General features: G+C 38.4%; 5 protein-coding genes across 7 annotated transcripts; 3 read left to right on the forward strand and 2 right to left on the reverse strand.

Moving 5' to 3' along the window:
- Window positions 1–37,968: 37,968 nt before the first annotated feature.
- LOC145128331 (protein SPIRRIG-like) lies at window positions 37,969–58,514 on the forward strand. The gene is made up of 18 exons (XM_079063138.1): window positions 37,969–38,521; window positions 39,246–39,315; window positions 39,406–39,491; window positions 39,642–39,777; window positions 39,874–39,930; window positions 40,030–40,194; window positions 40,271–40,462; window positions 40,589–40,654; window positions 41,190–41,304; window positions 41,386–42,467; window positions 47,661–48,360; window positions 48,554–49,711; window positions 50,299–51,928; window positions 52,290–55,502; window positions 55,596–55,889; window positions 56,188–56,494; window positions 56,578–56,724; window positions 56,803–58,514. The coding sequence occupies exons 1-18, from the start codon at window positions 38,379–38,381 to the stop codon at window positions 57,991–57,993; spliced, it is 10,752 nt and encodes a 3,583-aa protein (XP_078919264.1). The 5' UTR covers window positions 37,969–38,378; the 3' UTR covers window positions 57,994–58,514.
- On the reverse strand, window positions 45,068–46,726 carry LOC145128854 (uncharacterized). The gene is made up of 2 exons (XM_079063639.1): window positions 45,949–46,726; window positions 45,068–45,714 (listed from the first exon to the last, which is right to left on the reverse strand). The coding sequence occupies exons 1-2, from the start codon at window positions 46,709–46,711 to the stop codon at window positions 45,686–45,688; spliced, it is 792 nt and encodes a 263-aa protein (XP_078919765.1). The 5' UTR covers window positions 46,712–46,726; the 3' UTR covers window positions 45,068–45,685.
- A 3,030-nt stretch (window positions 58,515–61,544) lies between the features above and the next one.
- On the reverse strand, window positions 61,545–68,068 carry LOC145129428 (protein transport protein SEC24 A-like). 2 transcript variants are annotated; one of them, XM_079064123.1, is made up of 14 exons: window positions 67,897–68,068; window positions 66,181–67,306; window positions 65,969–66,107; window positions 65,518–65,708; window positions 65,314–65,421; window positions 65,006–65,209; window positions 64,690–64,921; window positions 64,454–64,603; window positions 63,865–64,021; window positions 63,632–63,759; window positions 63,229–63,551; window positions 62,811–62,999; window positions 62,444–62,680; window positions 61,545–61,996 (listed from the first exon to the last, which is right to left on the reverse strand). In XM_079064123.1, the coding sequence occupies exons 2-13, from the start codon at window positions 67,276–67,278 to the stop codon at window positions 62,453–62,455; spliced, it is 3,147 nt and encodes a 1,048-aa protein (XP_078920249.1). In that variant the 5' UTR covers window positions 67,279–67,306; window positions 67,897–68,068; the 3' UTR covers window positions 61,545–61,996; window positions 62,444–62,452. The 2 variants fall into 2 exon arrangements, with proteins under 2 accessions (XP_078920249.1, XP_078920250.1); XM_079064124.1 differs by having other exon boundaries at window positions 66,181–67,322.
- An 18,237-nt stretch (window positions 68,069–86,305) lies between these two features.
- Window positions 86,306–88,481, forward strand: LOC145129531 (2-methyl-6-phytyl-1,4-hydroquinone methyltransferase, chloroplastic-like). 2 transcript variants are annotated; one of them, XM_079064281.1, is made up of 4 exons: window positions 86,306–86,462; window positions 86,697–87,353; window positions 87,608–87,914; window positions 88,220–88,481. In XM_079064281.1, the coding sequence occupies exons 2-4, from the start codon at window positions 86,779–86,781 to the stop codon at window positions 88,373–88,375; spliced, it is 1,038 nt and encodes a 345-aa protein (XP_078920407.1). In that variant the 5' UTR covers window positions 86,306–86,462; window positions 86,697–86,778; the 3' UTR covers window positions 88,376–88,481. The 2 variants fall into 2 exon arrangements, with proteins under 2 accessions (XP_078920407.1, XP_078920408.1); XM_079064282.1 differs by having other exon boundaries at window positions 86,309–87,353.
- Window positions 88,482–88,785: 304 nt separating this feature from the next.
- LOC145134554 (2-methyl-6-phytyl-1,4-hydroquinone methyltransferase, chloroplastic-like) lies at window positions 88,786–96,613 on the forward strand. The gene is made up of 3 exons (XM_079069393.1): window positions 88,786–89,783; window positions 95,591–95,897; window positions 96,329–96,613. Exons 1-3 carry the CDS (start codon window positions 89,209–89,211, stop codon window positions 96,482–96,484), a joined length of 1,038 nt encoding a protein of 345 aa, XP_078925519.1. The 5' UTR covers window positions 88,786–89,208; the 3' UTR covers window positions 96,485–96,613.
- Window positions 96,614–144,179: the final 47,566 nt, after the last annotated feature.

Raw genomic sequence — 144,179 nt, forward strand, 5'->3', positions numbered from 1 at the left:
ACATCAGAGAACCGGGAGAACAGAAGTTTCTGGGTCAGATTTTTGCCCGTACAATTACATGTTCTCGTTAGAAAGCTCTATAAGTTAAGTTGCACTTATCCTGATTCAAGTGTAACTTATATTTATAGGCATACTCGTTATTTGATAGAAGTTACACTTATAAATCCCTGCATACGGAAGAGGTGTCTAGAATGGTCACGTTGTCTTGGTTGTTGGATTTTAGAAAAGCTATATGTCAAAATGGTCCTGCTTCCCCACTGTCCGCCCTGGCTGATCCTTATTTGATAGAACTCTTGGTATTCATTGGGATTAGTGAAATATATAGTTTCCATTACCAGATTATCACAGGGATTTGTAAGTTAAAACATTATATGTTAATACTCGTTGGGCACGTTAACCGCTAGATGGATCGTCCAAAAAGTTGTTAATCTTCTGAGAAACTGTCCAGGTGAGTTATCTCACTATATCATGTGTTACAATATATATATATATATATATATATATATATATATATATCCATGTATGTTAGGACATAGGAGTTAGTAGAGTAGAGTCGATAGTAAAGCTTTTATGTGCCTTGTATTAATGGAACTTAAGATATAGTCTTTATGTATGGTTATGTATGTCGGGCGGGGCCCGTTATATATCTTAGGTGTGGCTCATTAAGTAGTTTGGGCGGTGCCCATTTGTATGCATGTATATGTGTTGTGGTATATGGTATATTAGGGAACTCACTAAACCTAACGCTTAACCAGTTGTTGCAAATTTTTTCAGACACTTCAATGGTTCGAGAGAATGGCAAGGTTTGACTGTACACACGCGCATTCACAATATGTCTCTGTATAATGTAACTAAACTCTGATATATTTTAATATATAAAAATGAAAATTTTGCCTTTAAAAAAATCGGGACGTTGCACCTTGCCTCCATTGTTGGTGTTTTGGTGCCTTTGTGTGAAGCTTGAAGAGGAAGTAAACCATTTTTATACCAAGCAAATCAAAGATCCAGAGATTTCCTATCTTATAGACACTTCCTTGTGCTTATAAGTCATCAAGCTCCTACATTTTTGGTTTTGGATGCTAGATCTAGGATTTTGAGCATAGTTTGTCCATTTTTGTCATGATTTATATGAAATCTGGACAACTCCAAGTCCAAAGATGATTTTGTTTGATAATATGGACTCATTGTGGTGTATTAAGTGCATGTTTAACTACCCATTTGATCCATTCATGAAGTTGTTAGCACTTTTGAATCATTTTAAGATTTAGGGTTGGTATTAGACTTGTGATAGGCATAGATTTGGATAAAGTTGGAAACTTAACCATTAAAAGCTTCATTAATGGTTTATGGAAAGTATAATACGTTTATCTTCATGGATTAAGGACTCAATAAGAAGAAATATCGCTGCCCAGAAACACGACGTGACCAAGGATCGGTCGCGATGCGAATCTTAAAAAGTGGTCCTGGCTATTTTTCCGGATAGTGTACACGTTGCGTCCAGGTATTGGCACGCGGTGCATAGTGGAATTGACCGTTGACTTTTTTTGACCGATTTGACTTTTGGTCAAACTTTGTTGGATTAAAGGTTTTTGTCATAATGATAATGTTCGAAAGTAATAAGAACTTATACATGTATCCATATCTTTAGTGTCATGGAACTCAAAACATCCTGGAGACAAACAAAGACAATGAAGCACATAAAAGTTAACATTGCATGTGAAGTAAATTTACATAAGGAACTTTGGTTATTGAAATCAATCGTGCATAACTTCCTAAATAACGAAGAGGTAAACTACCTAACTAGAGCATCATATTCGGTAATGTAATGCTGGCGTTTCTCTCGACCTACAACCGATGATTATATAGGCAAATTACAGGAGGAGTTGATGGATTTGGAAGATTAGGATGGGGGGAGGAAAATAGATGTGACAATCCGAAATTTTTTGCCTTGTAAGTCTAGCCATTCAATTCAACCGAGTGTCAGACCCGTTTCTGCTATCTTTTATCATTATTTAGAGTCTGTTTAAGGGTTCTAAGCTCAGTACAATCATGTTATGGGCTCAGGGAGGTGTCAGCTAAAGTTCTTCGCATTGAAATCGAGTCGAACACTCTATCAAAGGGAGTGTACGACCGTACTGTTGGGTTTCGAGCAATCTAACACTCCTAAGGTGTACATACAACCCTAAATACCTTGGATCTATGTTTTCTCTATTATACATGCAAATATCAACTTTCCAAGGTATTACCCTAACTAGCATACAATCATATGTACTAGAATGACAAAACTAGATAGAATACATACCTCTTTGTTGTAGCTTGATTCCATGGAGCTTAAGAGCCTAGTGCCCCAAGTGTGACACCTCAAATGGTTCACACAACACCATGAACATCTTGGAATAACCATGAGAGAGGATACTTGACTCATAGAAATTGGCTTGCCCTCTTGTGTATGCACTAGTCCCAATTTCACCAACCAATGGGGTCTTTATATAGTGTGCACATTAGGGTTACACCATGTAACCCATGACTTTACCCATTCCTTATGCTCCATGGGTTTTAACCTCCATGGAGCATCCATGGATCACTCCATGGGTTTATCCCAACATAAGGAATCATGGATCATAAGCCCACATATATAAGAATCAATGATTTACACAATCAATCCCCCATATATTTAATTAGTCTCTTTTGATCACTAAATTAATTCCAAATTAATTACTGATCAATACTAATTAAATAATATGATTTCATATTAATATATTAGAACTTATAATATATTAATATGTCACAAATATCCTATTATCACAAAAGCTCTATCCAAATGTCCCGATGTCATGCAACCCAAATGGACCATGCTGGGTCGGGTCAATTATATACCAATTATAGTTATGGACTTAGACACTAATCCAACAGTCTCCCACTTGGATAAGTCTAATAACTATTATTGCAAGTACGACTTTATAACCCGACTAGCAATCGTAGCTCTTAAAAGCCGTTGTCGAACTCTGAACAAATCAATGACGAGTCCATTACATAAGTGATCATATATTCCTCCATTATAGATATCACATGGACTGAGACATGGATTATAATCATTCTCTCCGTCCATTTGTTGTTTCCCGATTTCCGATTTATGACGACTGACTGATTGAACAGATCAAATCAGTCCTGGCTTGGCCAAGCACTCACATGTGTCATCACTAAATCATCGAGGGGCCCACACATATCGCTTTTATCCCTTTAAGGGTAAAAGGAATGGATAAAATTTGACTCATATGCTTGTACTAACTACTTGTTGAATCATACACAAAGGCACGTTTTATAACATCGAGTTACCAATGCGTTTTCGTGCAATCAATGTATAACCAACTCATAGTCAACAACTCATATCTCTAGGTTTGAAGAATATAAGATATTATCGTCTCATGATTCACTCGTGATAAAATCCATGAAGTGATTCAAATGAGCGTGAGTTTAATCCAATACTCAGAACTTAGGAGCACACATGAATGTTGCAGCAACTCTTGCTATGTCCACTACCTTGGACATCTACAAACCAGCTTCATGACAGTCTTGATTCATATCTACTTCCAACATATGACTGACTGTGGATGGTTTGAATAACTTAGTCATTCAAAAGAATGACCTAGTTATTCTGGAAGTCAAAACATGCAAAGTGAAACACAAGAATAATACTAATCCTATATGGCCTCAAAACTCTTTGAGTGTAAATAAAAACACCTTTTATCTAAGCACCATATTGATTACTCATTATTCATTGTATAATGTTTCGAATTTTATCAACTTTATACTTGAATTTAAAAACACTAGTTGTCCCATGCTCCAAGCATGTACACTATGTTTTTCTAAACACCAGTTATGCCATACACAAAGTATGCACACTATGTTTGTTTACGATCCTTACTTTGTGAAATAGATCGATTGAACATAATTCCAATGATTCTCATTTCACACTCCCAAATCCTTATCGAAAAATGTAAGAATTCCAAATTCCTGCCATTTACCGAAATCTGTTAGATTTTAAACTTATATGCACTGATCCTCTGTAATGATTATGCACAAAGTCACAAACACTTGTCACCAGACATTACAGAGTATTCCAATGGAGAGCAATTCCATGGAAACGAAGTCTCACATTCAAAGTACATTCCTTTGAACATCCTTCTTTGCATTAAGTTTTCTAACCTTACACAGATTCAAAGAATAACTTCCACCTATGGAAACAATTCCATATTTCCATTTTGACCATCACTTCTGAACAAGAGTTGCCTCTTTTCAGAATATGTCAATATGCTCCTAACTATATACTTCCAATTGTCCATGAGCAACCAATCTTTGGTTAACCTCAGATTGTCCTCGACAATTGCTTAATCATTTTAGTCATATCCAATACTAGACCTTTTCTCCTCTTAATGCCCCCAGGCATTTGGAAAATTTAGAATGGAAAAATATTATAGCACATGCAATTGATCCTATACCCGAAGCATATGGGACACGATTCGTGCTATAAAATTTTTATTTGCCATGTTCTCACAATTCGAACTATAAAGAGGGATGTCGTAATCATAAACGAATTTTGAGAATGCAACATATATAGAATTTCCTTATGTTGAACCATTCCAACATAACATTCATATATATCCTTGACTAAAGTTGATCAAAATCTCAATCTAAGTTTGTAGAATTAGAATGAAGTATAAAATCCTCTCCCTTAATTATAGCAAAACAACTTTTCAAAGCGAACTGAAACATTTGTTTTCTATAATTAATATTGCAACATTTAACATAATAATCATGCTCCCACTAGCATAATGATTATCATCTTTCTAGCATAACACTTATGCTCCCACTAGCTCTGACATGTACCCAGAAATCAGCTGTACTTCTAGAAATCAATACTTTATTGACTTTCTTGCCAAAGTTCAAATTTCTGATACAAGATTGCTTCAAAATCATACACCATTACTTAGATAGCTCACATATTTGTCTAGACCTATTGTCATTCTCACTAGTTAGTGTGTCGGTTAACCACACGCGCTCCACTAATGACATGAGAATGCAAATATCACAATTGCTATCTACTTAAAATCTACTTAGTGAAAGCATTTCCTCACCATCATTTTCATGAATCGGAGAGAACCCTTATGACACTTAGATTTTTTTATGGTGTATGTATTCCTATCCATGTGAATTTGTCAAAAACATAATCACAATACATGGTTAGTGAAAAATCCAAACTCATATGGACTGAACTTGTTCAATCTTAATTTCTTGCCACCCGGCAGCACAAGGGCCTACCATTGCTTCCAAGTTGTTATGCAACCAATTGAGAACTCATAGAACTCATATGCAAAGTCAAATTTTAACTGGAATAGACACAGAAATAAGAATATGTCAACACGATAGGTTACAAACCTCAAGTCGTGGGCTAGTGATTAACAATACTCTTGATTAGTTCTTGAAACCATCTCAAGATTTTTAAAGACTCCCACTGACCTCTTGACATATAAGATTCTCTTTTGTCAAGAATAATTCCTTGACAAAACAAATATTCAAGAGTTAGTGCGGATTCTTATCAAGTTAAAAACTTCTCACAATTGGTCTAAGTTGGTCTTCGTTTTATCCAAAACATCACAACTAACCAACTTCAAATGTACAAGAATAGGAAACATATTACTCTACATTTGACAAGTGTTATAAACTTTCTAAAGATTATGCCACTCAAGTTACAATCTTGAAGTATGACTCTAAGAGTTGATTTTGGAACGAAGTATGATTTATCTTTTGATTTAACCGTTTCAACAGTTCATGATTCCTCTCCTTAGTCAAACAAATGCACTAAGGAGTCCTTAGAGGATCAATTGTGATATGGTTTCATAATCACTAAGATAATCATAAAACAAGATACTCAAGTACTCTCCCATCTCTTCAGATTGGATAAACTTTTATCTTTCTACCTTATTTGATTCTTCTCATCCGTTCTGCCATACATTGAAAATTTTCCAATGTTTCATAATTACACTTAAACTTTTAAGCATAATCATATTTACTAAACTTTAGTAAATCATGACGAATAATCTTATCAATCTTTATGGTGGACCTGATCAGCGCACACCCTAGTGCACCCGATCCTTTAGTCCTCTCTTGACTCACATATACATGTGAACAAGGACTTAGTCTTAATTTCCAAAGATGAAAATTCTCAATCATCACACAATACAAGTTGCATGATTCCAAGTTTCTATCCAACTGAAACTTGGGTGATGAGAATCTTTCCTTATTTGGTAAATTATGACACTACCACAAATGAAAGAATCAAATCCATTTTCCAATAATGCTTATCAATGGAAACATATAAACAACAATTTTTCACAAATGCCATTGTAAGGATACTTAAAATAAATAAATCAAAATTTTCTTTTATTTTTAAACTTTGCGGAAAAAACCTTATCCTTGCGATGCAAATACATATGAAAAACATATTGTTATCTATTCTTAAGCAACATATCATAACTCTTAAGCAGCAGCTCAAAATTCTGATCATCGAACCATGCGATTGAAATCCATCTTCACGATCAGAATCAGCACACTCTTTCTTTAAGCTTCCTTTGATTCTTCCAAAACATCAACATGTAATTACATTACGTCATGTATTAAGAATCTCCAAAAGAGACTTCATAGAGTTAGATAATGGACTTGAACCTGAAGCAAAGTCAGACCTTTTTGACTTTTACCATCCTTATGAACTTTCAGGTAAATTCGGCAGCTTCGCAGCCAATGCCCCTTCTTTTGGCAAAAGAAACATATGGACTCTTTGAAAAATGGTACACTTGATTGTCTCAGACTTAGCCTTTCTCTTTACCATCAGTCCAATGTCTTGATCATGGCCAATCCTTTTCCATTGGGAAGAGAAACCGGTCAATTGCATTCCATTACAAACCATTCAATCATTCAATTCAATTCCATTCCAATAGAAACCAGTCAATTGCATTCCATTACAAACCACTCAATTCCATTCCATTATAAAACAGTCAATTCCATTCCATTCCAATATAAAACAGTCAATTGCATTCCAGTACAAATCACTCAATTCCATTCCATTACAAACCACTAAATTCCATCCCATTAGAAAACTGCCTTGATGAAACAAAAGATAAGTACATTGATAGCATAATTAAAGCTTGTAAATTAAAATTGACACAAAAAAAACCCAACTGAACATTAATAACAGCCTCAAGGCCCTATTCTCGTGTTGAATCTCATCCAATGACTTCTACAAATCAGGGGAGATACTTTTTTCAGTTTTTTCACCATTAAAGTTGTCTTCATCAACCCAATCTATGAAACCACATTTTGCTCCTGCATTTTGAGTAATTTGTTGTGTGTTAAAGGTATGTGATATATAGATATACTTTTGAAGTCATACTCAATAATAGTTTTAGACTTATCCAAGTGGGAGACTGTTGGATTAATGTCTAAGTCCATAACTATATTTGGTATGTACTTGACCCGACCCGGCATGGTCCATTTGGGTTGCACTTCACCGGCACAATTTATATGGATAGTCTTTTGAGAATAGTATATTTATGATTTATATTAATATATTATAAGTTCTAATATATTAATATGGAATCATATTATTTAATTAGTATTGATCAAGAATTAATTTAGAATTAATTAAGTGATCAAAAAGAACTAATTAAATATGGACTCTTAGATATATGGAATGGGCCAAGTTCATTTAGGTTGGGCTAAGCTTTCGTGGATGGTCCATGGAGCTTTTAAGCCATGGATCCTATGTAAATGAAAGGTCATGGGTATTAGGGTTTACATGGATGTAACCCTAATCCTCCATAATATATAAAGGGGTCCTTGGCTCACAAAATTGGCACAAGTTTATGAAAATAAGAGTGGGCCGATTTTAGTGTGCATACATATTCTCTCAAGTTCTTCCAAGGTGTTTTGGTGATTTGTGATTCCATTTGAGGCTTCCACACTATTAGGGCTAAGCTCTTAAAGCTTGAAGACATCAAGCTACATCAGAAGGTATGTCATCTAACTAGAACTTTGTAGTATAGGTGCTTCATAATATGCTAGTTAGGATGAAACCTTGGAATAGTTAATATTTGCATGTATAATAGAGAAAACATAGATCCAAGGTTTATAGGGTTGCATGTACACCATAGGAGTGTTAGAATGCTCAAAACCCAACACTTTTCAAGTCCTGAAACTTGTGGGATAGGGAGAATTATTGGAGGAGGTGGAGGAAGTGAAACATGATTTCAAGTCACATTAATGCACAACAAAGGGATTAATCTTCACCTTGATTGCCATGTGGGATATCATATTCAATAGGAAAGCTTGTTCCTTAATGATTTGGGAAGACCATAGTTGTCTTAACTAGACATCTATAATGGGAGAAATTCAAGTTTAGTTGATTTAAACTCCTTAATATAACACCCAATATGAAATATTAAGGCTAGGATCCAACAACCTATTTATAACCAGAAGAGGGATGCCGTAATCCAAGCTATAAAATAGTTGAAGGTAGGTAAATGACGATTTACCAATTTCCACCATCAAACGAAATATAATTAAGTTTAATTGGATTTGAAACTCCTAGTTCTTTTGAGATACATTGAACTTTCAATGGCATGTTTGAATCTCGATTGTGCCCTCTCAAGTTTGTGACTGGGATGTCGAGGATCACAAACAAGGTGTGAATAACCATGCAAATTGACTTGGTAACCTCAACTTTATCACCTAATTGATGTGCCGGTTAACCACGCACGCTCCACCAATCTATGATAAACTTAAGTTACCCTTCGCCACACATTGTAAGTCCCATGTTAGTGTGTCGGTTAACCACACATGCTCCACTAACGACTTAACAAAGGTGCAAAGTGTAATTTAATGGGTTAGCACCATTTCACATTTTCCTAAGTAACTAAGATTGGGAATTTATAAGTATTTAGTTACTTAGTATTTATCATTATACTTTTAATGAAGGGAGAATTATAGTCCTTATCCTACCCGTTCGGCTAACGACCCTCCACCAGTCAAGGAAGTGATGGGTGAGAGTGGACACCCATTAAACTGTCATTTTATAGGCAGTAACCTTATACCCCCCTTATAGACCGGCTTCGTGAATGATGCCTACTAACGGTAAGATTGACTTTATCTTATACATATCTATATAATTAAAATTATAATAATAGTATAAGGGTTGAATTTTAAACTTTTAAAATTCTAGGGTTTCATTTGGAATTAAAGCATTCATAAGCAAAACTTTACAAATTCCAAAACTTGAGGGCAAGTATTGAAACTCTTCAAAAACTTTTCAATTCCATAACTTATGTATTTAAAGTAGTTTTTAATGAAAAACTCTTCAATTTCCATAACTTGAGGACAAGTTATGGAAGACTTTAAAGCATTTAAAAATGAGACTCTTCACTTTCATAACTTATGGAAATCTTATGAGTGTTTAAAAAAACATAAATGTGACTTTTCATATAACTTGAGGACAAGTTACAAAAACACATTCTCTGAATAACTTTTAGATCAATATGGATTAAAAACACATTATCTCGTGTTTTTTCTATTAATCTAAGCTAACTCATAAGAACAAGATAATTCAAATCATCAATCTTCAAGAAATTAGCATGAACATAAAACTAATACAAATCTTGAAATTATGATAATTATCTTTGAAATTGGATTAGCATGAACATTACCACATCAAAAACAGGTTTATAAGTTCAAAAACAGCTTAGGGTAATGTTCCTAGTCCAATTCTAGCCAAAACAGTCGAAGATATGCTGTCTAGGGGTCCAAATCGTCGAGTGCATGAACCAACTCGACTAGTTGGGTGAATTTTGCCTTGGACTCGGCGAGTCTGCTGTTCAGACAGCAAAAAACTTCGTTTTTTCAGCAATTTTAGCAAGTATAACAAGAAAACAAGTCTAGGCTTTGATACCACTGTTGGGTTTTGAGCATTCTAACACTCCTAAGGTGTACATGCAATCCTAAATACCTTGGATCTATGTTTTCTCTATTATACATGCAAATATCAATTTTCCAAGGTATTACCCTAACTAGCATACAATCATATGTACTAGAATGACAAAACTAGATAGAATACATACCTCTTTGTTGTAGCTTGATTCCATGGAGATTAAGAGCCTAGTGCCCCAAGTGTGACACCTCAAATGGTTCACACAACACCATGAACATCTTGGAATAACCATGAGAGAGGATACTTGACTCATAGAAATTGGCTTGCCCTCTTGTGTATGAACTAGTCCCAATTTCACCAACCAATGGGGTCTTTATATAGTGTGCACATTAGGGTTACACCATGTAACCCATGACTTTACCCATTCCTTATGCTCCATGGGTTTTAACCTCCATGGAGCATCCATGGATCACTCCATGGGTTTATCCCAACATAATGAAGCATGGATCATAAGCCCATATATATAAGAATCAATGATTTACACAATCAATCCCCATATATTTAATTAGTCTCTTTTGATCACTAAATTAATTCCAAATTAATTATTGATCAATATTAATTAAATAATATGATTTCATATTAATATATTAGAACTTATAATATATTAATATGTCACAAATATCCTATACTCACAAAAGGTCTATCCAAATGTCCTGATGCCATGCAACCCAAATGGACCATGCCGGGTCGGGTCAATTATATACCAATTATAGTTATGGACTTAGACACTAATACAACACGTACACCCATGATGGCCGTGAACCCTTGCCCTTATGAAGGGTATCCCTTCATTTCTAGTCATTTCTTACACTTCCAAGACTAGAAAATCGATTTCTATCTCAACTATCACCGATTTCTTCATCCTAATCCTCCAAAATCGTAAGTGATTCTTCTACCCTTCTTGATATCTTCCTTAGTGTTGTAAACATCTCTTGATTCATCCATGAAAACATCTTTTTATGTTAGATATTTAAACATTCATCCATTTCACCAAAAACACACACTTGTTCTTGGTGGCTGTGAACCCCCTTCAAGCCTCAAAATCGTAAGTATCCTTTCCTTATGCTTAGTATACGTTAGGAACTCTTATTAAACACCCTAAAAACGACCATAACTCAAGAACAAAAGGAGTGTACGGCCGTACACCCTTGCATGGCCGTACACCCCTCAAAACACTCCAAAAGGGCTTCCAAAAAGAGAACTTAGTGCACATTCTTGTTGAGCAATGGACCCTCTAACTTCCCCATGGTTCAAACACCCTCTTGTGCATGTTTTACCATGAGTGTATGGCCATACACTCCATGGCTGTACACTCCATGGTTTGGCCGTATACACCCTTTAATGAATCACATGTGATTCTAACACTTAGTCCAAGTGTTTCCTAGTCCCTAAGGGTGTTTCCTTGCATGTTAGTTGCTTTTAAACACTAAATTCATGCCAATATATGCCATTATATTTCATTTAGTACTCGTTTGTGTCTTGGGACTTCATTCGTGTAACTTTTCATCCTTACACGAATCTGCAATTGAATCACCCACATAAGGTGAGTCCATACCCCTATAATCAATCTTTTAAGTATTTTGAGATGCTTTTAAGGAGGGAATACAAGTTGAACACAATGATAATTGTGTAAATGTTTTGTTATAAACATCATTTTAAAGGATTGCTTATGTTTTCATGAGTGATCAAAACATTTCAAAAACTCTTTTTAAGTTATGTTACTTTATAGTTTATAAACTCCGTTTTTAATGTACAATCATAACTTAGTAGATAAATGAGTCTTTTATTCAAGTCAGTAACAGTTCGAGTAAACATACAAGTAAACTATATAGGTATAGTTTAGAGGTTCAGTTTACACTAGAACAGAGAGAGCATACTAGACACTATAACATATAGAACATACTATAAAGAGAAACAGGGAGGAAGATACAATACACTAGAACATAGAGAACATACTATAAAGAGAAACAGGGAGGAATATACAATACACTATGACAGAGAGAACATACTATACACTATAACAGAGAGAACATACTATACACTATAACTGAAGAACAAATCATGATTAACAAAATTATACCAATGATCACTAACTCATTGTTCTAAACAAAAGGTGATAATAAAAGCGGTATACAAGATCAAGATAACTTTAATGTGAGACTATTTCACAGCTTAGCAATTCGTTTGCCGAAGTCGCGTTTTGTAACCAGAGACTCTTGCAGGGAGAGCGTATAGTATGGTTACAACCACATCACATTATGACCTTAATAAAACAAACTGGTTTTAAGGTAGTCAATACTTCAGTATGTCATTTTAAAAGACAACTGTATACTTACAATTTTCCCATTACTTTCATATTGTGAAATTCTCACTTGAAAGATAATGCAAACTATTTTCAAGTTAAGATAGTTATAAACTAGGGAAAACTTACATCATTACAAGCGACAAACAGAACAGTCGAGTCTAGTACATTCAGTAGGAAGGGGCCTATAATGCTAAATTTATGATTCCTTAGTTTATACATCAGGAATATATAATAATCGGATCCGACAAGTAGTAAGATGTGTGATTTCCGCTTCATTTCTTGTTCCTTGTTTGGTTGTGGGCTTAGAGCAGATTCACCCAGCCTACTATCTATGCGATCTTAGCTATATATATATATATATATATATATATATATATATATATATATATATATATATATATATATATATATATTCCGTATACACCAAGTAATCATAAGGAGTATCAGGTATGGGCCAGGTCATAGTATACTACTTCAATACACCGTTTTCTAGTACACAACATACTTTTCAAATGGAACATTTGGTAGACAGAATTAGAAACTTACCAGTAAAAGGTTTAATCCATTTTATTAGACCAGTATAACTTAAAGGACCTTAGGTGGTTAATTCTATAATACCTTAGTTTATACATCAGGGTTATATATAATTAATATCCGATAGGTAGTTGAATGTGTGCTTTCCGCCTCATTTCCTGTTCCTTGTTTGGTTGTGGGCTTAGGGCAGATTCACACAATTAACTATCTGTTCGATATTAGATTATATATAGCTAGTATAAACTAAGTGATTATAGAAGGAACTATTGTGGTTACCATTTTTACTAAAATAAATAAGGGTTTTCTTAAAGAATCTTTTCATCAAATATAAAGGAACTATTATAGTTAACTCCGTGAGTACCAAGTGAATACGCTAGGGTTATATACAACGATGATCTAACAAACAATGGGATGTGTGCCTTCCGCCTTATTACCTGTTCCTTGTTTGGTTGTGTGCTTAGGGCAGATACACACAATCGATTGCTTGTTTACTCTGGGTTTTATATAACTTGTATCCATTTAGTACTCATAGAAAGGATTGTAGAGTCATTTTTACTTATCTTTCATCAAAGCAGGAAATATAGGATTTTCTGGAGGAACATGCGAACTTTTCTAAAAGAACTTACAACTTACTTACATCACTAAAATCTTATGAACTCACCAACTTAAATGCTGATCTACTCTTTCAAAATAACTTGTATTCTCAGGAGACCAGTAGACATGTACGCGCACTGGGATTCAGAAGATGGAGCATAATAGCTTCATGTCTTGTTTTGTTATTTACTTTGTAGTCTATGTTATGTGTGTTGGGTTTTGTGCATTCTAACACTCCTAAGGTGTTCATGCAACCCTAAATACCTTGGATCTATGTTTTCACTAATTATACATATAAATGGTTTCCAAGGTATTAAACCTACAACTGGCATGCATTTGATATAAACCATATAATATACTGGTTAGGATAACATACATTTTGATGGAGCTTGAAGTCTTGATGTATCTAGCCTTAAGAGCTTAGCCCCAATAGTGTGGAAGCCTCAAGTCGAATCACAAATCACCATCAACAACTTGGAAGAACTTGAGAGAATATGGAGCTCACTAAAATCGGCCACCTTTTCTTACACACACACTAGTGCCCATTTTGTGAGCCAAGGACCCCTTTATATATTATGGATGATAAGGTTTACATCCATGTAAACCCTAATACCCATGACCTTTCATTTACATAGGATCCATGGGTTAAAAGCTCCATGGACTATCCATGGACTTCCATACACTTTTAGCCCATCCTAAATAAACCTTGTCCCATTCCATATATATATATATATATATATATATATATATATATATATATATATATATATATATATATATATAAGAGTCCATATTTAATTAGTCTCTTTTGATCACTAAATTAGTTCCAAATTAATTATTGATCAATACTAATTAAATAATATGATCTCATATTAATATATTATAACTTATAATATATTAATAAATCATAAATATCCTTTTCTCATAAGTCTATCCATACAAATTGTTCTGGTGAAGTGCAACCCAAATGGACCATGCCGGGTCGGGTCAAGTCATGTCAATTATAGTTATGAACTTAGACACTAATCCAACAGTCTCCCACTTGGATAAGTCTAATAACTATTATGGCAAGTACGACTTCATAACCCGACTAGCAATCGTAGCTCTTAAAGCCGTTGTCGAGCTCTGAACAAATCAAATGACGCGTCCATTAGATAAGTGATCATATATTCCTCCATTTTAGATATCATATGGACTGAGACATGGATTATAATCATTCTCTCTGTCCATTTGTTTTTTCCCGATTTTCGATTTATGACAACTGACTAATTGAACAAATTAAATCAGTCCAGACTTAGCCAAGCACTTAGGGTGTCATCACTAAATCATCGAGGGGCCCACACATATCGCTTTTATCCCTTTAAGGGTAAAAGTAATGGATAAACTTTGACTCATATGCTTTTACTAACTACTTGTTGAATCATACACAAATGCACGTTTTATAACATCGAGTTACCAATGCATTTTCGTGCAATCAATGTATAACCAACTCATAGTCAACAACTCATATCTCTAGGTTTGAAGAATATAAGATATTATCGTCTCATGATTCACTCGTGATAAAATCCATGAAGTGATTCAAATGAGCGTGGGTTTAATCCAATACTCAGAACTTATGAGCACTCATGAATGTTGTAGCAACCGTTGTTATGTCTAATGCACCTTAGACAAATCTTACAATCCAAATTCATGACAATATTGATTTAATACCTACTTCCAGTGTATTAATGACTGTGGATGGTTTGAATAACTTAGTCATTCGGGAAGAATGACCTAATTATTCTGGAAATCAAAACATGCAAAGTGAAACATAAGAATAATACTAATCCTATATGGCCCCAACACTTTGAGAGTAAATAAAACACCTTTTATCTAATCACCATATTGATTACTCATTATCCAATGTTTCGATTTTATCAACTTTATACTTGAATTTAAAAAACACTAGTTGTCCCATGCTCCAAGCATGTACACTATGTTTTTTCTTAACACCAGTTATGCCATACACAAAGTATGCACACTATGTTTGTTTACGATCCTTACTTTGTGAAATAGATCGATTGAACATAATTCCAATGATTCTCATTTCACACTCCCAAATCCTTATCGAAAAATGTAAGAATTCCAAATTCCTGCCATTTACCGAAATCTGTTAGATTTTAAACTTATATGCACTGATCCTCTGTAATGATTATGCACAAAGTCACAAGGACTTGTCACCAGACATTACAAAGTATTCCAGTGGAGATCAACTCCATGGAAACGAAGTCTCATATTCAAAGTACATTGCTTTGAACATCCTTCTTGCATTAAGTTTTCTAATCTTACACAGATCGAATAACTTCCACCTATGAGGATATTTCCATATTCCCATTTTGACTATCACTTCTGAACAAGAGGTGCCTCTTTTCATAATATGTCAATATGGTCCTTCCAAAATTAACACTATACTTCCAACTGTCCCTGAGCAACCAATCTTTGGTAAACCTTAGATTGTCCTCGAAAATTGTTTAATCATTTTAGTCATATCCAATTCTAGACCTTTTCCCTTCTTAATGCCCCAGACATTTGGAAAATTTAGAAGGATAAATATTATAGCGCATGTAATCGATCCTATACCCGAAGCATATGGGACACGATTCATGCTATAAAAAATTTTATTTGTCATGTTCTCACAATTCGAACTATGAAGAGGGATGTCGTAATCATAATCGAATTTGAGAACGCAACATATACAGAATTTCCTTATGTTGAACCATTCCAACATAGCATTCATGTATATCCTTCACTAAAGTTGATTAAAATCTCAATCTAAGCTTGTAGAATTAGAATGAAGTATAAATCATCTCCCTTAATTATAGAAAACAACTTTTCAAAACGAATTGAAACTTTTGTTTTCTATAATTAACATTGCTAACTTGCAACATAATAATCATGCTCCCACTAGTATAATGATTATTATATTACTAGCATAACATTTATGCTCCCACTAGCTTTGACATGTATCCAAGAATCAGTTGGACTTCTAAAAATCAATACTTTATTGACTTTCTTTACTAAAGTTCAGATTTCTGATACGATATGCTTTGATAGGATTTTATCAAAATCATACACCTTTCCTTAGATAGCTCACATGCGTGTCTAAATAATTATGAAGAGGGATATTGTAATCATAATGTTTAGACCTTTTTCCATTCTCACAAGTCCATGTTAGTGTGCCGGTTAACCACACGCGCTCCACTAATGACTTTGAGAATGCAAATATCACAATTGCTATCTACTTAAAATCTACTTATTGAAAGCGTTTCCTCACCATCATTTTCATGAATCGGAGAGAAACCTTATGACACTTAGATTTTTTATGGTGTATGTGTTCCTATCCATGTGAATTTGTCATAGACATAATCACAAGACAAGGTTAGTGACAAATCCAAACTCATATGGTCTGAACTTGCCCAATCTCATTTTTCTTGCCACCCGGCAGCACAAGGTCCTACCATCGCTTCCAGGTTGTTATGCAAACAATTGAGAACTTACAGAACTCACAAGCATAGTCAACTTAAACTGGAATGAGCACAGAAATATGTCAACACAATGGGTTACAAACCTCAGTTGTGGGCTAGTGATTAACAATACTCTTGATTAGTTCTTAAAAACTTTCTCAAGATCTTTTAAGACTCCCACTGACCTCTTGACATATAAGATTCTCTTGTCAAGAACCATTCCTTGATAAAAACAAATATTCAAGAGTTAGTGTGGGTTCTTATCAAGTTAAACACTTCATACAATTGGTCTTAGTTGGTCTTTGTTTTATCCAAAACATCACAACTAACCAACTTCAGATGTACAAGAATAGGAAACATCTTACTCTACATTTGACAAGTGTTATAAACTTTCTAATGATTATGTCACTCAAGTTACAATCTTAGAGTATGACTCTAAGACTTGATTTTGGAACGAAGTATGATTTATCTTTTGATTTAACCATTTCAACAATTCATGATTTCTCTCCTTAGCCAAACAAATGCACTAAGGTGTCTTTAGAGGATCAATTGTGATATGGTTTTATAATCACTAAGATAATCATAAAACAAGATACTCAAGTACTCTCCCATCTCTTCAGATTGGAGAAAATTTTATCTTTCTGCCTAATTTGATTCTTCTTATCCGTCCTGCCATACATTGAAACTTTTCCAATGTTTCAGAATTACACTTAAACTTGTAAGTATAACCATATTTACTAAACTTTAGTAAATCATGACGAATAATCTTATCGATCTTTGTGGTGGACCTGACCAGCGCACAACCTAGTGTACCCAATCCTTCAGTCCTTCACTTGACTCACACATACATGTGAACAAGGAATTAGTCTTAATTTCCCAAAAATGAAAATTCTCACTCATCATACAATACTACTTGCATGATTCCAAGTTTCTGTCCAACTGAAACTTGGGTGATGAAAATCTTTCCTTATTTGGTAAATTATGACACTACCACAAATGAAAGAATCAAATCCATTTCCCAATATTGCTTATCAATGGAAACATATAAACAACAATTTTTCACAATTGCCATTGTAAGGATACTTAAAATAAATAAATCAAAATTTTTTCTTTTATTTTAAAACTTGCGAAAAAATCTTATCATTACAATGAAAATACATATGAAAACTATGTTGATATCTATTCCTAAGCAATCTATTGCAACTCTTAAGCAGTAGCTCAAAATTCTGATCATTATCAGCATACTCTTTCTTTAAGCTTCCTTTGATTTTCTAAAACATCAAAATGTAATTAGATTACATTATGTATTAAGAATCTCCAAAAGATACTTAATAGAGTTAGATAATGGACTTTACCTGAGGTAGAGTCAAGCTTTTGACTTTACCAGATCTTTTAGGTAAGTCTGGCAGTTTCGCAACCAATACCCCTTCTTTTGGCAAAAGAAACATATGGACTCTTTGGAAATGGTACATAAAACTATCTCAGACTTATCCTTTCTCTTTACCATTAGGTCAAATGACTTGACCATGGCCGATCCCTTTCCATTGGGAAGAGAAAGCTTTTCTGGACTTCTAATGTTACCATTGTCAATGTCCATGGAAGTTTGGGAAGTTGATCTTCCAATCATATTTTGTTTTACCAGTGCCCCAAATCATTGCCGATTTAGCAGCATCAAGCAAATATGTAAGATCATTAAGGGTCGTGTATTGATTTTTCATCAGGGAGTGACTAAAGAACCAAGTCAACAGCCAGCTACGTCGAGACTTCGACACCCGACTCTCCCGGCTTGCCAATATGTGACTTAACCTCCAAGATGTAAGCACATATAGTCTTTGCTTGCCAATAGGGATTGAGCGACTTAGAACTTTTCAAGTCCTGAAACTTGTGGGATAGGGAGAATTATTGGAGGAGGTGGAGGAAGTGAAGCATGATTTCCAGTCCCATTAATGCACAACAAAGGGATTAATCTTTCACCTTGATTGCCTTGTGGGATATCATCTTCAATAGGAAAGCTTGTTCCTAAAGATTTGGGAAGACCATAGTTGTCTTAACTAGACATCTATAATGGGAGAAATTTAAGTTTACTTGATTTAAAGTCCTTAATACAACACCCAATATGTAATATTAAGGCTAGGATCCAACAAACTATTTATAACCGGAAGAGGGATGCCGTAATCCAAGCTATAAAATAGTTGAAGGTAGGTAAATGACGATTTACCAATTTCCACCATGAAAACGAAATATAATTAAGTTTTAATTGGATTTGAAACTCCTAGATCTTTTGAGATACATTCAACTTTCAATGACATTTTGAATCTCGATTGTGCCCTCTCAAGTTTGTGACTGGGATGCCGAGGATCACAAACAAGGTGTGAAATAGTCCCTGTGGTTTGGCTAAAATTGCGAGTTTGGTCCCTATGTTTTGTTTTGCACTCAGACTATCCCCACATTTTCTTTTTATTACCCGCCTGGTCCCTGGGTCCGTTAGTCGTCAATTCCAAACGTTAAGTCCCCCACGTGCTTCGCACATGAGGGGTATTTTCGTCATTTTATACATAGCGCCTAAATGCAATGCCAGTCGTTTCTTCATTCCGATCATTTTACGATCACCTCCCTCTCACACACACACACACACTCTCTCTCACTTAATCTGTAACTCATCAAAATCGAGTAGAAACCCTAACTCCTCAAAATTTTGCAAGAATCATCGAAGCAACAATGGTGGGTTGGAGGATTAGAGCAAACATGGAAGAAATAGACGTTGAAAAACATTACGGTAACCCCTTATTTTCAAAAGTTAAATTTATCACTTACAAATTTCAAGCTAATAAGTTGAAGCTTTCTCTTTTACAGCTGGTCATCCAACTATCTTCTCCATCAGATTATTCTATGGTGGACAGTTTACGAAGTTTCCTGGAAGGAGGTACGTCAAGGGAAAAGAAAGATACGTTGATCTATTGGACATTGATGAGTTTTGTGTGTACGATATTGATGAGATGATGGAGACCCCAGGCTGTGTTGAGGAGGGTAAGTTGCTTTATTACCACTTCAAAAGACCCTTTTCAGATTTGGACTTTGGGTTGTTTGCATTGGCTAGTGACAGTGACATTAACCATTTGGGTACATACGTGGGTAAACATAAACTGATTGAAGTTTATGTTGAACATGGTAAAACAATGTTGCATACATATACAATGTCATCTACCCCTAGTAAAGTTAGGATAGAAGAAATCGTTGATCAACCTTCGTGTGGTAGAAGGATTTTTTTTTGGAATGGAAGGAAACTGAAACAGGGGATTGTATTGGATCAAGTAAACCGGATGTTGTGCCAACAAAAGAAACTGAAAGTGACCAAATTGATGCCCAATGTGAAACACAAGGTATATTTGATGAATTTGATGAATTTGTAAATGAAGAACTTGGAGGGATTACTCATGAAAGTGGCAATAGAGATGATGCTGATGATAGTGGTGATAGTGGTGATAGTGATGATAGTGAGTTCTTAGTAGACTTAGATAACATCCTAGATGAACCTGATATAGACATGAATGAGTTTTTGTTAAATATTGATGAAGATATAGAGTGGGTGGGTGATCTTGGAGGGTCAAATGTCAAAGAAACAGAAACAAGGGAAATTGATGATATTGAGGTTGTAAACAATGAGGTATTCTTATATGAGACATCATCTGATGAAGGTGGGAGCAACAAAAGAAGAAAGTCAATTAAGGCAATCCGAAGGGCAATGGAAACAGTGAAGCAAGAGTTAGTGATCCATTCTATGTGTACCAAAAATTCACCTCATCTGAAGAATTGAAAGATGCAATAAGACAACATGCTGTGGAGACAAGGAGGGAACTAGACTTCATAAAAAATGACAAAAACAGAGTGAGAGCTATTTGTAAAGGTACTATCCCAGACCTTGGTCAACTTGATCCATGTGGGCCCAGTCAAAGTAATAAAGAAAGTGAAGAAAACAAGTGTCCATGGGTACTTTATGCTAGCAAGTGGGAACAAGATGTTGACTGGGAGATCAAGACCTACGAAAAGAGCATAGATGTCTACAAACAAGAAATGTGAAAGCTTGTACCTACAAGTTCTTGGCAAAGAAAATAGTGCAACAGATTGAAAGCAACCCTACAGTCCCTACACGAGCTTTACAAGAACAACTTCAACGTGAATACCAGGTAGATATTTCGAAGATGAAGGTATTTAGGGCTAAAACAGAAGCATTGAATCAAGTAAGGGGCGATTATGCAGGGCAATATACTACACTACGAGACTATGTTCAAGAACTTCACACTCGAAACCCAGGGACAACAGTTAAGATAGAGGTCGAAAGTGAGCCAAACCCAGCTTCTGAGACTAGAACTTTCAAGCGGATCTACATCTGTCTAGGGCCATTAAAGAAAGGTTTTCTAGCTGGTAAAAGAGATTATCTTGGTTTGGATGGGACTTTTATGAAAGGGCCTTATCCTGGAATGATACTCACAGCAGTGGTAAGATGTAAACACATATCTTGTGTCATTTTATTCCATTTTATTTAAATTACTAACTACTTCACTGTGTTTAGGGTCTTGATGGAAATAACTGTACATATCCTTTGGCAAATGTTGTCGTAGAGGCTGAGAATATAAATTCATGGACTTGGTTCTTAAGGTGCTTGGGTGATGACATTGATTTGCAAGCTAATTCCAACTTTACCTTTATATCTGACAGGCAGAAGGTAAGTAATTTTAATGGACTTGGTTCTTATTATACAATGTATACATTACCTCTAATGGTGTTTACTTTTTGTACAGGGCTTGTTGCAAGCAATTGGTACATTGTATCCATGTGCAGAACACAGGTTTTGTCTGCGACACATTCATGAAAACATGAAGAAAATGTGGAGGGGAAATATGTTTCAGGACATGTTGTAGAACTGTGAAAGTACAACAACAATACAAGAATTCAACCATGCTATGGAAGAGTTAAAAAAGCTAAACAATGACTGCTACGAATGGGTCAAAGCTATTCCACCTCAACATTGGTCTAGGGCACACTTCACAGGTATGTTTTATTTTGTTGGGTTAATTGTTACCAAATGATTCACTTTCTCACATAATTTTTTATTTATATTGTAGGGAGGGCTCATTGTGATGGGCTTCTGAATAACTTGTGTGAGACCATAAATAATCAAATTAAGAAAGCACGCGACCAACCAATTATCACATGCCTTGAGTACATTAGAGAGTACCTTATGTTAAGGATTGTGAGTGTCCAAAAGGTAATTGATAAGGCTGTTGGACCATTAACTCCAACTGCAACAAGTGTGCTTGAAAAAAACAAATCTGATGCAGCTCAATGTGTGGGTAAGTTCTGTGGGAATGGAAAATATCAGGTGAGTGGTCCATGGATGGACCAATTGTTGGATAAGGTGTCTAAGTCCATAACTTATTTGGTATATACTTGACCCGACCCGGCATGGTCCATTTGGGTTGCACTTCACCCAAACTAGTTATGGATAATTTTATGAGAGTTGTATACTTACGATTTATTAATATATTATAAGTTATAATATATTAATATAAAGTCATGTTACTTAATTAGTTTTAATCTTGAATTAATTATGAATTAATTTAGTGATTAAAAGGAAGACTAATTAAATCATGGGCTATTATATTTATATGGTGTGGGCTAACACTCATTTGGGAATGGGCTAAGCTTATATGGAAGTCCATAGATGATCCATGGAGCTTTTACCCATGGATCCTTGGAAGAGGAAAAGACATGGGTTATTAGGGTTTCACCCTAACCATGTACACTATATAAACAAGCTTATGTTGCATGAAAAAACACCCTAATGTGTGTGTAAGTGTGGTGGCCAAAATCAAGAGTTAGTATACTCTCTCATACATTTTCCAAGTTTGTGGTGATCTGTGATTTCCATTTGAGGCATTCACATTATTGGTGCTTGGCTCTCAAACTCCAAGGAATCAACAATCAACAAAAGGTATGTAATTCATCTAGTTCTTTTATGGTTAAAAGTACCCCATGCCATGCTAGATAGGTTATAAACCTTGGAAAATAATATTTTGCATGTATCTTAGACAAACATAGATCCAAGGTTTAATAGGGTTGCATGTACACTTAGGAAGTGTTAGAATGCTCAAAACCCAACAGTGGTATCAGAGCCTAGGCTTGTTTGTTTGATACTTGATGCAAAATAGTGAAAAAAGTCGAATTTTTTGCTGTCTGCCTGATGAACTCGCCGAGTCCATGGGGGGACTCGTCGAGTTCATGAGTAAACTCATCCTACTCGGCGAGTAAGTTCGTGCACTCGGCGAGTAGGAGCCTCAGAATGCAGATTTTCGACTTTTGCTGCTGGAAATGGACTAGAAACATTACCCTAAACTGTTTTGGTGTTTTAAAACTTGTTTTTGGTTGGTGTAATGGTTGTTCTAATCCATTTACAATAGCATATATCAAAATTTCATGCTTTGTATGTGTTCATATAATTTTTGAAACTTTGATAATCATGTTCATGTTCTTATGAATTTAGAAGATGATAGGAATTATTTGTTGAATTGTTTAGGATTAATTCTTGATCATTTATGTGTTTTAATGGAGTCCATAATTTGTCCTCAAGTTATGGATATCCAAAGGATACTTCTTTTAAACACACACTTAAAACACATAAGTTACATGGAAATGAAGAGTCTTCATTTTTATGAACCTTTAATTCATAAGTTATGAAATGAAAGGTTTTGAATAGTTTCAAAACTTGTCCTCAAGTTTTGGAATTTGTAAAGTTACACACACTTTAATATACTTTAATTCCAAACCCTTAGAGTTTTAAAAGTTAAAGGAGCTTGATGAGTCCACTGCTACTCCTGAGGAGGTCGCTGAGTATCAGGCACATGAAAGAGATGCCACCAAGGTGGCATGCATCATGATGGCCACCATGACAGCTGAACTCCAAAAGTCCTATGAGGACTATTACCCTTTTTAGATGCATCAGGATCTGATGGAAAGGTACCATCAGAGTGCTCGTCAAGAGCGGTATGAAATAATCTCCTCCATGATCACTACCCGAATGAAGGATAGCGAACCAATCACGAGCCACATGCAGAAAATGCAAAGGTATGTGGACCGTCTAATGAAACTGAATGTGAACTTCCCTGAGGAGTTGGCAATTGATATCATTTTGCACTCCTTGCCATCGTGTTATGATCAATTTCGTATGACATACCACATGAACAAGGAGGAAGTCACACTCAGTAAGGTTCAAGGACTTCTGAAGACTGCCGAAAGTGGTCTTAAGAGTAAGTCGGTTGCTACTCCTACTCCTACTACTACCCCTGTTTTGGCTATCGGGCAAGGCAAAGGGAAGAAGAGGAAGCACCCTTCGAAGGGTACCAAGGGAAAGTCCCTTGAAGGCTCCTCATCTGGAACCAAAGGTGGTTCTATCACTCCTTCTGCCATCCCTAAGGATGCTGAATGCTTCTACTGTCAAAATAAGGGGCACTGGAAGCGAAACTGCCCAAAGTACTTGCAGGATGTCAAGGATGGGAAAGTGAAACCATCCCATGCAGGTATTTACACTATATTGTCTAATAACTCACCATATTCTAATTCTTGGGTTCTTGATACAGGTTGTGGTATTCACATCTGTTGTGACTTGCAGGGCCTAAGAAGAAGTGAGGATGTGGAGCACGGAAAGATAAACTTAATCATGGGGAACAAGAAGGTTGCACCTGTTACCAAGATTGGAGTTTATACTTTGTTGCTAGATAGTGGGTTAAAGTTAGATTTGAATAAATGTGTGTACTCGTCTGAAATGGCGAGGAATATTATTTCCTTTCATGCTTTGTACAAACAAGGTTTTACCTTTTCTTTTGATAATGAAGTTGGTAGTATTAATGCTTTCTTTAATAATATTCTTTATTTTAAAGCATTACCTTGTGATGGTGTGTATGAAGCTGTATCGGTTGTAGATAATTTAGGAAATAATGTATTATGTATTGATTCTTCTACTAGCTTGGATAAAGCATCTTTGTGGCATTGTCGTCTTGGACATGTAAGCAAGAAACGCATAGGCCAGCTCCAAAAGGATGGAGTCTTGGAGTCGTTCGACCTCAAGTCGGATGATAGTTGTGAGTCTTGTCTACTTGGAAAAATGACAAAATCACCCTTCACTCGTACTTGTGCAAGGGGTGAGGGTTTGTTGGACCTTATACATACTGATGTATGTGGACCATTCAAAACCGCCACAAGGGATGCTAATCGCTATTATGTGATTTTTATTGATGATTTTAGTAGATATGGTTATGTCTACTTAATCAAACATAAGTCATAAACTTTTGAAAGGTTTAAAGAGTTTAAACAGGAAGTAGAAAATCAATTGGGCAGGAACATTAAGATGCTTCGATCCGATCGAGGTGGTGAGTATCTTAGTACTGAGTTCCTCGACTATCTTAAGGAGTGTGGGATTGTCTCACAATTGACACCTCCCAGGACACCACAGCTGAATGGTGTAGCTGAGAGGCGCAATCGAACTTTGTTGGACATGGTTCGCTCTATGATGAGTCGAGCTTCGCTACCAATCTCTTTTTGGGGGTATGCCTTAGAGACTGCCGCCCACATCCTTAATCTAGTCCCTACAAAGAAGGTTGCCAAAACACCTCATGAAATGTGGACTGGGAAAGTTCCCAATTTGGACCATATCAAGATTTGGGGTTGCGAGGCTTTCGTGAGGCGCGAAACTCATGACAAGCTCGAACCTCGAAGTGAAAGGTGTATTTTCATCGGCTACCCACAAAAATCCTTTGGTTACCTCTTCTACAGACCCAGTGAGAATGTGGTCTTTGTGGCTAGGAGAGGGGTCTTTCGAGAGAGAGAATTTATAAACCAAGGAGACAGTGGGAGGCAAATTGACCTTGAAGAAATTCAAGACTCAATTGGTGAAGGAACCTCAGACACTAGCAATCAACTTTAGGAGGAAATTCCTGTTGATCCAGCTGACGAGTCTATACTTCTGAGGCGTTCCACAAGGGTTAGGAACACACCTGAGTTTTATTATGGATTTCATATTACTACGGAAGGTGATACATTTATCAGTGACAGTACACTGGTAAATCTGGATGAACCTAACAGTGTTAAGGAAGCCATGGCAGGCCCAGAGTCTGCTAAATGGAAGGAGGCTATGGACAGCGAGATACAGTCCATATATGACAATCAAGTTTGGAACTTGGTTGACAATGTACCAGGCCGTAAGACAGTCGGGTGCAAATGGATCTTCAAGAAGAAGACCGACATGGATGGGAAGGTGCACACTTATAAGGCTCGACTGGTTGCGAAGGGGTTTACTCAGACTCAGGGTATTGATTATGATGAAACTTTTTCACCAGTAGCAAAGATTAAGTCTATTAGGGTTATGCTAGCCATTGCTGCATTTCATGATTATGAAATATGGCAAATGGATGTCAAAACCGCTTTCCTTAACGGAAAGTTGGCTGAGGATGTTTACATGAATCAGCCAGAAGGTTTTGTCAGTGCAGAGTACCCCAATAGAGTGTGCAAGCTTGAGAAATCCATTTATGGATTGAAACAAGCATCTCGAAGTTGGAATCTTTGTTTCGATGAGAAGGTCAAAGAGTTTGGTTTCTCAAGAAGTGAAGATGAGTCCTGCGTGTATGTCAGAGCTAGTGGGAGTATAGTTAGCTTTTTGGTACTGTATGTGGATGACATACTACTCATAGGAAATGACATCCCAACCTTGCAGGAGGTTAAGTCCTGGCTTGGGAAGTGCTTTGCTATGAAGGACCTTGGAGAAGCTACTTATATCCTAGGGATAAGGATATTAAGAGAAAGGAGTAAAAGACTAATTGGACTTAGTCAGAGTATCTACTTGGATAAGGTGTTGAAAAGGTTCAACATGCAGAATTCCAAGAAAGGAGAATTACCGATCCAAAGCAATGCCAAACTGAGCAAGGCTCAGAGCCCGAGTACAGAAGATGAGATAGCTGAGATGAGTCGATTACCTTATGCTTCCGCTGTTGGTTCGATCATGTATGCTATGACTTGTACCCGTCCTGATGTGGCCTTCGCTTTGAGCATGGTCAGCAGATATCAGGGGAACCCTAGCAAGGCTCATTGGACTGCGGTAAAGAATATTCTCAAGTACCTGCGGAGGACTAAGGATTGGATCCTTACCCTTGGTGGGAGTGATGACTTGAGAGTAGTAGGGTATAGTGATGCTAGCTTTCAGACTGATAGGGATAACTTCCGCTCTCAGTCGGGCTGGGTCTTTACCTTAAATGGAGGGGCAATCACTTGGAAGAGTTCCAAACAGGAGACTGTAGCTGATTCGACTTGTGAATCAGAGTACATAGCAGCGAGTGAAGCGGCAAAGGAGGCGATATGGCTGAGGAACTTCATCGGAGACCTTGGAGTTGTACCAGCTATTAAGGAGCCTATGGAGATTTTTTGTGACAGCAATAGTGCGGTTGCCTTAGCCAAGGAACCAAGAGATCATGGCAGATCCCGACACATTGACAGAAAATATCACTTCATAAGACACAAGATAGAAGAGGGACTCCTCGTGGCAAAGAGGGTATCGTCAGATGAGAACCCTGCGGATCCCCTTACGAAGGGACTGACGAGGGTGAAGCATTTGCAGCATGCGAGGCGCATCGGGCTGAGGGACGATATTAGTTTTACAGATTAGATAGCCTTTTCTGAAACTTGTAAAATGTAATCGACGTTTGATGATGAATAAAATTTGTGATTTATTTATGAGTAAAGTGTTGCTATCATTGTCAATTATTTACTATTGTTTCAGTTTTGCATGTTTTGACTTCCAGAATAATTAATTTATTCAAACTCTCCACAGTCGGTCATATGTCGGAAGTAGGTATGAATCAAGACTGTCATGAATTGGGATTATAGATGACTAAAGGTGTTTAGCCATAGCAATGGTTGCTACAACATTCATGAGTACTCATAAGTTATGAGTATTGGAATAAACCCACGCTCACTTGTATCACTTCATGGAATTTATCTCGAGTGATCGTGAGACGGTAATATCATATAATTCTTCAAACCTAGAGATATGAGTTGTTACCTATGAGTTGGTTGTGCATTGATTGCACGTAAACGCATCAGTAACTTGATGTTATAAAACGTGCCTTTGTGTGCAATTCAATAAGTAGTAGAACAAGCATATGAGTCGAAGTTTATCTGTTCCTTCTAGAAATAGAAGCGATATCTGGGCCCCTCGATGATTTTGTGTTGACCCATGTACCGGGCCCGATCATAACTAAATTGATGTGTTCAGTTAAGTTCTTTGTCAAACAAATCGGAAATCGAGAAACAACTGCTAGACAATAAGTAAGACATTGTTCCATGTATTTGTCCGGCTGATATCATGAGAGCAGAGGATTATATGATCACTTATCTAAAATGGCGCTTCATAGTTCACAAGAGTTTTCGAGAGCTACGATTGCCGGTTGGTTCCTGAAGTAATATAGGCAAATACAGTTATTAGACTTATCCAAGTGGGAGTCTGTTGGATAAGGTGTCTAAGTCCATAACTTATTTGGTATATACTTGACCCGACCCGACATGGTCCATTTGGGTTGCACTTCACCCAAACTAGTTATGGATAATTTTATGAGAGTTGTATACTTACGATTTATTAATATATTATAAGTTATAATATATTAATATAAAGTCATGTTACTTAATTAGTTTTAATCTTGAATTAATTATGAATTAATTTAGTGATTAAAAGGAAGACTAATTAAATCATGGGCTATTATATTTATATGGTGTGGGCTAACACTCATTTGGGAATGGGCTAAGCTTATATGGAACTCCATGGATGATCCATGGAGCTTTTACCCATGGATCCTTGGAAGAGGAAAAGACATGGGTTATTAGGGTTTCACCCTAACCATGTACACTATATAAACAAGCTTATGTTGCATGAAAAAACACCCTAATGTGTGTGTAAGTGTGGTGGCCAAAATCAAGAGTTAGTATACTCTCTCATACATTTTCCAAGTTTGTGGTGATTTGTGATTTCCATTTGGGGCATTCACATTATTGGGGCTTGGCTCTCAAACTCCAAGGAATCAACAATCAACAAAAGGTATGTAATTCATCTAGTTCTTTTATGGTTAAAAGTACCCCATGCCATGCTAGATAGGTTATAAACCTTGGAAAATAATATTTTGCATGTATCTTAGACAAACATAGATCCAAGGTTTAATAGGGTTGCATGTACACTTAGGAAGTGTTAGAATGCTCAAAACCCAACACCAATGTGTGGTAGACATGGCTCAGCACACATGTTCTTGTAGAAAATGTGAACTCACTGGTATACCCTATAAACATGCCCTTGTTGCTATATGGGACATGAGAAAAAATAAGCAGAACGTTGGCGTACCTGAAGAATGGGTTCATTCTACTTACTGGTTAAAAACTTGGAAGGAAATGTATTCTTTCAAGATTGAACCAATTAATGGAAGAAGAATGTGGGAAAATTTTCCATGTCCAACCACTTTGCTTCCTCCCAATCATCATGTCCCCATTGGAAGACCAAGGAAGAAAAGAAGGAAGTCAGTTGTTGAATTAGAAGATATGGTGAAGGGTGGTAGGGCATCAAGGAAGGACAAGAGTGTGACATGTTCAAAATGCAAAAAGCTTGGTCATAATAAAAGAAGTTGCAAAGGTCAAAGTGCATGTGATGCTAGTTCAAGCAAGAAAGGGAAAGCTGGGAATAAAGCTAAAAGTGTAGGTGATGGTAGTTCAATCAAGAAAGGGAAGGATGGGAAGAAAGATCAAAGTGTAGGTGATGGTAGTTCAAGCAAGAAAGGGAATGTTGGGAAGAAAGCTCAAAGTGTAGGTGGTGGTAGGCAAAGTGGAACTCAAAGTGCATGTGATGGAATTTCAAGCAGGACAAGGAAGGCTGGGAAGAAAGGGAAGAGTATTGCTTAAGTTATGATTGTGTTTTCATATTTTGTGTCTGTGGTATGAACCAATTATGGTGTTATGATCTTTTGTGTTTGTTATATTTGTCATTATGTTTTGTGTCTGTGTTATGAACAATTATGGTATGACTTTTGGGACCTATTGTCTATGTATGGTATGACTTTTAATGTATCTCTATTTTCAATTATTTTATGAAAAATTAGTGCTATAATCTGTTGCTATGTTTTTGTTTTAATTCAATTCCATTTAATTCAATTCTATTCAATCATTCAATTCAATTCCATCAATCATTCAATTCAATTCCATTCTAATTCAATACCATTCAATTCTATTCAATCATTCAATTCAATTCCATTCCAATAGAAACCAATCAATTGCATTCCATTACAAACCATTCAATCATTCAATTCAATTCCATTCCAATAGAAACCAGTCAATTGCATTCCATTACAAACCACTCAATTCCATTCCATTATAAAACAGTCAATTCCATTCCATTCCATTATAAAACAGTCAATTGCATTCCAGTACAAACCACTCAATTCCATTCCATTACAAACCACTAAATTCCATCCCATTAGAAAACTGTCTTGATGAAACAAAAGATAAGTACATTGATAGCATAAATTAAAGCTTGTAAATTAAAATTGACACAAAAAAAACCCAACTGAACACTAATAACAGCCTCAAGGCCCTATTCTCGTGTTGAAGCTCATCCAATGACTTCTGCAAATTAGGGGATATACTTTTTTCAGTTTTTTCACCATTAAAGCTGTCTTCATCAACCCAATCTATGAAACCACATTTTGCTCCTGCATTTTGAGTAATATGTTGTGTGTTAAAGGTATGTGATATATAGATATACTTAAGAAGAAATTGCCCTTACCTTTCCAGTACAACAATAGAAAAGTCTTCCAGGGTTTTTCTTTGTAGTCGATCTTCGTATCATACCAACTTGACCACACTTGCAGGTTTTTTCCATTAGGGTTGATCGACACTTCAAAGAAGAGGAAAGGAAAGAGACGAAGAAAGGGCGTATTTGAAAATAGAGAGAATAAGGTTTTAGGGGTGTTCTAATAGATTTTTTATATAAAATGACGAAAATACCCCTCATGTGCGAAGCACGTGGGGGACTTAACGTTTGGAATTGACGACTAACGGACCCAGGGACCAGGCGGGTAATAAAAAGAAAACGTGGGGATGGTCCGAGTGCAAAACAAAACATAGGGACCAAACGCGTAATTTTAGCCAAACCACAGGGACTATTTTAGTAATTTGTTCTTAAACTAATACAAAACATGAAACTTTTGACAATTATCTTTTGAATTGGATTAGAATGATCATTACCACATCAAAAACAGGTTTTATAAGTCCAAAACAGTTTAAGGTAATGATTCTAGACCAATTCCAACCTTAAAAGTCGAAAATATGTTGTCATGGGCTTCTACTCGTCGAGTGTATGAACCTACTTGACGAGTAAGATGAATTTCTTCATGGACTCGGCGAGTCCAGTGCCCAGGAAGCCAGAATTTTCGATTTTTAAGCAATTTCAGCATGTATAACTTGAAAACAAGCCTAGGCTCTGATACCACTGTTGGGTTTTGAGCATTCTAACACTCCTAAGGTGTTCATGCAACCCTAAATACCTTGGATCTATGTTTTCACTAATTATACATACAAATGGTTTCCAAGGTATTAAACCTACAACAAGCATGCATTTGATATAAACCATATAATATACTAGTTAGGATAACATACCTTTTGATGGAGCTTGAAGTATTGATGTATCTAGCCTTAAGAGCTTAGCCCCAATAACGTGGAAGCCTCAAGTGGAATCACAAATCACCATCAACAACTTGGAAGAACTTGAGAGAATATGGAGCTCACTAAAATCGGCCACCTTTTCTTACACACACATACTAGTGCCCATTTTGTGAGCCAAAGACCCCTTTATATATTATGGAGGATTAGGGTTACATCCATGTAAATCCTAATACCCATGACCTTTCATTTACATAGGATCCATGGGTTAAAAGCTCCATGGACTACCCATGGACTTCCATACACTTTTAGCCCATCCTAAATAAACCTTGGCCCATTCCATATATATATATATATATATATATATATATATATATATATATATATATATATATATATATATATATAAGAGTCCATATTTAATTAGCCTCTTTTGATCACTAAATTAGTTCCAAATTAATTCTTGATCAATACTAATTAAATAATATGATTTCATATTAATATATTATAACTTATAATATATTAATAAATCATAAATATCCTTTTCTCATAAGTCTATCCATACAAATTGTTCCGGTTAAGTGCAACCCAAATGGACCATGCCTGGTCGGGTCAAGTCATACCAATTATAGTTATGGACTTAGACACTAATCCAACAATGTGAAATACATACTTTGTAAATACTTTCTTTCTAATGAAATGGTTGTTTGTTACTTTGATTACTATGATGCATGTCTTGTGATACTAAACATGACGTCCTCCGCCCCCGAGCGTTTCCGCCGTTCCGGTTTTGAGGTGGGACAATAGTGAACATGGAAGAGCGATGAAAATGGAATATCGTGAGAATTAGGAAGTTGGGAGAGCATCTACAGGGGAAAGAGACGAAGATTGACATTGTAGGGAATGGAATGTGTAACGCCCGCAAATTCGGGCTAGTGATTTTAAGTATATTAAATTATATAAATATAATTTCATTGCGTACATTGTAACACCGATAAAATTCAAGCCAATTTAAAACTTTTTAGAACATTTAAGACCATTAAGTTATTACAATTTGTTATCAAAATAGTTTAATCATCAGAGTATCCCCAGAATCAATCGTAAAATCATGAACTATGAGGAGTTGTACGATCACGCATTTGCCTTGCCACGATCCCCTGATGCACTTGAAACAATAAACTGAAACTGTAAGCCCGAAAGCTTAGTGAGTTCCCCCAAAATACTCATACCCACAACAACACACACATAATCATGAACATCATACTATGGGTCCAGTCAACCATCGGGTTGGAATACCTCAGGCCCTCAACCATCCGGTTGGAATGCCAACACACTATGGGTCCAATCATCCTCGGGATGGAATACCCCAGGCCCACAACCAACAGGTTGGAATGCCCACATACTATGAGTCCAATCATCATCGGGATGGAATACTCACGGCCCACAACCAACAGGTTGGAATGCCCACATACTATGAGTCCAATCATCCTCGGGATGGAATACTCACGACCCACAACCAACAGGTTGGAATGCCCACATACTGTGAGTCCAATCATCCTCGGGATGGAATACTCACGACCTACAACCAACAGGTCGGAATGCCCACATACTATGAGTCCAATCATCCTCGGGATGGAATACTCACGGCCCACAACCAACAGGTTGGAATGCCCAGGTCTATTGGCTTTCGCATAAAGCAGATAAGCCTCAACCGTCAAACAAACATGTGCACATATAACAGATAATCACATAAGAGTCTATAGACAACAACTGATCTAACGGATCATACCACATAACACATAATATTATCCTACCCTCTAGGATACCGAACTAACAGGTGATACCACACATTACATAATATCATCTTACCCTTTAGGATACCGATCTAAAAAATCATACTAGCATAACATAACTAAATAACAATTCAAAGGGCCGCCCTTGGTGCCTTAGACCCTTGATTATAGTGAGGATAACTCACCTGACGCACTGCTGAAGTCCCGCAGATAAAACTCCAGTTGCTGGTTGACAGATTCTCAAACTGTCAACATCAAACAATACCCAATTAATAATTGGGTTCCAAGCCTAAGGTCCAACTCACACTACAAAAGCCCAAAAGTCAATTAATGGGCCAAAGCCCAACATATGGCCCAATTTTCTAAATTGGGCCCAGACCTCTACATGGTATTTCCTTAAGGCCCACCCAATTATTCCAATTTAATTCCCATGGCCCAATATCACATAATCATAAAGGCCCAATTATGGCCCATCTATGGCCCAATTTTCCAAATTGGGCCAAGTCCTCACATGAGTCTTATCCTAAAGCCCATCTAATTACTTTGGTCCATTAACTCGTTCTTGGATGGCCCACCAATAGTCCACTCGCCAAAGCCCAATAGGAAGGCCCAGCACAAGGTCCAAGTGAAATTAGGGTTTCACATAAAATGACAATCAGGGTTAAGTGTTTCTCACTTAACCCATTAAGGACTTAATCCATTAAGTCCCTCACTTTACTAAATAAGTCATATGGTGTGATTGGGCTTAATGCACAATTCCATTCCAATGGCCCAAATGTGGGTCCCGATAAGTCCAAGCCCATAATCCCAAAATTAGGGTTTTCTCATGAAATGATTATTAGGGTTAAGTGTTTCTTACTTAACCCATTAAGGACTTAATCCATTAAGGACTTAATCCATTAAGTCCATTATTGCCTTAAGTTAGTTTACCAATGATTATTATTTAATATTTCAAGTTTATTAAATAATTCTCGTGTGTGAGTCCCAATCAATTTCCACAAGTTAGGTTTTATGCCCTTAGGGTTTTCTAACCCAATATTAGTTCATTAGTCCATTGGTTGGGCTTTTAGGTCACATTGGGCCTTATTGGCTCATTAGGGTTCTATTGGGCCCACTAGGGTTTCTTTGGGCCCATTAGGGTTTCATTGGTCCCACATTGTCCAAATATCCCCCAAGCGAGGTCCAAACGCAAGCAAAGCACACCGCCACCCGACACGGCGGCCGGTGGCGGCATGAGGCGGCAACCACCACCTCACGGTGGTGGTTTTAAGTTTTTTTCTATTATTATTCCGGCATCGATTACAGTTTACAACCAAATCCGAATGGCATACTCACATACTAATCTAATAAAACACACACACACAGCCACCATTGTGGTGGCCGGTGGTGGTAAGTGGTGGCAGCCACCACCTCACGGTGGTGGTGGTGGTCTTCTTGGCTTTCTGGCCAAACCAAAACACACACACGCCCTTATAACAGAGATACACACACTAAGCACGACTTTTTCTTGGAATTGAACTCGACCACCCACCTCACGGTGGCGCACGAAGGCGACAACATGATAACGACCACCATGGTGGGCCGCCATGGTGGTTCCTGTGATGTTTCCGGCCAAAAGAGAGCATCCACATTTGCATCCGGCTAGCAAAAACCACCCGCCTGAACGAGGTTGTTGAATGCGCATCCACGCAACCACGACTGGTGGCGGACGACAACCGGAGCGCTGAAGGAGAGGGTCGCCTAGAGCTGTGGTGGCGACGTGCGTATATGAGCGTAGCGAGTGGGGAAACGGAGAGAAGATATGACTGAAGGTGACGGTAGTGGCACTCGCGAAGACTAACGGCGAGCAACAACAGCGTCCATCGGCGGCGACGAAGTGAAGGAAGTCGATTGCAGTTTGCCGGCAAGAGGTTTGTGGTTGGATTTGGTGGCTGAACGACTTCATGATGACGACTGGTGGCGGCTCACGTCTTCAGTGGCAGTGGGACGACATCGGTGGTGAAAGGCGGCGTAGGGGTGGTGCGGCGCCGGAGTTGGAGAAGGAGGGTGGTGGCGGCTACCATCTCTATTAGGGTTAGGGTTAGTATGGGGTGTATTATGAATATATATGTTGGCTGAAAGAGGGTGACGGGTTCAACCCGTGTCCACCACCAAGCATGTGCATTTTAACACATTTGGTCCCTCCCCATAAGAGTCTTTCCAACTTGAATCCGAAATTTACTCCTTTAGTCCCTACCTTTTAAAAATCCTTTCACAATAAGTTCAAAAATTACCAATCAACCCCCAGAACTTCCATTCTTGTCATTTGGCTTCCCGAAACCAACACCCCACTAATTATTATTTGATTTTGGGCTTTAATACTATAAAATAATAATAAAAATGACTTCTTGGGACTCCTGATTTATTATTTAATTAATCTACTTAAACGGGATGTTACATACATATTTTATGGGCAAGTATTATGGGCTTATAATATTTGAATAAAAAATTATTATTATAAAATTAATAAATTACGCCAAATAAACGTCTAAAAATAAAAGATTATTTAGGATAAATAGTCTTGATGAAAGTTGTGGTGAACGTGATGATGATTTCGTGGATATAAATGACGCCCAAATTTGATTTCGTATGAAGAAGTTATGAATTATCTATGTTCCGTGTTCAAACAGATACAAAAAAATAAGCCATGAAAAGTGAACCTGAGATATGTTGCTTTTTATCCCAAGTGATATCAACAAAAGTCGTAGTGCTCGTTAATATGTACTCGTCGATATAAAGAACGCCAAATGAGGAAGTTATGATTTTTCAAAGTTTTGAGTCCATGAAGGAGACCTAATTGTGAGTTTGGTTTGTCCTAAACCTTGTCTTATGACCATATGTTGGAAATGAAAGATCCACATGGATGAGAATGTATGCATCATCAAATCTAGGTGGCAAAGGTTTCGTTCTAATTCATGAAAATGGTTATGAGGAAACAGTTTCGCTGATAGATTTTAAGGATACGATAAAGATCAAAACATATATTTTTTGTATTAATTGCATTTTCAAATTCACAATATGATTATGGCATTCCTCTTCATATTTCGAATTGTGAGGAATGACAAAGAATTGTTTAAACTTTCAGGAGATATGTTTATCACGTCTTGAAAGGGTTTGAACATGTACATTATCTGGATATAGTGTATAAGCTTAAGAAGCCTAATTAGAGGCTTGACGAAGCATCGCAAAATAGGAATTTGCACTTCCATGAAAAGTCAAAGGGTATTGATTTCTAGAAGTCCAATTGATTTATGAGTACATGTCAAAACTAGTGGGAGCATAATTGTTATGTTTGTATTGCATGTTGACAATACTATTCATAAAGGACAATGTATCTAGTTTGCAAGTTGCAAAAGCTGGGAACTGTGTCGCTATAGTAGACATAAGGGAGAGGGTACTCATACTTTGTTACAAATCTAAATGTTTAGATCGTATAGTTTAACAGAACTTAGTCAAAGACATATATGAATATCATGTTGAAATGTTTCAACATTGGATATTCTATATATGGAAATATTATAGCAAGAGATTGAACAAATATTAAATTCGTATATAAGATATAATAAGTTGAGTCCCATATGCTTTGGATATATGGTCGATTATATATGCTATAATATTCATATATTCTAGTTTTTCAAATGCCCTGAGCATTGTGAGGAAAAATGACTAGAATTTGAAGCGACTAAAGTTATTAAACAAACTGTCAATAACATTATGAGGTTGATACCACAACTTATATATACACCAAAATATGTGTAGTCTGGAGCATTATACTCCATAGATGCCTTGATACGTTGTCATTGTCCTCCATTAGAAACTGGCACTCGGAAAAAATCCATATACATACTCATTCTTTTAGAAAACCATCAAAGAACGCTAATTGTAGACAAATTGGGGAACAAAGACACAAATATATTTTATTTAGCTTGTGGATGAACAAAGAACACAAAATAACCTATTTTTACTACTTCGGATTGACACTCCGAAATAGTCGTACATTCCGGAGTACAGTCCGGAATACACTTTTTCAGTCTGACACGTACGAGTGTCATATTCTACCCACAGACTCTACCAACCACCATCAAATCCAAAATGAACATAAATACTATGGAATATCTTATTCCGGAAAACATAGTCCATAATCCATTTTGGCAGTCCGAACCTTACGATTGTTAAATTCTGGACCCAATACCTACAAACGACACTAGCTTTGGAATGACCGTAAATACTATGGAGTACGATATTCCAGAAAAACTGATAATTTTACAAAAAAAAGATGGTTATTATTATTAAAATACTCGTTTATATAGGTTATATACTTATATAGGTCAGATTACTCAGTTTCCCATAAAAATGAGCCAATTTTGTCATTATAGAGAAGTTTAGTGGCCAAAAAGATATTATTCATTTCAAAATCTTAAGCGGCGGAAAAGAAAGAGAAAGAAAAACCGAGCGAGAAACGAGGCGTGGAGTTGCCGTCCGAAAACATTCGGAGTTTAGAGTTAGGGCACCAAAAGTAAAAGGAAAATCTTAAAACACGAGTAAATTAAGGCAATGTGATTCACTGATTTTGGGGAAAATTTAGCAGACAGATCAGCAAAAAAAGAATTGAATATTATCATCTTAGATCTTGATTTCTTTATTTTTTTTCCCTAATTGATTCCGATCGATCAGCTCACTTCGATATTTTTTCTATCCCGATTTTGAAACTAGTTGACGGAGGGTTTATGAGCTCGGAGATCCTCCGGATATTAAATATAATCGGTGCTGGTGTGCCGTTAAATTGATTGGTTGTTTTGTTTAATTTATTTTCCGGCCGATGAGTGTTAATTAAAACGATGAAATGGGTATCATTGTTTAAAGACATCAAAGATAAGGTAGGATTCTCAGCGCCTACATCAGCTGCATCTTCTTCATCCCCTTATCCTGACCAGAATAGTAACAATGCCACTTCTTCAAGCTACGATGACCCATTGTCAAGGTCAGTTCTTTTTTCTTTCTGTTTCCCGTTTTTTCTTTTCAATTACGGGACACATTAGTATGGAAATGATGTCTGTTGATCATTTAAAGAGATACATGTTATTTTTACTTGTCAAGAACTCGGAGCAGTAGGTATCCTGGAATTGAGTTGTTTTTCCTGTAGTAATCTATATGAAGTTAACAAACTAAAGTGTTTGGATGATGTTTTGGAACTGGAAAATCCTGGACAATAAAGAAAGGGAACTAGATGGTTTAAGAAATATAACCTCAACAAAATGTAGATGGAATACTCACATCTTTTTTTTTTTCTATCATTCCACATGACCCACATAATGAAAATGGTAAATGCTCAAAATGACCAAAACCAAGTTGCTTGCATTTTTTGTCATCTATAAAGGGTCCAGTTGATGTGAGATGGATGTGGTTTCAAGAGTTGTGAGAACTGAGATATATGCAGTTGTGTCATTGTGTGTGACTGTGTGCGTGTGGGGTCGTGACATTAATGTCAAAACAAATATATTGAACACATATGCAAGTTCAATGATAATTGGCATGTTCACGTGTTTTGGCGTATGATGGAGTATTCTTGCCTATTAAGGCGAAATCATTTATTTAAATGTTAATTTCTAGATATTTATTATCAAATGTAAATTGTAAACCACTCGGTCACTCAGGATACATTGGCTTCACCTTGTATCTCATTTATTTTTACCTGGTTAATGCAGAGAAAGATATGAACTGGAATTGGACTTCAAAAGATCTTGGGAAGAGTTTAGAACATCGACTTCAGAGACGGTTGGTGCATGTTTCAATTATAAGTCATTTCATTATTTAATTATAGAATAACTGCTGACTGTGGTTGATGGTTTCCATTTGTCCATGCAGGAGAAGGAAAAAGCCTTGAATGTCACTATTGATGTCTTCTGTAGATTAGTAGAGCAGCATTCCAACATAGCACAGTTAAATACCTTGTATGAAATCAACTACCCTTGTCCTTTTATATTGCCTTGATATTCCCTAATTAAGAATCATTAAATTGCCCTACAACCATGTAGAATTTTTGATTAAATATGATAAAAGAAATAACTGTAATTCTCACAAGGATTCTTGTTGATCCACAGGTTAGTAGAGACACACATATTTTCTTTTGTGGTGGGTAGAGCATTTGTCTCAGATATTGAAAGGTTAAAAGTTAGCAATAAGACAAGATCCTTAGAGATTGAAAGTGTGATAAGTTTTTTTTCTGAGGATACTCAGGTTTTCTTTTCTTTCTGTCTTTCTCACCTGCTTATTCAATGTGGAGTTATGAACTTGGTTTTTATGTGTACATACATTTATGCTTGACTTCTACAGGATGGAATTCTGTATGGTTCAAATCTGCTACATGCAGTTGGATTTCTTGTTTCTGGGGTACATCCTAAGCTTTCCTTTTTAGAAATAAATAATTTTGTGCTTTTAGTTTATTTTTAGCTCTATCTCAATAATGAATCTTTATTACATTGTTTGCAGCCTATTGATAAACAGTCTCTCCTTGATTCTGGGATCATGTGTTGTCTTGTTCATATTCTTGATGCTCTTTTGGGTTCTGATGGAGGGAATGTGAGGCAACATGTTGTCACTGCTGAGGAGGATTCAGAGGTAACAGAGAATGTAGCTCCAGATAAGCGGTTTGAGGTATGCCATTTGTTATCATTTTATATTTAAATGAAAATATTGATAAGTTTGCTAATGGTTAGTTTTGTTGTTGAAGGTAGAGGGCAGTATTCTGCATATCATGAAGGCATTGGCAAGCCATCCTGCAGCTGCTCAAGGTTTGATTGAAGATGATTCTCTGAAGCAGCTCTTTGAGGTGGTTGCCAATGGGTCTTTGGTTCTGTTTTCAAGATACAAGGAAGGTCTTGTACCCTTGCACACCATTCAGCTTCATAGGCATGCAATGCAGGTGATCTTTAAAACATTTGTATAGATTCCAACTCAGCACCTTATTATTGTCACCATCATCTTCATGACTACAAATTCTGTCTTAATTTTAACCTAATACAATTGTTGTTCTTTCCCTCTTATCCAGGTACTGGGTCTTCTTCTTGCCAATGACAATGGAAGCACTGCTGCGTACATAAGGAAGCACCAGCTGGTAATTATCACATTCTGTTATCCTGAAATAAAATTAGGTTGTTTAAGATTCTTGAGTAACCATGTCGCTTTTCTTGATTATTTGAACTTAAGACTTCTGTGGATGCCATGTGGCAAGATTTGAGTAGTTGGTTAGCCACTATATTATTCCTGCTTGAACAGCAGTTACTCTATATGCTCTTAAAGGTTGTTTCTTTTTGACTTAATGAGCTTTATGGGTTAAGCACTTAATCTAGACATAATGACTTAATGGGTTAAGCCAAAAAACCTGGCTTAATGTATTGAGACACCAACCTTTTAAGCTTTACCTATTCATCCTCTCATGTTGTTATTGATGAATATTTTATTAGAACTGATGAATTATGAATCTTTTTTGTTGGAATGTCAGGGTAAAATGATCATTTAGTCTCATTCAGATGGTTTATTCGGTCTAGAAAAGAAACATACCTTATGTATACAAGATTTATTCAGACAAACATTATTACCCATGTGTCTGATAGTTCTGATATGTGTAATAATTTATATGTCATGTGCAGATAAAAGTACTGTTAATGGGCGTGAAGGGCTTTAGTCCTGAATCTGGAGACCCTGCTTATACAATGGGTATTGTGGACTTGTTGCTTGAATGTGTGGAATTGTCATATAGACATGGTAAGTTACTTGGTTTATTTTCTTTTGTAATTGCACACTGATGATTATATAGCCCTGACTGGTCATAATTTTGATTTGTAGAGGCTGGTGGTATCAGGCTCAGGGAAGACATTCACAATGCTCATGGATACCAATTTCTCATTCAGTTTGCATTAGTTCTTTCAGGAGATCAGGGCTCTCAAATTAGTCACTCTGAACAAAATCCCGATTCAGAAGGGTCAAAATCAACAAATGACATGGACACCTATGACACCTCATCAGAGTCTCTCACACCCACACTTTCCAGGTTGCTTGATGTTGTTGTTAATCTAGCTCAAACAGGCGCAACTGAGTCAACCGGGACCCCTGGCTCAAAGGGTACAAAAAACCGTCTAAATCCCGATGACACTTACAAAGTTAAAGACCTAGATGCTGTCCAAATGCTTCAGGACATATTTCTAAAAGCAAATAGCAGGGAGCTTCAGGCTGAGGTGTTAAATAGAATGTTCAAAATCTTCTCAAGTCATCTTGAAAACTACATGTTATGTCAACAGCTGCGAACTGTTCCCCTTTTGATCCTAAACATGGGTGGCTTCCCTCCTTCCTTTCAAGAAATTATCCTCAAGATTCTTGAATATGCAGTGACTGTTGTAAATTGCATACCAGAGCAAGAGTTGCTTTCACTTTGCTGCTTGTTGCAACAGCCAGTAACATCCGAATTAAAGCGCACTATCTTATCATTCTTTGTGAAACTCATATCATTTGATCAACAGTACAAAAAGTTCTTACGGGAAGTTGGTGTGCTGGATGTTCTATTAGATGATCTTAAACAGCACAAGTTTCTTGTGGGCCCAGAGCAAAATGACAATGATAGCCCTCATGAGATGGAAAGGAAGTCCAACCCAAACGGTTTCATGAAACATTTAGACAGTAAAGATGTGATTCTATCGTCTCCTAGGTTATTGGATTCTGGATCTGGAAGTTTTCCTCTTTTTGAAGCTGAATGCATAATTCCAGCTGCTTGGGATTGTGTGCTTTCTTTATTGAGGAAAGCTGAACATAATCAAGTGATCTTTCGTTCTGGTGATGGTGTTACTACTGCTCTTCCTTTTTTGGCATCTGATGTCCACCGAGCTGGCGTCCTAAGGGTATTATCATGCTTGATCATTGAGGACTCTGCACAGGTTGGCAATGCTTCTTTCTGTTTAGCTTTTCTAAGGGACTGTTTCTTTTTGAGATAATCTGGCACTTAAACTGGACAGCTCTACATGACTGTTCATTTTGACTTAATCTAGGCAGAATGACTTAATGGGTTAAGCCAAAAAAACCTGGCTTAATAGATTACGACACTATCCTTTTACCTATTTGTCCTTTTTCCCCTGAACTTCTTGTAAACTAGAAAATAGATTTAGGGTGAAAATAACCTTGTTAATTGTACACTTATTACAAGAAGATGTCAGGGTATATAAAGAGGCAGGATCCCTAGACATATGAAACCCTACGGGCCCATGGGCTAAAACTAGGTTAATGCATATGTACAATATTTACATTCCAATACTCCCCCTCAAGCTGGATCATAAATGTTATACATTCCCAGCTTGTTACAAATTGCAGATATCCGCAAACCAGGTAAAGCTTTGGTAAAGACATCAGCTAGTTGGCTTGCTGTTCGAACATGAGGAGTAGAGATGGTTCCATCTTCTAGCTTTTCACGAGTGAAATGACAATCTACTTCGATATGTTTAGTCCTTTCGTGAAACACGGGATTGTTTGCAATATGGATAGCCGCCTCATTATCACAATACAGGTTCATTGGTTTTGATTGAGCAAACCCAATTTCACCTAACAAATTCCGTACCCATATCAGCTCACATGTAGTCTGCCCTGTATTCAGATTCGGCACTTGATCGTGAAACGACATTTTGCTTTTTACTTTTCCACGAAACTAGGTTCCCTCCGACAAATACACAATAACCTGTGGTAGACCGTCTGTTTGTAGGATCTCCATTGTAATCAGCATCTGTGAACCCTTCAATGACATGATGACCATGATTTTGATATAGGATGCCATGACCAGGAGCACCCTTTAGGTACTTTAGAATATGAGTAACCGCATCCCAATGAGAAGTTCGAGGTGACGACATAAACTGACTTACAACACTCACTGGAAAAGCAATGTCTGGACGTGTAATCGTCAAATAGTTAAGTTTTCCCACAACTCTTCTGTATTTCTCTGGGTTCTCAAGTGGATCTCCATCGTCTGCTTTCAATTTCATATTCGGAACCATTGGGGACTCACAAGGCTTTGTTTCAATCATCCCAGAATCTCTCAGAATATCCAAGCAATATTTTCGTTGAGACAAACAGATCCCTTTTCGAGTACGAGAGACCTCAATTCCCAAAAAATATTTTAAAGGACCTAGGTCCTTGGTTTGAAATCGAGATGCAAGAAAATCTTTCAGTTTCTTGATTCCAGTTCCATCACTCCCAGTAATCACAATATCATCAACATACACCACTAGCAGAATGCATCCAGAAGAAGATGAAGCAAAGAACACAGAATGATCATAAGAGCTTCTTCGTAAGCCAAACTCTTTTACCACAGCATTAAACCGTCCAAACCAAGCCCGAGGGGATTGCTTTAAACCATACAATGATTTACGCAACTTACAAACCCTGCTATACCCCCCCTGAGCAACAAACCCAGGTGGTTGCTCCATATAAACTTCCTCATGTAAATCACCATGTAGGAAGGCATTCTTCACATCTAGTTGGTGAAGGGCCCAGCCATAAGTAGCAGCTAATGAAATGAACAAGCGGATGGAAGATACCTTAGCCACAGGAGAGAATGTCTCTGAGTAGTCAACCCCATAAGTTTGAGCATATCCTTTAACAACCAACCGTGCCTTCAGATGAGCCACAGATCCATCCGGGTTGACTTTCACCGTGAATACCCATTTACAACCGATCGCCTTTTTACCTACAGGTAATTCTACCAACTCCCATGTATTATTATGATCAAGAGCATTGATCTCATCAATCATAGCATCCCGCCATCCAGAATGGTTCAAGGCTTCACCAACCGTTTTAGGAACATGTCTATCAAGTGTAGAGATCATAGAGCGTGAAGCTGCAGACAGTTTACCATAGGATACAAAAGAGGCTATAGGGTACGTACATGAACGCTTACCTTTCCTTAGGGCAATAGGAACATCAAGATCAGGTTCCCGTGTATCGGAAGGTGATGAATCGCTCATAGCAGGAGTCTCATCAGTACTTGGATCTGCAGAAGAAGATGGTATTGGATCGGGATTTGATGTAGGTCGTTGGCGTCTATATACGTGAATAATTGGTGGCTTAATATGCTCTTCACGTTGTATGGAGTTACATGGGCTAGGAGACTCAGGAGCAGGTATGGTATATACCAACAGATCATCAGACACACTTGGGTTGGAACGATTGGTCATAGGAAAGAAGGGTATATTTTCATGAAATGTAACATCTCGAGATACAATGTACCGATTGAGTGTAGGAGAGAAACACTTGTAGCCTTTCTGAAGTCTAGAGTAACCAAGGAAGACACATTTCAAGGACTTCGGATCCAACTTGGTTAGGTGTGGTCGGGTATCACGAACAAAACACGTACTCCCAAAGATCTTTGGTTCGACAGGAAACAATGACTTTGTAGGAAATAGAACCGAGAGTGGACTCATACCATCCAAGACAACAGAAGACATTCTATTAATGAGAAAACAAGCAGTAGAAAGCGCATCAGCCCAATAAGTTTTAGGAATAGACATGTGAAATAGAAGAGCCCGAGCCACCTCTAAAAGATGACGATTTTTCCGTTCTGCGACCCCATTTTGGGCTGGTGTGTCAACACAGGAAGACTCATGAAGAATACCATTTTAAAGCATGTAAGACTGAAATGTTTGAGACAAATATTCTTTTGCGTTATCACTACGAAGGGTTTGGATGGCGGTTTTAAATTGTGTTTTAATCTCAGCATAGAATGAACAAAAATGTGTAAACACTTCAGATCGGTTTTTCATAAAATAAAGCCAGGTAGTACGTGAATAATCATCAACAAACGTAACAAAATATTTAAACCCAAGTTTTGAAATAACAGGGCATGGTCGCCAAACATCAGAATGGACTAACTCAAATGGGGATGAAACCCGCTTATTGACTCTTGGACTTAAATGAATACGTTGGTTTAGCAAACTGACAAGACTCACACTGTAAAGACGTTAAATAAGAAAACTCAGGACACAACTTCTTTAGATTCTGCAGAGACGGATGACCTAATCGACAATGAACTTCAAATGGGGATGAAGTGGATGACGCCAAAGAGTAAGGTGTTAGATGTTCGAATATGTATAGGCCATCAGATTCCCGTCCTCTACCAATAATCTTCTTCGTCGACAGATCCTGAAAGACACAATAATCAGGAAAGAATGAGACAACACTTTAAGGCATGGGTAATTTTGCTAACTGATAACAGATTGAACGAGAAATTTGGTAGACTCAATACAGAGGATAAGGAAACAGATGGCGTAAGTTCAATAGTGCCAGAACCAAGAACATGTGGGGTAGACCCATCAGCGATCGTGACATGAGATGAAGATGTGTGTTTATCAAGACTAGAGAAGAGGGTAGGATTACCTGTCATGTGATCTGAGGCACCTGAATCGATTACCCATTTTGAGGCAGAAGATAATAGGCATGTATTAGGGTTACCTTTTTCAGCAAATGCAACAGTTGGACCAGTGGAGTTCTCAGTCTTTAAAAGGCGTGCATATTCTTCTGCGGGTATGGTAATAGTGTTGTCTGATGCAGAAGCAACATGTGCTGATGAGCTTTTCTGATTTCTAAACAAGAGCTTCTTACAAGTGCGTTTGGTGTGACCAAAATCATGACAATAATAACACTCAACGTCATCAGAAGTTGAGATAGCAACCCGTGATTCTGTAGTTCGGTCACTATGACCACCTCTAGAACCCCCTCTGTGACCCCCACGAGATCCTCCTCGGGAGCCACCATGAAATCCTCCTCGACTAACCAAAGCACTATTATGATCAGAAGGTTGTGGAGACTGAATATTCTCATTTCGAAGAACACGAGCAAATGTTTCTTGAAGGGAAGGAATGGCGGATTCATTCAAAAACTGAGATCTGATAGAGTCGAATTCTGGTCGCAAACCAGTCAAGAAACTGATTCCAGCCACTTGTTCTCTCTGAGTCTGCATAGCTTGGACATCAGCACTCAAGGGAAGAAGGGAGTTGAGCTCCTCATATACTTTCTTAAATTCCATGACATAAGTGGTGAGTGATCGATCTTGTTGTTCCCCACGATGAAAGGACTTACAAACACTATAGATTCGTGAGATGTTGCTTTGTCCAGAATATAAGAAGTTAAGATAGTCCATAAGTTCTTTCACATATTCACAGTGACTAACCAGAGAAGAGACAGAAGGCTCGATAGTATTGACAATCTGCAAATACAAACGAGCATCACTTTGTAGCCACAAATCAGAACCATCACCTTTGGGGGGATCAGATGTGAGATGAGAAGCCATTCCCATGCTTCGGAGGTAGATCCGAATAGTTTTGTTCCACTCAAAGAAATTGGAGCCATTAAGTTTGTTGTCAGTGAGTCTAGCAATTACCGGAAGCAACTCAGGTACTCGTGGAGCATTGCTGCTGGATGATTTGTCTCCTCCGGACATCTTTACGAACTAGAAACAAATAAGAAAAGAGAACGGCACTCACAGGATGCCCTAATCAGAAAACGGTGCACTCACAAGGTGCTGGAACACCGATGAACAATACCGATGAACAGTACTTCGTGAACAGTAATCTCTCAATGCAAAAAACCCTCCAACCCTAGACCTCTCTCTGATACCATGTAAACTAGAAAATAGATTTAGGATGAAAATAACCTTGTTAATTGTACACTTATTACAAGAAGATGTCAGGGTATATAAAGAGGCAGGATCCCTAGACATATGAAACCCTACGGGCCTATGGGCTAAAACTAGGTTAATGCATATGTACAATATTTACATTCCAATACTTCTCTCACGTTAAAACTGATGAATATCATATGATTTGTTTTTTGGAATGTAAGGGTAAAATGATCATTTAGTCTCATTCAGACGGTTTATTCAGTCTAGAAAAGAAAAATACTTTATTTTTACATCACTTTATCCTGACAACATCATAACCCCTCGTGTGTAGGTGTAACACCTTATTTGTATAATCAAGTTATATATGAAGCATCATTTTTTTTTAAATATTCAAGAAATTGATTTGCATGCTTTTTATTTCTATGATTGGAACTTAATAAGTGATCAAATCTATAATCTTCAATAATAGGCTCATCCAGATGAATTGGGTGCACTGGTTGAAGCTTCAAAGAGTGGGATGGTAATCAGCAAATCAGGATCTCAGTACAAGCTCACATATGATGCAAAATGTGATATTTTTGGAGCCGTATGGCGAGTTTTAGGAGCCAACAGCTCTGCTCAAAGAGTATTTGGTGAAGCCTCTGGGTTTTCCCTTATCCTAACAACACTTCATAGTTTCCATGGAGATAAAGGCCACGTCAGCCAGTCCTCATCAACAGTCTGCATGAAAGTTTTCACATATATGTTACGTGTCATAACTTGTGGAACATCCAACAATGCTGTTAATAGAACAAAACTACATGCGATTATATCTTCACATACTTTCTGTGATGTTCTATCCGAATCTGGATTGATCTGTATGGAGTATGAAAAGCAAGTGATGCAGTTGTTCTTTGAACTTGCTCTTGAGATTCTCCTTCCACCCTCCTTCAAACCAGAAACTAGTGAAGCATCTGATGATCTTGACAACGTCTCTAGTACTTTCCGAATAATCACACCATCAGCTTCAGTTCATCATGATAAGCACCACATATATAATGCTGCTGCAGTGAAGGTTCTCATCCGTTTATTGCTGCTTTTTAGTCCAAAACTTCAAGTGGAGTTTTTGAAACTTCTAGAAGAACTTGCTCGTGCTAGCTCTTTTAACCAGGAAAGCCTTACCTCTGCAGGTATTCTTGTACATAATTTTTCGATTTTTAGTCCCATTCTATTTTTTTTTTTTTAATATTCGATGATGACTTAACTTGTAATAATCTGATATCTGATAAACTGCCTTCTATAAGTCTAGGCAAACTGTCTAAATAGTTGTTAGAGCAACTACTAAGTAGCATCTTACCTTGCTATTTGTTTTTTTTTGGTTAGGTTGTGTGGAACTTCTTCTTGAGACAATATATTCTTTTCTTTCTGGTTCATCCTCTCTACTTCCCCATGCTTTAAGAATCATTGAAGTACTTGGGGCGTATAGGTTGACATCAGCAGAGCTTCGAGTGATTATAAGATATATTTTGCAAGTGAAACAGATGAAATTGGGTCAGACTCTTGTTGATATGATGGAGAGGTTTACAGATTCAGAAAGCATTCCTCTTGCAGCGTTTATAGAGATGGATATGAGCAAATCGGGGCATGCTTGTATTCAAGTACCATTAGGCGAGAGGTCATGGCCCCCTGCTGCTGGTTACTCATTTGTTTGTTGGTTTCAGTATCAAAACTTGTTGAAATCAGATGCCACAACAACAGGTCAACAAGTCATGCGAATATTCTCTGTTGGTGGTACAGATGTTAGTAGTAACAATATGTTCTATGCAGAGATTTATCTTCAAGATGATGGAACATTAACCCTAGCAACCAGCCATTCGTCTTCATTATCTTTTTCAGGATTAGATATAGACGAGTACAGATGGCATCATCTTGCTGTGGTACACAGCAAACCGAATGCATTAGCTGGACTATTTCAAGCTAGTGTTTCACATGTGTATCTTAATGGAAAACTTAGACACACAGGTAGATTAGGCTACTCTCCAACATCTTCTGGGAAGTCTCTCCAGGTAACAATCGGGACACCGGTTGCTTGTGCAAGGGTCAGTGACCTGTCATGGAAAATCCGGTCTTGCTATCTGTTTGAAGAAGTATTGACACCTGGTTCTATTTTCTTTATGTATATTCTCGGCAGAGGGTATAGGGGTCTTTTCCAAGACACAAATTTGTTACAGTTTCTCCCAAACCAGGCTTGTGGTGGTGGAAGTATGTCCATTTTAGATTCCCTTGAAACTGATTTGGCATTGGCTTCTTCTTCCAACACACAGAAGCCCGAGAGTGCTAATAAGCAAGACACCTCTAAAACCGATCGCAGTGGCATTGTTTGGGATCTTGAAATATTAAGAAATTTCTCGCTACAGCTTTCTGGAAAAAAACTAATATTTTCATTCGATGGAACATGTACAGAAGCTTTCAAAGTATCCGGAACCTTGTCAATGCTCAATTTAGTTGATCCATTGTCAGCTGCTGCTTCACCAATCGGAGGTTTGTTTGTTACAACTTGATGACTTATACATATAAATAAGAAGAGCTTATGTCATGATTTAACATCCAATTATTCTGTTGATTTAACAACCAATTATTCTGTAACCAACTCTAATGTTCGTTCAAAATGTACCAACATGCTATAGCATATTTAATGTCGCGTTGAGGTGACATATGTGATGCTGATGTGGCATCCAAATTGTTATATCGAGAACAATCTGTGTTTAACTCGTTCCAACAACTCAAGTGCATAGGACTCAGCTTTGATATATGTCTTTTTCTTCCTTTTGTGACCTATTCAACTAACGATTAATGGATCTTTATTGTGATTTATATTATTTAAACAATATAAAATAAAGGTAACAATTTGGATGCCACCTCAATGGGATACCTGCAATAGCAGGTCAAAATGGTATATTTTGAACAGACATTAGAGTTGGTTACCATCCCAGACACATCAAAATGAGAATAGTGACTAAATGAGCACACACGAAATAATTGGTTGCTAAATCATGACATAAATCCTAATTTAACCCAACTTTATCATCTTCATAGTCGATATTTTCACTAGTGCTTTCTTCCTCCAGGTATACCGCGATATGGACGCCTTCATGGAGATATTTATGTATGCAAACATTCTACAATAGGCGAAACAATGCGTCCCATTGGTGGAATAGCCCTTATTTTAGCCCTTGTTCAAGTAGCTGAAACCAGAGACATGCTGCATATGGCGCTAACACTTTTTTCTTGTGCACTTCTCCAAAATCCTCAGAATGTCAGAGACATGCAATCATATAGAGGATACCACTTGCTAGCACTTTTACTACATCCAAAAATGTCACTATTCGACATGCATTCACTCGACATCTTTTTCCAGATAGCTGCTTGTGAGGCTTCATTTCATGGACCAAAAAAGTTGGAAAAAACTAATAATATGTCACCTGTTGAGCCTGTCAAAGAAGCCAGCTTTGAGGACCTGTCAAAGTTTCATGATGATGCTTCTTCTGGTGGTTCACATGGAGATATGGATGATTTTTTAGGGAATAAAGATGCTTTCAGTCATATCTCAGAACTCGATATAAATGTCGACTTACCAACAGAAATATCAAACTGTGTTGTTCTTTCAAACCCAGATATGGTTGAACATGTGTTACTAGATTGGACTTTGTGGGTAGCAGCAACAGTTCCAATACAAATTTCCCTTCTGGGATTTCTTGAAAATCTAGTTTCAATGCATTGGTATCGAAACCATAATCTTACAGTTTTGCGTAGGATAAACCTTGTTCAGCATCTGTTAGTGACACTTCACAGGGGTGATGTTGAAGTTCCTGTGTTAGAAAAGTTAGTCACTCTGCTAGGAGTGATTTTGAAAGATGGGTTTTTGGTTTCTGAACTGGAACATGTTGTTAGGTTTGTGATCATGACCTTTGATCCACCGGAGCTGACATCAAGAAATGAGATTTTAAGAGAATCAATGGGGAAACACATTATTGTTAGAAACATGCTGCTTGAGATGCTAATTGATCTAGTAGTGACCATTACATCAGAAGAGCTTCTTGAACAATGGCATAAGATTGTCTCCTCCAAGTTGATAACTTACTTTTTTGATGAAGCAGTTCATCCTACAACTATGAGGTGGGTGATGACTCTTCTTGGTGTGTGCCTCACTTCTTCTCCTACTTTTTCTGTCAAGTTTCGGACAGGTGGCGGGTACCAAGGTCTGGTGAGGGTGCTTCCTAGCTTCTATGATTCCCCTGATATATATTACATACTGTTTTGTCTCATATTTGGGAAACCCGTTTATCCAAGATTACCTGAAGTTCGTTTGCTGGACTTTCATGCCCTTATGCCAAGTGATGGAAGTCATACAGAGTTGAAATTTCTTGAACTTTTAGATTCTGTGATTGCCATGGCGAAATCCACATTTGATAAGTTGTCCATTCGAACAATGATTGCCTATGAAACTGGTGCTGCTGGGCTTGTTGCAGAGCTTGTGGATGCATGTACAGAGATGACAGGAGAGCTTCAGGGTGAAGCTTTGATGCACAAAACTTATGCTGCCAGGATTATGGGTGGAGATGCTTCTGCTCCTGCTGCTGCAACTTCTGTCCTAAGGTTCATGGTTGATCTTGCCAAAATCTGTCCTCCTTTTTCTGCTGTGTGCAGGAGAGCTGAATTTCTTGAGAAGTGTGTGGATCTTTATTTCTCTTGTGTCAGGTTCTACATCTTCCCCTTGGCTTATTTGTGTATCATGTCAGGGATGATTATATGGAATAACAACCTACTTTACTTATATTTTACCCATAATAGCAACATACTTGCATCAGTATACATAATTAGAATATACTTCTAACCTGAACATTGTAAAACGCTTACAAGTTTCATTTCACATGTTGCTCATATCTCTAAAAAAGTTACAAGTACGTTGCTATTATGTGTTTACATATTGCTATTATCTGTAGCATATCAAGTATGTTGGGAGTAAAGTACGTTGCTATTTTTTGCAATCTGCTCATTGTTTTATTATTCAGAAAGCTTTTGTCGAAGACCTTAATAATCATGTGTTTGTAAATTGTAGGTCGGCTCATGCTGTGAAGATGGCAAAAAAGCTGACAGTGAAGTCAGAAGACAAAAATCTAAATGAGTGTGATGAAAGTCCTAGTTCTCACTATAGCTTGCCACTTGATCAGGAACACTATTCTAAAACCTCCATAAGTCTTGGAAGCTTCCCTCCAGGCACAAGTTCTGAAGATGCTCCTGTTGCTGCCACAACCAATTCCGATGGATATCAACCAAATAACATAACCTCGTCCCCACTGGAATCACACAAGCCGGTTGAAGTAGCTGATCAAATGTCCACTGCGGAATCTGACACTAAGGATTTCAGTTTCCATGATCAGAAAACCACTCCGGAATCAGACAAGCCGGTTGAAGAAGTTGATCAGGTGCCCATTGCAGAATCCGACACTCAAGATTTCAGTTTCCATGATCGGAAAACCACTCCGGAATCAGACAAACCGGTTGAAGTAGTTGACCAAGTGTCCATTGCAGATTCTGACACTAAAATTTTCAGCTTAGATGATCAGAAAACCACCCCGGAATCAGACAAGCCAGTTGAAGTAGTTGACCAAGTGTCCACTACAGAATCCGACACTAAAGATTTTAGTTTCCATAGTCGCAAAACTACTCGCCAAGGAAGTTCACTGAGTTGTGTGTCGTTAAACATATTTGATTCTCCATATTTATCAGAAAAAACCACCGGGGTCCACAAAGCACAATCTTCATCACAACTTTTTGCAATGAGTTCATGGCAAAGTCCCAATTTCAACGAATCAAAACCCAAGTTAGCTCCATCTCCTTCCATGGCATCTTCTGTATCCATGACTCTATCTCTAAACGAATACGATACATCTTCAGACTCCAAACGAACAACCCAACTACAAAATCCCACAGACACATACTTCCCAATCAACCCACTTCTGTTACTCGATGCAGATGATTCCGGTTATGGAGATGGTCCCTGTTCAGCAGGAGCAACTGCCATTCTGGATTTCATGGCAGAAGTTCTTTCCGATGTTGTAACCAACCAATTAAAAGCTACAGCAGCAATCGAAACCATTTTGGAAAACGGCCCTTTGTACATTGATGCTGAATCTTTATTAGTTTTTCAAGGTTTGTGTCTTAGCAGACTGATGAACTTTCTAGAAAGACGAATCTTGCGTGACGATGAAGAAGACGATAAGAAACTTGACAAGGTGCGATGGTCATCGAATTTAGACGCATTATGTGTTATGATTGTTGACCGTGTTTACATGGGCGCGTTTCCGGAACCTTCCGGAGTACTCAAAACCCTTGAGTTTTTATTGTCGATGCTGCAGTTAGCAAATAAAGACGGTAGAATCGAACAAGCAGGCCCACCCGGGAAAGGAATCTTATCAATAGGGAGATCAAAACAACTCGATGCTTATATACTTTCGATGTTTAAAAACATGAATCGAACGATTATGTACTGTTTTCATCCACAGTTCTTGATCTCAGTTGGAGAAGATGAACTTTTATCACGCCTTGGTTTGCAAATCGAACAGAAACAAAGATTGGTTTTCCATGGATCTGAAGATGGAGTGATTGATATCAGCACAGTGTTGCAAGTACTTGTGGCTCATAAACGATTAATTTTCTGCCCTAGTAACCCCGATAACGATCTAAATTGCTGTCTGTGTATAAACTTAACATCTCTTTTACATGATCATAGACAAAACGCACAAAACTCAGCAGTTGAGATTCTCAAATATCTTCTGCTTTACCGGAAAACCGCTTTGGAAGACCTTCTAGCCTCGAAACCGAACCAAGGCCCGGTTTTGGATGCTTTTCATGGTGGTTTTGACAGACTTGTGACAGGGACAACATCGTCTTTTTTCGATTGGTTCAACACATCTGAGCTTCTCGTTAGCAAGACGTTAGAACAAGGTGCTGCAATCATGTGGGTCCAGTATATCTCTGGGTCTGTAAAGTTCCCGGGAGTTAGAATAAAAAACATGGATGCTCGTCGGAAAAAAGAGATTGCTAAAAAGTCAAAGGAGTCGAGAAAGTTTGACCAAAGACATTGGGAACAAATAAACGAAAGAAGAATCGCATTGGAATCGGTTTGTGATCAAATGTGTACAGAATTGAGAGTCGTGAGACAAGATAAAAACGGATGGGTGCTCCATGCTGAAAGTGAATGGCAAACACATTTACAACAACTTGTACATGAAAGGGGTATTTTCCCAGTTCTCAAATCGGTTTCAATCGAAGAGCCCAACTGGCAGCTTTGTCCAATCGAAGGTCCGTATCGAATGCGGAAAAAGATCGAACGGTGTAAATTAAAATTCGACATGATTGAAACGATTTTAAACGGGGAGTTTGAAGGTGGAAGAGAGTTTTTGTTGACTAGGGAGAAAGACGAAATTGACCTCGGTGGGTCTGATTTTTTACCTCATGAATTGTTCGATGAGGAGTTGTATGATGATTCGGTTTTTAAAGAATCTGACAATGTGAAAGACGCGGGGTCCACTAGAATCGGGTGGAATGATGGAAGAGACAGAGATGACAGTGTTTATGAAGCAAGCGTACATTCAGCTGCAGAATTCAGTATCAAATCAAGTACACTCGCTCCGCCTTCATTGAGAAGGGATGCTTCGATAGTTTCTGAAAACGTTCGAATAACAACAACAGAGGAGAAAGTTGAGAAAGAAGTAAGTGACAATGGGGAGCATTTGATTAGACCTTATCTTGAACATAACGAGAAAATAAAATCAAAATATAATTGCGAAAGAGTCGTGAGTCTTGATAAACATGATGGGGTGTTTCTAATAGGAGAACGTTCCCTTTACATTATCGAGAACTTCTACATCGATGATTCCGGATGCATATGTGAAAAAGAAAGTGAAGATGATATCTCGGTTATCGATCGAGCTTTGGGGGTTAAAAAAGACGCGTCTTTAAGCATGACAAATTCGATGATGTCATGGGACACGAATGGGAAAGTGTCCACTGGGGGCAGGGCGTGGGCCCACAATAGTGGGGCATGGGGGAGGGACAAGGCCATTAATAGTAGCAATGTACCTCATTTATGGCGGATGTGGAAGGTTAATACTGTCCAGGAGATTTCAAAACGTGATTACCAGTTACGTCCTGTTGCTGTTGAAATATTCAGCATGGATGGATGTAATGATCTTCTTGTATTCCATAAAAAAGAGAGGGAGGAAGTTTTTAAAAATCTGAATGCAATCAATCTTCCGAAAAACACCATGTATGTTTGTTTTTCTCATAAAATCTTTTTAGTCTTTCTTTTTTGTTGTGGTTGTTGACTTGTGGAAATTTGTTTTGTTTAAAATATATATAGGTTGGACCCGACAATTTCAGGAGCTGTGAAACAGGAAAGCACGTTTAAGATTATGGAGAAATCATTCTCCAAGATGTGGCAAAATGGGGAAATTAGTAATTTCCAGTACTTGATGCATGTGAATACACTTGCGGGCCGGGGGTATAGTGATCTTACTCAATATCCGGTTTTCCCTTGGATTTTATCGGATTATGAGAATGAGAATTTGGACTTCACCAATCCGGAAACGTTCCGGAAGCTTGACAAGCCTATGGGATGCCAAACAATGGAGGGGGAATTGGAATTCAAGAAAAGGTTGGCCTCCTTTATAATTTAGTATTTTGGAGTTTGGAAGTGTGGGTTTGTTTGCGGGTAAATGCAAGAAATAACAATGCACTTTTTATACTTTGAAAATCTACCCATTTATAGGATATAGCAATGTCATGTAATTCAGTAGATCTTTCAAAGTATATTGTCTGAATAAGAAAAAAAAAGGTGAAAGTACAATGCTATAATTGGGTAGATTCTTCATAGTACAATGGTGTAATAGAAAGAAATGAAAGTAGGTTGCTATTTGTAATGTGTATGTATTGGGGTTGGTTTTGTTGGTCAGGTTTGACAGCTGGGATGATCCAGAGATTCCCAAGTTTCATTACGGGTCCCACTATTCTAGTGCTGGAATCGTGCTGTTCTATCTGATAAGGCTGCCTCCATTTAGTTCAGAAAATCAAAAGCTTCAGGGGGGGCAGTTTGACCATGCTGACCGACTTTTCCATAACATACATGATACATGGTCAAGTGCTGCTGGAAAATCCAACACCTCAGATGTTAAGGAATTGATCCCAGAATTCTTTTATCTGCCAGAATTCTTGGAAAACCGTTTTCATCTTGACCTCGGGGAGAAACAATCTGGAGAAAAGGTCTGTTGTCATTATTTTGAGTTTTGATAAATGCAAATGTCAAGGTCAGGAAGGTAATTTTTAACAACTGGTTACTTTCCCAGATTGGAGATGTGGGATTGCCTCCTTGGGCCAAAGGTAGTGCTAGAGAGTTCATCAAGAAGCATAGAGAGGCTCTGGAATCTGATTATGTTTCAGAGAATTTGCATCACTGGATCGATCTTATATTTGGTTACAAACAACGAGGGAAGGTGCGTCCTTGGTTTTTTTAATAATAATTTCAATGATAAGGGCATTTAAGTAAATTTTCACTTGGGTTTTTTGAACAGGCGGCTGAGGAAGCAGTTAATGTTTTTTACCATTACACATACGAGGGAAGCGTAGACATAGACGCAGTAGCCGATCCCTCGATGAAAGCCGCAATTCTGGCTCAGATTAACCACTTCGGTCAAACACCGAAGCAGATTTTCCACAGGCCTCACGTGAAAAGAAAAACCGATCGAAAACACCCCCTTAATCCCCTCAAATTCTCCCCACGTCTCAACCCACACGAGATCCGTAAGATGACGCCACCAATCGCCCAAATCGTCACCCTAAACGATAAGATTCTAACAGTGGGCCCAAACAACTTTATCAAGCCCAGAACCTTCACCAAATACGTCGCCTGGGGTTTCCCGGATCGGAGCTTAAGATTCATGAGCTACGATCAAGACCGCCTCCTATCCACCCATGAAAACCTTCATGGCGGCCATCAGATCCAGTGCGCGAGTGCCAGCCACGACGGTCAACTGTTAGTCACCGGCGCCGACGACGGGATGGTGTGCGTGTGGCGGATTGGAAGCTACTGTGGGCCCCGCGCACCGCGAAGTTTAAACCTACAGCAGTCGCTTTGCGCCCACACCGCTAAGATCACACGGATCTACATCTCCCAACCCTACATGATGATTGTCAGCGGTTCCGACGACTGCACCGTCATCATGTGGGATTTGAGTTCGTTAGTTTTTCTCCGGCAGCTTCCGGAATTCCCTTTCCCGATCTCTGCTCTGTACATGAACGATTTGACCGGAGAAATCGTGACTGCCGCCGGTGTTTTGCTGGCGGTTTGGAGTGTGAACGGAGACTGTCTAGCGGTGGTGAACACGTCTCAGCTTCCGTCTGATTTGATTCTGTCGGTGGCGACTTGTACGTTTTCCGATTGGGTGGAAACGAACTGGTACATATCGGGTCATCAAAGTGGGGCGATTAAGGTATGGCAAATGGTTCATAACTGTTCGGAGACTGCCCGAACTGCCCACAAGCATCCTTCTGCTCAAGTGCATTGTGGGTTAGGGATTAGAGGGGGTAAAGTGCCTGAATATACGTTGGTGCTGCACAAGGTGCTTAAGGGGCATAACCACCCGGTTACTGCACTTCATCTTTCAAGTGACTTGAAGTTGTTGTTGAGTGGTGATTCAGACGGGCATTTGTTTTCTTGGACATTGCCCGATGAGACCTTAAGAAATTCTATTAAATGGGGGTGATGTGATGTGATGTGATGTGGATTGAATCGGATATTGTTTAACTGTTTAACCAACGAGATGTGACTTGAGTTGTGTTTTTGGTGGAGAGCCTGAAATGGGTATGGTGTCCATCCTCGATAAGATAGCACGAAAAGGGTTGGCGGGGATGGACAAGAAAGGGTCGGGGTTGGTTCAGGTGGGAGAGATCTGGCGGGAAGTGGCTCGGGGCTGGGTTGGGGGGCATATTGGTAATTTTGAAGTTTGGTTACAGGTTGATGTGTGAAAGTGAATGAATGATTTGTTGTACATAAAAGGGGTGGATGTTGTTGAAACTGATGTGAGTGGTAGTGGTTGGTGTGGATCACGAAATATGTGCATGCATTGATTCGGATGACTATGAGTGGTGCACATGTTGTTGCGTGTAATGCATCGGTTTTGACTAGGGATGTACAGTTGCCATTGTTCGATTTTGTAAGTTATGTTAGTTCTTAGAGTTGTATGATTATGAGTTATCAATCCAAAATCAAGTTTTAAGAGTTGAATGAATTTGTTTTAGAGTTGATGACTTCATCAAAAAGTAAGTTTGATTTTGGTTTTATATTTTATCTTTTAACAGGTGACAAGGGTAACATTAGAAACAAGGTTGTCAAGAGCTGGATCTTAGGTAGTATCGTTTTTTGGTTTGCAAGATCGGGATCAGGATACTAAGATCCTAAAAAATAAAACATAATTTTATCTAATTATTTTAAAATATGAAAATTATTTCAAACATTCAGTTTTCCGTTCAAAAACTATAAAAACTTCAAAACTTTATTCACAACTCAAAACACAAAGTGACAAACGATAAATTGGTAAAGGGTAAAGATATAAAAGGGTAAATTTATTTTTTTCAATTGCAAAAAAGAAAAAAAAAAATCAAGGAAAGGTAGGATCGGATCGGATCCCGATCCTACTTACGATCTTACCTGCGATCCTATCCCAAATACGATCCGTTTGCGATCCGGATCGTTTTTCATACCTAGGATCGTAGGATCGTACGATCTCACGATCAAGGTCGCGATTTTGACAACCTTGATTAGAAACATCAAGTGTATTAGCATGACGTTACGTCATTAATCTAGAAATTTCAACACGAACAAATCTATGAAGATCTATCTTTCAAAAAAAATCTGTGAAGATCTACAAGGATCTAGAACGAAAGAAACACAAAAAAAGAAATGAAAGATATCTTTCCGTTGAGTGTCGGAGAAGAAGATCGGAGCCCTACCGCTCTGATACCATGTGAAAAAAGTGAAGAAATAAATGTTTCCAACATCAACGAGTCTTATATCATTTATATATCATTTAAGGACAAAAAACCAGAAGGTTTTCAGTTACTTACAATAAGAAGTCTCACTATAAAAGTCTAATCTACTCTCAGAACATAACTCTCAGTCCTAATCTAAAACGATTACAAGAACAGATTGAAACAATGGTGAAAGCCTAAAATGAGAGAGGGAAGAACGAGAGAGCAGATGGATTGTAGGTGAGAAAATAATGACTCGAAATGATATCCCATCTGCTCTCGAGACTTTAAGTATTTGGGTCAATACCCGACCCATTTAGGAAAAAGATCCGCATGCCTTGCAACAACTTTGAAAATAATGCTCTGTGGTCCACATAAATACCAATCTAACAAGAAATACCCTTGAACCAAAATATACTTACAAAACTAACCATCAGAAACTTACCATATTAACCCTAAAAAATAGACATTAACAAAATACAACCCTAAGACTAATGAAATGTTAAGTTTGACTTAAATATGATGTTATGACTTTTAACACAGACAACAAAAGAAAATTTTCGCTAAACAAGAGGAGCTTCACAAAAGAGATAAGTCAATTCCTTATTTTATTCTTTTTATAAGTAGCATGAACATGAAAGAGAGACAACAAGATATTAACATCCCTAAGGAAGTCTAGGATAGAAAGAATTTACATAAGCAAAAAAAAAAGAGTTGACCGGTAATCTAACATTATTGGATCAAAGTTCCTAGCTATCTTCCAAACAAATCTCCTTTTTGCAATGTCTTTTCAATAGCACAAGTAAATGTATGGTGCGCATAACTGTTGTCATCTACATTTGGAGAAATGGATCGGAAAAAGACTATTCGACAACAATAAGAGGAGACAATGAATGTGATCGTGTCCTCTTTTTTTACAATTATACCTACTATGAAAATGTGCACAATCAATTTGTAACAAGCAACAAGAGCGAATACGTTGTTTTTTTCTTCTTTCCCAAAGAGCACTCCTTATGACTAATGTATTGACCTCTTAAAGCATTTCAATAGAAATATACAAAGAAATGTATTTTTAACCACTTAGCATTGACAAATTTGCTTTCTTTCCCGCATTCGACCGGGTTTAAAATGACCAAATAAATCACAATGAAAAAGTCGGAATAAATGTATGATCATTGATGATTGAGATTTTTAAGTCATTTCTAAGGAAATTCATGTTGGTCCTTTTTAATGATATATATATATATATATATATATATATATATATATATATATATATATATATATATATATATATATATATATATATATATATATATATATATATAAAAAGAGAAAATGAAGATCATGGAGAACAATTAAAGGTCTCAAAATTTTTGTTGAAAAGCCAATTATATGTATACAAAAAAATGTGAGTTTGCCAAATGAGAGATTCGATGTTTAAGTTGCATCTTTTCACAAAAAAAGAGCGAAGTAGTGACCATACCTAGAATGGATTGGACCAGTACTGATTTACAAGGTGTGATTATTGGTTCTTAGTATTATACAAATTTAGTTTTTTTTTTTTTACCGTTTCGGTTCAATCAGTTTTGAGTGCAGATTGGTTTGGACTGAAATTTTAGAATGCTTAATAATTAGTTTTTTTTTTTTTCTTTTTTAAATAATTTGTATTCTATGAAAATTTTAAAACATGCATATCTCATTTGTTTGAAATCATATTGACATGTTTTTTTTTCCAACTTATAGTTTAGAATTTGTACATTATTTTAGACTATAACTTTGTCATTTTTAGTTTCATATTCAATGACTTAGAATCCTTCGAAGTTATAATCAATAAATACTTTTTTTTATCTAAAATAAATAATAATAAAAAATTGTATTTTTATTTTAAATGAAAAGTCAAAGTCAAACAAAAAATCGTATTCGTTTTAAGCCTCGTAATAAATAAAACTTTAACATAAAAAAAACTAAAGTTTAACGTCTTGTACCATATGCAAGTAAAGTTGTAACGGTCTAGTGGATAGAAGAACCGGAAAACTGGTACCCAAACCCGGAACCGGCCCCAGAATCCGTAAGCATCCACAAGTCCAGTTTTGTCCAAATGTTGGCCCCTAAAGTGAAGTGGATGATTCCAGAGCAAAGGCCATGCTAATCGTGCCTCAACCAAAAACAAGAATGATTTATGAAAAAAAGAATTAATGGCAACTAAAGAACACAGAAATAATATATAGTATTTTTTTTCTACGAAAAAAAAGTAAGTATGGTGAGGTTGATGCCATGCCATGGGTGGGTCAACTAAGGAATTCGGTTCCACTGCTTAGGAATAAAAATACGAGTGTTCAACCCAAATATACAAACATGTCTATTATGTAGACACACACCACACCACACCACACCACCTTAAAACTTTTCTAAAACAAATCAAAATTACAAAAAAAAAAAAAAAAAAAAATCTATCAAGGGGTAAATTTTATCAAAAAAAAAAAAAAAAAAAACAAATTAAAACTATAGAATGGGTTTTTGGAAAAATATAGCACTAGTCTACGAAAGCTTTGACATAAGCATTCTCTCTCTCTTCTCTTCTCTTTTCTTCTATGGAACCAACTTCTTCTTCTTCTTGTAACAATCAACCAAGCCAAAAAGGTTGTAGGGATATTACATCTCTTCCCCCACCCAATTTTACCTCAAAATCTGCTTCTGCTCTTGGTTAAGTAGTAAAACCAATTGCAAACTTTTTTCCTGTTTGTTAAATATAAAAACATCAACATGTCTTGTTATATAACAACCATAACTTATTTACTTACTAAAAAAAAACGCTTGAAAAGTTTGCATGCATTTTGGTTGAGTTTGACCTTTTTTTAATAAAAGGCTTCGGGTAGTTTTCTGTTCCAATTACTAAAATGGAAGAGGTTTGAGCAAAAGGAGTATTTTACGAACCACCCTTTTTTCTTCTTCTTTTTGGGCTAAAAGCAAGATATAGTCACACACTTTCACTTATTTGTGTATAACAGAATAGCATCCTACTTTGATTTCTATTGATTAGTTTGAAAAATCTAGCGAAATAAAATATAAATATAGCAGCGAAAGTTGGTTTGTATATGGAGGGCATTGATTTTTCAAAGTAAAATGTTGGCATAGGATAAGAAGAATTAATGGAAGTAGATTGGTAATGGTATTTGTTGTTACCTGATTGGATTATTGTTGGACTGATCGGTGTATCTGAAGTATCCAGTCAACGTAACCATTCATACCACCAACCGCATCCTCAACAAGATTTGAAAGCAAAAAGAAAGCTTCACGAGGCTGTTCCCCTTGTCTCACAAGATGACATAAAGGATAATATGACGCATCCGCACCTCTAAGTTTCTTTAGTATCCCCATCAGCTTTCTTGACATCTCATTATCACGTTCTCCAAGACTTACCTGAAATTTTTATCAACTAAAATCAATAAACACTAGCACCAAACTATTACTCTTTACATAGAACAACAGCACACCCCTAGTCACTTCACTTGATTATAAATATAACAGATGCATAAAAACATAATCATACCTTTGAGAAATCTGTAGCAAAATCTTCCCCAACCAGATTCCTGGAAATATCAGGGGACAGCATTTGACCAAACCACACAACCAAACGAAAACCATCATCATATATATAAATCCCTCGAGAATCCAAGCTCTCTGCAGCAAGTGCCAGTCTTCTACAAACTTTCTCAAACTCATCACCATGTCCACTCGGCTGCACATAAAATATAACATAACTCCCAAAATCAAAAATAAAAAAATACAAATAACAGGATCCATATGAAGAAAAAAAAAAGGGTAAATTGAAAGAAATAGCAACGTACTTTCCTCTTTTTACCGATATAAACAATACACTTTATTTTAAAATATAACTACATTGCTATTATGGGTTGTTGATAGCAAGAGTGAAGGAGACTCAGCTATGAGGAAAAAAAAAGGTTTACCTTGACAAGATAGTCGTCTACACGTAACAAACTAGGATACAAAAGCTTTAACATCTTTTTAACAGGCAAAGCCATCATGGTGAAACCAGCTGCACACCTTTCATCAAGCTGTGAATCAGCATACCCACCACGAAGTGCTGTTGATTTACATAAAGCCAATCCGTATAAAGGTAAATATTTTAATGACTCTGGGTAGATCATGCGTGTTCCCACACGGTGTTGAACCGCATACAGATTTCGGTATTCTTTAAGGGCTTTCACGATTCTTAGCTGGATCGCGTTACGCGCCTCCTCCAGTTTGTACGACAAAGATTTTTCAATCGCTACAACACATAATTAAAATAAATATTATATAACTTTTTTTTTTTTTTTAAAGTAAAAGAGGCAGAAAAAATCTGGTTACCTAATCTACCAAGCAAAGAAACAATGGCACCGGTATCTGCCTGGCGATACATCTCTCCTAAATCAGCAACCACTGATGCAGCAGCAGTGTGTACTCTGATACGTCTTTCACCCGAAGATGAGGTGTGTCTTTCAATTGATGTTAAGTATTTATAAATAATTAGATTGTTGTCTGTTGATTATATTTTATATATATTCCAAAAGATGTGGAAACTTGAAAGAAGTGAAGGATACAATAGAGCAACTTGGAAATAGACAATCTGAGTTGTGAGTAACGTCTCTTCAAGAGCAAACTGCATTGCATAAGCTTTGTCGCAGTCAACAGCCGGAAGTGCTAATAGATCCGTGGATCTTAACATAAAGTTCCCATGATATGAAGTGAAACGAACTCCTATATATAACATAATTTAAGAAAAATAAATTAATTTCTACCTAAAAATAATCACTTGCAACATCAAACCTTTATAAAAGTAAGAAATTGGAAGCAATGAAATCTGTCAAAGGAATTGTAAATTGTAATGACATGCGTTTGGTTTAATGTGAGAAAGGGAATGGAATTCACCACGAAAAAAAAAAAAAAAAAAAAAAGAACAATTTATCGTTTTTCACTTATAAATTTTAATGAGGGAATTTTGGTTTTCCAATAAAAACGGAAGAATGGAATTGAATTCCTTCCACCCAACACTAGGAAGGGTGAAATCAATCAAACATGGAGTTCAATTCCATCCATTTAGCAGCCAAACACACTATGGAATGGAATCTCGAATTCCAATTCTGTCAGATTTCATCGGAATCCATGAACCAAAAACACCTTGAGACTAACCTTTCCCACATCTGATGCGCATTACAGCTTCCCAAGCAGTTTCTCTAGTGAGGTCTCTAGCCAACTCATGTCTCAATTTGTCTTTATGGATGGCAGAATGAAAGCTTGGATAGTAATAGACCTGACCACCTGTGTATTTCGCCAAAGTACCTAAAAACAAAACAATAAATTAATATTTTTTAAACGACTGAAAACAAAAAGTATGTTGACTAAGGGTAATTAATATGAGTAGATACCTAGCGAAGCTATATCAGTGTACTTGTCACTAAAGGCATAAACATTGACTGCAACTTGATACTTGGTAAAATCAGCAGCCATTTGTTTATAAAAAGGATCTTCTGGTATTCTCAAAGCATGTTCCCTATCTGTCCCATATGCCCGAATATCATCTCCTCGCAACCTTAACCTACCCACACCAAGTGATGGAAGAGTACTTTGAAAAATTAACAATTTCCCTCCCAGTTGACTCTGCATCAAACAAAAAAAGTCTATGATGGTCAATACAAACTAAAGCTTTTGAATGGTGTAGAAAATAGAACTGAAGAAACTAACCATAACCATGAAAGCTGCTTTAAGTGCAGGCCCAAAAGCAGATTCCACATTCACATTGTCCTGAAACATGGATGGCAAGCTATCCAAGAATGCATCCACCACAGTTCTCGATTCTGATAAGTTCACAAGGAGATCATCTGGCAACGGAATAAATATATCATCCAAATCAGAGACAACCATCATTTGAGGTTGTGTCAAAGATGACTGCCAATCCAAAAAAAAAAAAAACAAGTCCAACATCAGTTAGCAAAATGTTAGAGAAAGGGTTTTGAGAATTTTTGAGACCATTTAATCTGTAAATTACTTGCCTTCATATTGTAAAAATGAATTGTGCTGTCAAAAGTTATGAACCCAATCTGTGTTCTGGTGCTGCCCGGCAACTTATCCAAACAAGACTTGATGGTTTGTCCAATCACCTAAAAAAATATATGATAATTTACATAAAATAATATATATATATATATATATATATATATATATATAAACAAGTCAACAATTACAACAGGCATTACCTCAAGCATTCCGCTTTTAACGGAATATATTGACACATCGATCAAGAAAAAATATAGTGGTGGCATTGGTGGCCGCACCATGTATTCAGCTGGAGCAACGAATTCCACACAACCCTTTGTAAGCTCAGGATGTTGATCTAAATCAACTCTTTTTCCGGTGGCATCCAAATGGGCAAAATAGTCATTTTGCACTGTACATTATGATAGAAATTGATTAGCATGACCATATTAGGAACCTCAGTTGTCAAAAGGGAACCTGTTAGCCTCGATGTTATGATGTTAGATTTGATGATGTCATGTTGGTAGTTTAGGCTGTCAGTTTGTAATAAAAGGCTCTTCATAAAGTCAGTTTGGACCTACTCAATAGTCATTTAGTCTATGTGATGATATATTGACACTTTCAGTTATGAGAAACAGTAGATATATTGTTAGAATGGATTTAGAGCATTACCATCATTGAGCAAAGCACAAATATTGCATCGCCACTTTCTTCCACCATCAGTAAAAGTCACATACGGGTTCACATATGTACGACATCTTCTACAACGCACAATGCCTGTTGTGGCAAAATTAACAATTGGCACTTCCTCCTGAGAAAAAAAAAAGAATATAATAAAAAAATTATATTTTTATTGTAATTGCTTTGACTGTATAGATGCTCACCCCTTCAGGAGCTTCTGCCAGTGGACAAACAACTGCTCCAAGAGGCAAGTGCCACCTGGAAACAAGAGACTGAGAATTTGGTATGGCACTAGTTGTAAGCCTCAGATATCTAGAATTGCAGTTCATTGGATACATTTCAGCAAAAGAACTTGGTTCCACATCACCATCTAATGGTCTTGGCAACACTTTAGTATCAAGCCCAGCATCAAAAGATCCTGGGACTGACCCAATAGAAAGTGAGCTGAAGTCTTCTACCAATCCTTGCATACCTCCCGTTGGAGGTGTGGGCCCTCCTACATACATTCCTAGAGGAGATGCAACCGGTGGGGTTGATCCATAACCACCTTGAAAGGGAGCAGATGTGGTGGGCTGAGGTGGAGCATAGCCTCCTGGTGGGGGTGGGGTTGGTCCATAACCACCTTGAAAGGGGGCAGATGTTGTGGGCTGAGGTGGAGCATAGCCTCCCGGTGGGGTTGGTGTTGGTCCATAACCACCTTGAAAGGGGGCGGATGTGGTGGGCTGAGGTGGAGCATAACCTCCTGGTGCTGTTGGGGTTGCTGTGTTACTCTGCATACCCAGATAGCCAGGCCAAGGAGATGATGAGGTGGCACGGACAGCAGCAGGATGAGCTGGCCCCATTGACGGTTGGGGTTGCTGCATATTTGAATTGGAAAGCATACCATTCATGGTTTGAGGTGGAGAACCCATAGGCATTGGTGGTGGTATCTGGGGCTGATGATTTTGGAAGCTTGGAGGTCTGATTGTTGTTGGAGGCAATATTGGTTGTCCAACAGGTGAAGTACGTGGTGGAGGTGCCTGAAATGGTGGAGTTGGGAACCGCTGGAAAGGTCCGGTGGTTGGTGGGCCATATGGAGGAGTAGGTCTAGCAGTTTGCATGGGTCTAAAACCAGGAGCTTCTGGCCCAACCACAGGCCCAGAAGGAAAAGATGGAGCTGTACTTGGGGGAGACATTGGCCTGAAAGCAGAGCTAGCTACTGGACGAGATGATGAAAAAGGTGTGTTGCTTTGAGGAGGGGCAAAAGGTGTAGCAGCTGGCCTTGGATAGTTATTTGCATGGTTGGGATTTTCAGTCCCCATAGGTTATTGTTTGGCTTCTGTAAGTGATCTGCAAGAACATGGAACTGAAGCACATCATTGTGGATAAAGCCAATAGCAATATGTACAAAACTTTGCTACAGTGAATCAGTGATACTGGCAAAAAGTGATACTGGGGTATGAGAATTGTCATGAAATAGTAGTCAGTTCACCATGTACCTAAACCTGGGATCATATTTCTCATGACTTACAAATAATAGAAGCAAATAAGTTCACTTTCTGAACTAAACAAGTTTCAATTTCCAACTAAAATCAATTTTCTTATGTTTTAGTTAGCTTACTGATACACTACACCTGTCATTGAACTTGACATCCAAACAGACAGTTTAAAATAACAGAACCAGTATTAATTCAAGGCTTGCAAATATGATTGAAGATAGATTACGCACAACAAAATCGAATTTCTCAATTTACTAGTGGTCAATCCATAAACCTAAACCTGATCTTCACCGGTAAATTCAATTTTAGTGCAATTAAGCCAAGTATCCGTCAATTAGGCAACAAGACTCCGAGCAAATGTTGAATCTCGTTAAGAATTGAGCAGGAACGAAATCAAGAACACATCGGTAGTGTCGCCGAGAGTTACGCGAAAGAAATTACCTGATCGCAGAGATCTAGCAGAAGAGCGACGGAGATCGGCGATGGAGATGAGTACGTCGACTGCAAGTGTTCTCTGATACTTGGACGGTGATTTGGATTTCGGAAGAACTACCAAATTCTCCGTCTTCGTTTCAATACCAAAATAGCATTTCTCCTTTTCCTGGTTATTAATTATTAATGACGGACTATTTAAAAAAATCAATATTGAAGATTGTAAAATATATTGATTTTGATGGGAATATATTTAAAAAATTAAGTGCTTTTCAGAACTGTTATAATTTAAATTTGTAAGGATTAATTTTCAATATTGAAAAAAATATTTATTAGTTTTAGGATAATTTAAATTTACTTGTTAGCTCTTTTTATTATCATAATTGACATTTTTCAGGAATTGCAGGATATGATTGATTGATAATTAAGATGTCTTATAGCCTAGGAGGTTGCTTGTTAATTGTTGCTTATAACCTATATCGATGTTAATCAGTTAGTTGACAAGTACGTTAGGTTGCATACTCCCATAATTAAATAATTTTAGATTGTTTGCTTTTGCGTTATTGCGCAGCTCTTGTCTAAGTCCAACCGTTGTAGTGTCGGATCCTTTAGTCGACAGACTTTGATTTTAGTGGCATGCAATCATATTCGTCAGATAATTAGTTAATATTGATAGAAGTTCTCCCTCGGGTAATAACAGTGTAGTAGCATGAATCCTAAAAGAAAATCTAGGAATGTAAGTAATTAGGCCCTTGTAGCACTAGGTATGCAAAAAGGCCTAACGGTAGCAGTAGCAGAGCATAGTGAATTGGAAACATTAGGGCAATTTTTGGATCTAGTATGGATATGTGTAAAAGGTAGTATAGGCACGTACTACCCGAAGTACATGATCCATATGGGAATCAAGAAAAGTCACAAGGTTACTAAGGAACTAGAAAGGGTTTAAAATTCGTATTAAACTATTCCCATCTCTATCTTCAGCATGGTGATGATCACTAAAGCAAGTGGTTCTGGTTCTGGATCAGTCGGGTGTCAGGTTCGAGCGAGACTGATATACGCGATTGGATAGAGGCGGCAATATCAACAGTTGTAAGAGAAATGATTCCATAAATGTTTGGAACTATTAAGATTGAATTAATAGCCCTATTTGATGAGCGGTATGCTGACGTCGCTAGTACTGTTGTCGATGTAGCCACTGCTGTTGTTTGCTGCAACACCGATTGGAGACAAGGAAATGCCCAACCGAGAGATCAATGACACCAAACCTCCTAATTTTGATGGTGTCAGAGATCCAATTGTTGTCATGAGATTGATCTCGGATGCTTTTACACTTGTGCTTGTCCGGCGAACCTGGAGTTCAGATATGTGTAGAATCTTCTGCGTCTAAGAGCAAAGGACTAGTGAAACTTTGTCACTAAGAACTATTCACCTGTTGAGAAGAACGCGGTGACCTCGGAACAGTTTGTTGAGAAGTTTAGAGAAGAATATGTCCCACTGGTAGAAAGGGAGCGACTAGCTTAGGAATACTTGTCGCTCAAGCAAACAACAAAATCAGTGACATAGATCACTAAAATGTTCACATAGAGGGCCTTGTTTTTCCCAGATTATGCATCTTTAGAATAGGTACACTCTTATGTACTTTCTAGTCGTTTAACAGATGTTTCTCATTAGTCGAAGGATCCACCCGTCACATATTGTTGTACATGTTGTTTTCGTTGAGTTCTCATGTACTATGATACTGTTATGACGTTATTTTGTACCTTGTTTGTTATCTTCTATGGTTCGACATGCGTGTGGTTCGGTATATACCTAGTCCGATATATGCCTGATTCGTTGTATACCTTGTTCGGTATACACTTGGTTCGGTGTAGTGAGGGTATACATATAGTTTCGAGCTAAGATATACCCTATTAGCCAAGAACACCCCTAAGTATGGGGTGTTGGATATTGCTTGCAATATCTTCCAACTTCATGTCATACCATGCTTTGACTTTCTTTGTCATAATAGGTATGACATATTAAACTATTTAAGACTTGGAATATGTATTTTAATATATAAAAAAGGATCAAAGCTTTTGTTTGGTTGATTACTCTTTTGCATGCAACATATGTGACAACCCGAAAATCCTTGTCTTGTAAAGTTCAGCTATTCAACTCAGCCGAGTGTCAGCCTTCGTTTTGCTATCTTTTAACGAAATTGTGGGTCTATATGAGTGTTATAGGCTAAGTATAACCTAGATATGAGTCTTAAAAAGGGTTAGAAAGTGTGTAGCATCACAAAATCGGGTCAAACACACCAAAGAAGGTGTGTGCAGCCGCACACCCGCGTGTGCGGCCAGCCAGCCGCACACCTAGCCGCACACACCCTCCAGCCTCACACTCGACCCTATATATTGAACACTTAGCCAACCTTACACCCCTCTTTCCACTCCTTCAAAGCTGGAACATTCTCTCTCAAGAATCCTTCGTGTGTTCATCTCCAATCAGCAAAACAAGTGAGTATTCATCCTTAGATCATTGATACAACACATTAGAAGGCCTTTTCCTCGGGTTTGATCCATGAAATCATCATTCTAGATGATCTTCATGTGTGTACGGCCGCACACACATATTTTGGTCCTAAAATGGACTTAAACACTCATCTACACATAACATGGGCCAAAATACCTTCTTAGGATCATCACAAAGCCTTGGAAAATCGATTTGGACACATTTCTATGGGGGTGTACGGCCGCACACAGGACTGGCCGCACACCCTAGCCGTACACCTGGCCGCACACCCTGGCCGTACACCTGGCCGCACACACATAAAAGTCGAGTTTGGTGGCCTTACACTCAAATTTAAGGCCCTACACTCATTTAAGGACTTCAATAGGTGTTTGTAACACTTAATTCTAAGTGTTTTCATGTCCCTAAGGTGTGTCCATGTGTCTATTAGTGGTTATATACCCTAAGTGTATTCATATATGTGTTATTACATGTTAAACTAGGATCCGTCTGTGCTCACGACTTCATTCGACACCCGACGATCCTATATCAATCTTTCTTTCGAGTTACTCGATTCAGGTGAGTTCATACCCCTTAATCAACCTTTGAAATGATTTTAAATGCTTTTATGGGAGGGGGGGAATACAAGTTGAACTATTAAGTTATTATATCAATCACATATGATTAATAACTGTCAATCAAATAGATTTCTACATGTTAAACTGTTTTATTCAGCTAAAGGTTTTCATATATTACTTTCAAATCTCTTTTAAAGTACTATAATCTCTTTTTAAATTACTAAACTTTTATCAAAGTCTTTTAAACTTATATTCTTGTTAGATTCATGTCTATATAGATATAGTTATATAAGTAGGGTTTGAAGGACTTAGGACTGATAGCCCGCTTTATTTATTGTTCCTTGTTTGGTTGTGGACTTAGAGTATCCGGTTATTTGTCCGAGTGTCGTTGAAGTCCTAGTTATATATTATGTATATCTGTTTAGATATTAAAACTCTTACTCCAGTTCAACGCCTTTGGGTGGCAAAGGTACCTAGATAACCTCTCAAGTAAACTATAATAGGTATAGTTTAGAAACCAACAATAACTTTTATGAGGAGAAACTAGCTATATCAATATTCTAAAACATGTACTTTTAGTAAAAAGAAACGTATATAGCAATTAAACACGAGATACATCCTCATGACGCGGATTTCACCGTTGTCGAGTTGGTAACCAGAGTCTCCTAGAGGGAGAGCGGGCATTGTGTGTATAGATCTATACGGGGCAGACCATCTCACATCCTGACTGCTAGCTACAGTCCCGGCCGACCAAGCCAAGGGGTGACAAATGTCACATTTATTCCGACGCCAGCAGATCGTCGTGTTTATATCCGTCAATCAGTATGGTTACGAGTATCTTCACATTTACCTTATAATTCATGGCCTTAAGGTAATTAGTACCACGGTAGTTTCTACATATAAAACTACGGTACTATAATATTTTCCCTAATACATTAAACTTAGAACGTTTTTGACATAAAACGATAATGTAAAACTATATTTTGATAATGATAGTAACATTTGGGAAAAATACTCTTTAAACACAAAACAGTCGGGTCTTGGTAGAAGACTGCTTTTAGTAGAGAAACTCAATCTTTTAAACATGAAACAGTCGAGTCTTGGTAGAAGACTACTTTTAACAGAAAATATAGGATTTTCTGGAAGGAATTCAAATACTTTATAAACTTTTGTCACCATCATCTAATGAGATTATTTTGAGGAAAAACATGTATTTATATCAATGTCATTAAAATACTTATGAACTCACCAGCATTAAAATGCTGATCCTCTCTTTCAAAATAACTTGTATTCTCAGGTCGTCAGTAGGCAGATACACTCCGGGAGCTTTTGCGAAGTCAGCCTTGTACCGAGCTGCATCTTATGTTATTCTCTATATCTATTTTTGATGTTGTTGTTAAATGTAACCTATGTAAAAACTTATACTGTTAATGCAATGGTTGTTGTACTTTGATTTCTATACTGCAATGTGTTGTGATACTTGACATGACGTCCTCCGCCCCAGAACGTTTCCGCCGTTCCGGTTTTGGGGTGTGACAAATTGGTATCAGAGCATTGTTTATAGTGAACTCAGTATATCAAATCATAAAAGATATACAACCTATAAGTACAATGGGATAAAAACACTCCGACCAAGAGTTATACTTTAAAATATAACCATATTTTACAAAAGTATAAGTACATCCAGAATACATATACCAGAACAAGTATCACAAGAAGAACAAGAATAAAAGTCTTTGGATGTTGAGCATTACCGTCAAACCTGGACAGTTATGTAATCGTAAGCTGGAATAAATGTAGCCTGATCAACTATATTTATTCGAGATGCGACCAACGTGTGTTTGGGAGTGATGGTGATGTTGCAATGAATCTGAAACTTACCATATAGGAATGCTAGAGCCGAACATAAAGTTTAAAATACTATAGGAGTATTTTATGATACTAAAAGACTAACAATAAACCTAAAAGCATGTTCAGAAGTTCTAGAATCAAACATGTAATTAAAATACTATAGGAGTATTTTAGGAACCATAAATAACCTTGCGTGAAAACTAAAAAGACCCTTATTGATAGGTCTATGATTACAGAGTGTATGCTCCCAAAGTTATATATAGTGAGGATCTCATAGACTAAGAATGTGTGGTTTCGCTCTACTTCCTTTTCCTTGTTTGGATGTGGATATAGAGTAGTATCACATATTCGAAGGCCTATTAGATCCAAGTTATATGTGATTTGTGTACACTATGTAATTGTAGAAGGACTCGATATGGATCACACATTAAAATGTTTTAATAATCTCTTAAGATTCTTTAGACATTCCCATTCTCGCATAAACCCCTTTAGAAAACCTTATCCACTTCAGTAATCGGCAGAGGAGTTGATAAAGACCCAAAAGAGGTTCATTGAGAAGATTTCCAAGTAGGAAATAAATGAACAGTGATGAGACTATTGAAATCGCCATGTGCCTATACCTTTTAGGGACATCGGTGGGAATTTCGCCTGAACTTCCGAGATTCCAGTCATCCATTATGTAGTGACGACGACCAGAGTCAGAATCGGAAGTAAGGCGGAGTGGAAATTCAATATGTCTACAAGAGAAGAGAACCCTATATAAGTACCCGAAGAAAACCAACATTTATTCCAGTCAAGAGTAAACGGAGAACAGAAGGAGACAATGTATGAAACCCGAGAAGTGTTCTACCCCTATAAAGTCACACTAATAACCCATAAATTAATGCAACTTAGTGAGTTAGTGGTTACACTACTCACACTATGTGTTAGGCAAATTGTCTTTCCTGTCGCGACTAAGATAAATAGATCGGATCACAAAATCTCGATTGAGAGTGTTTAGCCCTAAACTTTCATGAGTCTTCTTCTTGTGTAATCTTCGTTCCGAAGTTCTTTCAAATCTTTTCAAAGCCGGAGAGTGAACCTCTCAAATATAAAGATAACTTAGTTGGAACGACACCTGATTTATGGCTTTCCGATACACTTACTTCTACCCTGTTACCAGGACTGCATCATAGGGATGTAGGTCGACCCTTAGAGAACCATAGCTCAAACCGTGGGAAAAATTTATGCCTATTATAGTAAAGAAAGATACGTCTAGGGGTAACCATCGTTTCTCATCAACTTGTGTTCCTCATCGTGTAGGAAAAACCATGCCTCCGAAGAAACGTAACCAACCCGCTAGCAAGACACCGACTCTTCAGATCGATGAAGCTACGTTCCAAGCTGCAGTTTCAGCAGCCGTAGCAGCTGTCATGGCTCACCTGAATGCTAACAACGTAAATGTTAGCAGGAGCCCTATCGGGAATCCCAATCATAGCAATGGACAGCAGCAATCAGCACCGGTGTGTAAAGCCACCCAAGAACTCCAACCTAATCCTCTGAAAAGAAAGTTTGGGAACGAGAAGGGGAGTACCTCGACTCAAGGACCTTCCGAAGGGCAGCAAGCTGAGGTAGTCAATACCCCTGTCAACCCGCCTGTCTCGACACCAAGAAGACCATACCTAGGAAACTTCCCCCACTGCAGCAAGTGTGACTACCATCATTATGGAGTCTGTCGAGAACCCTTTTGCGTTAGGTGCAACATGAAGGGGCATACCGCTCGCAACTGCAGAACTCCGGTTGAGTTCATTACATCAACCACCAATGTTGGGACCAGTCTAATATGCCACCTATGTGGTGAAATTGGACATTTCAAGAGGGACTGCCCAGCTGAAAGAAATGACAAAGACGCAGGAGGAGTTTAATCCTAATACCTAGAGGAACATCAAGGAACCCGGTAGAATTTTGGTACGCTTCTCAACCTTAAGTAGCTAATCGAAAACTTTAAATAATCAATTCTAATTATAATTACTCCCTCGTTAAGGCAAAAGTCGTAGAACTGTTGTAAAACTTAAAAACCCATCAGGTAAAGCTATGATGGCTTAGTATATACGTTAAGGCCATTTATAATTGGGATTGATAGACCTCGAGTGAGTGATGTGGCCTTATCTCCTGTTCCTTGTTTGGTTGTGGATTTAGGGCGGAGTCGCTCAGTCAACAGTCCTTTTAATCTTAATTATACATGACTAGTGTATACTAGGCGGTTATAGAGAGGCCTCGTGAGAAATCCGTTCATGAAAAGTACATTATTCCAAAACATCAGGACCCCCAGCGTTCAGCGTCAATCATGTCGGTCTAAGTATCTACGATAGTAATACCATGGATGAAACCCGAGACGCTAAGAACTTGTGTGCCCTGTTCAACACATGGTCCTAACAAGCTTCATTCCATATCGTATCAATGTCTATTGATTTCGACACCATCGTCGGTCATGGTTCGACTTGGTTCGACCATGCGAGAATTCCTAGTGCTGTGTAAAAAGAACTTTCACCTTATCATAGGTGTCAAATAAAATCATTTCGAACCTAAATAGAAAACCTAATGAGAACCATATGTCGTCTCTCTCATCCAACCTTCAGAAGTACCTAGGAGAGGGGTATCGCGCATTGTTAACCAACCCCATTAGACATTGAAACCTAAAGCGAAAGGCACTGCAGATATTCCGGAAGACAATAACCGCCCGAGGCCTACTCAATAGATCCTCCAGAAAGACCACTTGCACCGCACGATCAAGTTCGTGAATCAAGAGAAAGAACTCATGGGATTAACTTACTACTACTGAGTATATGCATTAGAGTGGTATATAATGTAGGTCGATAAGATTTAAGATGTGTGCTTCCGCCCTACTCCCTGTTCCTTGTTTGGTTGTGGGTTTGGGGTGGGGCCACACATCTGAACATCCTGTCAATCTCAATTATATACGACTTGTATACACTGAGTAATAGTGATTGAGCCGAGTATGAGGTCTATCATGAACCTTAAAATAAAACCCTTCATCATATACCCATAGGAAAGGAGCTGAAGTCAAGAGAACAATTGTGGGTCGAACTACTAAAATGACTACAAATTCGAAATTTGTTGTCATCCCGGTTAAGCCAACATAGTAGCTGACATCCTCAGTTAGGAAAAGTAACTCAAGTCGTAAGGGTCAAAAGCATTGACTACGACCATCCATTCACGCCTGACCCCACAAATTAAGCACATCAGTAGTGAGCCAAGAAACCTGGAAAGTTGTGACAGGTTGAACCCTGAGAAGAATGGATGAGGAAATTAGAGGTTCTGAGTGGGAGAGTCTTATGCCATCTAGATTTAATCTAGATAGAGAAACTCGGTAACATCGGAAGAGTAGTTGCAAGGGATGCTCGCACTACTCGAGCACTTCGTTCGTCCAGATACAGACGAGAAGTGCCTAGGTCGGAAAGAGTTGTGATAGTGCCTCGTCATGCAAGAAAAGTTACCGTCGCCCTATAGATGATAGTCTGCATTCACCAAAGTTAATACTAGGATGCTAAGAACCACATGATTACCTCCACGACCAGGAATACTTGAGTAAAGTAGACAGCAGGTTGCGTTAAGCTTTATAACCCAGGTCATAAAGATATTGTGGACTCGACACCAATCTAGGTGTTAGTCGACAGGTTATACAAGATCACGCGCTCCCTACAAACTAGAGGAAACAGACACAATGGAGAATGGAGCATGTCTTAGAGATTTGTTAGGCTACTGGGTGATCCAAGGAACATTATCTCTAAGAGATGGTAGAACCACCCCCCGAAATAGTTAATCACTTCAGAAAATCTCTAAGGGCGAAGCTAGCCCTGATCAGAGACTGCTATCCATGAAACAGTGAACCGAATGAGAGAACGATTCCTTCCGATTAGGGATCATGCTGTGAAAGCATCTATTAGACTATGATGAAATTAGAGTTATCTAAGCATCATCTGGTAAAATTCTTTATCATCCCGACATTTGAGGTGTTTCTGTTCGAAGCCCCTCATGAGTCGAAAGTGCAGGTCCTTTCTGCATTGGACTGAGGTAGATGTCGCGCAAACAATAGATGCCAACATATTGTTGGATTAATGTCTAAGTCCATAACTATATTTGGTATGTACTTGACCCGACCCGGCATGGTCCATTTGGGTTGCACTTCACCGACACAATTTATATGGATAGTCTTTTGAGAATAGTATATTTATGATTTATATTAATATATTATAAGTTCTAATATATTAATATGGAATCATATTATTTAATTAGTATTGATCAAGAATTAATTTAGAATTAATTAAGTGATCAAAAAGAACTAATTAAATATGGACTCTTATATATATGGAATGGGCCAAGTTCATTTAGGTTGGGCTAAGCTTTCATGGATGGTCCATGGAGCTTTTAACCCATGGATCCTATGTAAATGAAAGGTCATGGGTATTAGGGTTTACATGGATGTAACCCTAATCCTCCATAATATATAAAGGGGTCCTTGGCTCACAAAATTAGCACAAGTGTGTGAAAATAAGAGTGGGCCGATTTTAGTGTGCATACATATTCTCTCAAGTTCTTCCAAGGTGTTTTGGTGATTTGTGATTCCATTTGAGGCTTCCACACTATTGGGGCTAAGCTCTTAAAGCTTGAAGACATCAAGCTACATCAAAAGGTATGTCATCTAACTAGAACTTTGTAGTATAGGTGCTTCATAATATGCTAGTTAGGATGAAACCTTGGAATAGTTAATATTTGCATGTATAATAGAGAAAACATAGATCCAAGGTTTATAGGGTTGCATGTACACCATAGGAGTGTTAGAATGCTCAAAACCCAACACATATAGCCAGCATCTTCAATGATCCAGAAAATCTCCGAAAGCAAACCAGTAGGGAATACGAATCCGGATACGACCTGAGACTCCTAGGAATCCAATCAGAAGGACTACACCTCTAGTAAGAGAAAACTTTTGGAACTTCAGAATGGTGATCACGCCAAGTGATGATCTCACCATGGAAGTACATTATGTTTTGGGTACGGAACGTTCTATTTTCCCAAGAACTTAGGACCATCAGAGATTCTTGATAAGAATTGGTCCAGCATCCGCCAGACCCCAACTACTTTAGGGATTCCATAAATTCCACCCTAACCTATCCACGTCTCAACGAATGAACCAGTAGTACCCGACAAAACTCTCATCATTTTCTCGACTAGATCCATAAAAACCAGAGTCACGTTCGTTAAGGGAAACAGGAGAAATCTAGCTCGGTAAAGGAAACTAATGAAACCTTATTCCGTGTAGCCTAGAGATCGGAGGAGAAGCCATACCTCGTAACAAAAATTCGCTAAAACTCAGTATGGACCTGATTCCCCTAAGAAACGGGCGGATCAGCTAGAGCATGAAGTATCCACATCTTTCGTATCCATCCCTGAGTGTTCGTTAAGATTCTAATTTCGGGACGAAATTCCCTCTAACGGGGGGATGATGTGACAACCCGAAAATCCTTGTCTTGTAAAGTTCAGCTATTCAACTCAGCCGAGTGTCAGCCTTCGTTTTGCTATCTTTTAACGAAATTGTGGGTCTATATGAGTGTTCTAGGCTAAGTATAACCTAGATATGAGTCTTAAAAAGGGTTATAAAGTGTGTAGCATCACAAAATCAGGCCAAACACACCAAAGAAGGTGTGTGCGGCCGCACACCCGCGTGTGCGGCCAGCCAGCCGCACACCCAGCCGCACACACCCTCCAGCCTCACACTCGATCCTATATATTGAACACTTAGCCAACCTTACACCCCTCTTTCCACTCCTTCAAAGCTGGAACATTCTCTCTCAAGAATCCTTCGTGTGTTCATCTCCAATCAGCAAAACAAGTGAGTATTCATCCTTAGATCATTGATACAACACATTAGAAGGCCTTTTCCTCGGGTTTGATCCATGAAATCATCATTCTAGATGATCTTCATGTGTGTACGGCCGCACACACATCATGTGTGACCGCACACACATCTTTTGGTCCTAAAATGGACTTAAACACACATCTACACATAACATGGGCCAAAATACCTTCTTAGGATCATCACAAAGCCTTGGAAAATCGATTTGGACACATTTCTATGGGGGTGTACGGCCGCACACAGGACTGGCCGCACACCCTGTCCGTACACCTGGCCGCACACAGGCTTGGCCGCACACCCTGGCCGTACACCTGGCCGCACACACATAAAAGTCGAGTTTGGTGGCCTTACACTCAAATTTAAGGCCCTACACTCATTTAGGGACTTCAATAGGTGTTTGTAACACTTAATTATAATTGTTTTCATGTCCCTAAGGTGTGTCCATGTGTCTATTAGTGGTTATATACCCTACGTGTATTCATATATGTGTTATTACATGTTAAACTAGGATCCGTCTGTGCTCACGACTTCATTCGACACCCGACGATCCTATATCAATCTTTCTTTCGAGTTACTCGCTTCAGGTGAGTTCATACCCCTTAATCAACCTTTGAAATGATTTTAAATGCTTTTATGGGGGGGGGGGGGGAATACAAGTTGAACTATTAAGTTATTATATCAATCACATATGATTAATAACTGTCAATCAAATACATTTCTACATGTTAAACTGTTTTATTCAGCTAAAGGTTTTCATATATTACTTTCAAATCTCTTTTAAAGTACTATAATCTCTTTTTAAATTACTAAACTTTTATCAAAGTCTTTTAAACTTATATTCTTGTTAGATTCATGTCTATATAGATATAGTTATATAAGTAGGGTTTGAAGGATTTAGGACTGATAGCCCGCTTTATTTACTGTTCCTTGTTTGGTTGTGGACTTAGAGTATCCGGTTATTTGTCCGAGTGTCATTGAAGTCCTAGTTATATATTATGTATATCTGTTTAGATATTAAAACTCTTACTCCAGTTCAACGCCTTTGGGTGGCAAAGGTACCTAGATAACCTCTCAAGTAAACTATAATAGGTATAGTTTAGAAACCAACAATAACTTTTATGAGGAGAAACTAGCTATATCAATATTCTAAAACATGTACTTTTAGTAAAAAGAAACGTATATAGCAATTAAACACGAGATACATCCTCATGACGCAGATTTCACCGTTGTCGAGTTGGTAACCAGAGTCTCCTGGAGGGAGAGCGGGCATTGTGTGTATAGATCTATACGGGACAGACCATCCCACATCCTGACTGCTAGCTACAGTCCCGGCCGACCAAGCCAAGGGGTGACAAATGTCACATTTATTCCGACGCCAGCAGATCGTCGTGTTTACATCCGTCGATCAGTATGGTTACGAGTATCTTCACATTTACCTTATAATTCATGGCCTTAAGGTAATTAGTACCACGGTAGTTTCTACATATAAAACTACGATACTATAATATTTTCCCTAATACATTAAACTTAGAATGTTTTTGACATAAAACGATAATGTAAAACTATATTTTGATAATGATAGTAACATTTGGGAAAAATACTCTTTAAACACAAAACAGTCGGGTCTTGGTAGAAGACTGCTTTTAGTAGAGAAACTCAATCTTTTAAACATGAAACAGTCGAGTCTTGGTAGAAGACTACTTTTAACAGAAAATATAGGATTTTCTGGAAGGAATTCAAATACTTTATAAACTTTTGTCACCATCATCTAATGAGATTATTTTGAGGAAAAACATGTATTTATATCAATGTCATTAAAATACTTATGAACTCACCAACATTAAAATGCTGATCCTCTCTTTCAAAATAACTTGTATTCTCAGGTTGTCAGTAGGCAGATACATTCCGGGAGCTTTTGCGAAATCAGCCTTGTACCGAGCTGCATCTTATGTTATTCTCTATATCTATTTTTGATGTTGTTGCTAAATTTAACCTATGTAAAAACTTATACTGTTAATGCAATGGTTGTTGTACTTTGATTTCTATACTACAATGTGTTGTGATACTTGACATGACGTCCTCCACCCCAGAATGTTTCCGTCGTTCCGGTTTTGGGGTGTGACAACATACATCCCTTTTTCTCTCATCTTCATATATTTTTAAAAGTGTTAAGAAATAAGAAGACTTTCTCATGATGGTTCCTTTTGGAGACCTAAACCATACCCATCTTCTTCCTTCTTCTTATCCCTCTTAAAGTGTTAAGATTTTGTTATAAGAAGATAATACTTTCATACTCTCTTTGAGTTAATATTTGGTATTAACTCAGAGCTTAATAGTTTTCCATTACTACAAGATCAAGACTAACATCTTATCAAGAGACTAGCATCTTATCAAGTGGAGCTATTGTTGGTGTCCTAGATGAGAAGAAGCTCTGTTCTAAATTCTACATGCCAAAAGGAACCAAAGCATTCAAAGGTTGTAACACTTTCCTTTTTTATGGTTGTTTTAATCTTTCATGAACTTTGCAAAATGACCCTTGGTGGGCAAAATGATTTTATTTTATTCAAATCTAAAAATATTTCTGTTGCTAATTACGTCGAATTTGTCACTATAATTATACTATTTTTGAATAAAAACTCAACAGTTGTTGAGTAAAAAATATGAAACATAAAGGCTAGAATAAATCAACTTCAAATTGAAACTAAAGAATCGAGTTCGGGCTAAAATAATCCAGTTTAAAAGTCTGATATACAATTATACAAAAAAAAACTGTAAGCTTTGAGCATTTGATTAAAACTCAAGAATAAGAATGAGAAAATTTGCATCTAACCTTATCTCTTAATGATCACCTAGTACTTTGCAAGAGATTAGAATCCAATGTGATGAACTGAAGCTTGGTACGAGAATTAGAAATCAAATCAGAAACCAAGTGTTATTAAGTCATACTTTGCAAGATATTATAATTTAGAACCTAAAGTGATGAACCGATGAATGATCAAGAAGGGGAAGAAATCAAGCGGCGATATCATGAACATATAAATGTCGATTATAAATGATTATTCTGATATCGCTTCACGAGGTGTCGATTTGGTTCCCGCCTAATGTGGATTCGTGAAAGGCACCCTGATCGTTGCTTAACGTTTACTTAGGCTTCTAAAAATTGTTCGAGACAATAGTAGTTTCTTGGGCTGATTTGAAGTCGGGTTAATTAATAGTATTACTAACAGCGGGGACTGAATGACCGTTGTTAGTATTTCATCTGTTGGATCTACTAAACTTTGAATCTAGACCGCATAAACTCGCTATTTATAGGTTTTTGTCCGTTCTCTTCCACAGCCTCCGCATTCTGCTCTCCACTTCTCCTTCTCCCCCACAATATGAAGGTTGCAACTTCCCCACCTTCTATCGGTTAAGTAGATCACATCTACCAATGTTCTTAGAGTTATTGTCCCATGAGTCCTACAAATCAGCCTGGTGAGGCCTATATAATAGTACTCTTTGAAGGTAATTTTGTTAATCGGTTCGATCATAGACCAGAAAACGAGTGATGCTCTTCTCTTCCATTTGAGGAGCAATCGACAAACCACAATCATTTGATAAATATTATGCATTAACAAAACTATTTTGGGTATAACATCTAAGATTTGATTTACATTGCAACATATCTTCCATATAATCTGTAACTCCATCAAGGAAAAGTTGATTAAATCAAGCACAAATATTGGGAAAAACTAGAAAAAAACCTTTACACTTCATTTGGTAAGGCTATAACTTTTAATCTATATTTTTTTTATCTATATTGGTGATGTTGGTGTTTGCACTAGCTGACCAACTTTTGAAGGAAAGGTTGAGATTTTGTGATAGGGATGCATGCAATGTCAACCTAGAGGGACTCACAGTGAATTTTCTAGCGAGAAGGGTGGATTTTCGACCGATTACCACCATACTTTTAAAAGGGTAATAATGTAATATTTCTTTCTGTGAAAAGTATTTGCATTAGTTTTATTCATTTGTGATGTTTTATGTATCTGTCGTGGTTAAGCATTTGTAGGCTATCAATGGATCCTACTTATATCCATGTACATTTTTATTTATTGTATTTCCTTTCATGATAAATTGTTTCAGAGATAATAGTTGGGAAGTCACACTGCCATTGATAAAGCTCAATGTGTCCAGACTTTTGTATCAGAGTTGAATCCTGATACAAACACCAACAAAGAGGAGTTGCCAACTTCTTCATCTCAATTGTTAAATGACAACCCGGATTGCCAGCTGTCATCATCTAATGAGGAAATTGATCATGGTGTGGAAGAAAATAATGACAAAAAAACAATTCTTCATTGCCAGATACATCTTTAGAGATTTCTTCTACTAATCTCGAGTCATTGGTTGTCAAGTCAAAACAATATTCACATTATCTATGTTTTTTTATTTGTTTGCTATGTTATAGTCTAGCAGAGCTTATATTCTTATTGCATAAAGTTATTGAAAGAAGTTGAAGGGATCACATTCAAAGCAGACTACGAACATCAATATGCTAGAACAAAAACTGGTACATAACAATCATCAAAAGTTCTTAAATATTTTATTATTCATAATTATGTAATTTAATGTGATTTGTCTACTCAGGAAAAATCAAAACTAGAAACCCAACAACTTAGAAACAAGATTGATGTTTTGGAATCCAGATCATGCTCTCTCTCTTGAAGAAAGCAAGAATCATTCAAACATTTCCAAGTCGGTAAAAGGAAGTGATGATTTAAGATTGCAAGCTTTTTGTGAAATGTGGGAAATTTTGACTTACTAATTGATAAACAATAACATCATGACAATGTTGGCAAAATGTGGGTTGATCAACAAAACAACCAACTTGAGGTATGCCATTTTATTAGTTATGTGTGTGTAAGGAAACACCATTCCAGATGGCCTTATCCTACTGGAACAATCATATTGTATTCTTAGTTATGTCAACATTTTTTTATGCTATGTTTTGATTACAATTCGTTATGATTCCACTACTTTGACATATACCATTCCATTTGTATATTATCTTATTTGTCAATGCATGCTTAGGAAGAAGAAAATGCAACAATGGAACAAGAAAGAAGACTAATGTCATGTGAAACAAAACAGGAATGTTAACAAGTGCTTTATTAGCCAAAGAAAAAGTAATTGGCATGGTAATCCTCCATCCCATTGCTTCAAAGAGAAACACAAGAGGTAAGCCACTATCTTTTTTGAAACAAAAATCTCTATTTGTAATAATATATGCTTAAATTTTGTGCAAAAACTAATGTGGTGATGAAAAGAGGTATTGATAATGGAAAAAAATTACAAAAATCCATGCCCTTACTGTTTTTCATAGAGCATAGTATTTTCAAACTATTTTTTCATTGGACATTGTACTTTGAATAATCTATTCATCGAAGGACATTTACATTTATTACTTTTCTTAAAAAAAACTCATTTTTAGAAAGTACGGGAAATCAACAACATAGTTTAAAAAAAGTTAAGTATTAAGGGATAAATACGTGTATTAACCAAAACAAATGAAAGTATGATGCTTTAGTTAACAAATGAAATGAAAGTAGGATGCATTAGTTAACAAACCAACAAAAGTAATTAGCTATATATTGCACCTAACCAAAAAATAAATGAGGGGATTTTTATGAATAGTTAGGACCTGGCGAAAGTAGGATGATTTAATTTCACTTAAGTTTTCTTAATGATAAAACCAAAAGGAAAAAAATTACATTAAACTTTATATTATATTTTTTCACTACCAAGAGGAAAATATAAGAGGAATAAACCCTTCAGCATCCACACTGGAGAGAACAAGAAATGACAGCCAAGGAAAGCCCAAAACACCACTAACCAACATCAAGGGCCATATGGACAATGGAGGAAAAAACATCAGTTTCTAGGAATGAAATAGTGAGATGTGCTTAATTCCTTTTTCTCTTAGTAACCAAGAACAATTTTTTCCAACACACACAACCTCATAACTTGATTTGGTCGATCTACTTGTCCTCGTCTGAAAACCTCCTCGAAGACATTTTTTCGCCCGTTTTAGAAGGTCTTTGTTCTTAAATATATTGAGACATTCAATCTTTTGATGATTGATGTCTACCATCTGTGATAGGATATCTTCATTAACATCATCTGAACATGCTGGTACAGGGGCATACCGTAAAAACGGTTATCGGGAAACTTAGCTTTAACTTCATCACCCAACTCATCTCCATCAGAATTGCTTTCTAAGTCGGTTATATCTAAAGTTACATCAGCAACATCAACATAATCCCCGTAAGCATGTACATTTTAATCTTTCTGAATCATAACTTTTTTCTTTTCACTATTATCTACTACACCCCTATTCATAACTTTAACTTCTTGTTCGGGAACATCAACACAACGACCACCCACGTCATTAAGATATTTACAAACATCATCATCACCAACGTACTTGTAATTCTCAGGATCCATATAGTGAATAGGTGAACACCTCACATTAACATTTTCAGCAACACTATGAAATTGAGGTACACTAGGAGTCATGAAAGTACCTATTGGATTGTTGCTCCCTTTATCGCTGCATAAGTTAGCAACCGACTCATTTCCACTCTCGCCACCCTTCGTAACCGCATCACCTTCATCAGCCACCACAAAGATTTTCACAACCCTTCCTCCCATCGATTTGATTACATTGATTAACATTCTAACATCCATGTCTTCAACTATGGCTATATAAGGATTCAATTCAGGATGATGAAAACGAAGATTAATTTTATATTTGTCTAACAAACCGGTTTTCCTTCTCACTAAAGATACAAACTCACTATAACTAATATACTCAAAAAATATTAAAGCGAATTCAGAAATACCTCCCTGTGGACATACGTATTTAAGATTTGTTTCAATAACTTTCCACCTCCCACCGGTTACAACGCAAACCAAATATTCATTCATTTTATTAGAGAGGTTTAAAGAAATTTTCCAAAGAAATAACAACTAAACTGATAATTTTTTGAAAACTTTATATATAATAAGGTTGTTTCGTAGTTAAACCCTATCAATTTCGTAGTTAAAAAAAAAAAAAACCACAGAATCACAGTTGAACTGGAGAGGAAATCGCATATGGGTTTAGTCCATCTGCGATTTTAAGGGGCTGAAGGAGGTATTTATACAGTAAAAAAGAAAAACCATCTGCGAACGTACGAATCGCTAAAGCACGTCTGTGCTTTAGCGACTTGTACATTCGTAGATGGCTTGACAAAATCGCAGATGGGCTTAATCCATCTGCGATTTTGGTGACTAAAAATGCAATTTAGGTTTTTTTTGGCTATTTTCCACAAAGTAATTAACATATTTGGCTAAATTTGCAATTTTTTTATTTAAAAGTATTTAAAATTTGGATTAAATTAGACCAAATGAACCAAAAACCAAATAAAATGAGCACATAACAGATAACACCCTATAGAACATATAGTTATTTTAAATAGAGAAAAAAGAAAGACATTTATATACGATTTTTGGCAGATTTGCGAAAATTTCATCACCACATGATTTTTTGCAGATTAGCTTTAACAATATTTACTTATCAACAGTTCTGCGGCTGTGTACTCTTGTTATTCTCCAACACCTACTACTCCACAACTTCACTCTCCTTGCCACAAGTTTTGCTTTTCTGTTTGTCATTCATCAACTGGTTCCGATCATTCATTATCAATTTAACTCAACCGGTAAGCCCCATTTCTTGAGTTTCTTCAAATTGTCACGAACCCTAATATCCCCATTCTACATGTAACAAATTTGAATTGAACCCTTACCAGATCAGGCTTTTAATCAATTTCCCACTTGGGTATTGTGTAGAGTCTTGTTAGTATAAACTCAAAATCATTACTTTCCATCTGGGTTATTGTTAAATTCGTCAAATTTGTTGATATAAACTCACATTTACAAGTGTTTGCATCTAGGGCTATGTTGAAATCTTGAAATTGGTGAGTTTGAGCTTTAAAATCACAAGTTTTCTGTATCCGTTTTTTCTCTTGAGCAATAATGGCTTCTTCAATGCTGTATGGAGCTGAGAATCTCGCGATTATAAGAGGAAGAGCATACCCAAACGGGTTAGGGTTTAACGGTTCAGATTTGCATGGGAAAAAATCATTCCTCAAAATTAATTTGGCCAGCGGGAATTCGAATCTGAGAGGTATAAGTAAGAGGCTAATTGTACCCAAGTGCAGTGTGTCTGTACCAAGGCCAGCTTCACAGCCCAGGTTCATCCAACACAAAAAAGAGGCGTTTTGGTTTTATAGGTTTCTGTCAATTGTGTATGATCATGTGATAAACCCGGGTCATTGGACTGAAGACATGAGAGATGAAGCTTTAGAACCGGCTGATTTGTATAGCCGTGATATGATAGTAGTGGATGTTGGTGGTGGGACCGGGTTCACAACTTTGGGTATTGTGAAACATGTTAATGCTAAGAATGTTACCATTTTGGATCAATCGCCACATCAGCTTGCAAAAGCAAAACAAAAGGAGCCATTGAAGGAATGCAAGATCATTGAGGGAGATGCTGAGGATCTTCCCTTCAAAACAGACTATGCTGATAGATACATATCTGCTGGAAGGTATATATCATCTCAAAATTTCATGTTGTGATTTATTTGATTGCTTTTGTTGTTGTTACATTATAGGGGGGTATTTGGATGTATAATTCATTACTTTTATAAGTGAGTATGAAGTTGCAATAATTAGTATCTAGTGTTTGAATATTTATCTGCCGAAAGGTATAAGATTATTTAAACACGTACCACATTCCAATTCCTACAGATTCCTATTCGATTGACCGATTCCAAATGAGTCTGTTGTTATTTGATTGCAGCATTGAGTACTGGCCGGACCCACAACGAGGCATCAAAGAAGCATACAGGGTTCTAAAAATAGGAGGAAAGGCATGTTTAATTGGGCCTGTGTATCCAACCTATTGGTTGTCTCGTTTCTTTGCAGACATGTGGATGCTGTTTCCAAAGGAGGAAGAGTACATTGAGTGGTTTGAAAAGGCCGGATTCAAAGATGTTAAAATCAAGAGGATTGGCCCAAAGTGGTACCGTGGGGTCCGCCGCCATGGTCTTATCATGGGCTGCTCTGTTACCGGAGTTAAACCCGCATCAGGAGATTCACCATTACAGGTAAAAAGGGTTGCATTTTTTTTTAATGCAGGAAAGTGTTTTTTCTTTTTTCTTTTTTACGACAACATTTCATTTTAGGACCAAAAGATAGGTTGCATAAATTGGTCAAAAAGTAAGACATTGTTATAGTAGTGAAGATTACTTTGTACTTGGATGATATTGCTATTATCAAGTAGATATTTCAATGAACAATGTTGTAATAAGAAGAATTGAAAGTAGAATGATGTAAATAATAATAAACAAATCAAACATAAGTACATTGGTATTTCTTGAATTTAACTTTTTTGTTGGGTTATATGTGGCAGCTGGGTCCAAAAGTGGAGGACGTGAGGGAGCCAGTGAACCCGTTGGTGTTCCTAGCCCGGTTTCTTGTGGGTGCGATGGCTGGAATCTACTATGTTCTGGTCCCTGTTTACATGTGGCTCAAGGATCAAATTGTCCCGAAAGGTCAACCAATTTGAGTCCTCAGAGATTGGTTTGGTTTAGGTTGAGTTGCATTTTCCCATTTTGGTTTTGTATGCTATGATATGATATAATTCCATGCCTGGTTTTGGTTTTCAGTTTAAACTTCAAGATTCAAGACATGTCGTTTGTTAGGGTTCCCAGTTTGTGAATGAATTAAACATCTGACATAAAATAACCAAAAGCCAATTAAACCGAAACTTATTCAATTTGGTTGTGGTTAATTTAAAATTGTTAAAAGTTGATTAAACCAGACTGAATAACATCGTTGTATTTATTTAGAAACAGTGAGAAAAACATTTATATCTATATACGATTTTTTTTCTAGTAAATTTCAGTCGTTCCCACATCATTTCTGTAATCTAGCTAATAGATATGTGCTTATCACCAGCTCTGCGGCTGTGTACACGTGTTCGTCTCCAACACCTGCTACTTCCACTACCCACCCTCCTGGCCACAACTTCTGATTTTCTGTTTTGTCGTGTATCAATTATTTCCGATCATTATCATCAATCGACAATCGTGATTTAACTCACCTATTAAGTTCCATTTCTTGAATTTCTTCAAATTGTCACCAATACTAATATCTCCAGCATCTAGCAAATTTAAATCGAAACCTTACCAGATCAGGGTTATAATTTTTAATCAATTTCCCACCTGGGTATTGTGTAAATTTTGAGTCACTAGTTTTTCCACTTGGGTTATTGTGAAATTCGTCAAATTTGTGAATATGAACTCTCATTTACAAGTTTTTGCGTAGTCTTGAAATTTGTGAGTTTGAGCTTTAACATTATAAGTTTTCTGTATCCGTTTTTTCGTTTCTTGAGCAATAATGGCTTCTTCAATGCTGTATGGAGTTGAGAATCTTGCAATTATAAGAGGAAGAGTGTCACCAAACGGGTTAGGGTTTAACGGGTCGGATTTGCATGGGGGAAAATCTTTCCCCAAAATTAATTTGGGCATTGAGAATTCGAATTCTAGAGGTATAAGTAAGACCCTATTTGTACCTAAGTGCAGTATGTCTGTACCAAGGCCAGCTTCACAGCCTAGGTTCATGCAACACAAAAAAGAGGCATTTTGGTTCTACAGGTTTATGTCAATTGTGTACGATCATATTATAAATCCGGCTCATTGGACCGAAGACATGAGAGATGAAGCCATGGAACCTGCTGACCTCAATAGCCGTGATATGATAGTAGTGGATGTTGGTGGTGGGACCGGGTTCTCAACTTTGGGTATTGTGAAACATGTTGATGCTAAAAATATTACCATTTTGGATCAATCGCCACATCAGCTTGCTAAAGCAAAGGAAAAGGAGCCATTGAAGGAATGCAAGATCATTGAGGGAGATGCCGAGGATCTTCCTTTCGAAACAGATTATGCAGATAGATACATATCTGCCGGAAGGTATATTTTTTCTACCAAAATTCATGGTATTTTGGTTTAGATTTGTGTTATATGAAGTTGCATGTGCTTATTTTCTTTAGCGTATAGCTAAGCTAACCTACTTCTGCATAGATTATTTGGATATTTATGGATCAAATAGTCAGTTTGATACTAGCAAAGGGTAAAGTGATATTATTTGTATAGTACGCTTATTTTTCTCTTGCTTCTTTAAATGATCTGAATTTTACAAACACATAAAGCAATAGAAACTAGAAAGTGATTGAAACTTAAGGGGCGTGTTTGGCCCGCATGGATTGAATCTTGAATTCCATTCCATGGCATGTGGCATATTTGATTGCCAAAAGTACAAAAATTGAACGGAGATTTCTTCAAAATCCATGTTTGAGGGATTTTATTATTCCTAAAGGTGTATAGTAAGAATTGAGTTCCATTTGTAATTTTTAATCAAACCGTGTATTATTATTGATATCTCAAAGATTACGATACATATGAACCTAATATATAGGTTAGATAAATACAATTAGGTACCCTCTAATTTAAGTAAAATACAATGCAACACATAAACTTAGTCTAACATTCCCCCGCAAGCTAAGGGCGGGGAACGACCTGTAGCTTGGATCGTAAAAAGAGAAATCTTTGAGAAGACAGCGGTTTGGTAAAAACATCAGCGATCTGATCAGCAGTAGAAATGAACTGAACACATAATTGACCAGAAGCCACACGTTCACGAACAAAGTGAAAATCCACTTCAACATGTTTGGTGCGAGCATGAAAAACCAGATTAGCAGCTAGATAGGTAGCACCAAGATTGTCACACCAAAGTGTAGGACGTTGAACTGAAACTCCCAATTCATTAAGAAGAGCTTTCAACCAAACTAATTCAGTCACCGTATCTGCAAGGGCTTTGTACTCCAACTCAGTTGAAGATCTCGAGACAGTACGCTGTTTTCGGGCAGTCCATGAGATCAAGTTCGATCCCAAATATATAGCAAATCCTCCCGTGGAACGTCGATCATCAGGGCATCCTGCCCAGTCTGAATCCGAGAAAGCATGTAAAGAATCAAATGCAGAGTGTTGCCAATGAACATCCGTAAAGGCTTGGAGAGAGGAACCCGAAGCATGCCTAATGAGAAGTCCAAAATTAGTCGTGCCCTGTAAGTACCGCAAGATGCGTTTGACAGCAGACCAATGGTTTTCGGTAGGAGCATGCATGAATTGACACACTTTGTTGACGGCGTAAGCAATGTCAGGACGAGAGATACTAGCATACTGAAGCGCTCCAACGAGTTGTCTATAGATAGTCGGATCCGGCAAGAGAGGACTGTCACCAATAGATAAGACCTGAGTGGTGGTCATTGGAGATTGGACCGGTTTGCAATCCTTGAGACCCAAACGATGAAGAATATCCAAAATATACTTCCGTTGAGACAATATGAGGTCAGAATTACGAGAAACAACCTCAATGCCCAAGAAGTGATGCAGTTGACCAAGGTCTTTAATGGCAAAAGTGGAACCCAACTGTTGAATGAGGTGAGCAATCATTGCATCATCATTCCATGTAATAATAATATAATCCACGTAGACTAGAATGTAAATTCGAGTCCGACCTGTTTTCAGAATAAATAAAGATGGGTCAGTGCGAGACCCCAAAAAACCAAAACGATGCAACACAGTGGACAAGCGTTGAAACCAAGCTCGTGGAGCTTGCTTGAGACCATACAAAGACTTGTGAAGAAGGCACACATGACCAGGTTTAGAAGGATCAACAAATCCTTGTGGCTGCCGAATATAAACGGTTTCTTTTAAGTCACCATGCAAAAATGCATTCTGAACATCCAATTGCCTGATTGACCATTTGTTAGTTACAGCAAGAGAGAGAACAACCCGAATTGTGGTGGCTTTGATCACAGGATGGAAAGTTTCATGATAGTCGACACCCGCTTGTTGTTTGAAACCCTTTGCTACAACTCGTGCTTTGTAGCCAGAAATATTGCCCTCGTGGTCTCGCTTAAGTTTATAAACCCATTTGCAATCTATGATGTTGGCATGAGGAACTGGAGGGACAAGAGTCCAAGTACCATTTTTGATAAGAGCAGTGTATTCCTCTGCCATGGCATTCCGCCATTCATGAGATTTGCTCGCAACCGAAAATGAGGTAGGTTCGGTAATAGAAGCAGTAGCATGATATGTCGAGGGGCTATAAGGTGTAGTCCGTTTCGGGTTGGGGCGTAAATGTGGTGGACGAGTGCATGGAGCAGGAGGTGGCGTGGCAGCAGGAGAGGTATCAAACGACTCAGCGGGGGTGGTTTCGGTGGTGATGGGTGGCGACGCTGCCAAAGGAGTAGTGATAGGAGATGCAGGAGGTGTGACTGGAGGTGAGTCATCGATAGTAGTAGTAGAAGTAGGACCGGGTATAAAACTTGGGAGATACGAAACATACGTAGCGGCATGAGTGGTACTAGGAGGAGGTGGGCGTTTGAACGGAAAAACATTCTCATTAAATCGAACATGGCGAGCAATGTAGATTCGATCCGTAGAGGTGTCAAGGCACCGGTAACCATGGTGTAGTGGGCTATAACCAAGAAATGTACAAGGAGTAGAGCGGAAATCCATTTTGTATCTATTGTACGGGCGAAGATGTGGAAAACATTCACATCCAAAAACCCGAAGAAAGGTGTAGTCAGGTTTTCGACTGAAGACATGTTGGTAAGGTGATCTATTGGATGAGGTTCGAGATGGTAAGCGATTGATAAGATACACTGCTGTCTCAAAAGCAAACTGCCAAAATCGTTGGGGAAGATTGGCATGAGCAAGGAGAGGAAGGCCAGTTTCAACCATGTGACGATGACGTCGCTCAACAAAACCATTTTGCTCGCTAGTGTGAGGGCATGAGCGACGATGAATAATTCCAAGTGATGAGAAAAAGGAAGATAGATTGCGAAATTCCCCTCCCCAATCGGTTTGAACACTTTTGAGTTTGGTATTGAATTGTCGTTCTACCATCTTGACAAAGTTGGTGAAAGTTTGAAAAACATCAGATTTATGTGTCAACGGGAAAAACCACATATAGCGAGAGTGATGATCAACACAAAGTAAAAAGAACCGACAACCATCAAATGATAAAGTAGGTGAGGGACCCCAAACATCACAATAAATTAAGTCTAAAATATTATTGCTTCGAAAAGATGAACTAGGTAAAGAAAGTTTGGAAGATTTCCCTAACTGACAAGCAGAACATAAATCTAAACAATGTTTTGTAGAAACAGGAAGCAAACAACTAGAAACAATAGTGTCAAAAACACGTTGATGTGGATGACCAAGGCGGTGGTGCCAGATTCTTGAGGAAGCTTTAGTTGCTGTGAGAGCCAACTTTGGTAAAGGCTTGAAACTTGGAAGACAAAGCGAGTAGAGACCGTTATTACTTGGTCCCGTGAGAAGAGTGGTGCGAGTACGTTCGTCCTTCACAACAAAGAAAGAGGAGTGAAATTCAAAGAAAACATTGTTGTCTTGACAAAATTGTTAAACAGATAAGAGATTTTTCTTGACATCAGGAACATGAAGAATATTGGAAAGATTAAAGGTTTTATTAGATGAATAACATTTTGAGGATCCAATATAAATAATAGGAAGAGAGTTACCATCACCAACATGAAGAGAATCAGGACCACGATAGAACTCAGAGGTGTCAAGGTTGGACAGATCTGGTGTGGTGTGGGAGTTTGCACCTGTGTCAGGGAACCAAGTAGTGCTTGAAGTAGAGACATTGTCAGCAAAGGTTGTGAAATTTGCCTGCAAATTCGGTTTTGGCGAGTTACTTGCATCCTGGTTATTTGGACACTGAGATGGAAGATGGCCAATACCACAACGGTTGCAGTGACCAAATACAATGTTTTGTGTGGAGGCCCAAGAGAATTGCCTGGAGGGACCTGAGTTGGCACCACGAGATCGATTCTGAAAGTTCCCATGCGAATTATTCCCACGCGAGTTGCCTCGACGATTGCCTCTATAGTTGTTGTTTGGGGGTCGTGAGGCATAGAAGGCTTGAGGAGTTACACTTTGTGGAGCAATCAGATTAAGTTGGAAGCCAAGCTGGGACGCCATGCTTTGTAGAGACTGAAGTTGACTTTGAAAATTGTTAATGTTGAGTGATGTTTCTGTTGAAGCAGCAAACACGTGTGGCTGTGATGCACGGACAGCAGTAAGATTTTTATTTATCATATAATCATGATCACTCAGAAGGGCATGTAGCTCAATGAAGGTAACAGGTGGGTGACGAGCTAAGAGGGTAGACTTGAGTCCGTTGTACTCTTCACGTAGCCCAGAAATAACAAGAAGAACCAGATCCTTGTCTTTAACAGGTTCACCAATATTAGCAAGTACAGTAGCATATTCTTGTGCATGTGCAAGATAGGCAAGAGGAGTTTCATCGTCTTTCATGGTGAGTTTTAGCAACTGGGTTTTTAATGTATACTCTCTTGAAGAATTGGTTGGGGCATAAACACGTTTTAATTGTAGCCAGAGATCTCGTGAGGTAGTACCCTGAACATGCTGGAAGGAAGCCTCTGAGATGGTAGAGATGATGATCATACGGACATGAGCATCGTTAGAAATCCAACGAGAGTAACTAGGATTGTCTGTAATTGTCTCTCATGTGCCGACTTTGGGCTCAGGGCATGGTATTGTACCATCGACATAGCCGAACAAATTGTTGGAGACGAGAAAGGGTTCTAACATGGCCTTCCAATACCCATAGTTTGTGGGTGTGAGGGTAAAAGCGAATTTATGAGAATTATGAGAAGTTTTCTTCTGTGTCGTAAAAGCAGCAATGGTCACCATGAAGTTTCTTGACAGATCGGCGATTAGGGTTTATCTTGCGTAAGAGGCTGTTGTGAGAATGTCGCCGATAAGGTAAGGATTAACTTGGCTCTGATACCAAATCAAACCGTGTATTATTATTGATATCTCAAAGATTACGATACATATGAACCTAATATATATAGGTTAGATAAATACAATTAGGTACCCTCTAATTTAAGTAAAATACAATGCAACACATAAACTTAGTCTAACATTTTTTAGAGTGAGTTACGATTTTAGTCCATGCATATAGATGGTTTTTGCAAATTTGGTTCCAAAAATATTCTCTTGCAATTTTGGTCCTTATTTAAGGTTCTTGTAACGTGGTTGGTTCCTGATCCAAGGAAAGTGACTATTATTGGCAGTGGTGGACCTTAGTGGAGCATTGGGGGTCCCGGGCCACTGCTCAATTTCTGGCACGTAGTGTAAGTTTTTTTTTTTTTTTTTTTTTTTTTTTTTTTTTTCTATTAGGTGCACCGGCTTGAAGTACCAGGGACACCCCTACTAAAACAGTCTGCGTCCGCCACTGATTATTGGTCCCCTGTTGCAAATTTTGCTGCAAAATTATAGTCATTTTACTTGAAAAGGACCACAACCGTTACAAAAACCTCAAATAATCACCGTAATTGCAAACGAGAACTTTTAATAACCAAAATTGCAAAACTCAACTATAATTAAGGACCAAAATGACAAGACTCAACTCTAAGGACCAAAAATGTAATTTACACATTTGTATTAAAAGACCAAATTTTCATCGTAAACCCATTAAACATAAACAAATTCTCCCTTTAACATAATTCACATTCCAATCTCTTTCATAAAATTTACAGCAACAAAAAATGAGATTGAATTTCATTCTATTTTTGCCAACCAAAAACACGATGAATACTAATTCCTTCATATTTCTAATTCCATTCCTTCCAAATGACACTGAACTTATTTGATTGCAGCATTGAGTGTTGGCCCGAACCGCAACGGGGCATCAAAGAAGCATACATGGTTCTAAAGATGGGAGGAAAGGCATGTTTAATCGGGCCTGTACATCCAACCTATTGGTTGTCTCGTTTCTTTGCAGACATGTTTATGCTGTTTCCAGAGGAGGAAGAGTACATCGAGTGGTTTGAAAAGGCTGGATTCAAAGATGTTAAGATCACGAGGATTGGCCCAAAATGGTACTGTGGGGTCTGCCGCCATGGTCTTATCATGGGGTGCTCTGTTACCGCGGTCAAACCCTTATCGGGGGATTCACCGTTGCAGGTGATGTGTTTTCTTAAATGTAAATTTATAACTTTATATGAAATATGCAAACAACATTTGATTTTTGGACCAAAAGATGCTATATTTTACTGGTAACATGTTAAACCGGTTGAAACATGGTTGTATAATTCATATCATTTGCATATATTGGCAAAGGATTGTAACAATGTTGGATACATTGGTAAAAAGATAAAAGGTTGTTGCATAAATTGGTAAAGATATGAAACATTGTTGCATAAATTGGTAAAAGTATAAGACATTGTTGCATAAAATATTTAACCATTTTAGAATATTCCAGTGGTAACTAAAATGCCAATGTCGGTGAACCCATTCACTTTACTTTGAAATATCTAACTAATAATAACATTGCACTTTTAGTTCTTTCTTATTATTTCTTGCATTTAACCATTCAGTTCCGTTACTGGTTGCAGCTCGGCCCCAAAGTAGAGGACGTGAGAAAGCGGGTGAACATGTTTGTGTTCCTTGCCCGCCTTATCTTGGGTGCAATTGCTGGTGTCTACTATGTTATGCTCCCTATTTACATGTGGCTTAAGGACCGGATTGTCCCCAAAGGTCAACCAATCTGAATCTGAGAGATGGTTTAAGTCTGAGTTGCATTTTGGTTTTTGTATGATATGATGTCTGGTTTTTAGTTTAATCTTCAAGAATTGATTAGTATTCTTATATGACAACCCTTTAATTTTTTCAATCTCTAATCATTCTCATGATCTTGTGTGCGTATGGTGTGTGTGTGTATATATATATATATATAATTTGGTGTTTTTATAAAGAAATTGAATTACAGAGTTTCCTAAATTACTTGTTATGTGTTTTAGATTAATGCGTATCTACTTGTGTATTTTCATGAGAATGATTTCATAAAAGAGCTTTATAAAGAGAGAGAAGTATAATGCTTTGAAATGTGTTTTTGCATAAATCCATATGCATTCATATAAGATGAGAAATGGCTTGTATGTGTCCCTCTAAAGTCCATGGCAAACAATGTTAAGTGACTTAAGGTGTTGTGTGGTATTTTAGACATGCCCACTTGTATAAGAGGTTAGCTACCTCTTGTACGGAACACGTGGATTGATTGCCCATTCGTTCCCATTAAGGTGAAAGGTGAGAAGTCGTGACATATGATGCTATGTGCTAACTATGTCATAGTTTTCATGTTATGTGATGCCCAATATTTCGGTAAATTTCTTATTTATTAAATGTTTATCTATTTGCATGAAAACTTCGTATGCTGGGAGTACTTCGAAGGATGTTGGACACGGGGTTAACCTCCGGGTACGTTCGGCGTACGTGAGCTCTCATTATCAGCCTCCATTGTCCCTGTAAGCACTATCTCGAACCCCTAACCCATTTCTAGAGAGAGTTGATCCTTATGTGTGTTTTAGTGTGTGTTTGGTGTATCTTGAAGAAGAAGAAGCTTGGTGAAAAAGCAATGATCAAATAGGAGCTTGTAGATCCAAGGGGCTTCCTCAGCTTCCTAGAGGTATAAAGTCTTGACCTTGGTTATTCTATGCTTAGATCTAGAACTAGTTGAGATTGTAGCATATTTTGGTCCTATGAATGAGTTCTTGTGAGTAAATGTTACTCTAGAAGTTATGAGATGTTCCTTTTGATGTTTCTGAGGTTCCTAGTCCAAAAAGTTTGCATCTTGATGGTTGTAGATCAACCATGCATGAGATGATGATCATTTGATGGAAGTAGAATGCTAAATCTAAGGTTTGAGTCTCTTTGAGACATGCAAAGGCATCAAGTTAATGACTTTATCATTTAAGACATCCCCTAAGAGCCATATCTATAAAATACACGTTTGGACTTAATGCATTAAGTGCTTAATGACGTTTGTACGCTGAGCGTACGTGCCTGAGCCTTCGATTCCCTTTGGCGGAAGTTAGTTCGCGAGGCGTACTGGTGGTATGCTTAGCTTACTCACCGGTAACCCTTTTTGGGTTTTAGGACGTTTGGGCCTTGTGTCTTTTGGGCCATTGTTGGGCTTTAGGTTTCTTGGGCCTTGCTGGGCCTTAGGTCTTCTGGGCTTGGTCCATAGGTTGAGAGGCCCACTAAGGAAAGGGTAAAATGGTCTTTTACCCCTTAGCATGTTGGATGGTAGTCTAGACCTTTTATGGGTCATTACCCCGAGTACTTACTAGGGTTATTTGGAATGTTCAGTGTGAGGAGTTGTGGTAGTAGCAGTCTGGGAGTGCGATTTGTCTATCTTCAGTTTGAGGTGAGTCTCTTCACTATACTAGTGGGTCGAAGGCACCAATATCGGCCCACTGGATCATGATTGTAGGATGATAGTGGTCTTTGTGATACTTGCTGATATGTATGTGTATGCTTGTTGTCTTTGTGGCATGAGTATATATATATATATATATATATATATATATATATATATATATATATATATATATATATATATATATATATATATATATATATTATGGGTGGGACCCGTATGCAATTTGGGCGGGGCTCAGTTATGCTGTAGGCGGGGCCCGTATGCAGTTTGGGCATGGCCCGTTTATATGTATGGTATGAGGTATTTTGAGGGAACTCACTAAGCTATGTGCTTACAGTTATGTTTATGTTTTCAGGTACTACCAGTTCGAAGGGGAAGGGACCGGTTTGATCGCATCGCATCCACCCATGTTTTTCCGCACATTTCTGATTTTGGGAATCGTACTCTGATAACTAATTCACTATGACATACTTTTGAGTGGTTGATATGTGATTTGATAGTATTTGGATTGAATTAAAAATGATTTTTTACTTAGATTTTTGGGATGTTACATGTTATCAAACGAGAACAAAGCAAGACAAATAGTAGAACGGGAATTGATATAGTTGCATGTTGCATTGCACTCTTTTTTTTTCTATTATCATGTAATTAAATGTTTATATATGATGAATGTTTTGAAGAAATAAGAATTATGATTTCAAAAAATTTAAAAGATCTTATCAATAGTTTTAAATATAAAGAGTTATACATTTTTAAAAGATTTTTGGGGAATTCTCTACAAGACAAGAATTGATTTAAAAGATTTTTGGGGAATTCCTCTTCTGTTTGTGTGTGTGTGTGTGTGTATATATATATATATATATATATATATATATATATATATATATATATATATATATATATATATATATAGAGAGAGAGAGAGAGAGAGAGTAAATTACACGAATGGTCCCTATGGTTTGTGGTAATTTGCACAGTATGTTTCATTTATTTAATCAAACATACTCCCAACTCACCCCCTCACCTTACCTTACCTACCTCACCATTTTCCCCTATTTAAATAATAGTATTTTGAGGTAAGATAGGGACCAAATGCGTAACAAAAACAAACAGTAGGGACCAAGCGTGTAACAAAAACAAATAGTAGGGATCTTCCGAGTTAAAAAAATAAGTTAGGGACCAAACGCACAAATTACCCAAAACAATAGGGACCATTCGTGTAATTTACTCATATATATATATATATATATATATATATATATATATATATATATATATATATATATATATATATATATATATATATATATATATTATAATGTAAATCTTGCATTTCTAAATATAGATATAATATAATAATTGTAATGCCTGGTTCATGGTACGCATTTAAATTATATTTTATTCATTTTTGTAGAGCAACTCGACGAGTTGGGAGCCCCAAACTCGTCGAGTAGAAATCAGAAGGGACGAGGGTATTTAAGTAACCTACTCGACGAGTTGAGAGCCTCAACTCGACGAGTAGGCTGGCAGGGGTGAAACCCTAATTTTGGGGTTTTGCACCCTATTTAAGCATCCTAATCCCTACATGCTGGCCTCATTTCCAGCCTCCAAGTCCCAAACACTAGATTCATAAACCCTAATGCATTTGTGAGCTTGTGAGCCATTTTTGAGTGAAACTTTGTGTGTTTTGAAGCTTGTGAAGGAAGGAGAAGCTTGGGGATTCAAGAAGAAGATAGTAGATCCAGAGATTTCATTTCATTCTCATCATTTTCTGGTAAGCAAGTCTCAAACTTGCTTAGTAACTTCTTAGATCTCTTATTTTTATTGGGTTTTTGGTCCAAGAAGCTTGATCTTTGGGTTATGGACGTCCAAAGTGAGTAAACCATCAGATCTGGAATCATGGAGGGCTTTCATGGCATAAAGGTGCAAAATTTATGGCCATTGAAGCCCATACAAGCTATAGGATGTCATTTTGGCCTTTTAAGCTCCAAAAGGCCATGCATGGAGAGAAAGGTGGAAGCTTTACGTTTTCATGTGGTGTCTAGGGTCCAGATCTCAGTTTGTATGCCTTGGTTTAGAGTATTGATGGATTTAGGATCAAGATATAGTTCCTAAAGAGTTAGGGTTTGAGCTAAACCCGTTAAGTAAAGGTATTAACGGGTAAAGTTGGAAACTTTACCCTTAAAAGGACATTTTCAGCGTATACGAGAGGTATGAAGCTTAGATCTGAAGAGTTGGGCTTAATCCAATAAGATGGCCCAAACAGACTAAGGAACTCGTCGAGTCCATAGAGGAACTCGACGAGTTGAGTCGGTTTGTCCCGATTCTAAATAGGGTAGAACTCGACGAGTCTGAGGAGGGACTCGACGAGTTGACTTGGTTTATCACGACTACAAGTAGCAAGGGAACCCGGCGAGTCAGGGGGATGACTCGTTGAGTTGGATCGCTATTTCAAGGTTTCTGATTTATAGAACTCGGTGAGTTGATGGGTTAACTCGACGAGTTGAGTCAACCCAGAACGTTGACTTTGACCAGAATGTTGACTTTGACCAGGGGTAAAATGGTCATTTTACCCTAAGAAGGATTATTGGATTTTGACTACGTGTTATTGTGATAATGATAGTCGGGGAGTCGTTGGAGCAACCGTTAAAGATTCCTCACGCGAGATTTCACAGTTAGCTTTGCGAGGTGAGTTTTCCTCCTGCTTGAACGGGTCGAAGGCACCAAGGCCGGCCCGTATATGTTTTGATTAGTACCTGAGTGTGGGAGAGGCCCGTATCTCATAGATAGCCGAGTGTGGGTGAGGCCCGTATCTCATAACATTATTTGAGTATGGATATAGGACTGATTGATAGATTTGATTATACATGTTGTATGTGTGATACTTGTATGTATGTTTAGCAGCTGAGTGTGGGCGGGGCGCGTATCTCCTAGTAGCATGATTATTTGTATGGTATGTGGTAGTTTGGGGAGACTCACTAAGCTTCGTGCTTACAGTTTTCACTTTTGGTTTCAGGTACTTCCGCTAGTAAGGGGAAGAGCTCGGGATGACTGCATTGCACACACCACAACGCTTAGCCTGGGATGATTCACTCTGATATTTGAACATGTGATTTTGATAGAGTGTTTGATATGATGTTTTGAGATATTATCACTTATGTTTTTATGAGATGATTTGGTTTACTATGGTTTTATTTATAAATTAAAAATGATATTTTTGGACCGTATGTTTGGGATGTTTCAAGTTGGTATCAGAGCCTTGGTTTGAGAGATTCGGGCACACTCTCGCGTGTGTCTGAACTCAAACTGAGGACTTGGTATAATTTGTTTTTTAAAATAAAAATCATTTTTACAAAAAGAATTTTGAAAAGAGAAAAAGGGGTGTGGTGCATGCAATTAGCCGAGCTCAAGTAAGTACCCCCAAATTACCCATACAAGTTTATGTTATGATATGCTTATGAGAACTGCATGCTAGATTAGGGCTAAGGATCTAGGAAGGATGCCTTATGTGCCTATTATATGTGTATGAGCTTTATGAACTGCATGCTAGTACTGATTAGTCAGTGATATGATAACATGAGTAGAATATGCTTGATTATGTATACTCAATGCTCGAATGCTGCTTGCTTTGTGCTTTTAGGAGTTCTAGTTATCTTTAACTAACAAGTAAACAAATATGTTAAGTTAGGTTTAGCTCTATTTCGCAGCTCTTGTTTGAGTCCAACCGTTGTAGGGTAGGACCTCTCATTCGAAGAATTATCTAGTCTTAGTGATATATAATGGTATTCGCGAGCTAGTTAGGGGGAGATAGCAGAGACTTCTTATGCAGCTGATAGGGGAGAGTGGGTCGGTGATTACCCTAGGGCAAGCCTAGGATGAGATTAGCGTGAGAACAACAGTGGCAGTAGAAGGGACTTGGGGAAGTCAAGGCAGTTCTTGAGGACAGTACGGATAGATGTGGAAGGTAGTATGGACCCGTACTACTGAAAGGAGAGGATCCGTACTCGAATCAAGGAAGGCTGAGAGGAACCCAAGAAACTTGTAGTATGTTAGATCCCTCGAGTTATGATGTATATACTGATGTTTGTTATGATGTATTTTCAGTATGGTGACGCTACGCACTAGGCAAGTCGGCAGTTCAGGTACCGGTGAGGGATCAGGCTCGGGCTCTAAAGCCGGGCAGCTCGACGAGCAGATGAGAGAGTTCATTTCATCTGAGATCACGCACAGTATTTTAGACCAGACTCCTGTGATCTTCGGTACGATCAAGGAGGGTATCTTGGAGCTTTTGGATGAGAGACCGAGTGCATTCCGCTCCGAGGTGGCGACCATGATAGGGTCGCGCACGATGACTTTCAGGGAGTTCCGAGCTTGTGGAGCTCCAGACTATCATGGGGCTCGGGACCCCATTGCTAGCAGCAGGTGGTTGGCTGATGTCTCCAACGCCTTCCGTACGAGCCGATGTCCCGAGGGGGACAAGGTCCGACTTGCTTCCTGTCTTCTGAAGGACAGGGCACGTGACTGGTGGGAGGAGGTCGGACATGCCATTGGAGATGATGCAGATCTTGAGGCGATGACTTGGAGTGACTTTTCGGCCAGGTTCAAGGCCGAGTTTGCACCTGTGATTGAGGTGCAACAGCTTGCTAGGGAGTTCCAGGATCTCCGACAGACGACTGAGACGGTGACGAAGATCACCACTATGTTCATAGAGAGGGCGCTTCTCGTTATGCAGTACGTGGCGGACGAGGAGATGAAAAATGCCCGATATCATGAAATGTTGATGAGTGATATCCGACAGTTCGTGAGCTGATCCAGCTGCAAGACGCTGGAGGATATGATTGCCAGGGCTAGAGAGAGGGAGATTGATTTGGAGATGGAGAGGAAGAGGAAACCAGATGCGGCATCTGTTATGGAGGGTTCGGGAAAGAAGCCCAAGGTAGATTCCCGAGGGAAGAGCCAGCAGGGCCCAGGCCGCTGCGCCAAGTGTGGGAGGTCACACGAGGGGACATGCAGGGCTGGTAGTTCGGGCTGCTTCAAGTGCGGCCGAACTGGTCATGTTAGCTGGGACTGTACTGCTACCACCACCGTCCCGACAATATCTGATCTGATTTGCTTTCAGTGCAATCAGAGGTGCCACAAGAGGTCCTAGTGTCCGAGTCTAGCAGCAGCAGGGTAGGTGGCGGCACCCGCTCCTGCTACCTTGAGGATTACCGACGTCCGTCAGGGCCAGACGGAGGTGCCAGTGGCGAAGAGCAGAGCCTTCCAGTTGACCACAGAGGAGGCACATGCAACACTCGACGTCGTGACAGGTATGTATCTTCTCCTTATCTCTTTATTTATATTTGTTGTTGCTTATATTTATGTGTTTCATTATGGGATCGTTCCTTGTGAACGACATATCAACTCTGGTATTGTTCGATTCGGGGGCTACCCGATCTTTCGTGTCTCTCGCACTTAGCAAGCGATTTGTTGGAGTTCCGGGGGAGCTAGACTGTCCACTGGATGTAGAGATAGCGGATGATAGGACCGTTCGGGTTGCGAGGGTTCATCGGGGATGTACACTATAGTTGTTCGACGAGCAGTTTTCCGTGGATTTGGTCCCCATTCCCCCGCGAGGGAATAAAGTTATTGTGGGTATGGACTGGCTGAGCCCCAACGGGGCAGTGATCGACTGTGAGCAGTAGCTAGTGAGAGTTCAGACTCCTAGTGGGGGAGGGTTAGTGATTCAGGGCGAGAGGCGCAGTGTGGACCGACTTTGTGTTCGGCAGTGAGGGCGAGGCGTTACCTTCAGCAGGGTTGCGCAGGTTATGTCGCCTATGTTTTGGATACCCGAGACAAGGGTAAGGTGACCGTGGATGATGTACCGATCATGCGAGAGTACCCGAACGTATTCCTGGAGGATTTGCCTGGATACCTCCGGAGAGACAGGTAGAGTTTAGGATTGACCTAGTCCCTGGTGCGGCTCCGATAGCCAAGGCACCGTATCGGTTGGCTCCTCCCGAGATGCAGGAGTTGTTCACAGCTGCAGGAGCTGTTAGACAAGGGATTTATCAGACCGACCAGTTCACCATGGGTAGCCCCGATCCTATTTGTGAAGAAGAAGGACGAGTCACATCGGATGTGAATAGATTACCGGGAGCTGAATAAGGTAACAGTGAAGAACTGTTACCCCCTCCCGAGGATTGATGATTTATTCGACCAACTTCAGGGTGCATCTTGGTTCTCCAAGATTGATCTGCGATCAGGTTATCACCAGATGCGAGTCAGGGACGACGACGTGCTTTAGACAGCTTTTCGGACTCGCTATGGTCACTATGAGTTTGTGGTGATGTCGTTTGGGCTCACCAATGCTCCTGCCGCGTTCATGGACCTCATGAACCGTGTGTGCAGACCGATGCTGGACCGGTCTGTGATAGTCTTCATTGATGACATCTTGGTTTATTCCAAGACTCAGGAGCAACATGAGGAGCACCTGAGGGAGGTGTCGGGGACACTGAGGAGGGAGAGACTTTTCGCAAAGTTCTCCAAGTGTGAGTTCTAGTTGCGCGGGGTGTAGTTTCTGGGGCACCTTGTCAACCAGAAGGGTATTCTGGTCGATCCGGCCAAGATAGAGGCCGTGATGCAATGGGAAGTTTCGAGGTCTCCATCAGAGATTCGGAGTTTTCTTGGTCTGGCGGGTTACTATCAAAGATTCATCCATGATTTCTCCAAGATTTTTGTCCCACTGACCCGACTGACCAAAAAGTCGGTGACATTCCGCTGGGGGCCTGAGCAGCAGACAACCTTCGATACTCTCAGACAGCGGCTATGCGAGGCACCAATTCTGACTTTGTCGGAGGGCGTCGATGACTTCGTGGTTTACTGTGACGCTTCGATTACAGGAATGGGTGCAGTGTTGATTCAACAGGGTCATGTGATAGCATACGCTTCGAGGCAGTTGAAGCCTCACAAGGCGAACTACCCGACACACGATTTGGAGCTGGGTGTCACGGACCGAGTTTCTGGAAAATTACACGTTCGTCTAGAGAACTCCGGAACGATCAATTATCCTCGAGAAGTCTCCGGAGAGATCAAGAATACTCTACGAGACCCCGGAAGACGCTAGGAAATTATAGGTGTTTGCGGAACACGATGGAACAATCCGAAATAATCAAGAGAGCACTAGAGGTAGCTAGAACGATACGAAAAATCCTAGACCATCGTAGAATCCTATAGGACACAAAAGAGTAGTATAGAACCTTACAGAATTTTGTATGTAGAATAAGATCTTGTAAGAATGATCTAGAATACTCAGGAATGTCCGGAACTTAGAAACTTCCCTTGAGGAGGTGTAAGGTTCCTATAAATAGGGAGCTCATTTTCCCAAACCATCGAGAAGTTGCCTTGTAAAGAAGTTGAGTTATATAATATAAGCTTTCTTTCGTACTTGAAGTGTCCCTTGTCGTGAATCTTGCTTCCTAAGTTCGTTAGTACATCTAGATCATCGAAGTTAGCCTGACTTAGTCGGAGAAGCACTAAGTGGCACAAGATATTGACTAGTCTAAAAGAGTCATCCCGTGACAAGTGGTATCAAAGCTAGGTTCGTACAAGCAAGAGATCATAGTCATGGAAGGAGGAAGTAGTGAAATAACCAACATTCTCCATGTCGCCGAAGAGAAAGGACGGAAGTCCAGGAGGAGGGAACAATTTGTTGACCCTTTGGCAAGCTTTGAAAACAAGCTTACAAAGGTGGAGATTAGTGTCGGTGAGATCCTTGAGTGGAAGGATACCGTCGATCAGTTCGTTGCAGAGATTAGTGAAACGAGCGATGGATTGAAGGAGACCATCAGTGTCATCAAGGAAGAAGTCCTTGGACATCAACACCTTGCGGAATGAGTTATGTGAGAAGGTTTCTATGCTGGAAGCCGAAGTAAACTTCTGCAAGGCAACAATCACCGGAGGAGCCGTTGCGAGTAAGTTGTCGCACACGGAGGCACCCAAACCATTGAAGTATGGAGGAAAACGCGACCCTAAAGAACTTGACGAATTTTTTTGGTTGATGGAATGTTACTTTAAAGCTAGTCAAGTAAAGGAAGACAAGACGAAGGTCGATACGACAGTCCTTTACCTATGTGAAAGTGCAGCTCTATGGTGGAGAAGGAAGCACAGAGACATTGAAAAAGGCTAATACACCATAGACACCTGGGAAGAGTTCAAGAGGCAACTTAAGAGAAGTTTCTTCCCACATAATGTTGTAGACATAGCAATGAAGAAACTATGTAGGCTAAAGCATATTGGATCCATCCAAGACTATATAGTCGATTTCACGAGCTTGATGCTAGAGTTACCCGACATGCAGGAGAAGGACAAACGTTTCTATTTCATGGATGGACTACAATCTTGGGCCTACAATGAGCTCAAGAGGAGAAATGTCAGAGACATCGACGAAGCTATTGCCGTAGCAGAAGATCTAACGGAGTTTCAGAGAGAAACCACGCTAAAGAGAAATAGTGGGGGAGAGCAATCTACATCTGAACCATAACCAAAAGAAGACATACCCCAACCTTCAAATACGAAAGGAAAGGAAATCAAAGGAAGATATCAAAAAGAAGAACAGAAGGGGATCAAGTGTTACCTTTGTGATGGTCCTCACTTGATCCGAGATTGTCCGAAAAAGAAGACCTTTTATGAAATGGTGTTGCAAGAAGAAGAAGAAGAAGAAAAAGAAGCTCACATGAGTTCCATGCGACTTATAAACTCTATGGCGAAAGACGAGACGAAGGAATCGAAAGGGAGTGGTTCTAAGATAGGAAGTCTCATGCTAGCCGAAGCCAAGGTAAATGGAAGAAATACTAAGGCGCTAATAGATTCAGGTGCAACTCATAATTTCCTTTCTGAAAACGAAGCTAAGAGATTGGGGATTAGCTACACGAAAGAAGAATGGCGATTGAAGGTTGTCAATTCTCCATCCAATCCTATCCTAGGAGTTTCACGGGGAGTACCCATGAAAATCGCGGAATGGGAAGGAAACATTGAACTAGTAGTCGTACCGATGGACGACTATAGCATGGTATTAGGAATGAAATTACTAGATGAAGTACGTCCATGGTCATTTGAAAGTGATAACACCATGCGCATTACTAAAGGTGCAGTCATTCACATTGTACCAATAGAAAGGAGTAGAACAAGGTCTCGAACGCTATCATCGATGAAGTTTAACAAAGACCTTAGGGAAGTTGGGAAGATACGGGAAAATACGCTAAGTTGGAAGAAGGAAGATAATTCACAAGCGACTAGTGATCGAACCAGGAAGTTTGTAAAACCAAACAACATAGTTCAATGTGTCGACACATATCGGTGCAAGATGGAGTCACGATCAACCTTAAGGATTGATCCGATATGTCATGAGGATACAAGAAGACCCACAATAGGCGAGGAAGTAAGAACACAAGTGAAACATACTAGAAGACTTGACGAGGACGTCAAGGGTTTAAGTGGGGGAGGGTGTCACAGACCGAGTTTCTGGAAAATTCCACGTTCGTCTAGAGAACTCCGAAACGATCAAGTATCCTCGAGAAGTCTCCGGAGAGATCAAGAATACTCTACGAGACCCCAGAAGACGCTATAAAATTATAGGTGTCCGCGGAACGTGATGGAATGATCCGAAATAATCAAGAGAGCACTAGAGGAATCTAGAATGATACGGAAGATCCTATACCATCGTAGAATCCTCTAGGACACAAAAGAGTAGTATAGAACCTTATAGAATTTTGTATGTAGAATAAGAACGTGTAAGAATGATCTAGAATACTCGGGAATGTGCGGAATCTAGAAACTTCCCTTGAGGAGGTGTAAGGTTCCTATAAATAAGGAGCTCATTTGCCCAAACCATCGAGAAGTTGCCTTGTAAAGAAGTTGAGTTATATAATAGAAGCTTTCTTTCGTACTTGAAGTGTCCATTGTCGTGACTCTTGCTTCCTAAGTTCGTTAGTACTTAGTACATCTAGATCATCGAAGTTAGCCTGACTTAGTCGGAGAAGCACTAAGTGGCACATGGTATTGACTAGTCTAAAAGGGTCATCTAGTGACATGGGGGATGTAGTTTTTGTTGGATTAATGTCTAAGTCCATAACTATAATTGGTAAGACTTGACCCGACCCGGCATGGTCCATTTGGGTTGCATGGCATCATGCATTTGGATATACTATAATGAGAGAAATAACACTTAAGGTTGGTTAATCTATTATAAGTTCTAATATATTAATAAGGTTATTTAATTAGTATTGATCAAGAATTAATTTGGAATTAATTAAGTGATCAAAAGGAGACTAATTAAATATATGGGTTGATTGTGTAAATCATTCATTCTTATATATGTGGGCTTGTGATCCAAGATTCCTTATGTTGGACTAAGTCCATGGGGTGACCCATGGATACTCCATGGAGGTTAAAATCCATGGAGCATAAGGAATGGGTAAAGTTATGAGTTACATGGTGTAACCCTAATAGCCACCATATAAAAGAATCCCATGGCTCAAGAAATCGTGCACTAATGTGTGAGTGTGAGGGCTAGACGATAATTAAGGAGTGTTCAAGTTTCTTTCAAGTTATTCCAAGTGTATTTGGTGTTGTGTGAACCATTTGAGGTGTCACACTTGGGGCACTAGGCACTCAAGCTTCATGAAGACATTCTACATCAAAGAGGTATGTATTCTATCTTATTATATTTATTATTTTGTATGCTAGATTAGGATAATACCTTGGATGTTCATAATTGTATGTATAATAGAGAAAACATAGATCCAAGGTATTTAGGGTTGCATGTACACTTAGGAGTGTTAGAATGCTCATAACCCAACAGTGGTATCAGAGCCTAGGCTTGTTTTCTTGTTATACTTGCAAAAGTAGCTGAAAAATCGAGTTGGATGCATATATTCGATTGTTTTGGCTGGAATTGGACTAGGAACATTACCCTAAGATGTTTTTGGACTTATAAACTTGTTTTTGATGTGGTAATGTTCATGCTAATCCAATTTCTAAGATAATTGTCATAATTTCAAGATTTGTATTAGTTTGTATGTTCATGCTAATTTCTTGAAGATTGATGATTTGAATTATCTTGTTCTTATGAGGTTCTTAGATTAATAGAAAAGTTGTGTGAAATAGTTGTTTTCAATCCATTTTAATCTAAGAGTTGATTCCAAAGTGTGTTTTTGTAACTTGTCCTCAAGTTATATGAAAAGTCACATTTAAGAATCATAAAACTCATAAAAGTTGGCAAAGGTTACAAAATGAAGAGTCTAGTTCTAATTAAATGGTTTTATGACTCCATAACTTGTCCTCAAGTTATGGAGGTTCAAGAGTCTCTTCATTAAATTAAAAAAAAAGTGTAACCTTAATTAGTTCCATAAGTTACAATAAAAAAAAAGTTATTTTTTTTATTAATTAGTTTAAAGTCTTCCATAACTTGTCCTCAAGATATGGAACTTGAAGAGTTTTATTTATTTTATTTATTTATTTTTTTTTAATTAAAACTACTTTAAACTCATAAGTTATGGAATTAATTAGTTTTGAATAGTTTCAAAACTTGCCCTCAAGTTTTGGAATTTGAAAAGTTTTCCCAATGAATACTTTAATTCCAAGTTAGCCCTTAGAATTTTAAAAGTTAAAATTCAACCCTTATACTTTATAGTATTATAAGTTAATAATAAATATATGTATAAGAGCAAGTCAGTCTTACCGTTAGTAGGCCTCATTCACGAAGCCGGTCTATAAGGGGGGGTATAAGGTTACTGCCTATAAAATGGCAGTTTAATGGGTGTCCACTCTCACCCACCGCTTCCTTGACTGGTGGAGGGTCGTTAGCCGAACGGGTAGGACAAGGACTATAATTCTCCCTTCATTAAAAGTATTAATGATAAATACTAAGTAACTAAACACTTATAAATTCCCAATCTTAGTTACTTAGGAAAATGTGAATAAGGTGCTAATCCATGAAATTACACTTTGCACTTTGTTTAAGTTGTTAGTGGAGCATGTGTGGTTAACCGGCATACTAACCTGGATTTAACAAAGTAGGCAAAGGGTAACTTAATATTTATCATAGTATCGGTGGAGCTCGTGTGGTTAACCGACACATCGATTGAGGGGTAAATATTAAGGGTACCAAGTATATTTGCATGGTTACTTCACACCTTGTTTTGTGATCCTCGACATCCCAGTCACAAAACCTGAAGGGCACACTCGAGATTGAAACATGCCATTGAAAAGTTCAATGAATCTCAAAAGATCTAGGAGTTTCAAATCCAATTAAAAACCTAATTACATTATTTCGTTTTTCATGGTGGAAATTGGTAAATCGTCATTTACCTACCTTCAACTATTTTATAACTCGGATTATGGCATCCCTCTTCCAGTTATAAATAGGTTGTTGGATCCTAGCCTTAATATTTCATATTGGGTGTTATATTAAGGACTTTAGATCAACTATCTTGAATATCTCCCAAAAGATGTCTAGTTCAGACATCTATGATCTTCCCAAATCTCTTGGAACTTTACTTCCTCCACCTCCTCCAATTATTCTCCCTAACCCACAAGTTCAAGGACACTCAAGCCCTAATGGCAAGCAAGGTCTATGTGTGATCACATCTTAGAGATGAAGTCACATATTGACAAGCTGGGAGAGTTGGGTGTCAAAGTCTTGAGAAAGTTGGATGTTCAATCACTTTCTAAGTCACATAGTGAGTTCCTTTGGGACTACTATGAAACAGACTATGACATGAACCTTAATGATCATATCTATTTGCTTGGTGCTGCTGAATCAGCAATGATTTGGAACGATAGTAAAGCAAATTTGATTAGAAGATCAACTTCCCAAAAACTTTATGGACAGTGACAATGGTGACACTGGAAATCCAGAAAAAGCATTCTCTTCCCAATGGAAAGGGATTGGCCATAGTCAACTCGGTTGACCAAATGGTAAAGAGAAAGGCTATCTGAGATAGTCCCATTACCAATGGGTCCATATGTTTATTTTGCCAAATGAAGGGGCGTTGATTGCAAAGCTGCCAAATTTACCTAAGGATGTTAAAGTCAATAAGTTTGACTCTACATCAGGTAGCGCCCATTATCTAACTCTGTTAAGTTCTATTCTGAGATCCTCATTACATGATGTGACTGGGTCACATGTTGATGTTTTAAGAATCAAAGAATAGAGAGAAATCTTAAAGGAAGTATATGTTGATTCTGATCGCGAAGGTGGATTTTGATCGCATCAGAATTTTGAGCAAGGAATAGATAACAACAATTTTCCATGTGGATTGTAAGGATAAGTTTTTCCGCAAAGTTTTAAAATAAAAGAAAATTGTTTAATTTTATTTATTTGAAGTATCCTTACAATGGCATTTGTGGAAAATTGTCGCTTATATGATTCCACTGACAGCAATATTGGAAAATGGATTTGATTCTTTCATTTGTGGTAGTGTCTAAATTTACCAAATCAGGAAAGTTCCTCATCGCCCAAGTTTCAATTGGACCGAAACTTGGAATCATGCAAGTTGAATAGTATGATGAATGAGAACTTTAAAGCATTGGAAAATCAAGACTAATTACTTGTTCACATGGATGTGTGAGTCAAGTGAAGGACTAAAGGGATCGAGTACACATTCTTGTGCCCTGGTCTTGTCCACAACAAAAGATCGATAAGACTATTCGTCATAATTTACTATAGCTCAGTAAATATGGTTATACTTACAAGCTTAAGTGTAATTCTGAGACATTGGAAAAGGTTCCAATGTATGGCAGAGCGAATAAGAAGAATCAAATTAGGCAGAAAGATAAAAGTTTTCTCAAATCTGAAAAGATGGGAGAGTACTTTAGTATCATGTTTTGTGATCATATTAATAATTTAAGAACCACATCACAATTGGTCTTCTAAGGACATCTTAGTGCATTCTTATGACTAAGAAGAGGAGTCATGAATTGTTGAAATGGTTAAATCAAAAAGATGAGTCATACTTCGTTCCAAAACAATTCTTAGAGTCATACTCCAAGATTGTAACTTGAGTGACATATCTTAAAGAGGGTTTGTTAACACTAGTCAAATGTAAGAGTAAAAGGTTATCTACTCTTGTACATTTGAAATTGGTAAGTTGTGATGTTTTGGATAAAACAGAGACCAACTTAGGCCAATTGTGTAAAGTGTTAGTCTTGATAAAGAATCCGCACTATCTCTTGAATATTTGACAAGGGAGTCTTATATGTCAAGAGGACAGTGGGAGTCTTAAAGCTCTTGAAAGTTTCAAGACTTAATCAAGAATAAAACCTAAAGTCCTTCACTAGCACACGACTTGAGGTTTATAACCTATCGTGTTGAAATTTTTGTGCCTATTCAAGTTGGCTTTGCATAGGAGTTCTGAGAGTTCTCAATTGGTTGCACAACTACTTGGAAGCAATGGCAGGCACCTGAGCTGCCAAATGGCAAGAATTTAAGATTGCACAAGTTTAATCAATATGAGTTTGGATTTGTCACTAACCTTGTCTTGTGATTATGGTTTTGACAAATTCACATGGATAAGAACACATACACTATTAAATCTAAGTGTCATAAGGTTTCTCTCCGATTCATGAAAATGATGGTGAGGAAACACTTTCACTAAGTAGATTTTAGCTAGATAGCAATTGTGGTATTTGCATTCTCAAAGTCGTTAGTGGAGTGTGTGTGGTTTACCGGCACACTAACATGGACTTGTGAGAAGTGGCAAAGGTCTAAACAATTGAGACTATGATTACGGCATCCCTTTTCATAGTTCTAAAATTGTTTAGACACACATGTGAGCTATCTAAGAGAGGTGTATGATTTTGATAAAGTTTTATCAAAACAATCTAGTATCAGAAATCTGAACTTTGGTAAGAAAGTCAGCTGATTTCTGAGTACATGTCAAAGCTAGTGGGAGCATAAGTGTTATGCTAATAATCATCATGTTAGTGGGAGCATGATAATTATGACAAAGGTTGCAAGTTAGCAATGTTAATTATAGAAAACAAAAGTTTCAATTCGTGAGGTTGCAGGGGTTGAAAAAGTTGTTTTGCTATAATTAAGGGAGAGGAAATTATACTTCATTTCAATTCTAAAAGCTTAGATTGAGATTTTAATCGTATTTAATCAAGGATATATATATGAATTTCATGTTGGAATGGCTCAACATAAGGAAATTCTATATATGGGTCCATTATTTGCGTTCTAAAATTCGATTATGATTACGGCATCCCTTTTCATAATCTGAATTTTGAGAACTTGGCAAATTGAAATGGAAATATTATAGCAAAAGACTGGTTTAGTCTTTATGTGAGACATCATGAATCGTGTCCCATATGCTTCGGATATAGGATCGATTACATGTGCTATATTCATCCTTTCTAAAATTTTCCAAATGCCTGGGGCATTATGAAGGGAAAAGGTCTAGAATTGGATATGACTAAAATGATTAAGCAATTGTCGAGGACAATCTAAGGTTTACCAAAGATTGGTTGCTCAAGGACAGTTGGAAGTATAATGTTAATTCTGGAAGGACCATATTGACATAATCTGTAAGGAGGCAACTCTTGTTCAGAAGTGATAGTCAAAATGGAATATGGAAATGTTTCAAAGTTAGAAATTATTCAATCTGTGTAAGATTAGGAAACTTAATGAAAGAAGGATGTTTCCAAGGAGCTGATCTCCTTTGGAATGCTCTGTAATGATTGTTGTCAAGTCTTTCTGACTTCGTGCATAATCATTAAGAGGATCAATGCATATAAGTTTAGAATCTAACAGATTTCAGTAAATGGCATGAATTTGGAATTCTTGCATTTGCAGTAAGGATTTGGGACTGTGAAAAGAGGATCATTGGAGTGATGTTCAATTGATCTATTTTGCAAAGTAAAGATCATAGACAAACATAGTATGCATACTTGGTGTATGGCATGACTAGTGTTTAGAAAACATAGTGTACATGCTTGGAGCATGGGACAACTATTGTTTTAAATTCAAGTATAAAGTTGATAAAACCGAAACAATGAATAATGAGTAATCAGTATGGTGATAAATAAAAGTGTTTATTTATATTCATAGGGTTTGATACCATATTTGATTCATTTATTCTTGTGTTTCACTTTGCATGTTTTGACTTCCAGAATAACTAAGTCGCTCTTCCTGAATGATTAAGTTATTCAAACCATCCACAGTCGGTCATATGTTGGAAGTAGATATGAATCAAGACTGTCATGGGTTGGTTTGTAGAGGTCCAAGTTGGTGGACAAAGTGGTGCTACAACACTCATGAGTGCTCATAAGTTCTGAGTATTGGATTCAACCCGCGCTCATTTGAATCACTTCATGGATTTTATCACGAGTGATCATGAGACGATAATATCTTATATTCTTCAAACCTAGAGATATGAGTTGTTACTATGAGTTGGTTATACATTGATTGCACGAAAACGCATTGGTAACTCGATGTTATAAAACGTGCCTTTGTGTATGATTCAACAAGTAGTAGAACAAGCCATATGAGTCGAAGTTTATCCATTCCTTTTACCTTCGGGATAAAAGCGATATCTATGGGCCCCTCGATGATTTAAAGATGATACATGTGAGTGCTTGGCCAAGCCAGGACTGATTTGCTTTGTTCAATCAGTCAGTCATCATGAATCGGAAATCGGGAAACAACAAATGGACAGAGAGAATGATTGATAATCCATGTCTCAGTCCATATGATATCTAGAATGGAGGAATATATGATCCCTTATCTAATGGACAAGTCATTGACAAAGGTCAGAGTTCATCGACAAGGTCAGAGTTCGACAAAAGCTTTTGAGAGCTACGATTTCTGATCGGTTCCTGAAGTCATACGCAATAATAGTTTTAGACTTATCCAAGTGGGAGACTGTTGGATTAATGTCTAAGTCCATAACTATAGTTGGTAAGACTTGACCCGACCTGGCATGGTCCATTTGGGTTGCATGGCATCATGCATTTGGATATACTATAATGAGAGAAATAACACTTAAGGTTGGTTAATATATTATAAGTTCTAATATATTAATAAGGTTATTTAATTAGTATTGATCAAGAATTAATTTGGAATTAATTAAGTGATCAAAAGGAGACTAATTAAATATATGGGTTGATTGTGTAAATCATTCATTCTTATATATGTGGGCTTGTGATCCAAGATTCCTTATGTTGGACTAAGTCCATGGGGTGACCCATGGATACTCCATGGAGGTTAAAATCCATGGAGCATAAGGAATGGGTAAAGTTATGAGTTACATGGTGTAACCCTAATAGCCACCATATAAAAGAATCCCATGGCTCAAGAAATCGTGCACTAATGTGTGAGTGTGAGGGCTAGACGATAATTAAGGAGTGTTCAAGTTTCTCTCAAGTTATTCCAAGTGTATTTGGTGTTGTGTGAACCATTTGAGGTGTCACACTTGGGGCACTAGGCACTCAAGCTTCATGAAGACATTCTACATCAAAGAGGTATGTATTCTATCTTGTTTTATTTATTATTTTGTATGCTAGATTAGGATAATACCTTGGATGTTCATAATTGTATGTATAATAGAGAAAACATAGATCCAAGGTATTTAGGGTTGCATGTACACTTAGGAGTGTTAGAATGCTCATAACCCAACAGTTTTCGCCCTCAAGATTTGGCAGCATTACCTCTATGGGGTTCATTGTACCATTTATACGGATAACAAGAGTTTGAGGTACCTCATGGATCAGCCGAATCTGAACATGAGTCAGCGTCGGTGGTTAGATGTGGTGAAGGATTACAACTGTGAGATCCTTCATCACCCAGGGAAGGCCAACGTGGTGGCCGATCCTCTTAGCCGCATGGCAGTGGTGGCTCCGATTCGAGACATATTTCTGAGGATGACGGTGATTACTTCGTTACTCGAGCAGATCCGAGAGGCGCGGGTCGAAGGTATGAAGGAGGAGCGCCGGAAGTGTGAGTGGATCATAGGCCAGGTGGCCTCATTTGATTATGACAGTCGTGGGTTGTTGACCCTGCATGGGAGGGTCTGGATTCCGTACTGGAGCGGAGTACGACAGGTTCTGATGGATGAGGCCCACAAGTCGAGGTTCTCCATCCATCCTGGGGTGACGAAGATGTATCAGGATCTTCGACCTGATTATTGGTGGCCCTGCATGAAGCGGGACGTAGCATGGTACGTGGAGCGGTGATTGACCTACAGGAAGGTCCAGGCCGATCACCAGAGGCCTCACGGCAAGATGCAGCCGTTAGACATTCTCGTGTGGAAATGGGAAAACATCACTATGGATTTCATCACGAAGCTTTTCCATGACAACACGTGGAGTAGATTCGATATGGCTCATCGTGGATTGGTTGACCAAGAGCACCGACTTCATCCCGATCCAGGAGAGCATATCGGCTGAGAAGCTAGCCGATATCTACGTTCGCGAGGTGGTGGCACGTCATGGAGTGCCCATTTCAGTGGTGTCAGACCGAGATGTTCGTTTCACTTCCAGATTTTGGAAGTGGTTCCACAACGAGATGGGTACTCGTCTCCACTTCAGCACCGCATTCCACCCTCAGACGGATGGGAAGAGAGAGAGAGGACGATTCAGACTCTCGACGACATGCTGCGCACATGTGTTTTGGATTTCGGTGGCAGTTGGGATACGTATCTTCCGTTAGCGTATTTTTCGTATAACAACAGTTACCACGCCAGCATAGACCGACCTCCCTTCGAGATGCTCATCAGGAGGAAGTGTAGGACCCCAATATGTTGGGGCGAGGTCGTTCAGAGAGTCATGAGGAGTACTGAGGTAGTACTCAAGACTACTGAGAGGATCCAGCAGGTCCGGAGCAGGCTCCAGACTGCTCAGAGTCGGCAGAAAAGCTATGCCGACAAGCGCTGTTCATGTTGGGTTTTGAGCATTCTAACACTTCCTAAGTGTACATGCAACCCTATTAAACCTTGGATCTATGTTTGTCTAAGATACATGCAAAATATTATTTTCCAAGGTTTATAACCTATCTAGCATGGCATGGGGTACTTTTAACCATAAAAGAACTAGATGAAATTACATACCTTTTGTTGATTGTTGATTCCTTGGAGTTTGAGAGCCAAGCACCAATAATGTGAATGCCTCAAATGGAAATCACAAATCACCACAAACTTGGAAAATATATGAGAGAGTATACTAACTCTTGATATTGGCCACCACACTTACACACACATTAGTGTCCTTTTCATGCAACATAAGCTTGTTTATATAGTGTTCATGGTTAGGGTGAAACCCTAATAACCCATGTCTTTTCCTCTTCCAAGGATCCATGGGTAAAAGCTCCATGGATCATCCATGGACTTCCATATAAGCTTAGCCCATTCCCAAATGAGTGTTAGCCCACACCATATAAATATAATAGCCCATGATTTAATTAGTCTTCCTTTTAATCACTAAATTAATTCATAATTAATTCAAGATTAAAACTAATTAAGTAACATGACTTTATATTAATATATTATAACTTATAATATATTAATGAATCGTAAGTATACAACTCTCATAAAATTATCCATAACTAGTTTGGGTGAAGTGCAACCCAAATGGACCATGCCGGGTCGGGTCAAGTATATACCAAATAAGTTATGGACTTAGACATCTTATCCAACAGACTCCCACTTGGATAAGTCTAATAACTGTATTTGCCTATATTACTTCAGGAACCAACCGGCAATCGTAGCTCTCGAAAACTCTTGTGTACTATGAAGCGCCATTTTAGATAAGTGATCATATAATCCTCTGCTCTCATGATATCAGCCGGACAAATACATGGAACAATGTCTTACTTATTTTCTAGCAGTTGTTTCTCGATTTCCGATTTGTTTGACAAAGAACTTAACTGAACACATCAATTTAGTTCTGACCGGGCCCGGTACACGGGTCAACACAAAATCATCGAGGGGCCCAGATATCGCTTCTATTTCTAGAAGGAACAGATAAACTTCGACTCATATGCTTGTTCTACTACTTATTGAATTGCACACAAAGGCACGTTTTATAACATCAAGTTACTGATGCGTTTACGTGCAATCAATGCACAACCAACTCATAGGTAACAACTCATATCTCTAGGTTTGAAGACTTATATGATATTACCGTCTCACGATCACTCGAGATAAATTCCATGAAGTGATACAAGTGAGCGTGGGTTTATTCCAATACTCATAACTTATGAGTACTCATGAATGTTGTAGCAACCATTGCTATGGCTAAACACCTTTAGTCATCTACAATCCCAATTCATGACAGTCTTGATTCATACCTACTTCCGACATATGACCGACTGTGGAGAGTTTGAATAAATTAATTATTCTGGAAGTCAAAACATGCAAAACTGAAACAATAGTAAATAATTGACAATGATAGCAACACTTTACTCATAAATAAATCACAAATTTTATTCATCATTAAACGTCGATTACATTTTACAAGTTTCAGAAAAGGCTATCTAATCTGTAAAACTAATATCGTCCCTCAGCCCGATGCGCCTCGCATGCTGCAAATGCTTCACCTTCGTCAGTCCCTTCGTCAGGGGATCCGCAGGGTTCTCATCTGACGATACCCTCTTTGCCACGAGGAGTCCCTCTTCTATCTTGTGTCTTATGAAGTGATATTTTCTGTCAATGTGTCGGGATCTGCCATGATCTCTTGGTTCCTTGGCTAAGGCAACCGCACTATTGCTGTCACAGAAAATCTCCATAGGCTCCTTAATAGCTGGTACAACTCCAAGGTCTCCGATGAAGTTCCTCAGCCATATCGCCTCCTTTGCCGCTTCACTCGCTGCTATGTACTCTGATTCACAAGTCGAATCAGCTACAGTCTCCTGTTTGGAACTCTTCCAAGTGATTGCCCCTCCATTTAAGGTAAAGACCCAGCCCGACTGAGAGCGGAAGTTATCCCTATCAGTCTGAAAGCTAGCATCACTATACCCTACTACTCTCAAGTCATCACTCCCACCAAGGGTAAGGATCCAATCCTTAGTCCTCCGCAGGTACTTGAGAATATTCTTTACCGCAGTCCAATGAGCCTTGCCAGGGTTCCCCTGATATCTGCTGACCATGCTCAAAGCGAAGGCCACATCAGGACGGGTACAAGTCATAGCATACATGATCGAACCAACAGCGGAAGCATAAGGTAATCGACTTATCTCAGCTATCTCATCTTCTGTACTCGGGCTCTGAGCCTTGCTCAGTTTGGCATTGCTTTGGATCGGTAATTCTCCTTTCTTGGAATTCTGCATGTTGAACCTTTTCAACACCTTATCCAAGTAGATACTCTGACTAAGTCCAATTAGTCTTTTACTCCTTTCTCTTAATATCCTTATCCCTAGGATATAGGTAGCTTCTCCAAGGTCCTTCATAGCAAAGCACTTTCCAAGCCAGGACTTAACCTCCTGCAGGGTTGGGATGTCATTTCCTATGAGTAGTATGTCATCCACATACAGTACCAAAAAGCTAACTATACTCCCAGTAGCTCTGACATACATGCAGGACTCATCTTCACTTCTTGAGAAACCAAACTCTTTGACCTTCTCATCGAAACAAAGATTCCAACTTCGAGATGCTTGTTTCAATCCATAAATCGATTTCTCAAGCTTGCACACTCTATTGGGGTACTTTGCACTGACAAAACCTTCTGGCTGATTCATGTAAACATCCTCAGCCAACTTTCCGTTAAGGAAAGCGGTTTTGACATCCATTTGCCATATTTCATAATCATGAAATGCAGCAATGGCTAGCATAACCCTAATAGACTTAATCTTTGCTACTGGTGAAAAGGTTTCATCATAATGAATACCCTGAGTCTGAGTAAACCCCTTCGCAACCAGTCGAGCCTTATAAGTGTGCACCTTCCCATCCATGTCGGTCTTCTTCTTGAAGATCCATTTGCACCCGACTGTCTTACGGCCTGGTACATTGTCAACCAAGTTCCAAACTTGATTGTCATACATGGACTGTATCTCGCTGTCCATAGCCTCCTTCCATTTAGCAGACTCTGGGCCTGCCATGGCTTCCTTAACACTGTTAGGTTCATCCAGATTTACCAGTGTACTGTCACTGATAAATGTATCACCTTCCGTAGTAATATGAAATCCATAATAAAACTCAGGTGTGTTCCTAACCCTTGTGGAACGCCTCGGAAGTATAGACTCGTCAGCTGGATCAACAGGAATTTCCTCCTCAAGTTGATTGCTAGCGTCTGAGGTTCCTTCACCAATTGAGTCTTGAATTTCTTCAAGGTCAATTTGCCTCCCACTGTCTCCTTGGTTTATAAATTCTCTCTCTCGAAAGACCCCTCTCCTAGCCACAAAGACCACATTCTCACTGGGTCTGTAGAAGAGGTAACCAAAGGATTTTTGTGGGTAGCCGATGAAAATACACCTTTCACTTCGAGGTTCGAGCTTGTCATGAGTTTCGCGCCTCACAAAAGCCTCGCAACCCCAAATCTTGATATGGTCTAGATTGGGAACTTTCCCAGTCCACATTTCATGAGGTGTTTTGGCAACCTTCTTTGTAGGGACTAGATTAAGGATGTGGGCGGCAGTCTCTAAGGCATACCCCCAAAAAGAGATTGGTAGCGAAGCTCGACTCATCATAGAGCGAACCATGTCCAACAAAGTTCGATTACGCCTCTCAGCTACACCATTCAGCTGTGGTGTCCTGGGAGGTGTCAATTGTGAGACAATCCCACACTCCTTAAGATAGTCGAGGAACTCAGTACTAAGATACTCACCACCTCGATCGGATCGAAGCATCTTAATGTTCCTGCCCAATTGATTTTCTACTTCTTGTTTAAACTCTTTAAACCTTTCAAAAGTTTCTGACTTATGTTTGATTAAGTAGACATAACCATATCTACTAAAATCATCAATAAAAGTCACATAATAGCGATTAGCATCCCTTGTGGCGGTTTTGAATGGTCCACATACATCAGTATGTATAAGGTCCAACAAACCCTCACCCCTTGCACAAGTACCAGTGAAGGGTGATTTTGTCATTTTTCCAAGTAGACAAGACTCACAACTATCATCCGACTTGAGGTCGAACGACTCCAAGACTCCATCCTTTTGGAGCTGGCCTATGCGTTTCTTACTTACATGTCCAAGACGACAATGCCACAAAGATGCTTTATCCAAGCTAGTAGAAGAATCAATACATAATACATTATTTCCTAAATTATCTACAACCGATACAGCTTCATACACACCATCACAAGGTAATGCTTTAAAATAAAGAACATTATTAAAGAAAGCATTAATACTACCAACTTCATTATCAAAAGAAAAGGTAAAACCTTGTTTGTACAAAGCATTAAAGGAAATAATATTCCTCGCCATTTCAGACGAGTACACACATTTATTCAAATCTAACTTTAACCCACTATCTAGCAACAAAGTATAAACTCCAATCTTGGTAACAGGTGCAACCTTCTTGTTCCCCATGATTAAGTTTATCTTTCCGTGCTCCACATCCTCACTTCTTCTTAGGCCCTGCAAGTCACAACAGATGTGAATACCACAACCTGTATCAAGAACCCAAGAATTAGAATATGGTGAGTTATTAGACAATATAGTGTAAATACCTGCATGAGATGGTTTCACTTTCCCATCCTTGACATCCTGCAAGTACTTTGGGCAGTTTCGCTTCCAGTGCCCCTTATTTTGACAGTAGAAGCATTCAGCATCCTTAGGGATGGCAGAAGGAGTGATAGAACCACCTTTGGTTCCAGATGAGGAGCCTTCAAGGGACTTTCCCTTGGTACCCTTCGAAGGGTGCTTCCTCTTCTTCCCTTTGCCTTGCCCGATAGCCAAAACAGGGGTAGTAGTAGGAGTAGGAGTAGCAACCGACTTACTCTTAAGACCACTTTCGACAGTCTTCAGAAGTCCTTGAAGCTTACTGAGTGTGACTTCCTCCTTGTTCATGTGGTATGTCATACGAAATTGATCATAACACGATGGCAAGGAGTGCAAAATGATATCAATTGCCAACTCCTCAGGGAAGTTCACATTCAGTTTCATTAGACGGTCCACATACCTTTGCATTTTCTGCATGTGGCTCGTGATTGGTTCGCTATCCTTCATACGGGTAGTGATCATGGAGGAGATTATTTCATAGCACTCTTGACGAGCACTCTGATGGTACCTTTCCATCAGATCCTGATGCATCTCAAAAGGGTAATAGTCCTCATAGGACTTTTGGAGTTCAGCTGTCATGGTGGCCATCATGATGCATGCCACCTTGGTGGCATCTCTTTCATGTGCCTGATACTCAGCGACCTCCTCAGGAGTAGCAGTGGACTCATCAAGCTCCTTTAGCTCCTTATCGAGGACATATTCCTTGTCCTCGTAACGAGTAACCATCCTGATGTTCCGGATCCAATCCATGAAGTTGGAACCATCAAAGATGACCCTCCCACAAAGGTTCATGAGGGAAAAGGAGCCAGTAGGGTTAGAGCCCGAAGCTTTGTTGTTGGAAGACATCTGAAAAGAAGAAAACAAGTTTAGATTAGATATATCGAATCCTTAATAATACACCCAAATGTAATATTAAGGCTAGGATCCAACACAATATATTATAACTTAGAAGAGGGATGCCGTAATCTAAGCTATAATATATTTGAAGGTAGGTGAATGACGATTCACCAATTTCCACCATGAAAACGAAATGAATTATTAGGTTTAATTGGTTTTTGAAATTCCTAGATTCTTTTGAGATTCATTGAACTTTTCAATGACATGTTTCAATCTCGATTGTGCCCTTCAAGTTTTGTGACTGGGATGCCGAGGATCACAAAACAAGGTGTGAATAACCATGCAAATTCACTTGGTACCCTTAATATTATCACCTAATCAATGTGCCGGTTAACCACACACGCTCTACCGATCTATGATAAACATTAAGTCACCCTTCGTGATCCTTACTAGTCCAAGTTAGTGTGCCGGTTAACCACACACGCTCCACCAACGACTTGGTAAGGTACAAAGTGTGAATTTCATGGGTTAACACCATATTCACATTTTCCTAAAGTAACTAAGATTGAGAATTTATAAAAGGTTTAGTTACTTTATAATATTCATCATACTTTTAATGAGAATTTATAAGTCCTTGTCCTACCCGTTCGGCTAACGACCCTCCACCAGTCAAGCAAGCGGTGGGTGAGAGTGGACACCCATTAAGTTGCCATTTTATAGGCAACAACCTTATACCCACCTTATAGACTGGCTTCGTGAATGAGGCGTACTAGCGGTAAGACGACTTTGATCTTATACATATATATAATAATTAACCATTAATGTTATAAATAGTATAAGGGTTGAATTTTAACTTTTAAAACTCTAAGGGTTTGGAATTAAAGTATATTAAAGTGTGTGTAACTTTACAAATTCCAAAACTTGAGGACAAGTTTTGAAACTATTCAAAACTTTTCATTTCATAACTTATGAATTAAAGGTTCATAAAAATGAAGACTCTTCATTTCCATGTAACTTATGTGTTTTAAGTGTGTGTTTAAAAGAAGTGACATTTGGATATCCATAACTTGAGGACAAATTATGGACTCCATTAAAACACATAAATGATCAAGAATTAATCCTAAACAATTCAGCAAATAATTCCTATCATCTTCTAAATTCATAAGAACATGAACATGATCATCAAAGTTTCAAGAATTATATGAACACATACAAAGCATGAAATTTTGATATAAGCTATTGTAAATGGATTAGAACAACCATTACACCAACTAAAACAAGTTTTAAAACACCAAAACAGTTTAGGGTAATGTTTCTAGTCCATTTCCAGAAGCAAAAATCGAAAATCTGCATTCTGAGGCTCCTACTCGCCGAGTGCACGAACCTACTCGCCGAGTAGGATGAGTTTACACATGAACTCGGCGAGTCCCCCCATGGACTCGGCGAGTTCATCAGTCAGACAGCAAAAAAATCGACCTTTTATCACTATTTTGCATCAAGTATCAAACAAACAAGCCTAGGCTCTGACACCACTGTTGGGTTTTGAGCATTCTAACACTTCCTAAGTGTACATGCAACCCTATTAAACCTTGGATCTATGTTTGTCTAAGATACATGCAAAATATTATTTTCCAAGGTTTATAACCTATCTAGCATGGCATGGGATACTTTTAACCATAAAAGAACTAGATGAAATTACATACCTTTTGTTGATTGTTGATTCCTTGGAGTTTGAGAGCCAAGCACCAATAATGTGAATGCCTCAAATGGAAATCACAAATCACCACAAACTTGGAAAATATATGAGAGAGTATACTAACTCTTGATATTGGCCACCACACTTACACACACATTAGTGTCCTTTTCATGCAACATAAGCTTGTTTATATAGTGTTCATGGTTAGGGTGAAACCCTAATAACCCATGTCTTTTCCTCTTCCAAGGATCCATGGGTAAAAGCTCCATGGATCATCCATGGACTTCCATATAAGCTTAGCCCATTCCCAAATGAGTGTTAGCCCACACCATATAAATATAATAGCCCATGATTTAATTAGTCTTCCTTTTAATCACTAAATTAATTCATAATTAATTCAAGATTAAAACTAATTAAGTAACATGACTTTATATTAATATATTATAACTTATAATATATTAATGAATCGTAAGTATACAACTCTCATAAAATTATCCATAACTAGTTTGGGTGAAGTGCAACCCAAATGGACCATGCCGGGTCGGGTCAAGTATATACCAAATAAGTTATGGACTTAGACATCTTATCCAACAGTTCAGACTTGGAGTTTCAGGTGGGCGACATGGTCCTCCTGAAGGTGTCACCTTGGAAAGGTGTCATCCGGTTCAGGAAGCGGGGCAAGCTGGGCCCCAGGTACATCGGTCCGTTCAGGGTTTTGGCTCGGGTGGGCCGAGTTGCTTACCGTTTGGATCTTCCAGCAGAGCTCATCCAGATCAGCAACACTCTCCATGTTTCTCAACTGCGGAAGTGCTTAGTGGATGACTGCGCAGTTGTGCCTTTGGAGGATATTCAGGTCGACGATAGCCTGAACTACATCGAGAGACCAGTAGCTATTCTCGAAAAGAAGACGAAGGAGCTGAGGAATAAGAGGGTGGAGCTGGTGAAGGTGCAGTGACAGCACTACAAGGGCTCGGAGTGCACTTGGGAACCCGAGGAGAAGATGGGGGAGCATTACTCGGAGTTGTTTCATGACGCAACAAACTTCAAGGACGAAGTCTAAGACAAGTGGGGGAGAATTGTAACGCCTTGTTCCTGGTACGCATTTAAATTATATTTTATTCATTTTTGTGGAGCAACTCGACGAGTTGGGAGCCCCAAACTCGCCGAGTAAAAATTAGAAGAGACGCGGGTATTTAAGTAATCTACTCGACGAGTTGAGAGCCTCAACTCGACGAGTAGGCTGGCAGGGGTGAAACCCTAATTTCGGGGTTTTGCACCTTATTTAAGCATCCTAATCCCCACATGCTGGCCTCATTTCTAGCCTCCAAGTCCCAAACCCTAGATTCAGAAACCCTAATGCATTTGTAAGCTTGTGAGCCATTTGTAAGTGAAACTTTGTGTGTTTTGAAGCTTGTGAAGGAAGGAGAAGCTTGGGGATTTAAGAAGAAGATAGTAGATCTAGAGACTTCATTTCATTCTCATCATTTTTTGGTAAGCAAGTCTCAAACTTGCTTATTAACTTCTTAGATCTCTTATTTATCATTTTATTGGGTTTTTGGTCCCGATTCTGAATAGGGTAGAACTCGACGAGTCTGATGAGGGTCTCGACGAGTTGACTCGCTTTATCACGACTACAAGTAGCAAGGGAACTCGGCGAGTCAAGGGGATGACTCGACGAGTTGGATCGCGATTTCAGGGTTTATGATTTATAGAACTCGGCCAGTTGATGGGTTAACTCGGCGAGTTGAGTCAACCCATAACGTTGACTTTGACCAGAATGTTGACTTTGACCAGGGGTAAGACCATTTTACCCTAATAAGGATTATTGGATTTTGACTACGTGTTATTGTGATAATGATAGTCGGGGAGTCGTTGGATCAGCCGTTAGAGATTCCTCACGCGAGATTTCACAGTTAGCTTTGCGAGGTGAGTTTTCCTCCTGGTTGAACGGGTCGAAGGCACCAAGACCGGCCCGTATATGTTTTGATTAGTAGCTGAGTGTGGGAGAGGCATGTATCTCATAGATAGTCGAGTGTGGGCGAGGGGCCGTATCTCATAGCATTATTTGAGTATGGATATAGGACTGATGGATAGATTTGATTATACATGTTGTATGTGTGATACTTGTATGTATGTTTAGCAGCTGAGTGTGGGCGGGGCCTGTATCTCACTGTTAGCCGAGTGTGGGCGGGGCCCATATCTCGTAGTTAGCCGAGTGTGGGTAGGGCCTGTATCTCGTAGTCAGCGGAGTGTGAACGGGGCCCGTATCTCCTAGTTAGCGGAGTGTGGGCGGGGCTCGTATCTCCTTGAGTGTGGGTGGGGCCCGTATCTCGTAGTAGAGGGAAGAGGTCGGGATGACTGCATTGCACAAACCACAACGCTTAGCCTGGGATGATTTACTCTGATATTTGGACATGTGATTTTGATACAGTGTTTGATATGATGTTTTGAGATATTATCACTTATATTTTTATGAGATGATTTGGTTTACTATGGTTTTATTTATAAATTAAAAATGAAATTTTTGGACCGTATTTTTGGGATGTTTCAATAATATTGTTTTTTAAGACGTTCAAACCATTAAGCTAATAATACAACTACTAACCAATAAAATAATATTCAATTTTACACTTAACTCTATTTAGATTAAATCGTACAAGAAATACTACAATAGATACAAATATACAATGCAAGTTATTTTTAATTTGACCGGGCTCATTGATTTGACCTAGCTTCGTGACATTATCTGTTCATTTAAACTGGGAGCCTTATTCGAATCGCAAAGAAACCAAAAAAGTCACTTCCAAATAATCAAATTCTCCATCTATCTCTCTAAATCTCACTCTCTAAAAACCGGCCACTACTATTTTTTCCCTTTCTTGGTGACTCATTGAACCTCTTCGCTTTGTGTGTGCAGGGAACCAAGAATTGCTGGAATATCAGGAAGGATGGTGCTCAGAAGAGCGAAATCAGCTTCAAACAGGTGAAATCAGCCAAAAAAACCTTGATGGATTGACTTCAAATCGATTTCAGTTGCAGTTATTTGCTATGGTTCATGATTTTTAAATAATTTTCTTACGACATTCGCACCACTGCCATCAATCCCTAAACCTCATTCTCTATCTACATTTCAATCCCTAAAACTCCCCTCGATCTTGATATTTTTCAGCTAGGAGACATCCTACGATTTCTCTCTACACCCAACCATCTGTTATCGGCCACCACGAAGCACCCTAGAATCGATTTTCTCTATGGTGTACGCCTCGTCAATCTCCCGACGAAGAACAGGCGAAATAAAGCTCAAAATGGTTTTTCTTTTGCTATCAGGTGTGCTGGTCGAGGTCTCGCTAGTGTATCCATCTACGATCTCTTGCAGGTGGTAGTTGTCTTGGGGAACTCATTGAGTGAGCAAACCAAATGGATTTGACCTAGATTCTCTTTGATTCTAGGTAATTTTGTTTACCTAACTTCTCTTTTATTTCAAACCCGAAATGGAGTTTTTGTGCAAGATCACATCTGATACTGTTTGGTTTGATTTGGAAATTTTGTTCCAAATCTACGCACATAAAACACACCACTCACCTTCTCTCTTTCTGATTTATTTATTTATTTTTCCTTCAAATATTTGACCCGTATAAACATTTTGGTGTTTGTAGTTAGCTTACTGAACGAGATTTATCCTACCAAATTTGGATGACCAAAAACAGGGACATGTTTTGCTTTTGATCTCTCTGGAAAAGACATCAGAGGATCACAAAACTTTATTATTTTTCTTATTTTTTGGTATTTTTAGATCTTAGCAGAGGGATTTTTTCACTGAATTTGTGTAAGTTTCAGATTCTTGGTTGGTTATTACAGTCCTACTTGATAGAATGGTATTTTCCCATAATGTGATCTTCATTCAACAATAGTATATATACAAGTACAAAGTATTGGGCTACATTAAATACATGGGCTAATAATCTAATACAAATGGGCTACACAAGTATAATACATATACACTAATACACCCCCACAGTTTGAGCGGGAGGACGAGGACAAATGCTCAAACTGGATCTGAAATCCGTGAAGAGGGATGATGGCGAACCTTTGGTGAAGATGTTTGCATACTAAAGAGATGAAGGGACATGTAGAACACGGATTTGACCTGTGGAAATCTTGTCTCGAACAAAGTGGATATCCATCTTTAAATTCTTGGTGCGCTGATGCTGAACAAGTGCACAGTGCTGGCATTGTCACAGTAGACAATGGTTGCTTTGGCAAGATGAGAATGAAGTTCTTGTAGTAGGTTGCATAACCAACAAGTTTCAGCTATAATGTTGGCGACACCTCTGTATTCAGCTTCTGTACTCGAACGAGAAACAGTTGGTTGACGTTTTGAGGACCAAGAGAGAAGATTGTCACCAAGAAAAATGCAATAGCCACTAATGGAGCGTCTAGTGGACGGACATCCTCCCCAGTATGCATCAAAGTACGCAATAAGGCCCGTAGTGGAGGAGGGGTGTAACTGAAGCCCATAATCAAGGGTACCATGAACATAATGTAGAATATGCTTCAAGGCATCAAGATGCGGCCTGGGGGAGTGCATGAAAAGGAAAATATGTTGCACGACATAAGATAGGTCAGGACGGGTGAGTGCGAGGTATTAGAGACCACCCGCCAAGCTGCGATATAAAGCTGGGTCCAAAGCTGATGGGCCCGAAGGATCTAGTTTGGACCGAGTGTCATCAGGTGTACGAGAAGGGTTGCAGTTAGACATGTTGGCTCTCTCAAGAAGTTCCATAGCATATATGCGTTGAGAGAGGAATATACCCTTGTCGTCACGAGTAGCTGCAATGCCTAAAAAATATGATAGGTCTCTTAGATCCTTCATGGAAAACTCAGAGGCTAGAAGAGAGATAACACGCTGCATGAGAGCCGTAGTGGAAGCATGACAGTGGGTTTCAAATAACTTCCGCCATGCATCATAATTTAGTTCATTGAGATCAAGAATTATGGGTACATAAGTCTTGATATTGAGAGCAGCATACGGTTTTTGATTTGAGGGATTGGAAGTTTCATCAACCATAGTTTAGGAGAAGAGGGGAATATAGGAGAGATGATTGCAGAGATAGGGTGGTATGGCTGGCGGCAGCTAGGGTTGAGTCTGGGAGCAGGAGGATCGAAAAGAAGAAGGAGAATTTGGAAAGTAGGGTTTTTGTGAATTAGTCTGATACCATGATAGAATGGTATTTTCCCATAACATGATCTTCATTGAACAATGGAATATATACAAGTACAAAGTATTGGGCTATACCAAATACATGGGCTAATAATCTAATACAAATGGGCCACGCAAGTATAATACATATACACTACTAATATTGAATGTTACATTTGGCTTGGATCTTCGAATGGACAATTCCTCTTGGGACGAGGTAAATCTTTTTCATCAAGATCTATTCAACAAAAATTGATCAACAAACTTACAAGTGATTGATACACTTTTTGTTATGATGCAACTTTGCTATGAGTTGAGCACCCGTTTGAGAAAGCTTTTGGATGCATCTAATAATTCCCTCTGAAGAACGTGATACTAGTGTTATTGATCATGTTGCCTTTTCTAGCAATGGTCAGTTCTTGTCTGTGTTTACATGTTTTTTATTTTTCTTCTTTTCAACCAATATTCACTAACTCATCTAAATCCATGTGTTACAGGTCAGAGTAAAAATCATAAAGAACCCATCAAAATAAGGTTACAACTTTACCCTCAATTATTTATTGGTGAAACAGTCAGTAGCATTGTTCTTTGGTTGTATCCTTCACTCCCTTCGAGTCTATTAAGAATTAGTGAGTTACTACTTATTTATTTATTTATTTATTTATTTTCTCATTCTGAGTTTCACTTTCAAGGTTTTGAGGTTGTTGCTTTTATTTTATTTCTATAGTATTTACACGTTTTCAATTTTATTACAGAAAGAAGCTAATGAAAATAAGGTTTTGAGCCAAGCTTAGTGGGTGGTCTCAGATTTGGATGATTTTTTGAAATTAAAGATATCAATGTTCTTTAAAAATGTAAATTCAATGGAAGTAAGTAAACTAAGCTTATTTTAAATATTGGTAGTTATGATGTATTTTTCTTATTTTTACATCATGTGAGATTTGAAATTTTTATCTTATAGTGTGAACTGTGAAGAACTTCAGGGATTAATCTTTAGAAGTGTTTCTAAAAAGATACATGGTGGTCAACTGGTTGAAACCAAAATGTTTGAAGAAGGATTAGATTATCCTTGGTTCTAATGCAAGGTAGCTCTTTCTCTAATCGACTTAGTAGTTCCTTTTTCCCTACATGTGCAAGCATGTATCGATATAAATATAATTTAAGCATTATTGGTGCATTTCTTAATTTTTAGTGTAATTTAATATTAATAGTTAATTGAAAAAGGAGAAAGAATAAGTCGCATTTGATAAATTTAGGCATAATAATTGCCCTTTTTTGACAGTTCTGCCCCAACTTCATTTAGCTACAACTCTTCATTTGGGTCGATCTATCCCATTCCCATGTTTGTTGGTTATTGCTCAGTTGGATGATTTTGCCTCTGGCTCTACTTTGTTGTTGTGGCTTTGGTTTCTTTCTTCGTTATTTTCCTTATGTGGCTCTTTTTGTTTTGTAATCCTAAACTTTTGTAACAGGAATCATCTAATCTCTACTTAGTAGCTTCTTTTATGCAGACAGTTATGACTTCCATTTCTAAATCTACGATAAGATGCTACCTTCAATTTTAGACCAACAATAACATGCTACTTTCATTTTAATTGAAAAATAGCATTTTATTTTCATTTTTAAAGCAAAATATGCAGGCTAATTTTTTTTTTGACAAAAACAAGCTACTTTCATTTTTAAACCAACAATAACACGTTAATTCCACTTTTAAGAAAAATATCATGCTTTTAAACCAACAACATAATACTTTCATATTCTACCAAAAAATAGCATGCTACTTTATTTTTAAACCAATAATAAAATATTGCTTTTGTTTTTATCCAAACAATAGCATGCTATTTCATTTTTAAACAAGATAACATGATACTTTCATTTTCAAGGAAAAAAGTATGCCACCAAGAGCAAAATTTCTGAAAAGCCACTAAGTCTTGCTAACAGGAGCAATATCTATAAGACTCACACCTGCATCCCCAACCAACACATGAACTTTCACGTTCAACCATCTCCTTGTATAATATATTAATATGGGTTTCAATCATTTGTGAAATTACATGGAATTCATTGTTGTATTACAACTTTTTACTTTCATTTATTCTTACCAAGACATTTTACTTTGAAAACATCTCCATATATAATAATATACGTCCAAAGTTTATCCATTTATAGCACTGTATTTTATCCATCAATGTATTTCTGTGATGTTTGATTTTCTTGGTTTGGATCCTTTTCCTTTAGGTATTAAAATTTAAGTTTCTTTATAAACATTCCAGGAGCTGTGCTAATTAAAAGACAAACTTATTTTTTCTATGGTATGCTTATATAAAATGCAATTGATTTAATAAAATAAAGATTCTACAACACTCGAACATCATGAGGAACAAATTCAAACATACCTTATATGACAACCGGAAATCTCTATCTTGTAAGTCAATCCAACACAATCAAAAGTCAGACTTGTTTCTGCTGTCTATTTATTGTGTTTAGGGCCAGTTTGAGAGTCTCTAAGCCTAGTGCACTTAAGGGTTGAGTGTTAGTGTTAGAACAAAGTTCTATTAGGATCGATAGATTCTATGCAGACAAACAATTAAGGACGTAATAATGAACACAAGAATGGCTTTAAAGATGTCGTATGATTAAGACTTTAACACCTCAGAAGAGCTCGATTAAGAACTTCGACTGTAGAGGTGCTTAGGGTTACAAAACAATAATCAATGATAATCAAATGCGTGAGTAATGCATACATGCATGCACTATTTATAATATAACCCTACTAGATAATCACGGATGGACAGGCCCAATCCGGATATACAAAACAAGCCCATGACGCAACACAATAATACCCAACAATCTCCCCCTTTGCGTCAATGGAGCCGAAAGCTCAGTTCGGTTGAGCTGCAGAAGACTTCTTGACTGTCTTGAACACCTTCGGTATGATGGCCAAAAGAGTATAACGAAACGTGATGTACCACCGAAGCATGTCCGTGAAGTTCTTCTTGTCTGCATCAGAATTCTGCTTGCACCGATGAATGATACTGATAATGTGCTCTAAGCAGTCTGTTGAGAACAAATGTTTGTCAACAAGAGCGAACAGAAAACGATTGGCTTTGCCTCTTGTGAACATTACAGTTAGATGTGTAGAGTCGATTTGGCCCATCCTCATTTTGTTCACATCTCATGGTTTCGCTGTTGGCTTGACAGTCAGTTTCTTATTCATCACTTTTGCTATCTCCTGATCCATAGCAGCAACCTCATGGATGTAAGAGGCCAACATCCTCTTCAAATGATCCAGTATCGGCTCATATTCTTTCGGATTGGTGAGCAGAATGTTAAACAGCAGGATCCAATCATGAGGATTCAAATTTGGAAGATCTGCCAGGGAAATAACCGACACCGAGTTTGCTGATCCTCGGGTGATTTTGAAATTAACATTTATGAATTTCCTGGCAGGCGAAGGTTTTAGTACCTTGACAGTAACAATCTTCTGTGCACTCCATGTCAAGTACTGAGGCTGACCGAACTTCAAATAAAAATCAATTAGTTCGCGATCAACTTTCGGATGAGGGAAAGGAACTTCAACAGTCGAATCAAAACAATGAAATGTAAATGCCTTTCGTGTTATAGGCATATCGAACTGTGAATCCTTTGAATTTTCACAATCAAAAGAAGCGACAGGTTCTAGCCAGTAGACGCTCGGAAACTCTATTGCTTCTTTGATGAGTATTTCCCTTGTCCAGAGAGGAAACAAGGCCTTTTTGCAGTCCAAGGCATCTTGTTCTTCCTTGTTCCTTCTCTCCCTTTCCTCAGCCTCCTTCGCAACCCTTAAGGTTTCATCCAATTCTCTGTCCCTCTTCTTTCGTTTTAGGGCCTCAGCAATAGTCTCTTCTTCTTCTTCATCACTGTCATCATCAATCCCCTTCTTCTTTTCTTTGTTCCCGGAACCCGAAGCTTCATTACCCTTCGGTTCGGTTTTAACTGTGACTTTCGGTTGAGCTGTTTTAGTTTCAAGTTTCACAGTTGCCTTCGGGTGAGCACCTTCTCCCCCTTGTTTTGGAGGTATGAATCTCTCCGAAACACCCTTCATCTCATGTAACCTTGCAAGGGCAGGAAGAAGTTTTGTAGTCAGATGATTTCGTATAGTGAGAGTAAGGATAGGATCATGAGCACCAAGAAGATTGGTAAGCATATCCTTGACATCCCCAACACAGCTTCTGAACACTGCACGCTCAGTCTTCAATAATGAGATCTCGTTTTCAGCCTGAGCCAAATGACCTTCTGAACTTCAATTGTTGAGGCTTGGCGTGCCAGATCTTCCTTTAGAGCACTCTCCTTTGCTAAATCAGCTTGGAGAGATTCAAGCCGAGAATTCACAGAACTGATAAGTGAAGTGTTCTCTGCTTGCATTGAAGAACAAACAGCCTCAAACTTAGTTTGCTCCTCTTGAAGTGTTTTGGATAAGGAATCCACTGAGGTGGTCACTTTGGCTGCATTGGAATCCGCATGCCCTTTGAGTGATTCGAGAAAGATCTGAGTACTGTGAACAATTTCTGTAACATCAGCAGTAGCCTTCTTGCAAGAAGAAGTAGAAGTGTTAACAGCCTTCGTTGATTTGTCAATAGCCTCAGTATATTGCTCAAGAGCAGTATCCATAAAAGCTTTGAGCACAACATCATTGTAAGACTTGGAAGCAGTGAGCAGTTGATCCAGTTTCTCATCAATGCTCTGCAGTTGTTGGTGTGTGACTGGAGCTTCATCATCATCATTAGTAGGACGCCGATAGGGACTGTAGTAAGTTGAGTCAAACTCAGCATTATCGCCACCAAGAGTTGCTCCAGAATCAGTTGAAGGTGAGGGTGAAAGTGGTGTAGAAGTGACAGGGGGTTCTGTTTCAGTATTCGCCCCCGCATTAGATACGTTGACGTTGACTGTCGGTTCTGGGATAGTGGTGGTAGTTGATTGGGAAATAATAGGAGTGGGTTTAGGAGTGGTAGAAAGTGGGATGGTACTAACAGATGGTGGTAGTGGAATAGAAGTTGTTGTTTGAGAGGTGGTAGGGGTGGAATTGGAGCAACCGAAACTGGAACAGTCGTTTTCGGTGATGGAGGTGGTGTTGGAATATTGTCATGATGAGGTTCGGTTGGAGTCGGTGATCGAGGAGGTGTGTTACCTCTCGGTGATTCATGATGCTGAATTTCCTCTTCTTCATCCTCCTTATCGTTGTCTGAGATCGAAGGGGAAGGACTCTTGGGTTTCTTCGCCATTTTCTTAATCTTCATTGGCTTAGAGGAATCACCCTTTGCAGACTTTCGCTTCTTAGACTTGGCAGGTTTAGATGAATCAACCTCGGTTGTTTCTTTCTTGGAAGAAGCTCTTTTTCCTCGGTTGGCAGGTTTCTCCACAGCATCCAAAGCGACTTGCTGTTCAGGAGTCAGAACCCTTGGTTCCTTGGGAGGAAGCTGTCGGTAATCAGCCATCACATTACTTTCAGCTGATACACATCGGTACATCGTCTCAGGAATAGAACCAATGTGAGAGAATTTCGACACATCGGAGAAGATGATCTTCGTCATGTGAAAAGTAGCTAGCGATGAGACCAGGGCATCCTTCATGACTGGAATGTGCAAAGTGTCAATTGCCCTGCGTGTGATGAGAGTCCAGAAGCGACCACAAGAAATTTCAGAGTGTCTCGTTGAAGTATTGAGACTTTGCACCACCTGTGACCAGATAATCGACCCATAGTCGAGATTTATCCCATTGTAAAGACCATATAGAATGGTCAGAAAACCCTTGCTTGTACCATCAGACCCATCACTCCTCTCCGCCAAACCCTTGATGAGAAGAGTAAGCAATCCATTTCATTGGGGCGGCAAACACGATTTCTTAACCTTCGCTACAGTGGTAAGAACATCAGTGTATCCCATATCGTAGAGCATCGAGAACAGTTGAGTAGTGGTGATGAAGTCAGGTGAGATCACAGACGAATCCACAGCAAGCTGTAACAGTGAACAAAATCTCCCTTTTGAAATCGAAGCCTTGTGAGAGAAGATTTGGAAGTAGATCCTCTCCTTGTTCTTGTCATATGAAGCAGTAGTGTAGACCTGCGATAGAAGCGACATTGGGACGGATTCCACCTGTGTTAGGGCAAGAACTAGAGGAGAATACTTCAAGCATTCAACCACGTGTAACATGTATGAATCGTACAGAAAAGGGTTGAGTTGAATGATCATGTTCTGGTTTGGCTTGATCGAGAGCAATGAGGACGATGCAGTTTGATCTTAAACAGATGAGGAAGTCGCCATTGTTGAGTTAAGAGAGAAGATCAATAGTTTTAAATCGCCTTGTATTTTGAGAGAATTTGTTGCTGGTAAAAGACAAAGAAGATTAGAAACCCTTTATATACCGTTGCCAGGAGAGGGAAATAATCTTCATGATAATGACGCAGTCACTGAAACGTCGCCTGAAAAAGCGCGATGTGACAGGTTGGTTACTCCCAGGTATACGTCAGCACGCGTGGGTTTAGGAACCGTTCAAATTCACGCGCCCAAAAGCTTATCCTCAATTCGTCGTTTGAAATTCAGCTTCGCTCTGAAGATTAGGATAACCCCTGTTGCTTCAAAATGTAAACGAACCAACAGCAACCAGAATGTTGGAAAATCACAAAGAATTTTCGTGCAATGGTGTGACAAAAGATAAAGAAATAAAGGAAAATGTGTATAGGATGTGAGTGATGTCTATTAGAAGACATAAAGCAGATGATTCCGGGCAAGAATCGCTTCCTTCAAAGTCAAGAGAGACTTGAAGTGCTTGCTTGGTTTCCCGTGAAAATACAACCGAATGCTTGTTAAGAAACACCGAAAGGCTTCTTTTAATTGATAGGCTAAGGGTGGCTTAGCTTCAACCGAACGTCGATTCTCAACATAAGACCGAACGTTGGAAGAAGTACTTGTGAGACCAATGTGGTCTGTTGAACAAGTAGGTTGGAGATGATTTGCTGTGACTAAAGATGGTATATAAATCTCAAAAACAAAAACAAACTGGATCTTTTTGGGAAGAAATGCCTTGGTGTTAGAAAATTTCATAAAAGACCACGCAAAAATAAAATGAGATTTCATTAGGTAACAAGTAAGATCTTGAATATAATGATTCACCGTCAATTCATTGTTGGTGTTGGATTGTGGGTTTCACTCACCACGTGGTGTATGTATCTGAGATCATAAACACAGATGTTATGCAACCATAAACCTCAGTGGTAAAGAACGAGAGTCTCAAGGGTTACAGTGGTGAACCGAAAGTTGATGGAGAATTTAAGAAGGGTGGTTAAAGAACCGAAAATACCTCTGCTATATAAACGTGACAAAGTAGAAAACTCTTAACTCATTTGAGAAGAGTGAGGTAGCTCTTGACTTGAGTTGATTGGAACAGCCTGATTGGGAAGACCCGATAGGTATAGATCGAGTCATTAAGGCCTTTCTCTTAGTCGTAGAGGCTTCGGTCGATATGCAGCAACATGCTTCTAGGGACTCTTAACTAGTTCAGATGTAGAGAATCATACCTGCCTTAGCTCCAAATTCTGTTGCACTGATATACTTGGGACCTAATTAAAAGAACAAACAAACAAACACACCACACAAACAAAACAAACAAACAAACCAAAAAAAACGTTTAGAAAAATATTTTAGGAGTTTTGAAATTTTCTGAAAAATAATAAAAACAGAAAGATAAAAGAAAAATATTTTTGGATTTTCGAATATTTCTGAAAAATAATAAAAACAGAAAAAAAAAATATTTTTGTTTTTTTTTTGTTTTTGTTTTTTTTTAAGTTTTTCTGAAAAATAATAAAAACAGAAAAAGAAAATATTTTTGGATTTTTGAAATTTTCTGAAAAATAATAAAAACAGAAAAATAAATTAACACAAAACCCTCTAAAAAAATAAAATAGAGTAAGAAAAACACTTAAAAGAATAAACAAAGTGTACAACCGAAACCAAATCTTAAAAGAATGAAGCGAAATAAGCCGAGCGTTCGGTTCATTTCGGTTCCTTAAAATTCCGGAGCCGAAATAGACCGAGCGTTCGGTTCATTTCGGTTCCCGAAAATTATGGAGCCTAAATAGACCGAGCGTTCGGTTCATTTCGGTTCCCGAAAAATCCGGAACCGAAATAGACCGAGCGTTCGCTCTATTTCGCTTGTCTAATTTTTTTTAGAGAGAGATTTGAGGATTCGGTACCGACTCTGCTTCCATCATTCCCAAACCTTGTAAAATTTTATTGAAGCTTGCTTCAGGTAAGGCTTTAGTGAATGTGTCAGCTAGTTGATCAGAGGACCGAACGAAATGTACTTCCACGTTCCCATCTTCTACATGGTCCTTGATAAAATGATATCTTAGTGCAATATGCTTTGTCTTTGAGTGTTGCACTGGATTGTGGCATATTCTTATCGCACTTTCTGAGTCACAATAGAGAGGTATTTTCTTCATACTTAGCCCATAGTCTCTTAGTTGGCTTTGTATCCATATTACTTGAGAGGTACAAGATGCTGCAGCTATGTACTCAGCTTCGGCTGTGGAAAGTGACACACATGTTTGCTTCTTGGACTGCTAGCTAACAAGTTTACCGTCAAGGAATTGGCATCCACTAGTTGTGCTCTTTCAGTCCAGACCACATCCTCCAAGATCAGCATCAGAAAAAGCTTGAATAAAGAATCCAGATCTAGCAGGGTACCAAAGACCGAGAGACGAGGTTCGCTTCAGGTAACGGAAAATATTTTTCACTGCCACCATGTGAGGTTCTCTTGGATTTGCTTGAAACCTGGCACAATAACAAACAGAAAACATAATGTCCGGTCTACTAGCTATTAGATACATAAGGGACCCTATCATTTGACGATATAGTGTTATATCAACAACAGGTTTTTCCAGAGATGGTGTTAACTTAGTGCCAAATGCCATAGGAACCTTCACTTTCGAATCTCCCGTCATACCGAATTTTGCCAGCAAGTTCTTTGTGTAGGCCTCCTGGTTGATAAATATACCTTCTGGTCCCTGTCTAATATTCAAACCAAGGAAAAAATTAATCGGACCCATTGCGCTCATTTCAAATTAAGTCTCCATCAACTTCCTGAATTCAGCTGTTAAGCTAGGATTCGTGGAGCCGAAGATGATATCATCGACATAAATCTGAACTATCATTAGATGTTCTCCTTCTTTCTTTCGGAAGAAGGTTGGGTCAACCGAACCTTGCTTAAATTTCGACATTTTCAGAAAGCGAGTTAAAGTTTCATACCAGGCCCTCGGTGCTTGCTTCAAACCATATACAGCTTTATCCAGCACATAGCAATGATTAGGGAATTTCTCGTTCACGAACCCAGGTGGTTGCTCAACATACACCGTTTCTTCTAGTTCTCCATTCAAGAAAGCGCATTTTACATCCATTTGGAAAACTTCGAAGTTTTTATGTGCAGCCTATGCCAGAAAAATTCTAACTGATTCCAACCTTGCTACAGGAGCGAAGGTTTCCTCATAATCTATCCCTTCCTCTTGGCAATATCCTTTCACCACTAACCGAGCCTTGTTGCGAATGACGTTCCCCTCTTTGTCCAATTTATTCCTGAAGACCCATTTCAAGCCAACCACTGAAGCATCCTTTGGTGTGGGAATCAGACTCCAAACTCGATTTCGTTCGAACTCATGGAGTTCATCTTGCATTGCTTGTACCCAATCAGAATGATCAAGTGCAGCATTAACTATCTTCGGTTCGACTTTGGAGACGAACGAATTGAACATACAGAATTCAACATTAGAGAATAATGCGGTTTGTTTCGCTTTCAATTGAGAACGTGTGAGAACTCGCTCAGATGATTCACCAATGATTTGTGCTTTGGGATGATCCTTGGTCCATTTCGTTATAGGAGGGTAATTTGGGTCATAGGCTGGATCTAACTCTGCATTTACTTCTTCTTCAAGCTCTGATTGATCACCTTCGTCAGTTGTGTTCTCTTTCTCCCCCTCAAATGGCGAAGTGTATCCCTTGTCAGGTTCAGAGTTTTCCTCTTCTATGGGAGTTGGATTCTCCCCCTCGATTGGACTATCATTGGGTGGTGTTGGATTCTCCCCCTCAAAAGACATTTCGGTTGTCTTTGGTGCAGATGAACTCTCCCCCTTGAACATTGAGCTGTTGTTTGGAGAATCGGTTGAAGGTTGACCACCAGTCGGTTTAGGAGGTTCATTTGCCATCTCTTTTGCAGCTTCATCTATGATCTTTTTGAGATTGTCGATTTAGGAGGTTCATTTGCCATCTCTTTTGCAGGTTCATCAAATAGCCGAATGTACTCTTCAAACAAGTTGGATATAGGAACCGAGACTTGTCCTGATTCAGGAAATATTTCCCCCAAGGCACTTTCGCTCCTTTGAACTTTCTTCATGTAATTATCGTCAAAGGTTACATAATATGTTTCTTCAATTCGTTTGGAGCGTTTGTTCAAAACTCTGTATGCCTTTGAAGTGAGTGAATAACCAAGAAAAATTCCCTCATCTGCTTTGACGTCAAACTTGTTTTGGTTCTCTTTTGAATTAAAGATGAAACACCTTGAACCGAACACATGGAAAAATTTGACGTTGGGCTTTCGATTGTTCAGAATCTCATATGGAGTGATTGAGAATCTTTTGTTGAGCAAGGATTGGTTCTGAGTGTAGAACGCGGTTGTAACTGCATCAGCCCAGAAGTATAGCGGTAGAGAAGCGAAGCTTAGCATGGTTCTGGCTGCCTCACATAAAGAACGGTTCGTCTTTCAACAATCCCATTCTATTGTGGTGTATAAGGGTCCGAAAAGTTGTGAGATATACCCTTGTCAGCCAGAAAATCCTCAAAATCTTTATTCTTGAATTCCAGCCCATTGTCGCTTCTAATGTTTCTCACCAGCTTGATGAACGTCTTCAACTTGGGAGTTGCATCTGATTTCTGTTTAAGAAAGAAAACCCAGGTGAAGCGTGAAAAATCATCTACTATGACAAGAATGAACTTACTACCACCGAAGCTTTCGATAGCCGAAGGTCCACATAAGTCAATGTGCAGAAGTTCAAGAGCTTCAACAATCTTTGTATTGATTCGTGTAGGATGGCTCTTTCTGCTTTGTTTGCCCATCTCACACGCTGCACACAGATGTTCCTTATCAAACTTGAGAAGAGGAAGGCCTCGAATGTGATCACAAGGCACCAACTTATTAATGTCTTTGAAGTTCAGGTGTGATAGGCATCGATGCCATAACCAGCTTTCATCAGTGTTCGCCTTTGACAGCAGGCATATTGCTGGTTTTCCTCGAATTGGATTGATATTTAAAGGATACATCTCTCCCTTGCGTTCAGACTTCAACAAAACCTTTTTGGATTGCTTCTCAATAATTTCTGATCCCTCATCATCGAATGAAACCTTCAAACCTGTTCCCACAACTAATTGTGATATGCTGATGAGGTTATGCTGCAACCCTTCCACATAAGCTACTTTTCGAATCGAGAAGTCTCCGTTGGTTATCATTCCATATCCTTTGATTGTACCATAAGAGTTATTGCCATACTTCACACATCCACCATCTTTTAGGGACCGAAACTCCCTCAGCTCTTCCTTCCTTCCTGTCATGTGACGCGAGCAGCCACTGTCTATGTATCATTCGTCATCGAAATGCTCGTCACTAATCACCTGCAAATTCAAGCAGATTTAGGAACCCAAACTTTCTTGGGTCCTGGTGAGTCTTTCACAGAAAAAGGAATTGTATAAGAAATATCAAACAAATAAGTTCGTTTTATTAGAGTGGATTGATCTTTTCTTTTGATGGTGTACACCTTGATTTTAGTTTTATCTTGTTTAATTTTTGGTGTATATGATGGTGTGTTGTTAGATGGTTTTGATGTTTTCTTTTGAATCCTAGGGTTAGCTGACTTTTTCTTATTATTGAAATTAGAATCAGAATCAAGCTTTCCCTTTCCTTTGACGTCCTTTACTGAATTCGATTTTCTTTGGGAGTTGGAAGGACCGAAACTAGACTTGGGACCGAAAGTAGACGTTCGGTTGTTAGCCTTGACGTATGGACTGAAACTAGACATTCGGTTCTGCGCGCCAGTTTTGGAATCGAAAGTAGACATTCGGTTCTGAGCTTTGGAATAGTAGGAATTTGGACTGAAATTTTCTTTTCCTTTTAGCTTTTCCTTCTCTTTGGCAATTGGCTCTCTCTTGAAAGGAACGTAGTTGGGGTTTTGAGATTGCCAATAACGTTTTCGCTCATTCAGATTTTTCATGTATCTTTGATTTCTTTGGCGTTTCTGTTCAGCTAACTCCTTCTGAGATTTGTTGATATTGAAGCTAGCCTTTGGCTTCTCCTTTTGAGTTTCGGTTGTCTTAGTTGGAACAATCGGTTCTCTCATTGGTTCTTTAGGGATTTCTTTTGTTCGACTTGTGCTTGGTTTGTCGAAACTCGAGGGTTTGTTGATAGGTTCAGCAACATATCTTCCTTTTACCCTCCAGGAGGTTTGCTCAGATAAGCCGATGGTTTCGTCTGCGTTATCAATAGGGGCTGACCAGAAATAATCGTCGCACCCTTCAGCATTGTCTTTGTCAACCAAGATTTTCAATTCTGCTATTTGTTTTGCAGTGACCCCTGTAACTGCATATACCTGATTCGGCACAGTTTGAACCTTATGATAAACCATTGCTTTCTCTTTGAGTTTCTGTGGCTTGTCCTTTGACAGGCGAGCGTATTCAACCGAATTTTCAGAATGAGGGGTTTCTCATTCTCGGTTTCGATCTTCATAAACTCTGAGCAATCAACCACGTCTTCTACTAAGATTTCGCTCATCTCACTTTCCTCATCAAATTCAGACGCATTTTCTATGTTCATTTTATTTTCTGAAATTAATTTGGCGTTAGACGAATCAAACGATTGAATAGTTTCGGACTTAATTTTTAACCTATCATTTTCATCTAAAAGATCTTTGAGCATACATTTATGTTCCTTAGAGTCGATGAAGGTTTCTATTTTGTCCAGTCCGATTTTGTAATGGATGATGTCTCTTCTGAGGACACAATTGATTCACATTCAACTATGACTTCATCCTCCTTAAATTCAAGGAAGGGTAAAATCATTTTATGAATCTTTTTCCCTATTTCACAATTTAAATGCAATTGAGTAATATTAGTATATAAGCGCTTTGCAATTAAACAAAAAACATTCCTTTGTTTCAAAAATTTTAAATTGTCTCGTTGCAAATAAATACTTTCATCCCTAGCCCTATTTAACTCCGACTCCTTCAGCTCAATCCACATCCTTCTTTCCTCACTCTTTGAAGACACCCTGCTGAGTTGGTCAGTTAGGTTAGAATTCGCTAAGCGAGTTTGCATGAGACTTCCACTTAAGTTTGAAAATTTAAATTTTAATTCGTTTAATTCTTCTTCATAATTTGTTACTGGAACTTTAAGTGATTCAAGAATGGATTGTACCTTTTTGATCAGCCGATCACAGTCGTCGATCTTCTCGCTCACGGGCTTGGCTGCAAAGCACTTGTCCTCAGTTAGGTTCGGCTCCTTACTTGCACTTTCGGTTGATCCACCAGCTGTGAGCATCAAACATCTTCCAGCCGAACCTGCTTCCTTTGCCACATAAGCTCTTCCATGAGTGGGCTTTCTCACCTCTTCATCCTCAGAGTCGGTTGACCAGACTTCAACGCCACCGAATTCATCTGCATCTGCATTTTCCTGCACAATCAAGGAGTTCATAGAACTGTTAGATGCCTTCTTTTTCTTGATCTCTTCCAACTTTCGCATGTAGTACGCCTCATCGTCTTCACCATCTATTTTCTCAGCCATCTTCCTCAGCATGCAATCCTTGGCAAAGTGGTTCTTGCCGTGACAATAATTGTAGTCGAATCCAGAGTCTCCTGCAAGCTTGCTCTCCTTCTTGTCGTCATCCTTTTGTGAAGTAATTTTCGCTTCATCTTTCACCTTCTCAGAACGGTAACTTCCCTGCCAGTTTCGGTTCTTATTGATAGGAAATTTCCTTCTGGCAAACTTCTTTGGATTGGTCACATTCAGACATATCTAACTCCTATTCTTCTTCTGCAACACTTTTTCCTTTTGAAATAAGGGCCAACGATCCCACACCCGAAACAACCTTCGCCTCCTTGGTTATCACACTTTCATGGGACTTAAGTATTCCCACAAGTTTTGCTAGTGAGTAAGATTTAAACTGTTCATGAGCTTTCACTGTTGAAACCACTGCCATCCATTCTGGTCTCAGACCATTCATGAAGGTTACCTTTTGCTCGATCAACTTTCTTTCTATTCCATGCTTGATTATCTTACTTAGGAGATGATTGAACCGATCGAAAGTTTGTATCAGTTTTTCTTCAGGTTTCTGTTCGAAAACTCCAAATTCTGAGAGCAGCAAGGTTTGAATAGAGTGTTCTAAATCTTCATCGGTTGAGTAAAGTTCTTTCAACCTATCCCAGATTTCTTTGGCCATCGTGCATGAACCAACTAACCGAAAAGTGTCAGATTGCAAGGCGAATCTGATCATTCTCATGGCCTTCACATTACACATCAACTTGTCCTTCT

This window comes from Lactuca virosa, chromosome 8 (assembly GCF_052849685.1).
Source record: "Lactuca virosa cultivar CGN04683 chromosome 8, Lactuca_virosa_CGN04683_v6, whole genome shotgun sequence".
In the NCBI taxonomy this organism is placed as follows: domain Eukaryota; kingdom Viridiplantae; phylum Streptophyta; class Magnoliopsida; order Asterales; family Asteraceae; genus Lactuca; species Lactuca virosa.

Bases quoted from the DNA above. Each gene is read 5' to 3' on its own strand.
- LOC145128331 (XM_079063138.1), top strand. From the start codon at position 38,379: ATGAAATGGGTATCATTGTTTAAAGACATCAAAGATAAGGTAGGATTC. The intron at 39,316-39,405 runs GTTGGTGCATGT...TTGTCCATGCAG, and splicing joins GAACATCGACTTCAGAGACG to GAGAAGGAAAAAGCCTTGAA. The intron at 48,361-48,553 runs GTATTCTTGTAC...TTTTTTGGTTAG, and splicing joins GGAAAGCCTTACCTCTGCAG to GTTGTGTGGAACTTCTTCTT.
- LOC145128854 (XM_079063639.1), bottom strand. From the start codon at position 46,711: ATGGACTATCTTAACTTCTTATATTCTGGACAAAGCAACATCTCACGA. The intron at 45,715-45,948 runs GTAATCCTACCC...TGTGTCTTTCAG, and splicing joins TGCCTCAGATCACATGACAG to GATCTGTCGACGAAGAAGAT.
- LOC145129428 (XM_079064123.1), bottom strand. From the start codon at position 67,278: ATGGGGACTGAAAATCCCAACCATGCAAATAACTATCCAAGGCCAGCT. The intron at 65,709-65,968 runs GTAATGCTCTAA...CATAATGTACAG, and splicing joins TTGTGCTTTGCTCAATGATG to TGCAAAATGACTATTTTGCC. The intron at 63,000-63,228 runs GTAAACCTTTTT...TTTTATGTGCAG, and splicing joins TAGACGACTATCTTGTCAAG to CCGAGTGGACATGGTGATGA.
- LOC145129531 (XM_079064281.1), top strand. From the start codon at position 86,779: ATGGCTTCTTCAATGCTGTATGGAGCTGAGAATCTCGCGATTATAAGA. The intron at 87,354-87,607 runs GTATATATCATC...ATTTGATTGCAG, and splicing joins AGATACATATCTGCTGGAAG to CATTGAGTACTGGCCGGACC. The intron at 87,915-88,219 runs GTAAAAAGGGTT...TATATGTGGCAG, and splicing joins CAGGAGATTCACCATTACAG to CTGGGTCCAAAAGTGGAGGA.
- LOC145134554 (XM_079069393.1), top strand. From the start codon at position 89,209: ATGGCTTCTTCAATGCTGTATGGAGTTGAGAATCTTGCAATTATAAGA. The intron at 89,784-95,590 runs GTATATTTTTTC...ATTTGATTGCAG, and splicing joins AGATACATATCTGCCGGAAG to CATTGAGTGTTGGCCCGAAC. The intron at 95,898-96,328 runs GTGATGTGTTTT...TACTGGTTGCAG, and splicing joins CGGGGGATTCACCGTTGCAG to CTCGGCCCCAAAGTAGAGGA.